Source organism: Mercenaria mercenaria, chromosome 2 (assembly GCF_021730395.1).
Source record: "Mercenaria mercenaria strain notata chromosome 2, MADL_Memer_1, whole genome shotgun sequence".
Classification (NCBI taxonomy): Eukaryota; Metazoa; Mollusca; class Bivalvia; order Venerida; family Veneridae; genus Mercenaria; species Mercenaria mercenaria.
In genome coordinates this window covers 1488800-1632978 of record NC_069362.1, presented here as the reverse complement: position 1 = coordinate 1632978, position 144179 = coordinate 1488800, and the positions used below count along the sequence as shown (strand labels likewise).

Genomic DNA, 144179 nt, shown 5'->3' with positions numbered 1-144179 from the left:
CAGAAGAAAGTTATAAGAATAAATTTCATCCATATCTTTTATCCGACAATTCAAAGAATGCTTCTTTACATATATAAATCGAAAATGAAAGTAGAGTTCGCAGCACAATCAACAAGTCAGAATGTTGGTAAAAGTGTATGCCTGTTTCTCGTTATTCCGACCCTTCTCATTGATCTGAGCTTTTGGAAACTTTCCACTTGCAGCTAGACTATTTTCTGTTTCTAAATTTTATGTATGTTGTGGCGAATCATATGACAGTTAAATAAAAAGAAAATAGAAATCTAGGCGTCCGGTTACCCAGGTTGGCTAAACACTTCCCTAGCAAAACTCTTGAAACTACTACTGACCAGCACTGAAATACCGGTTAAGGAGCTCGGAATAACGAGAAACGGGCATTAAAAAGTTGTTTTTGCAGCGGTTATGAAATTTTGATGTATGTTATTACATCAAACAGATGTTCAGCAGATGTATCAGATAGGAAAAAAATGCCACCCCCGTCGTTTCGGATGGCAGCTGTTAATACTTTCTTACATTTCATTTGCAGTCACCACTCAGACCATTTAAATGTAACCGGTCAAGACACTCGCAGTTGCGCACTCCTACCTTTCAAAGTCACATGCAAAAAAAAAGTTAATTGTTTTTTCTTAGAAAATTAATGAATCAAACATGCCTGACGACGTTGACAATTGGTGTTTTCATGCTGTATATTACAGTTTTACATTCAGCGGTGCAACATGTAATTTCTACCGCATCAATAAACTTTAAAAAGAAGTAAACATGGAGGGAGACTATTCAAACCAGGTCTTCGAAACCTGATCACACTCTTGTCCTTTGTAGTATATTGACAGCTATGCATTTGCCCTGTCAGTGTCATAATGTAAAACAAACTGTATGGGTCTCATTAATTTGACTGTATTGATAAGCAGGACTAGTAAGGCCAATCAGTTAAAATTACATTTGGTAGCGGCTTAGTCTCTAGAATAATGTTCATGCAGTATTATGTACTGTATTACACTTAAAGTCCAACTAATTTGATGCGATGCTAGGAAATATTGAGATAATTTTTTCACATAGGCAATATCCTCACTTGAGTCAAACACTCGAAAGACCAAAATAGTTGAAGCAATTCCTATGATGGCTAACATGCTAGGTTAAAATGCAGATTAATCACGAATTGACCATTTATAAATTCAAACAAAACTAACATTATCGAAAGGTGACTCAATTCCTCATTGCTTTACGTAAAAATTATCAATATCTAAAATTATGAATTTTCTGACCAGACCTTGCCCCCTATTTCCAGAGTTATGGTATCAGATATAGTAAAAAAGGGCACAATTTTTCACCTTGTGATATGCCTACTCAACAAGTATTTGGTATAAATTGATGAAACTTTGCTCGAGTCTTTATCTTGATATGAACTAATATGCACCTTCTATTTTTCCGTCTGGCTCTGCTCCCTATTTCCAGAGTTATAGTCCCTGAAATAGGCAAAATGCACATTTACACCTTATGGTGTGCCTAGTTCAAAACTAATTTGATGTAAATTCACAAAAGCTTGCACGAGTCTTTACCATAATGGTACCTTGCACATGTAATATATTAGAGGGGAGCGGTGGTCTAGTGGATAAGGTGTCGGCCGCTCAATCCAGGGGTCGTGGGTTCGAACCCCACTGGGGTCACGACCATGACTTCTCATATGACACCAGTACTGGTTTTTCCAGGAAGCGGACAAGAGAGTGGTTCAAATAAGCTTGAAGCTTTCATCATAATCAAGCTAAAACAAATTAGTATAAACTAAACTAATATTATCCTTTGAGATATGATTATAATTCTAACATTAAATTCTGTTCTCCGATTTCTTGCTTTAAGTTACCAAAGATGTTCTAATTTAGAATTATGTACAGGAATTCAAAGTAAAGCGACTGCAGATCCATGTAATTCCAACTCCAAGACAGTCATGCTACAGATCCTGAGTTGTTTGATTTTGTTGTTGGGTAAACTGATTTCTGCTTTACATCTAAAAAGACATATATTTTAATGGTTTGCATTTATTGCTTACAGAAAATGAACAATCCCTGGTAAGATTTGCCACTGCTGCCCACAGAAATGTATTAGAGGACAAGTGTGCAGCTGGCCAGAACGCTCCTGAGGACCTTTTTAACTTCCAGATCAGTCATGGGAGGACTTCTGGAAAGAGAGAAAGAGTTGAAACAAAAGGTAATGAAAGAGAGCAAGGAGCAGGAAGCCGGTCTTAGTCCAAAAAAGAAAAAGGGAAAAACCAGTCTACCTGCCAAAGACAATGGCAAAGGAAATGAAAAAAGACAGGCTGAGAAACCGAAGGAAGCCACCCCTAAGAAGAGTAAAGCCTCCTCTACAAAACCATGCTTAGATGATACTGCGCTCCAAGTAGGGAAGCAGATGTTACCTCTGTTTGACCAGTTTTTTGATTCTGGTAATAATGACCATCTGCCAGCAAGAGATGGAGGTAATCATCTGCCAGATGCAAAAATCAACCCGGTGTCAGCAGAACCTCCAGTCTTGGACACTAAATTGCCAGCTGAAGACGAGTCACTAGATGCAGGGGAAATGTTTACAGCAACAAAGCTACCAGCTGTAAATGACTTGCCAAAACGTGAGGAACCCTCTGCCCCAGACCAGTTTCCAGCTGTAATTGATAAGCTGCTGACATCGGAGCCCTCAGCAGTTGGAGATGAGCCCCTAGCTGCACAAAGGAAGACCAGTCAAAGTAGCAATCCGTCAGTGACAGTCTGTACACCAATTGCAGGAAACATCATGCAGCAACACAGAGCACAACAATCCAGCCTAATAAACACTTGGCAAACTTGTCAAAATGCCATGGCTGTTGTTGGCGGAGGGGCTGATGAGTTGGCAAACACCAGACCTGCAATACCAGGTAGTATATCAAAGAAATAAATAAAGCATTTTGAATTTGATTCATATAAATCAAAGCATTAAATTTAGCAGTAATGATTTTAAAGTTTTCAGTTTGATTCAAACTCCATAAACAAAATACAACAATTCTTAATTTAAATGAAATAACTGTTTCAGATTTTGTTCAGTGGTGCTTCTTAATTGTAATTTGAATAAAGATAATCACAGTGTACATTCAGTTTGTTACACCTGTTTTAAATATGTTGATGAAATGACTGGATTAGGAATAGGATTGTAACATTATGTATTGTGACCAGTGCAGAAAGCTGTACTGATGATTTATGCCTTGAATTTTACAGTACCCCTTTACCGAAATTCTTCAAATTTTGAGGGCTGTTTGTCAACCAGAATTTATCAGTTTTTTACAAAATCTGGTGTATCATCTGCAACAACCCGGCTGCAGTCATCCATGTTCCCAGGTACTGTGTTCACAATTGTCACTTTCCGTTATTGTAATGACTTACTACATCTTAGATATTTAAATTGTAGAAAGAAGATGGATTGTCAGTCATATAGTTTTCAGCTGTTAGGCCAAAATTAAAATTATGTTTGTTTGCTGTCTCCCTACCCTACCCAGTTGAAATGCTGCTCCCCCCCCACCCACACAAAAAAAAGTTTTTATTGCGATATGACAAGTGCCACAATTATATTTCAACAAAATAAAGTTTAAATTGTATTATTTAATTTCATCCGTTCATACAACATATAATTATAGATTATAGTCTTATTTTTACAGTTCTAAGAAATATTCTGTAAGAACAATCATATATCTACTGGTAAAAATGTAATCCACTGACCAAAAAAAACAAGAGCACCGCCTTGCGGGTGCTGACGCTCATCTGATTTTTTTTGTATAATAGAAATATTGTCCTACCCATGATTTTCTAAGTCTAAAAAGGGCCATCATTCTTGCAAAAAGCAGGATAGAGTTATGTTTCTTGATGTACGTGTCCACTTATGATGCTGAAAAACTGTTGTAAGTTTTTAAAACAATAGCTTTGATAGTTTATGAGGAAAAGTGACCCTTAAACATAATATTCAACCAAGAAAATATTTTCTAAGTCCAAAAGGGGCAATAATTATTGCAAAAAGCAGGATGGAGTTATGTTGCTTGCTGTACAGGGTCAGCTTATGATGGTGAACAAGAGGTTTCAAGTTTTTAAAGCAATAGCTTTGATAGTTTAAGAAAAAAGTTGACCTAAACATAAAACTTAACCAAGAAATCTGATATTTTCTAAGTCCAAAAGGGGCCATAAATCTTGCAAAAAGCAAGATGGAGTTATGTTTCTTGCTCTACAGGGTCAGCTTATGATGGTGAACAAGTGTTGCAAGTTTTAAAGCAATAGCTTTTATAGTTTAGGATTAAAAGCTGACCTAAACATAAAACTTAACCCAAGGAAAAAAAACTGACCTAAACATAAACTTAACCAAGGAATCTGATTTTCTTGCAAAAAGCAAGATGGAGTTATGTTTCTTGATGTACAGGGTCAGCTTATGAAGGTGAACAAGTATTCCAAGTTTCAAAGCAATAGCTTTGATAGTTTAGGAGAAAAGTTGACCTAAACATAAAACTTAACCAAGAAATCTAATATTTTCTAAGTACAAAAGGGGCCATAAATCTTGCAAAAAGCAAGATGGAGTTATGTTTCTTGCTATACAGGGTCAGCTTATGATGGTGAACAACTATTCCAAGTTTCAAAGCAATAGCTTTGATAGTTCAGGAGAAAAGCTGACCTAAACATAAAACTTAACCAGGCAACGCCGACGCAGACGCCGACGCCGACAACCGCTCAAGTGATGACAATAACTCATCATTTTTTTTCAAAAAATCAGATGAGCTAAAAAATGAATTGCCTACCTACCTACCTACCCAACTTTAAAAAGTAGGATCGGGAGACAACAAACAAAGACTTCTTTATATGTGGCCTTAGGTAGAATTTGAGCATAACACTTATTAACAGATAGAAATAAGGCGTAAGGTTAGTCTTACTTTAGCCAATTTATATTGGCATAGAAAATGATGTGCATGGCTAATTATTCAAAATTCATTTCAGCCTCAGATGAATGAACACACTAGTTCCTTCCTTGGTCTAATGGAGAATGATGATTCAAACAGTATGTATGTCTACCCCTCAGGGGGACCCTCCCATGATGACACACTGCCCGGCTCAGACATTGAACCTTGTATGTCGAGCACGCCAGCTAAGAGAGCAGATACTGTAACCAAGACTTACACAAAATTGGTAAGATTGTTAAGCTTATTCAAAAAGGATTACTTTAATTAAAGATGGAAATTTACTTGATGAATTGAATTAAAAGGTTGTTTTTTACTTCTGTTAGTCAGAATAGTAATTTTAACATTAAAACAATGATTTTATTCAACATCAAAACACTGGATGAGATTATTAGTTGTTAAAAAAATGTAAGTCTGTTACCAAGTCTTGCCAAGTTTTGGCCCTGGATGTTTTGGGGCAGGCTGGGATGTTTCTGAATTTGGGGAAAGTGCAATTGTCTTACAAATAGCTTTTGTTATAAAAAGTTATAAAAAAAAGATGAAGAAGAAGAAAATAAATGCTTTTAAATTGCTTTTACCGCCTCGGTGGCCTAGTGGTAGAGCGTCCGCTTCGAGTGCGAGAGGTCTGGGTTGTAGCCCCTATAAAAAAATAATCATGGTAAACTTTTCTATCATGTTTATTCTTCATGTTTTAAACAGTTTATAACATATATTGTTTTATGTGCTAATGTTGATAACTTGTAGCCAGTCAGACTAATAAAGTAATGATTAGGTGATTTCTCATATTGCAATAAATGTACTTCAGACACAACACTTGGCGGCGTCTTTGATGCTTGCATCAATGAATTTCCTTGTCTCTTACTTGCATGCGCCGAGACCCTTGCACTTCTATTAAAGAACAACAGTAACATCAAGGGCTTAATTAATGATAAATCAGCTTGAATTTCTCGTCACAGTATGCAAATGACACATCTATGGTGGCTGATTTCTGCCATTTCGTGTGTTCGTGTCGGCGAGGCGAAATGTTGAAGTAACGAAATCACGAAAGGTCGAAATAATGTATATTTGTTCGTGTCCGCGGTCGAAATATTGAAGACATGAAAACACGAAAGGTCGAAAACTGCTTATTTGTTGTGTGTTCGCCTTTCGACATTCTAGGCCGCAAGGCGAATACACCAAGTAACGAAATATTGGAGGCGAAACAACGAAATTTCAGAGGCGCACACACAAACTTTTGTATTAATCACTTTTCGTGTCGGCGGGTAACAAAACTTCGTATTGTCGCCCTTCTTTTAGGCATGCGCATAACAATTATACATATGCTGATGAAATGAATATGCTATCTAAATAATGTGTTTTACCATTTATAAAATAATATTTGTCCTAAAACGCAAGATAATGAATTCCATAAAAAATGTCATATAGATATTTTATCACTAGTATTAAATTTGTACATATACATTATGCTTCTGTCAGGGGACATATCATTACGCCGACCTGAACTTTGAATGCTATCTAGATAATGTGTTTTAAAATTACCATTTATACAAAGAATCTTCTCAATTTATGATAGAAAATGTTTCATATGCAATAAAACATGTCACTCTTCAAGTATTTCAGTCCTGGTATTAAATTCATATAGACATTACGCCAGATTTTGCGCTATTATAGTGTATTTAGGTTACTTCGACATTTCGCCTCGCCATCACGAACACACGAAATGGTAGAAATCAGCTACCATACACATCAGTTATGTTAGATGGTACAGAAAAATTATTAAATAACACAATTCGCGTTTTAAACTTCTATGCTAATAGATCGCGACTTAATGTGATAGGATCAAAAAGGAATAGTGATGGAGTTAACTGCCCTGATCTTGGTTTAAATTGCGAAAGGGGCTGTTTTAAACTGTTAGGTGTGTCAGTTAATTTAGAAAAGATTACTGACTTGAATTACAAACCTAAAATTAGGGAAATTAAGTCCCCTTTTTCAACTTGATCTGAAAGAATTTCAACACCAGTAGGGAGAAATATACATGTAGTAATAAAAAATTTAGCACTTCCAACAATAAATCACCTTATTATTGGTCTACCCGCCCCAAATAAGAAACAATGAAAGAGCTGCAGAACTTATTTTTTAGTTTCTTATGGAATAAAGGTCCAGATGAAATTATAAGGGAGGTAATAACACAAGATATTGAAAATGGGTGTCTCCGCGTTATTATGTTGAAAACTTTAATATAGCATTGGAATTAACATGGTTAAGACGATTTTATTAATAAAACTCAAAATATTTTGGAGTAGTAAAAGAGATATGCCCCTTTGTATCCAATTTTGGTAAACATGGAAACGAATATATAAAACAAAAGACAAATTTATTCCAAAACGAATTCAAATTAGGGGGTAAAACTCGTGAAAATCAGCATATGAGCCGTGCCATGAGAAAACCAACATAATGGGTTTGCGACCAGTATGGATCCAGACCAGCCTGAGCATCCGCGCAGTCTGGTCAGGATCCATGCTGTTCGCTTTTAAAGCCTACTGCATTTAGAGAAACCGTTAGCGAACAGCATGGATTCTGACCAGACTGCGCGGATGCGCAGGCTGGTCTGGATCCATGCTGGTCGCAAACCTCCTATGTTGATTTTCTCGTGGCGTGGCTCATATATTGGACAAAGGGGCCTTCTTGGTTAACGATTTTATAAAAGGAAAAGGAATCTTATACAAGGACCAATTTTCTGGATTAAAATAACATTAATTTCTCTATCCGCTCATATCTTGATAGCCTTCGCATTCCGCATCAGGGCAGTAACCGAAAAATAAATCCACTGCAACCCTAGCCTATAGCAATAATAAACTTTGGATTTAAAGGCTGTAGAAAAATGTATGACTCTTTAACAGCCTTCCTCTCAACATAAGTGGACACAAGAATTAAATCTAACAAACCCATTCTGGACAAAAAATATAAATTGCTTTTTAAGTGCACAAAGGACTCAGAACTGCAGTTTCAGATTTAAATCACAGAATTTGAGGTACAAATTAATTATTACAAAAAAAATGGATATGGTCAATAGCAATTTATGTTCTTTCTATGCTCAAAAAGTAGAAACATTAGTACACTTATTTTTGGGTTGTGACATTATACATGTTTTTTGGTTGAATGTGCAGTCATGGATAAATAAATCCTGGGGAGAAAACACGGTTGTGTTTACGAAAAGCGGCGTTTTATAAGGTTAACATAGCTAATCAACCAGTTTTAAAAAGTGTTGTTACAACAACCAGATTGTATATTTATCATTGCAAATGGAATGCTTGTGTTCCTGAATTAAATGTTTTAATGAAAAAAAATACATCACTGTTTCAAACTGAGAGATTAAACGCAGTAAAATTATTTAGAGTAGATAGATTTAATAAAATGTGGAGACATTTTGTAGGGCTTGTCAGTACCAATCTGTAGAAACACAGATTCTAAAATTCAGTTAAAGTTTTAAATTTCACTTGATATTTTTCTCAAAGAAACCACCACATTATATGTACAATATTTCATTTGTAGTTCAATCTAAGGCGGTTTTTTTTCTCACGCTGTCCCCTTTGATCTATATTTCCACTTATGTCTCTATATTTTAATAAAAGGCAATTGAATCAAGGGAAATAACTCAAACATGTTTTTTTGGTGGCTGCTGCCACCAGTGTCAAAAAGAATACTCCGTTTGAGAAATCTTGTCAGTTCTTAAGACCATCCTAACAACACAGCCAAAAATAGTTCCAAGCTTTCCAGGTAAACAATTATCTACACAACGTGCAGAATATGCAAAGCTACAATATATGCCTTAATACCATTTTTAATGTAAATTCGGCGACTAAAATCAATACAAACTGAAGTCAAAGTTTTAATTAAAACAACCACGTGTATGAATACAAATATGCAAATTTATGGTCACGTGAATAAACGATGACCTCATGTCACCTGAACTGGAGCGATGATATTGATTAGCTATTTGCATAGTACTGCCCCAGAGGTCACGTAGCTTATAACGTAGAAAAGGTAGCTTATATATATAGAAACCTAGCCAGGGAATCCAGACTGACAATTCAAAAATGTTTCCTAACCGCAGTGTCACATGTATAACTCCCGAAATTTAAGGCTTTATTTGATAAAGAACAATGACTTCTGCTAGCAATAATCCGCGGCTAAAAATAGAAACGGAATTTCAACGGAAAAGTTTCCAAACATTTCCGGTCCATAGACAATACCAGTTTGTACCTCTGATAGCTTTTCCAGCAAGTTGTAACACTTTTCAAATATGTCAGAACAAACTTAAATGTTCGTCATAGCTATCAAATTGTAAGATATTATATTAATGCAACCCAGTTGATCTAAGAATGTTACTGAATTTTCGACTGCATTGTCTCGTTTTCGTTTCAAGCACGCAAAAATATGACCACATGTTAATTAGGCTATTTATAGAAAATCGATAATCAGCAGTGATATGGATTTCCTCAGGCGTTGATACTGCCAATGAACACTAATTAGCGCAAGTTTAGTGAGATGATTTATGAACAGGACAGTACTTTATTGATACATGGAGGTAATATAGAGATGGAGTGCGGATGAGATAATTGGTGATAATTTTTTATTATACCACATGTTGTTCCTTGCTGAGCTCCTTTCAGAATCCTACGAGAGATATCACCACAGTCACTTAATTATCACCATTTCGCATGTAATTAACATAATCCTTTGAACACACTGTGCGGCACCGCGGTTTTATCGTAAATCAGCAGATGTATCACAATTTCAACAAAACGGAAGTTGTGGGTGACATATGCGCACGTGTCATATTTTGAAACTAATTAATACAAACAATGCGCACTGCTGGGGATTCATCGGTAGAGTAAATGTACTACTTCTTACAGCATGCGTTTCTGTGATATTATAACTCTTCAGATAACAGTGACTCATTAAAGTAAGCGTTTACAGTTTTCTATGTAGTCATTTAAACTAAATTCTTTTTAGATTTCCTAAAATTTCCTAAAAAAATTAGACATGCTAAATTAAAGTTAAGGTATCAAATTTTCATTTACTGGGTATTGAAAACGTGAGCAGTTGTGAGCATTTTAAATAATGAGAATGTTTTAGACTGCATATTTTATATAATTGGTCTTGATTACAAGTTTATGTAAGTCGTTCATATAACTTAAATTTTATTTATTTAAGTAGTTATTCAGTTACCAAACGCCTTCTCCGTGTATTTATCTATACATCTATTTATTTATTCGATTATTTAATTTATTTCGCAGATTTGAAGCTGGTGTAAAATCTCACGGTTAAAGTGGAACATTTTTCCACGATCTGGAGGTCAGTGCCTGTAAAAATGCACATGATTTTTTTTTTATTTGATTTTTTTTTAAATATGTGCCTTGCATTTCACTTATTCGCCTAGAATGTACAAGCATATTGACAAGACCTGTTTTAATATCCATATACGCTCTTTACAGCTAAAATTAGATTTGTAGTTCAGTAATATTACGTTATAATCTCATTTATTATAAAGTGAATGTTCGTATTCATATCTTTCTTGTCCTTACATTCTCATTTCTCTATCGTTCGGGTGTTCACCTGGACAATATGGCCAGTCATTGTCATAATCACTCCACAGCCCTGTTACTTGAATTAATTCATTGGAAAAGAAAATCCCTTCAAAATCTTAGTTTTCGTAATCATTATTTGCCATAAGTAACACTTACAATAAAGTCTTTCCAAAAAGATCAAATTCGATGTAAATCAATTATAATTGCATGACCGTGGATGACATGAAAATGCGTGTATTTCGTCAACTTTAATTGCCAAGATGTCAGTATTTCCAAAACAACGTCAGAATGTGTATTTGAAGTGTCAGGTAGTTACTAAACGGAAAATATCGGAACATCCCGATCCCATTATCGGACTATTCCGACTGTTCATCGGGTCTCAGTCGATAAACTCCGTAAGGAACAACATGATATATGATTAACACCTAGTTGCTACTGATTGACAGGTACTTATCAGAGGATAACAAAACCGCGGTGCCGCACAGTGTACCTTTGAAGTGCCTTCGTCCGCACTCCATCTCTATATTACCTCCATGATTGATATAACTTGAACATGATTGTACAGTTCATCGTTATATCAAGAACAAAATATACTAAAACATGCTTAGCAATACGAGGGTGAACAAAAATAAAAGAACATTCAGTTAAAATTCATTCGATATTGTTTGTGCACAATGTGACCTGCCGTGAGAATCAAAGACATGTATGTTTTCTAAATAATATTCCCTCACGGATAATCTTCCTTCAGCAAATGTACAATATAAGATACTATATGTATGCATAGATACACATGTATTCGGTATAATTTCGTCTGACAAAACACGAATTATCAACGTGGAAACCCACAGGTCGCCCAAGCTGAGAAGTGTTGCAAGCTCGCTTTGACTAAGTGGTGCTACTGTATCACGATTTCATCAACTTGTAAGCCCGTGAAAGTGGGCACAGCGATGATACTAATACTCGCCTTTTTGAAACAGCAATCTGTCAGACTGTAGCAAGTCGTCGGATAACAGATTTGACCAACTTAAAAATTGAATTGTTTCAAGACAGATTCTGCTCACTTCAGCTAAATTCATTCGAGTCGCACCATGAGAACAACAACATAGTACATTTGTGACCAGCAAGGACCCAGATCAAACTGCGGATCCGCACACCACTCTGGTCAGGATTCTTGCTGTACGCTAACGGTTTCTCTAGTTGCAATAGGTTTTGAAAGCAAACAGCATGGATTCTGACCAGACTGCGCGGATGCACAGGCTGGTCTGGATCCATGCTGGTCGCAAACGCACTATGCTGGTTTTCTCATGGTGCGTCTCAATATATCTGGATACAATATATGTATAAAAATTAAAACGGTTTCGTTTCGCCAGTTACATATTTTCGACTTTTTCTCGGTCTGACTAAAGTTGTAAGTTTGTCTGACTTAATATCCAGCATTTTTGCGAAGCCTGCTGTTATGTATAGCGAACTTTTGAGTATAACAGATGGAGTGAAAATTAATGCACCTCTAAAATACACTGGCTGCAGAACTGACATTCTGAGGTGCATTTGTGGTGCATGTTTGTGTTGTTTTCTTTCACAAAAGTCTCATGAAAACCACAGCTATCTGATATGGACTAAATCAGTGTGTATAATAATTCATGACAGACACTGCCCAAAAGCTTTAAAAAGAAATCTTAAAAGCTGAATGATTTGGAGAAAAAGCTTATATTATATATTCATAGTAAAACATCTTCGATGTAATTTATGTTGTAGTTTTCGTCACAAATAATCAAAAAGGATCAAAACTATTCGTTAGACTGAATCAGTGTGTATGTAAACAATGACTGGCAGTGAAAAATGATTAATTTTCAAAACCAAAGCCGAATATTAAAAAACAATGCAAAAAAAAGTTCTTATGGTTTATATTAACAATTCCTCAGTTGTCGCTTTCTTTGTAATATTTTAAACATTGATTAGCAGCCACCATCAGCGCTTTGAGCGCTTTGATTAAAAAATTCAGATAGAATTATCTTTCAGTGGTCGCTATTTTAATTTCAATATAAATTGACAAATGCTTATTATGCCTCACCTTCGAAGAAGGAGGGTATATTATTTGCTGATGTCGGTCGGTCTGTCGGCCGGTCGGTATGTAGACCAATCCATTTCCGGATGATAACTCAGGAATGCTTGGGCCTGGGATCATGAAAGTTGATAGGAAGGTTTGTCAGCACCAGCAGATGACCCCTATTGATTTTGAGATCAGTATGTCAAATGTCAAGGTCATAGTGACCCGGAACATTTAAGCGGTTTCCGGATGATAACTTAAAAATGCTTTGGCCAAGGATCGTGAGAGGTATATTGTTTTGCAGATGTTGGTCGGTCTGTTGGCCAGTCGGTATGTAGACCAATCCATTTCCGGATGATAACTCAAGAACGCTTGGGCCTAGGATCATGAAAGTTGAGACGGAGTGTCATGCGCAAGAACCAGGTCCTTAGGTCTAAGGTCAAGGTCACACTTAGAGGTCAAAGGTCAGATACAAGAATGACATTGTCCGGAGCATTTCTTTTTCATGCATAGGGGGATTTTGATGTAACTTGGCACAATTGTTCACCATCATGAGACGGAGTGTCATTCGCAAAAAACTAGTATTACTTCCCTTTGTTGTTACTATAAATAGCTTATATTGTAACTTTTTCATTACTGGTCATAGGGAAAAATCAAGACCACTTTTCTGTAGTACAACATGCATGTTACATCCAATTTTGAGATGTATTTTGACCTATCTCTACTGGTAAGAATTTTTGTGTGGACTTAGAATTTTTTTTTTTTAACGTTTACTTCCCTTTGTTGTTACTACGGTCGGTGGATCACCGGCTTATAACTGTATTAATGATGACCTTTTTGATATCTTACAAAATGATGTACATTTGTATGAATCACGTGGTAGTATATTTTTGACAGGTGATTGGAATGCGAGGGTTGGAAATGGGGACCGAAAGGATTATGTCGTGTGTGACCGACCCGTTAGTTTCATTGATAATGATGAATACTGTCCAGACGAGCCTATCGATCGTATTTCAATGGACTCTGTACATAATAATTGGTATTAAACTGCTTGACCTATGTAAATCGAATTCTTTACGAATTGCTAATGGTAGACTTGGAAATGATTTTAATAAAGGTTGTTATACATATGCTTGTAGTACTGGTTCGAGCGTTATTGACTATCTGCTGTTGCACGAACATAACTTTAGTAAAGTTCAATCTTTTTCGGTTGAATCATTTAATGAGTGGTCGGATCATGCTCCTATCAGTTTTCACTTATCATACAAGGCAGTAGCGATGGTCAGTACGAGCGAACTAGCATAAAATGGAACAATAAACTGCTTGATGATTTTAGACGAGGTCTTATTTCCATGTTACCTACACTGAATAATGTAACTAGCAGTGTTGATTTCGGTAGTTAATCAGAAATGAATAACTGAATAGAAAATTTCACAAAAAAGATGATCTGTCAGACAGCCTAGACAAATTTGAAGATTTTGAAGATTTTCAGAGAACAGATTCACAATCAATCAGTGAATTTATATCAATTTTCGATTCAAAATACAGAAAATTGGAGAAGAAAGACATTAAGTTACCACATGAAATTCTAGCATTTAAACTTTTAAGGAAAGCAAACATAACCAAGGAAGAAAAGATGTTAGTGCTCACTGGAATGAATTATGAGGAAAGAGGAACATTATATGAACAGGCGAAAAAGTCGTTAAGAAAGTTTCGAGGTGAGGTGGTGGAAGGTGCGTCTTTTTCGGGAGCAGCAATAAAGGTCGAACCAGCATTAATTTTGTGACTAGTAGCTATTCTAAGCGTGGAGGTAGGGGGCGTGGAGGGCGTGGTTATAGCAGGGGTGGATATTACAATACAAGAGGCAGTCACCAAGTGCAGGGGGAGAAAATGAATCCAACAGGAACTGATGGCAGGACTTTGACATGTAAATCTTGTGGTTCGTACAGGCATCTTTTAGCAGAATGCCCGGACAGTTATGAAAATATGGCCAAGGTGAATGTTGCTGAAGAAGAATTTGGTGTGTTGTTTACGGGATATATTTAAAATGACTTAACACAGTTGGCTTCAGATGTGCGCTAATGTGCTGTACTAGATAGTGCTTGTAGTAGTACTTTATGCGGTAAAACCTGGTTGAATGACTATGTTGAATCATAGAATGAGGAGGATAGAGAAAAAGTTGCCATGAAAGAAGGTAACAAACTGTTCAAATTTGGGGTGGTACACGTTTACAGTCAGAAGGACAGTACATACTACCCGCAGTGATTGCAGATAGACAAGTCAAAATAAGAACAGATGTAGTTGATTCCGATATTCCGTTATTATTATCAAGAAATGCATTGAAAGCAGCTGAGATTAAGATTGATTTTGAGAATGATACAGCAAGTGTTTTTGGCAAAGATATTGGTCTAAACTTAACATCTGCTGGTCATTATTGCCTACCCATGGATAAAAGTGAAAAGATTGCAGTGAATGAAGTGCTAGAGGTAAAACTAGATAATAGTGAAAAACAGCTTCAAAAGCTTCATAGACAATTTGCGCATCCACCTATGAAACGATTGAAAGGTCTTCTTTGTGATTCGGGCTCATGGAAAGATGAATATGAAGATACATTGATAAACATTGAAAGAAACTGTGAAACCTGCAAAGTTTACTCTAGAACACCAACAAGACCTGTTGTAGCTATGCCGATGGCAAAAGAATTTAATGAAACGGTAGCTATGGATCTGAAACAGTGGAAGGGTAAATGGATCCTGCACATGATTGATATGTGGTCTAGGTATACTGTGTCGGTGTTTATTCTTAGGAAAAGACCACGTGACATTGTAGATGCGATGATGAAATTTTGGGTAGGTGTGTATGGCGTGATGGGATCGATCCTCACCGATAACGGAGGCGAATTTAACTCGGATGAATCTCGTGAAATAGCATCAATTCTCAATGTTAGAGTATGTACTACTGCAGGTGAAAGCCCTTTCCAGAATGGTCTTTGTGAAAGGAATCACGCTGTTGCAGATGTTATGATGTTGAAATTAGAGGCAGAGAATCCTGGAACTGACATTCAAACATTACTGTCTTGGGCTAATATGGCTAAAAACTCACTTCAAATGTGGAATGGTTTTAGCAGCCACCAGTTGGTATTTGGTAAAAACCCTAACCTTCCTAACATTTTCAAAGACAAACCCCCTGCAATCGAGGGGACCACATCAAGTGAAGTGTTTGCAAAGCATCTCAATGCTCTGCATAAGGCGCGAAAAATTTTCATTGAAACAGAATCAAGTGATAGAATTAAGCGAGCACTACGATCAAAGATAAGAGCTTCAGAACAGAAATTTGAAAATGGTGATTTGGTGTTCTATAAACGTGAAGGAAAGGATAGATGGTTAGGACCTGGTAAAGTAGTGTTTCAAGATGGAAAGGTAGTGTTTGTGCGACACGGTGGAGTGTTTGTTCTAGTGTCGCCCAACAGACTGATTAGAATTGAAAACTATGGTTCAGAAGAAATTGTACAGCCTGAAGTGCCAAATAAAGAAAGTGTTACTGAAGTGATTTCTTGTAAAGATAATTACATCAATGAGGAACGACGCAATGAAACTGTTGAAAATGACACTGAAACAGTAAACAGACAAATAGAAAATGTAGAAAAAGAAGCTATTGCAAACAAAGGAACAAAGATACAATATAAACTTGGAACTAACTCAGGATGGATTAATTCAGAAATAACTAGTCGCGCCGGTAAAGCAACTGGAAAGTATAAAAACTGGTATAACGTGAAAGACGAAAATGGTGAAACACGAAGTATTGACCTTGAAAAGTGCGAGTGGAAATTACTTGAGACTAGTGAAAGAGAAATTCAGACTGAAAATATAGAAGTGTTGAGCTCAGAAAGTAAAAATACTGACAACGAAACTGTGATTGCCAAACAAGCTGAATTGGAAAAGTTAAAGCAGTTCAATACATATGAAGAAGTATCATTTAATGATCAAGATGTGTTATCAACAAGATGGGTAATTACAAAAAAGGACGGCCACAAGAAAGCTAGATTGGTAGTGAGGGGTTTCGAAGAAGATAATTTAACACAAAGTGATAGTCCCACTGTCGGGAAAGGTGCTATGAGAATGTTTTTGTCTATTGCTGCTATCAAAGGTTGGTGTATTAAAACATAAAATCAGCATTTCTGCAAGGAAAAGAACTTGAGAGGGATGTATTTATTCAACCTCCTAAGGAAAGTGGTTTTTCAGAAGGGACAGTATGGAAATTAAAGCATGGGCTATATGGTTTGAAGGACGGTGCTAGACAATTTTATTTAAGTGTAAGAGAGGAACTGGTGAAACTCGGTTTTGTACAGTGTGATCTTGACCCTGCGGTGTTTTCATTGTATGAAAATGGAAGATTGGAAGGTATAATTTGCTGTCATGTAGATGACTTTTGCATGCGGGAACTGACATATTTGAGAAACAAGTTGAAAAGTTACGCAAAAGATTTTCAGCCCGGAAAATTGAAGAGAAGTGTTTCAGATATATAGGATTTGAATTGACTCAAGGTATTAAATGATTATGTAAAATTGGATCATTCTGATTATGTTGCTGGGATAGAGTTTCAGGGAGTTGAACCTGGCAGAAGTCATGGTATACTATCTCAAGATCCATTACTTGAATCTGAACAGACAGAGTTGAGACAAATTGTAGGAAAATTGAATTGGGTGGTTCAGGGTTCGAGGTCAGATATGGCTTTTGAAATGATTACTCTAAGTACAAAACTAAAACATGGATGTGTAAAGGACTTATTAAGGGCAAACAAAACCATAAGGAAGTTGAAAGAAGCAAAACCATACTTGAAATACCCAAAGTTGAAAGGAAAAGTAAACATAGTAGTATTCTCTGATGCTTCTTTAGGGAACATTAATGACGGCACAGGGAGTACTTTAGCCTATATTGTTTGGTTGATGGACGAACATGGACACTTTTGTCCAATAACTTGGAAAGCTAACAAACTCCGCAGAGTGGTGCGTTCAACTATTGCTACTGAGGCTCTAGGTCTCCAAGAAGGGATTGAAGCCGGGATTTATTATAGACATTTGCTAAGATACTTAGGTTAAAAGATAATGACATTGACATTCAAGTATTCATCGACAATAAAAGTGTGATAGAGGCAATAAACTCTACAAGACTTGTTAGTGATAAACGGTTGAGAATAGACATTGCAGCAATTCAGGAAGAAATCAGAAGAAGTGAAATTAAATCAACTAAATGGATTCCTGGATCATTACAATTAGCAAATGTTATGACAAAGCAGGGAGCCCCAAGTTTTACATTACTGGAAGTGTTCCAAACAGGAAAAATGACTGATGAAATTGTAAAGTTAGCAATGAAGAAATAATTCATTTAACAACAGTATTATGTTTCAGGACTATAATCATGATAATTATTGAGATACATGTAGAGCAAATAGGAGAGACAATGTGCTCAGAATGATAGAACTTAAAAGACTGTACTTACAATATGTTTTATGAATAATGAGAATGAGTTTGTTTAATCTTTAAAAGTATTTTTCTTCATGTTTTCGTTTAAAGTTCAAGTTACATCTTTTTTCTATATTTGTTCATTGCTTCACACGCAAGTACATATATTCTTTTCATGCTTCTATGTTTATGTTGTTGATCATTTATTGTTCATTTAATATAAGTACTATACATGTCATAAAAGCAAGAAAATAAGAAAATATAATTAATATTAATAATGCACAAGTCCGTCAGTATATAGTTTAATGAATGGGTTTTCATAAATAAGGGGAATTACTCCTTCAGTCTTGTTGTCAATGTAAGGGAGACAATTTGATGTTGAATCTATCTCCTGTGTGAAGAGTACTTGGAGCATGTGTATGAATGAATAAATAAGTGACATTATATATCAGTGTTTTAGTGATTTAACAGTTAGTGATGCCCAGTTTGGCTTTCGAAAAGGTCGTTCGACCATTGATGCAATATTTGTATTAAATGCAATTGTTAGCAAAATTTTAAATGAAAATGGAAGGTTAGCATGTGCTTTTATTGACTTTAAAAAGGCTTTTGACAGTGTATATCGTAATGGCCTCTGGTTTAAGCCTTTTAATCTTGGTGTTCGAGGAAAAACACTGAGGATTATACGTGATATGTATTCTAAAGTTAAAGTTCGTGTGAGAGGTTGTAAAAAAACAAAGAGAAATATCAAACAGGGAATGCCACGCACCAAAAGCGCAGCCTCCTCAAAACGAACATATTCAGATTATTTTGAATGCTCTATTGGATTGAAACAAGGGGAGGTAATGTTCCCTTTACTTTTTTCATTATTCTTAGAAGATTTAGAGTTATTTTTCCTTGACGATGTTAACTCTGGTATAAGTTTAGATGAAATTTCGTTTATACTTATGTTATTTGCAGACGACATGGTGATTGTTAGTAAAACCCCGTCCGACTTGCAGAATAGCCTGGATCTTCTTTATGATTATTGTAATACTTGGGGGTTAGAAGTAAATCCAGATAAGAGTAAAATTGTTGTATTCAGAAAACGTGGCTCACTTAAAAATGACGAAACATGGACTTATAATAACGTTCAATTAGAAACTGTAGATAATTTCAATTATCTTGGCACTGTATTCAATTATACTGGAAGTTTTATTCTAAATCAGGAAACATTAGCTGGAAAAGGTTTAAAAGCACTAAATACATTGCTTGTTAATACACGTGGTATGCCATTAAAACCTAGTACATTATGTCAATTGTTTGATGCCTTTGTTTGTTCTGTATTGAATTATGCAAGTGAAACTTGGGGTTTCAGTAAAAGTAAAGAAATCGAGAGAATTCATTTGAAATTCTGTAAGTCTTTACTCTATGTTAAACAGACAACTAGCAGTATGGCTGTCTACGGTGAGTTATGCCGATACCCATTGTATATTGGAAGATACGTAAGGATAATAAAATACTGGTTGAAGATTGTTAACTGTGATAATGTTATTGTAAGCAAATTGTATGAATCCATGTTGAATGATTGCCAAAGGGGTAAAAATAATTGGGCAACTAAAGTAAAATCGTTGTTAGACAACAGTGGTATGTATGGATAAATCCTGACATTGTTAATGCTAATACATTTCCAGCGTTATCTAAGCAAAGACTTATTGATCAGTTTGTGCAGGCATGGTTTACCACAGTATCTGTTAGTCCAAGTTTATGCACTTATAAATTGTTTAAAACATCTTTTTATCGTGAATATTATTTGGATAAAATACCACTTAAGCTACGAATACCATTTACAAAGTTAAGACTATCATCGCACCAACTACGTATTGAAACTGGTCGTTATGGTAATGATAGAATTGAACATAATCAACGATATTGTATGATATGCAACTCTGGTGATCTTGAAGACGAGTACCATTTTATTTGTATATGTTCAGCGTATGACCAAATCCGTAGACGTTATATCAGTAGACATTACGTTTGTAGACCAAGTGTTGTAAAATTTCTAGAACTAATGCAGTCTGTAAATTACGAAGTTGTATTTAAACTATGTAAGTTTATAAATGAAGCATTTGCAATTAGACAAGGTATTATAAATAGTCATAATTAGACATGTATTTACTGCCAATTTTCCCTAACCATCATTTACATGCCCCACTTTTATAAGCTATTATAAGCCATAATATCATGTAACCTTAGGATTATATTGTACTGTTGTTCCTTTTCATATGATAATATATGTGATGTCCGTAGTCCATCCTCATGTCAACAAAAGTGTTGAAGTCATATTTAAACGAGCTCCTCCCACTTATAACTCGACTAGTGAATCTTTCATTGACTCAAGGAGTCTTCCCAGTGCAGTGGAAACAGGCAATAGTTAGACCTCTGTTGAAGAAAGCTGGTCTCGAACTTATATTCTCAAACTATAGGCCAGTGAGCAACTTATCATTCTTGTCCAAATTGATAGAGAAAGCAGCACTGTATTTACTTAATAAACATGTACAGTCGACATTGTATTAAGAGACCACCCAAGGGACTGCTAAGAAGTGGTCTCTTAATGGAATGGTCTCTTAATGAATTTCAGTCAGATGAAAAGGAAAGTTATTTTTAACTGTTAATGTAACTGTATTTATTATGAACAAACATGTATGGTTTCAAAATCTGTTTTAGGGGCCTCCGTGGCCGAGTGGTTAAGGTCGCTGACTTCAAATCACTTGCCCCTCATCGATGTGGGTTCGAGCCTCACTCGGGGCGTTGAATTCGTCATGTGAGGAAGTCGTCCAGCTGGCTTACGGAAGGTCGGTGGTTCTATCCAGGTGTCTGCTCGTGATAAAATAATGCACGGAGGGGCACCTGGGGTCTTCCTCCACCATTAAAGCTGGAAAGTCGCCATATGACCTATCATGTGTCGGTGCGACGTTAAATCCAACAAAAAAAAAAAAAAAAAAAAAAAAAAATCTGTTTTAACATTGTGAACACTTTTCCAAGTCCACAAACTGTGCAATTTATGGCTAGATTGTTTGTCAGTTCGACTGATACAAAGGTTAATTGCTTTCAGTCACGTGCAAAACGTACTCGCTAATTACACAGATGAAGAAAAGCCCAGTAGAATTGTGGTACCCGGTCGCTTAATAGATACTTTTGTCGAATATTTTACCTATCGGGACTACATTAATGTGGTCGCTAGTCGTTTAATAAAAAGGTCGTTTAATGGAATGAATTTATGTACTGAAAACGTTCGGGAGGGATTTTGACTGGTCGTTTAATACAAAAATCGCTTAATAGAGGTGGTCGCAAGTACGATGTCGACTGTAAATGAACATAATCTCCTTCCAAAAAATCAGTCCGCATACAGGCAAAATCATTCGTGCGAATCGGCTTTATTGAGACTTATTAATGACATCTTGGACGCTATGGAACATCAAGAAGTGACTGCATTGATAGCATTAGACCTTAGTGCAGCTTTTGATACGGTAGATCACGATATTCTTTTGGACGTTTTGAAATGTCAGTATGGTGTCTCTGGTGTTGCATTGGACTGGTTGAACTCATATCTGAGGCCACGGAGCTGCCGCGTGAGTGTGAATCAAACAGTGTCATCACACGTGAGCTTACGTGTAGTGTCCCCCAGGGAAGTGTTTAGGGCCTGGCTCACTCACGTACGCAGGAACGATTTTTTGACATTGTTCCCCCGTCCATTTCCGTCTATGGTTTTGCCGACGACCACACCGCAAGCACCGTTTTAAGCCCGAACCATCCATCGAGGCTAAACCCATTGTGAACTAAGGAGTTTGCTACAGATTCAAATGGGTGGATGAACAGTAACAAACAAAAAATTTGAATTCCTCAAAAACTGAACATATTGCCTTTGGAAGTGCCCCTCAGTTAAATAAGTTAAATATTCATGAGATAGATATTTGTGGTGATAAAAAATCAAGAGACAGGTAACATCAGATTTTTGGGGGGCCTATTTGGACGAAACTTTAACTTTCAAAGAGCATATAAAAATAAAGTGTAGAAGGGCAATGTTGAATTTTTTCCCGAATCATAAACATTCGCAAATATTTGACTCAGGATGCAACTGAAACCCTTAGTGCTATCGTTGGTTATTTCGCATTTAGACTACTGTAATGTTATTTTATACGGTATTTCTGATTGTGACATCGCAAAACTGCAACGCATTCAAAATATGTGTGCGAAGTTAGTTCTGAATCGTAGAAGAAGAGACAGTTTCTAAGCAGGCATTTTCTACGATTTGCACTGGCTGCCGATCAAAGCCAGAACAAACTTAAGATCTTGACGAAACATGTTCAATTGCCATGTTGGAAATGCGCCTGCATATTTGATTGAACTCTTAACACCGAAAATCCCCCAGCGCTCCCTCAGATCCTCGGAGTCATCAGTTGACTGTTACACCGTCCCTTTCAACAAGCGAAAACCTTTTAGTGATAGAAGCTTTAGTACTATAGGGCCAAAGTTGTGGAACAATTTACCGCTGAACATCAGACAAAGTTCTTCAATTGACTGCTTTAAGAAAAAGTTGAAAACGCATTTCTTCAGAGACTATTAATAATAATTTGTAGTTATAACTGCTAGTTGTTTTCGATATTAAATTGTTCCATTCCTGTAAATATTGATCATGAATCCTTTGTTTAAAAGCCAGAGGAAACCATTTTCTGTTCATTTCGGTTTGGTTTTCCCATATATTTCCATATCCGTTTTTCATTATTATATTTTTAATATATATTAGCCATTTTGATCTTAATTTCCCTTGTTCCGGAGTCCACTTAAAATTATATACATATTATTTGATAATTTTATTACTTGTAAAAACAGTAAGGGTTTTCTCCAAAAACTAACCATTCTGGTATCAATACCTAGCTGGAGGGGTTTAAAATCCTAATTCACCACAAATCATATTGATGGTGTTGACCGTTTTAAGTTAAGTATAAGTTTTAGATATTTAAGTTGTAATTTTTTTCCATGTCATTATTAGGAAAATCCCCATATTTCACACCCGTATAACAAGATTGGTTTAATTACTTTATTAAATAAATCAATTTGCAAATCATAGGATAAATTTAGTGCTCTTTTTGTTCTTGATAGCAGTAGACCAAGATATTTATATTCTGTTGTTGTTTCTATTGTTTTACCATCATACTTAAAAAATTTTCATAGACTTTGGCCTTGATCCAAAAATTAGTTTTTTGTTTTTCTATGTTTATTCCAATTTCCATTGTTGGCAATATTCATAAAATATATTAAGACTTTTCTGCAGGTCTTCACTAGTCTCGCTTAGTAGCACTGTGTCATCTGCATACAATATAATAAATAATTTGAAGTACATTCCAATATCATTGAGACTTACATTACATTTAATACCATTAATATTTTCAGTACTTAATAATTTTTTAAGATCATTTGATTAAATTGCAAATAATAAAGGGGAAAGATTTTCTCCTTGCCTTACACCGGATAAACAAGGGAAAAAAGTGAACAACCCATTTTTGTTTTTATTCTTGATTTTATATTTAGGTACATATTCTTAATGATGTTAAAACATTTTCCATTTATGTTATATTTAAGTAATTTTGACCAAAGTACCTGGCGCCATACAGTATCAAACGCTTGCTTAAAATCAATAAAAACACAGAAAAGTTTCTTTTTTGTGCTCCTAACATATCCAGAAGACAGTATATTATAAATAAGTTATCAATTGTAGAGTCCTTTCTAAAACCAGATTGACAGTTTCTTATTAAATCGCTTTCCTTGCAAAAGTATTTAAATCGGTTATTTATAATTGGGTAAAAATTTTCCAAAGCAACTTAGAAGAGTGATTGGCCTATAATTTTCCGGTGCCTCAATATTCCTTTTTTTTTATATATCGGCATGATATTTCCTTCTGTCCAGCTTTCTGGAATATCCCTGAGTCAAATATAACATTGAATAATTTTACATATATTGGTAGCATTATATTCTAAAGTACTTTTAATATGTTCATATAGAATGTTATCTACTCCCCGGGCTTTTGTTGTTTTTTAACGTTTTTACGGTTTTAATTATTTCATCTTCTGTTATTTCAATATTTATTTCTTCATTTAATTTATTAATTGACTCTTGTTCAGTATCTTGATATTGTTTCAATGTTTTCTGATTTGCCTGAATTAAATTCTTTAAAATAATCCTACAAATCATCAAGTTTTACTTGTTGTTTTGCTTAATTTTATTTATAGAGGAGGGGTGGGGGGGAGGAGTTTCAAAACTCTTATTGGGTGTATTGCCCTTTATATTTCTCGAAATATTCTATTTGTATTATTCTTATACAGTGTTTATATTTTTTCTTGAATTTTTATTTATATTGTGTTCTCTGTCCTTTAAAAAATTTTATTTCTCGCAGTTCTATTTTTGTATTTATATGTTTTACGTGCAATATGATACGGTTTTTCTAATTCTAAAACACTCATTATTGAACAAAGTTGGAAATTTGTTTGTGTCTTTTCTTAACTTTACTGTTTTACCTGTTTGTTCGCAAAAGCGGATTCACAGCTTTCCATGAATGCCCATTTATATTTAAAACAACTGTCATTCATAATGTCTTTCTGTAACTATAGAGGTGTCCTCTCATGAATTAAGATCTTTCTAATACTGTTTCTACCTTAAACGGTCAGTTTTTTTCTTAAAATTATTGCTATTTGTTTGGTATAAAGATCCCCTAAGTTAATTAAGGATTGTCTTCTCGTATTGTGTTTTGCTTATAGTCATTGACGAGTGTGTACTAGTGTTTTTAAAACCGATTTTTTTTAAATACAGGTTATTACATCCGACAGAGATCAAGCTATAAAATTCATCAATTCTATATTTTCAGAATTCAAGTATTATTTCCTGTACAAATAGGAGTTACTCCTTAAATGTTGTGCTTTACCCTTACATGTATGCCTACATTTTCGATATCTGAACCAATTCGCCATTTACAATAAGCAGATCATTGCTAACCACAAAATCAATAAGCATATTACCAATACTCATTTAGTGTTTTCATCTCTGTTTGCTTTCTAAGGGCAAGCATTGAATCGTTATAATGAGTTAAAAAATGCTTTCTTATCTCATTATTCATCATTGCCATTAGAGTGAAATATAACTCGTCATAGTGTACAAATCACTTTTATTGCCAATACGAGTAGTTAAAGTCTCGCAAACATAAGTAGAAGGCTGTTTAGCAAACGTAGTCAATCTCATTTTTCAAACTCTTAGGTATGGGGTCAGATATTAGACATATTTAGTGTCTGATCGGTGGATATATATACCTCCCCAAATCACAATGCTTATTGTTGCCTTTTGATGTTTACAAGCAAGTCCCTAACGACCATAATACTGGGCGTGCTTTCACACTATTTTATAATTGTTGACTTTAGTACTATTTTATTTACGCCATACACAATCCTTTAGATCGTATCTTTGAATTCTCGTCGATTGGTGTCATGTAAACTTGATATCCGCAATGTAATTGTATCAATATCATCCATTTACTTTCTTGAATCCTATGAGTGTCATATTTATCTATAAATTTCATTGAATTCATGATAATTAAGTTCGACCTTTTAGACCACATACATTTAGAAGTTTCATAAAATCTATATTTGAAAATATTATTAAAATTTTTGACTTCCTCATAAGCCATTAGAAAACTTATATGCAAGGTCCAAATCTTTCAAATCATCAGCAAAACAGTAAGCAAACAAACGATCTTTTGTTAATTTTGCAATTTTCTGGAGGCATTAAAAATCTTTTACATTGGAGGAAAAAAAATGATCTGAACTGAAGACTACTTAATATATAATGTTCCAGATGTGTTTGAATTGCATTTTAATTTGGAAAAAAAAAGGGGGGAATGTGATTTACAAAAACATTCTTGTTTTCCCTAATCACAAACGTGAAATTGGTTGTTAACTTTCACTATTTAGACAGAGATGATGTCAAAAATTATAGGATATGAAGACCCTGGTATTTGTTTTTTTTACAAAAGAAAAGGACTCAACCATTCTGGAGCATTTAACGTATTACCACTAAAATTATACTTCAAAGTTGTGTTTGGAAAACATTTGCTAGTGGCTGATTACTCGTTTATTACAACTTCATCAGAACGATAGCAGAACCCTATTGTGGATGGGACCATGGAGACGTAATGTAGTTTCTTATCGTGCAGACTGCAGAAACGTCCTGTCTTTAGGGAAACATTGCAGACTGCAATCTGGCAATCTGCTAAACTGTGCACTTTAGGGAGACCCTGTGTTAGGGTCATTGCCAGATAGGTATCTCAAACATTTAAACACATGTACTCAAGCCAATACGAAACATTCGAGTTGCTGTTCCTCGTAGTACTGTTCCTTGTTACCAACACATTGAAGATCTCAGAATAGAACACTTTGACTTTTTAAATTTATTTTGGGTTTTAAGAGAAGTCGCACCGACACAGATACAGACAAATGGCGATTTTTCAGCTTTGATGGGGGAGGAAAACCCCCAGGTGCGCGCTCCGTACATTTTTCCATCACGAGCCAACCCTTGTAGATCAACAACCGCCTTCCGTAACCCGCTTTGATCCCACTGGCCATATTCTGTTATCAGATCAAGAGGTGTTCCACGTTTTTTGAGCGGTGAATTTTACTGCCAATAGGTGGAGAAGTATGTCCGTACTACAAAGTTCCGGTAGTGAGTAATGATTTACGAATTTCTACCCATTCAAGAACGGATCAAATGAAAACGATGTGCATTAACGGCAAGGTGTCTCTATGTTTTAGGCCACATGTGTCCATTGTAGCTGAGATTGTGGCCGTTTTATTCAAACACTTGCTGTACATTCCGGCGGGAAGGAGATTTTTGACAGTTTTGACAATCTCGCCTCACATATCGTGTTTATCGGGAACAATTTAACTGTTAAAACACTTTTTTATTAAGGGTTACATCTTAAACAAAGCGTGTGTTTTTCATAGCATTTATTCAGAGTTGTGTTTTCGAAAATCGGGCGGCCGCAAACATTATTCAACGCCGTTTCGAGTGGGTCCGCTATGCAACGCATCAGTGGATACCTTCCTGTGTGCTTACTTGCGAAGTCTGACCGTCTTAAAACAGTCATTAAGCCTAATCAATGATAAATTTAGGGCTTTTTTTTTCATTTATAATGTATAGTCCCGCCATTTCTAATATATGTACTTTATAACATTTTAGCGTCTGCTTAACTTTAACATATTTTTGTGGACTTGTCAAGAACCCGCACAACAAACAGAAGCAAGGATGACCCCCGAACAATATCCTTAAGTAAATAAAGTATTATTTCGTTAAAAAACAAACCCTTGCACGGATAATTATCTTGCTCCTCCGCAATGGGTATGAACAGCATACCAAAGTGGATTGACCTCTTTAAATCAGTATTGTTACAGTTGGTACTTTTAGTCTTTAAAACCCGATACATTGCTATTTCATTACTGTTGAGCCTTTAGCTATCTACAAATTACATAAAATTTGTCCTGATAAAAGTTTGATCAGTTGTGTGTAACATATTTGCATTCATATCCTGGTGAAACGTTCACTTTATTTTCAGAGAGATAAACACAGAGCCGGTAAAAATTGGCCAGGAAAAGACAAGATTTTATTTGTCCTCCCTAAACAGAACGGCCCGTACTAAAACTCTATGTCGCCGTTCAAAAAAATAAAAGAATATACAGACACCATGAAAAAAATACAAAAAGAAACCGGACCAGCAATTCTAAGAGAACGTGTCACCAAGCAACGATTAAAACGTTTTCTCTAGTTGTTCAAATGATAAAAACAACACAAAAAAAAAAAAACGAAAATTCTGCTAACTCCAACTGCAAGCAAGCACCAAAATATCAAAAAACCTTTCACATAAGAAATTATAAGAAAGAAGTTTTATCTGATGAAATGTTTGAAGAATTACAAAGGATAGACCTCATTTTTTAGATATAGACATTGCAAGCGACAAGGCTGGTCCTGAACAATTTCTGAAACAAACGATACAGTGATTTGAAACAATATTTCTAACTCTTATCAACTCGAATAGTAACCTTGCAAACATCGATTTTCTTCTTTAGTTTACAGACAGATTTAATAGTACACCTATGACACGCTCTCTTAGTATTATTGTCATCCCGTTTATTTCTTTCACTGGTGTCTGTTTTCATTGGATTTTCCTTTTTGAAAGGCGTACCATAGAGGTTTTATTACGTCGTTTCTGTTTTATGAGGACAAATACAATGTGTCTTTTTCCCTGGCTTTTAACGTCTCTGTGATTTATCTCTCTGAAAATAAATGACTCTACACCAGGAATACGAATGAAAAAATGTGTACAAACCACTGATCCATACTTTTTCATTGACAAACTTTATTTATTTTGGTATGACGAGGCTTAAATGCACAGCAAATCAGTAATGAAATCGATTGTATTGAGTTTTAAGGGACTAAAAAGTAACCAACTGTTTACTATACCGATTTAAAGAGTCAACCCGCTTTTGGCATGGCGTTCAGTACGCATTCGTGGAGAGATAAATATCATTGAACTGGTTCTTGTTTTAACGACTATAACTATTATTTACTAATGATATTTTCGATGTTCCATCCTTGCTTTAGTTTTTGTGAAGAGGTTTTTGACAGTGTCTCCGCAAAATATGTTATGTTAAGCGGCATAAAATGAAAAGTACATATATTAGAAATGGCGGGATCATTTAATGATATGAAAACTAAATGTTTAATTCATGTTAGGCTTAAATGAATGTTTTTTTAAGACGGAGTATACTTCGCATAAGACACAGAACGTATCCACTTGAACTGCGTTGGCATAGCGACCACTCGAACTGCGTTGCATAGGCTTTTCGGCCGAGTTTTCAAAAGACAACTCTAATGTAATCTATGAAATACACAGCTTTGTTTTAAGAGGTTGCCCTTTACATAAAAGGGTTTAACAGTTACTGTGCTGGCCGAATAAACACTATTATTTGAGGCGATATTGTCAAAAACTGTCAAATCTCCTTCCCCCCGCGGAACTGTCACAAATTGGTTTGAATAAAACGGCACAAATCTCATCTAATGGACACATGTGCTAAAACATAACACATTTGCGCCCAGGTGCACCCATCGTTTCATTTGATTCAGTATTTTACTGGGTAGAAGTCCTTTAATCATAACTTCACCTACCGGAAATTTGTAGTAACGGCCATTTTCTCCTCTGATCGCGTACAATTCACCGTCAACACAACTTGGAACCACTTGATCTGATAAAGCTATGGCCAGTGTGTTGATGTCTTCCTCACATGAAGAATTCAACGGCCCGAGTGAGACTCGACCCCACATCGATAAGGGGCAAGTGATTTGAAGTCGGCAGCCTTAACCACTCGGCCACGGAGGCCCGGCTCTGTTTGAAATGTGTGTTGTTATGAATAAAGAATTGAAAAACTCTTTATTGCACATGTACGTTATGATGCAAGTTTGTCGTGCATCCTAAAGAAAATTATTCCTTAGGCTTACAGTCTTAATAAATTCTACATAAGTTTATGTTTGCATGAGTAAACAACGTGTTAATCAACATGCAAAATGATAAAAATATCTTAAAGGTTAGGTCATAAACTGTATCCGTGAAAATATTCATAATCCTATTTAAATCCTTTGAAATTTCCAAGACCCCGAGACAATAAAGATATCTTAAGACGTTACGCTGGGTTCATCCCATTACAGTCGAAGCAAATGTACTATCTAACACTAAATATTAACTCTAAATTAGTCATCGGACAAGAAAAGATTTAATTAAAAAAATGAGTATTCACACACAAATAAGAAAGCGAATTCTCTACTGCTGTCTGACTCGGATGCTATGCAACGCTAAAGAATTCGTATAAATAAAAGAATTGGTTCATATTGGAATGAACTTTTTGGCTGAACTTACTTCAGTTCTTAAATCAATAAATGAATAATATTTGAAGAAAGGAAAGATTTGTATGAAATATTTTCCTTTTGTCATATTTTACCTCCTGCATTAGCTGCTGCGCACTCCTTAAGCTCCCCGGATGTTGCTGCGTCAGGTAAACTGCCCTATACTGTGGTTACGCCTTAATATTTCAGACAGTAATGTGCTTAAAACAAATGTTATTCCAAGAAGACCACTCAGTTTTATAACCATGGTCATTATATCACTCAAAAATGATACTATACAAATGTACCATCTGCGAAGACGAGTTTAAATGAATACTGCGACTTTCCGAAAACATTTTAGTTGAAGAATATCAAATCCATTTATTGACGTATGGAAACCATTGGAAACATTTTATCTCTGATATTCATCCTAAGAACAAAAGGACCAGTAGTGAATTATTAAAAATGTCTAGCGCGCTCTTGTGTTCGACGGAAATTTGTTTTGTCTAGCTCATTACAGCTGCTCAGTAGTTCAGATATATGCTTTTCTTTTATTTGTTGTATTTGTTCTGCGCTGCGTAGTTATTACTGTATCCAGCCATTACTTTTCAATAACATGCCCGACGAAATTTTAGTTTTGAGAACTGTTATGTAGTTTCCTTCTGTAAGCATATAATTGTTGACTTAGCTACTTTGAGCAATAAACTGTTATAAAATGTGTCTTATTTTCTTTCTTGTATTAGTACCATGCTATGTGTGTTAATCTTTTTTTTTAAAGTACACACACGAATCACCATGCCATGTGAATTTGTACAAATATACTGCATTGTATACTTGTACTGTAAAGGTTTTAGTTAATAATGGAGGCATATGGAAATAGAGATCAATATATTGCAACTTTACTAATCTAAACTACCAGATGTTTCGTATTACAAAAGTGCTTCTAATGGTACATTTTCCACCGTACCAGCAAACGTAAATCAAACACCTATGAATAATCCGAAATTGTTTTGTTGTAAAAAAGTTGATTGTGTCTAAAACGTTTTTTCATTTTCCACTCAATTGGTGTAATTGCAAGGGAAGTGAACTAACATATATCTCTGCTCATAGTACTATCCCAGGCAAAGTTGTCATTCTGTGTGATCACAACTTTAAATTAGAAATAAAAACTGCTGTTATTGATCTTACAAATATCATAACTTCACATTTTGCAAATCATTTTTGTGTTTATTGAAGGACTTGGAAATAAATTCTAGACTTTATTTAACTGTCTAACTACCACTGGAAATTTAGGGTCTAGCTTTTAAATACATGGGTATTAATGTTGCTGTTGTTCTAATTCACGTCAGTGCCTGGGTGCGATTGAAATATTTTGTTACCATATTATTATAGGTCATCATCACATCATCACTTAATGACAAAATGAGCTTTTTCCGTTCACTATTTCTTGTGATCCCATTATGAGTCCCAGAGTTATGGCCCCTTAAAATTTCTGTTTTGGCTTGTGAACACGATAGACATTTTGCAATAGATTTTAATCAAAGTTTCACATAACTTGTATTGGCATAATATCTCAATTTCTTTCGAAACCGTTTGCTATTTGGCTTTTGCAGCCATATTGAGACTTCGTTTATGGTTTGATTGGATACAATCTTGCAAAACATCTTAAACGACAATAGATCTTGGATTCCATGATGATCCGTCAGTATCCCTCATCGGTTTCCGGGTTACGGGTTCCGCTAGATGACCTCTGAAAGAGCCAAATTTGTTATTTTTACGTTGGAACACATGAAGTGACCTTTCCATCGATTTAACAACCTCCCTTACACCAACTAAATTAGTCATAATAATATATCGGTTCTTTTCAAAAACTGGTTCGGTTCAAACATGGATTCTAGAGTTACTGCACCTGAAAAGGCAACTTTAATATTCTGGCCCGTTCAGCCGTCCGAGGTTCTTTTAACTAGCTTGATTGACATATAACTGCACATACGTACAAAATTAGATCCGTTCGCGGATTTAAGGTTTTAGGCCCCTAACAATGATGTTTAAACAAGAGGGCCATGATGGCCCTATATCGCTCACCTGAGTTAAGTTGCTTGCTTGAACAAATTTCTTTGCTAAAGCTTCAAAACAAAATTAGGGCAGAGGTCATATTCCTGGCACTGAAAGACAGTTCTTTAATAGTTTGCAAAACTGCCATGCCATCCAAACTTAAAGGCGGTATCTTAAACATACTCAAGAGTGATCTTGGGCCCACCAATTTACCATTTTGAGTGTCCAATTTCAAGACTATGACTATTCAAGGTCAAATTTCATTTTTCGTACACAACACTTGCTGTGGTCATTGCATGTGGTCCGAATTTGAAAGCTGTAGCTTTGAGAAATGTGAAAAGTATGGTCACTTAAGAATCAAATTCAAGGACAGTTCTTTTGGTACACAAACTATGCATTTGCAGCAAGTTTGAAGCTGTAGGTGAGGAATTTTGAAAGTGGTTCACGTACGTCGATATTAGGTCAAAGTTCCTTCTCAGTACACACACAAACGAAACTAGCAATGGTCCAAATTTGAAGGCTGCACTTGAGAAATGTAAAGTAGGTCACTAGTCCAAAGTCAATGTCCCAAATGTCATCACTTACAGAACACAATCTATGCAGTGGTCCAAATTTATCCCGTAACCTTCAAATAAAATGTGAAAGTAGGTCCTATAGGTCATGTCATGTCAAAGTTTTGTTCGGTACACAATCCTAATGCCATGTGGTACAAATTTGAACCCTGTACTACAGAACGTTTGAAAAGTAGTTGGGCACTAGGTCATCTTAGTCAAGTTTCTTTTCGGTACAAAACATGCGAAAGAAAAAATAGAAAAATGAAAAATCACGTTCTTCTCAGAAATTTAAAATGCAAAAGAATTGTACCAATCCTAATGATTTTCAGCTTGACATTAATGTACAAATTTCTTATAGTTTGCCATCTACGTGTGTGGTTCAACCGTTTTCATCCTAGTCATAGTACGTTGCTAATCTAGTGAAAATTGCACTTCCTTTTTAAGGAAATTTATTCTACAACTATAAATATTCTTTCTTCCTTTGCAATTTATTGGATCACAGGGTCATAGCTTTGTTTCCTCGAGAGGCATAATGTTCTCCGTGACGATTTGATAAAAGACATTGGTGTGTCGAACTTTTTGGTCCTCCACCTCTGATTCATGTGGAAGTTGGCATTTACTACCGAGTTGTATAGGTTAAAAATGAAGTTGTCTTGATCACCAAGAATCTTCTATCCAATTCAAGTCAAATTTCATTTTGGAACACGCAACTAGCAATGTGGTCCAAATTTGAAGCCTGCATCTTCAAACAATGTGAGTCAGGTGTCACTAGTCAATGTCAAGTCAAAGTTTTTTCGGTGCCAAACTATTGCTTGGTACAAATTTGAAGGCTGTGGCTACAGAAATGGTTGAAGTAGTCACTGGGATCAAATGCATAGGACACACAGGAATGCATTCAAGGTTCATCTTTCCCCTCAAAACCACACCGGTGGTCCAAATGTGGAATGTTTAGGTTATGGACAAGAAGATTTAAAAGCTTTCCCTATATAGTCTATGATGAACCATGTGACCCCAGGGCGGGCCATATTTGACCATAGGGGGATAATTTGAACAAACTTGGTAGAGAACCCTAGAGATTCTACATTACAATATCAAGCCCAGGATTTGTGTTTGGACAAGAGTTTTCAATTTTTCCCTCAGAATAAGTCAAGAAACCATGTTACGCCCGGGTCGGGGGCCATATTTGACCTTAGGGTATATTTAAGACGTCGTATATATAGACACAATTATAGGTCATAAGGCGACTCTCCACCTTTATGGTGAAGGAAGACCCCAGGACCCCCTCCGTGCATTATTTAATCACGGGCGGGCACATGGGTTCCGTAAGCCAGCTGGATGACTTACATACTATGGAGCATTCAAACATTCCAAGTGAGGCTCTAACCACTCTGTTGAGGGGCAATATTCGAAGTCAGTGACCTTAATCCCCGGCCACTAGCCCCCATGTTTTTTCCTTTGTGAAGGACTTTGATGATCCTGTATGATGAATATACATTACCGACACAGGCTATATCATATGACATACTCCAACAACCACTTATTGAGTACACGCAAATAGATGCCCACGTCACTTTCTACATCAGAAGATTCAGTTGTATTATAAAGGTGAGCGACGGTCGCAAAGGTGCAGTGACTGTTGAGTGGTTCTGGTGACTCCTTGACGTTTCTCAAGTCTCAGACTTAAGTTTAGAGGACAAATTTACAATTTTAATTAAGTCTGAAGGTAAGATAAACCAGGTCTTAAACGTAAGTTCATGTTTCTTTTTATATATGTTCCGATGGTCCGGAATCGCTCACCTGTTCCCACTCCCAGTTTTGAACTATGGACGGTTCGTTTGTTCTCTTACTTTGACATAGTGACCTATTGTTTGAGCTCATGTTACCCGTTTTTAACTTTATTTAGACATCATCAAGATAAAAATTCTGACCATTGAGATCCATTGAAAAATATGGCCTCTAGAGAGGTTCCACAAAGGGTTTTCTAATAGTTTGACAATGACCTAGTTTTTGAAGCCATGATCCAGTTTGATGAACTTGACCCTCGATATCATCAAGGTTAACATCCTCACCAATTGTCATGAAGATCTCATGAAAATATGCCTCTAGTGAGGTCACAAGGTTTTTCTAATTTTTAATAACCTACTGACCTTAGGTTTTGACCGCACATGACCAGTGTCGATACTGTACTTTGTGATATCCATCAAGCTTGACTATTCGACTTAACATAATAATACTGTGGACATTATAATTTGTTTTGGCCAGTGCCTAGATCTCAATAAAGACATTTGTCATTGTCATTGTCAGAACCATTTTTCATGAAGATCCATTGAAAATATGGCTGCTAGAGGTCAAAGAAGGTGTTTCTATTTTTAGACCCTAATGAGCCTAATTTGACCACAGGTGTCCAGTTTTCCAAACTTGACCTAATTCACCAAGGGACATTCTACCACTTGTCATGAAGATCATTGAAACGACAAGTATGGCCTCCGAGAGTCAGAAGTTGTGCTATGTGCAGACCTGCTGACACTAGTGTTGACCGCAGTTGACCTATTCTAAACTTACCTAGATATTATCAAATGAACAGTCAAACCACTTTCATACAGATCCCTGAAAATATGACCTCTAGAAAGGTCACAGGGGTTTTTTAGTATTTGACCAACTGACCTGACCTATTTTTGGAACGCAATTGACCCAGTTTCAAAACTTGACCTAGATAGCATCATTAAATATTCTGACCATTTCATGAGATCCATTGAAACGTAAGTGGCCTCTAGAGAGGGCACAAGGTTTTTCTATTTTTAAGACCTACTGGCCTATTTTGGACCGCACGTGACCCAGTTTGGACCTGACTAGATATCATCACGATGAACATTCTGACCAACTTCAATAAAGGTTCCTGAAAAGTGACCTCTAGAGTGGTCACAAGCAAATGTTTATGGACGGACAGACGGACAGACGTTCCCACAGATGGACCTTTATTGGGTATTGCTTTTGTTAAAAAGTACCCAATATGGGACAAAAAGTACCCATTAAACACTACGGAATGAATAGCTTTCAGGAAAGTGATAGGGCAGAGAAACTGCAGATTTTTTTTCTTGTCCTGTGAGGTTATCTAGTGAGGCCAAAGAAATGTGTCATGTATGAAAGCATTTGGCTTTGTAGCGTTAGAGAAACCTTTTACATTCAAAATTTTGTCACGCAGAAGTCAATGTCAAGGAAAGGGTAACTTTAAAAAAAATGTCAAATAGTCAAGGTAAAAACATTGCAATTATAGTGGTACCAGAGTATTTAGTGTTAATTCTGTAACCTGGTTATCAGTCTCTGACAAAAGGATGCTGAACATTATAAGAGAATTTCTATTTCTCTGAAAATAACAACTAACCTGTTTAAAACAAGACTAACCTTTCTTAAAGAAGACACTAACGGCAAAACAGAAAGAGATGGTAGATACAGCATACACCATTATAAATATAAAGATGAATTGGGTGTGTCCAGTCAAATTTAAATAAATATTTTCACATGGTAAAATGAATAAGAAATACAAGGTTTGTTTAGGAGTTGTTGCTTGTGTAATTGGCACCATCTATTAGAAGACAGTAAAAATACAACGTGAAATCAAACATGCAAGAAAGCCGAGGTTACCACAAAATGAAAGGCAACTAATGCAAGCACTACAGCCCATATAGTGCAAAGGCATACTTACACTGAAAGAAGACGGCTCACTGGAAAATCCTTTGTGTAGAAATTCTTGAAAAAAACACTGTGATATAATATTTTTAAAAGAAAATATGAAAATGGAATACTAAAACAGAGGTCCATGATGGCCCTATATCGCTCACCTGTTAATGTTATCACTTGCACTTGAGACAAGAAGGTCCTCAGAAAAAATATCTAATCCCAAAGACATGACAACAAAGGGAAGAATTTAACCAAAAGAAAAACATTCTACAAAGGTCCGATTGTCAAAAGCCAACCTAAAATTGGAGGTACATTCCATGTGTACCACAGCACGTGGTTCCTCGTTTTTCCCATACGTCAATACTAACAAAGTACTACAAAAACTATTTATCGTAACGTAAAAGGAAGTAATTAAAAAACTATTGTAAGTGAACAAAGAAGGATCTGCCACATAATCTGTTTACATAAATAAATTCAGATCAGTATCTTCATTATTTCACGTGAGATATAGCCTTTTAATAATTTTGAATAAAGGGATGTAATCTGACATAAAATCAGTCCATATTATCTACCTGATTGGCTCAGTCCCCACGTATGACAATACTGACATTTCAAATAGAGTCCTATAAGACTTACTGATATAAATCCATTTTGATACACTCAGGGGAGGTAATCAGATATAAATAACTCTGGAACCTCAATTGTATCTGATTTGTTCATGATCCACGAGATTTATTGTTGTTGAAGATCTTTTGGAAGTTTGTATCAAAAAACAAGACCATAATGAAGTCTCTATAAAATTGCTGCAACAGCCAAAATAGCCAATTTTGGACCCTTTAGGCCGTAAACTCTGGAACCCATGATGCAATCTGGCCAGTTCAAGAAAGGAACCAGGGATCTTGTGTTAATCGCAGTGGGTGGCAAGTGTGTTAAATCAAATATAAATGAAGTCTGATATTGTGGCATACAGGTCAAAATATCTAATTTTGGCCCTTTCATGGGCCATAACTCTGGGAACCCATTAAGGGATCTGGCCGGTTTAAAAAAGGAACCAAGATTTATGGTGACACAAGTTTTCTGCAAGTTTGGGATTAATTCAAATCCATAAATGACGCTAAGCTGCTCTGTGCAGACCAGTCAAACTAAGCTCTTCTGGCCCTTTCAGAGCCATAACTCTGGACCCATAAAGGAATCCGCCAGTTGAATAAAGGACCAGATCTTATGGTGATACAAGTTGTGTGCAAGTTGGTTACAAATAAAATCATAATGAACTTGGGGGCTGACATTTTTTGTGCAAGACAAGGTCAAAAATAAGCTTTTTAATTCTGGCCCTTTCAAGGCCATAACTCTGGAACGGCCATACAGGAATCTGGCCATTTAAGAGGAACAAGATCTTATGGTGCTACACGTGTGTGCCAGTTTGGTAAATCAAGGTTATAAATAAACTGCTATTGTGCAGACAAGATCACAATAGCTAATTTTGGGCCCTTTTCATGGTCATAACTCTGGAACCCATAATGGATCTTGCCATTTAAGAAATAAACCGAGATCTTATTGTGATACAATTGTGTTAGTTTGGTTAAATAAGCTAATGAAACCACTATCGTGCAGACAAGAAATTGTTGACGCACGCAACGACGTACGGACTGACGACGACGAGGGGTGATCACAAAGCTCACCCTTTTCACTATGTACAGGTGAGCTAAAATAGCAGGGTAGATTATTGTTTATGCACACGCGGCACTTCCTAACATGGTGGTTCTATCAGTTCATGTAAAGTTTGAAGAAATCCCTCCAGTACTTTGGAGTTATTCTCCGGACAAATTTTGTTAAGAACATATATAAAGAGAAATCAATAAAAAACTAGGCAGGTAAGTTATTTTCTTGCACATCGTACTTCCTCCCAAGGTGTTCCTATCATGTATGAGTTTGAAGACAATGCCACCCAGTATATGCTCTGGACAAAGATCGTTTGCGACACACGGATGGTCACGGACGGAGAGCTTTCTCATATCCCCTTCGCTTTGGCGGGGGTATAAATAACCTTAAAATCATCCACATCTAATTTTATCTGCTACGTATTACGTATGTCTGTGTGTCTACCCTGCAATGTAAAATATTTTCAAACATTATTAACAATCCTATCTCTCTCGTTCACGTATACATGTTAAATATGACTTGTTCTTCATTATATATCATAATCGACATTATTATATATATACAGTCTGTTCATCCCCTCTGTTCCTTCATATATATCTCGTCTGCATCTTATACTGTACATTATGTTGTAGAGGCCACATATGAATAAATCTATTTAAACGTATCATTTCTGACGGCCCTTTTCTTTGTGTTTTCCCAAATTCTTCGTCATTAGCAACTTCCATATACATGATGCATTCTTCACACACGTTATATTCTTATAAACTTATAGTCATCACAATGGCACAACATCATTGATAGCAACTAGCCTTAAATTTTATGGAATGTCCCACCCAATGTTTATTTAAACGCAATTTAAATGCGTTTACTGAGAGTGCTGACACTACATTATCAGGTAATTTATTCCAGGTATCGATTACTCTCTGACTGAAAACCACGTCTTCTCATTCAGAGTTAGATCTTCTCTTAGTAACTTATACCCGTTACCCCTAGTTCTGTTCTGACCTATCACGGAGAAAAACTTTCCACTGTTAAACTTTATCGTACCCATGGAGAACCTTGAACACCTGTATCATGTCTCCCCTAAGCCTTCTATATTCCAGAGTAGGTAAGCCCAACCTCAATCTTTCGCAATATTCCATATTGCCTAAATCTGCTATAAGCCTAGTTGTCCTTCCCTGGACATTCTCTATAGCAATCAAATCTTTCTTCAGTCTTGGATTCCATACTAGACACATATTCCAAATGTGGCTTAATTAGTGCCGTATACAGGGACAGAAACAGATCTATATCCGTATATGTAAAAGTCCTAAAAATGAGACCCAAATTCTCGTTTGCCTTATTTACCTTTTCATTGATATGAATAGAAAACTTTATATCTGCATCAAAAACAACTCCAAGATCTTTCTCACTATGTTCCCGACTAATTTCAGTAATCTATTACTTTTGTTACTACTTTTCATATAAAAAGTGTCAGTAATTTCCCTTTTCCCAAAGTGCAAATGCTTGCACTTCTTACTGTTAAATTCCATTTGCCATTTTTGAGCCCATTCACATGCACTAAACACACAAACTTGAAGTACTAACTCTTGTGCAGAGTCAGAATATAGTTTGGTATCATCAGCAAATAATTTGGTCATACTTTTCATTACGTCTGGCAAATCATTTATGAAGATTAAGAATAAAACAGGCCCCAAGACACTACCCTGGGGTACCCCACTTACAACTCTTTTCCAGGAACTCATTGACCCATTTACCATAACTCTTTGCTGTCTATTGCTAAGAAAATCTTTTATCCAAGCAAACACCTTTCCTCGTATACCATAACCCCAAATCTTTTTAAGAAGGCATTTATGAGGCACCTTGTCAAATGTAGCCCTAAAATCCATATAAATAACTTTGACATATTCACCTTTATCTAATTTATCTGACCAGTCCTCTATACATTCAAGTAGTTGGGTCACACAGGAGTAGCCCCGCCTGAAACCGTGTTGATCAATCGAAATTAGATTGTTAGACTCCAAGTGCTTAACTATTGCCTCTCTTATTCTTTCCAAAAGCCTACAACAAATAGAAGTAACACTTATAGGTCTATAGTTTTCTGGTTTACTTTTTTTTACCACTCTTATATAGTGCCGTCACATTGGCGTCCTTCCATTCAATGGGTAATTTCTCTTCATTCAAGGTCTTAGTAAATATTCTGCCTAATGCAAAATGCTAGTAAGTTTCTTTTATTTTTCACTTTCATTTTGGATTTTTTCAACACATTTTTAAACATCCGATGAAATTTTTATTTTCAACACTCAGACTACCTAGATAAGCATATTGCACACATAAAAATGACCTGTTTTTGAGAAAAGATGTTTTGAATGAAGAAGATTGCAGTTTTGTACAAATCTGACTTTGAGTATTCAAAAATTGTGAGTAGAAAAGAAACAATATATCCCGGAACAAAATATTCATTGTAGAAAGCTTGTATGCATTCTACTTCTTGCAGACAGTTTTGGACTTGTCTGTATATAAAGGTTAAAAAGAGGGGCAAAATTCATTCTGGGAGTCTCACTTGTGGACAAAGCAACAAGGGATGAAAGAAATCACTGAAGTCTTTAAAAGAAGACGGGAGAAAACTGTCTGAGGCAGCATACCATATTTTACAACTGCTGCTTGCACGCGAAGTTCAAATCCCTACACTAACAATTCTATGTTCCTGTACTGCCTGTAACAGCATGTCTAGTCCAACTAATTTGATGCGATCCTAGGAAATCTTGAGATATTTTTTTCATATGGGCATTATCCCCACTCACGTCAAAAACTCGAATGACCAAAATAGTTTAAGCAAGTTCCGATGAAATTTTCACCGATATCGACGCTTTAGATGCTATAGGTTTAAATGCTGATTATTTCACAAATTGGCCATAAATTGAAATATAACTTACGTGTATAGAAAGGGGATTCAATTCCTCGTTAGATTATGTTAAAATTTTCAAATAATATCCAAAATTACAAATTTTCTGGTGATTTTAACCTTTGTATGTACTGTACGCGATTAACGTTTACCTTGTTTTTACACGCCATATAAAATCACTAACTTTAAACAGACTATTATCTGAAGATGGAATAATTATTAAATCTGGAATTGACCTGTTTTTGCTGCCAGCCATTAGTCTGCCCACTAAGGCCAGAGTTTTTTAATAACTTGGGTTACGAGAGCGCCGGTCCTAATTCTCCAAAAATCCAAATAAAAATAAAATTCAAAATTGCGATTTTATTTTTATTTTCCCCGACGCTTGCATCTACTTTCCGTGGTGGAAAATAAAACAGTGTCTATTAACCTGCAATAAATATCACAGCGCGTACAAAGGACTTCCGATATTCTCAAAGGACGACAAAATCAATACACCGTGACGTAACTTTACTAGAATGACGTGACTAGCTCCGCCCCATAACTAATCAAAGCGATGATTTGCAGCCTCGTAAAAACTGCCGGCAGTGTTTGAAGTGTGTGGCAGTGTGAAAGTATCGTGTCTTATAGAGAACGTCTGTTTAACAAAACAATCAAACCGATTCTTCTGTATGGATCCGAAATTTGGGGATTTGGAAATATAGAGATAATAGAAAGGGTCCAACTAAAATTTTTAAAATATATAATGAAATTAAAACGGTCTACCGCAAGTTATTTTATTTATGGTGAAACAGGATGTAAGCCATTATCATTAGATATTGAAGAAAGAATGATCTCATTTTGGTCAAAAATATGTACCATTGAAGAAGGTGATACACCGAAGAAATTGTCGTATTTGTATATAAAAATATTTTTCAATACTCCCAAAATATACCCGATGTGCTTCTCATGGTAAAATTCCCATGGCTTTATAATGTTAAATCAATTTTGATAAAATGTGGTTTCATAAATATATGGAATGAACATACTTTTCCAAATTCAAAATGGTTAAAGTTAGCAGTAAAACAAAAACTAAATGATTTATTTTTGAATAACTGGTATTCTCAAGTAGATAACTCTAGTAACAGTACGTTTTACCGTGTATTTAAAAGATCATTTGGAATCGAACTGTACTTATCAAATTTACAAAACTCTTCACTATATAACATGATTAAATTTAGAACAAGAAATCAAAGGTTACCAACAGAAACGGGAAACTGGACAAGAATACCATTAAATGAACGTTTATGTAATTCATGTAGAAACAAAATCGGGGACGAATTTCACTACCTTTTCGAATGTGATCAATTTACAAATGAAAGAAGACAATATATTAAACCTATTTATTATAGACGACCAAACATGTTTAAATTGGAAAAACTTATTTGTACCAAGAATAACTCAGAATTTCAGAAATTGTGTAAGTTTGTCATAATAATATTGCGGAATATAAGAATGTAGCTAAATATATTCATTTTTTCTGTATTCTTTATTATTTGATACATTATTTTCTTAAAATGTTGAAAATGTCCGATTTTTTAATAAATGAAAACCACATATAAATGTATAAATGTGATTTTGTATTGCAGCCTCGTTTACATGTATTATTGTTGTAAATACCTCATATTGCATGTTTTGTACATGTTTGAGTGAATAAAAGAGATGTTCTGTTCTGTTCTGTTCTGTAAATATAAACCGTTATCCAGATCAGCTGACATGTTTAGAAGGCGTTAATTGCAGACAACAAAAGGCTTGGATTAAATTGGTGAAACAAGCTCCTAAGTCGGAAGACAAAGTAACTTAATTGTGGAAAATATATTGATAATTTCAACACAAAAACCTCAGCAAGTAACTATATTTTAGCAAATGACATTTCACATCCAGTTTAAATTAATACATTTTTCCGACCGGTAATAAATTTGCTACTTACTTTGGATTTTCATCAATGATAAATCCTTTTACAGTATTTTTAGAAGAAAAAAAAAACATCCAATTTGTCTCCTGACCTATTAAAAACTGATATCTTTGACACATTTCAACCAGCACATGGCAGCTGACATCAAAAGGAGTGTCGGCAAAATTTTCCTTTATTGAATTTCTTTGATGTGGGATAAAAGTTAACTGGTTGGGTATTGCAAGGTGAATGACGTAATTTGACATAATTCTACTCCAAGTAAAATGTACTTCAGATTTTTTTAAGTGGATTTTCGTTTTGTAGCTGAACAACAGTAAGTCTGGTGATTTTAATAAAATGCTGACTGTTGCTATAAATTTAAAAAAACAATAAAATATTTTTTGTTAAATAAGATGTTTTCTAATCAATCTAGTGGTCATTTTCTCTAAATTCTATTACTTTATGCATTGTTCTGAACCAATTAGTATGATGATGATAGTAATGATTATGATGATGATGATGGTGATGATGATGTTGATGGTATTGAAGGTAACTGTACAAAGTGAAAATATGTAAGAGTCCAAGAAAATTTAAGCGGGACTCCAAAATCTGAATGTTAGGCAGTCCTGACTCCATGAAATTGAATCATAATGGAAGCCCTGCAAGGGTACTGAACTCCATGTATGGACCAATTACTTTTAATATTTTAAAACATTTGAAACTGAGTAATATTACAAAATCTTGAACTATTAAAGAAAAAGTATGTGTAAGTTTGAATGTAGTACCTTTGCTGATTGTTTTTAAAATTCGCAATTTAAATTTTAAAGTCTACCTCAAATTACTTTCAAAGTAGTAGCCAGATATGGAGTCCAGTAACTTTTAACAGACCTCTCACACTTAACAGGCTTGGGACTGCCTGGCATGTATTGTGTAATACGGCCCATGTCGGTGCATAAATGAAAAATGGAGAAATCATAAAAGAAAAAAGTGAAAAGTATTTCCGTCTTCCTTAACCCTTACAATGGTACAACCGATTGGTTTTGCCTTTGCGCCCAGTGCAGACCTAGATCAGCCTGCACATCCGTGATAAATGGTATTACCCAAATTGAATGATGCACCTGTACATTTTAGAAACTTAGGTGCCAAGGGTTAAAAGGTCAGAAACACAATATGCATAGGATGTGACAACAATACTACACTACACTACTAGTATATATAATCACACCAAACACCAGAAACAGAATACAATGCCAGACGTGTTTAATCTCTATTTATTAGCAAGCTTTATATATGTTTAAAGCAGACAAGCAACATGCAAAAAATTTCAAGTATTTAATAGTTTCTACAACATAATATTATAACATACAACATGTAGGCTTTAATAAAGAAAGTGGGAATAAAATGCTTCAAATTGGGAAAATAACTTTTCTGATTTATCTAGACTGTGTTGTGAATCTACATTTGCCTGAAACAACAATTTTTTAACCCAGTGGCACTTTTTACAAAATAAAATTTTTTGTGTTTTTTTTTTCATTTTATTTTTATTTTTTTTTCCCGATGCTAACATTTTCCTACTTTATTTTTATTCCCTCCTCCTAATGCTCATTTTTGTAAAATCTCCCGTAACCCAAGTTATTAAAAAACTCTGACCTAAGGGATAATATATTGCACGGAAGTCAACATACCAACAAAGCTATGTTGCAATGTAAACTTAAGCCAAGGTTAGTCCATTCGCGAATGGTCTAACCCTTAGTGTTTCATTAAAAAACAATTATGGGGGGTTAGTCCATTCGCGAATGCGAATGGTCTGAGCCTTAGTAGTGTTAGGGAGTGTTCAATCTTCTGAGGGCAAATTATACCCTTTTGCAGTTTGTTAATAAAAAAACAACATTGTTCAGATATAGTTAAGTAATAGGGTAAGTCTATTTACAAGCAGCATAACAGCACTGAAGTCAGTGTGTTGTCAAAGGTGAAAGACTCCAAAGCTTTTAATCAAAATTAGTAGCTGTTGTTGAAGGATTATTATCCTTTTATTTTGGTGATTCTGGCAGCATTTTAACCCCTCTTTATATGATTCAAAACAAAACAGTATGGATTACATTTCAGGCATACATATTTATAATTCAACAATGATGATGAAGTCAGTGTGTTTATAAATATAAGAATTTTACCAGTGTTTATTATTGTACATTAATTTCCAGCAGACATGTTCATTTATATAAATAAAGTTTTGAAATTTAACGCATGAATAATGCCTTGTAGTAGTTTGTCATCTAATTTCAATTTTCACATGTCCCAAGAATGAAACTCAAGAAATTATGCAGCAGTGTTTTAACACAATGTACATAAAAATGTGCATAATGAACCTTCTCTGACAAGATGACAGACATTGACTACACCTGACTTATTTAAGAAGTAATAATTTCCCAGTCATGGTTTATCCTAGATTATTACACACTCCAATTATTTTCCTATTAAACAAAGGAGCCTGAAAACAGTGATATATTATACATTAATTCACTGTTCCGACGTCACGATTATTACGTCTTAGACTCAAACGGCATATGAGCGGCTCGCTGGAAAAGAAACCAAATTTATGAAAACGAGCAAATATTTAATGAATGCCGTGAAGGATGTACATTTAAGTCCTTGGTAACATGTTTAAATCAAAATAATATATCTCATTTATTGATTTGCTCTTGAATAAAATCAGTGTTTGTTGATCAGATGTCTATTATTGTATCACTCACTGCGCCCTCATGATGTATGGGCACAATTTCTGTAAACTTTGTGTTTTGACTCAGAATCAAGTATGAAACAGAAGTATGTATTAAAAGTCATAGGTATCGGTGCTTGATCTTGAATAATCTGTCCTTGAAGATAGATTTTTTCAGTATTTTGTGACTTTAAAAGGGCAGACAATATATGACAAAGACTGGGTACCTATGATTGGCTTTATTTTATATTTCTGTATCTGATAGGATTCTCTGGCAGTGAACACAGTTTAAAGAAGAAATTCTGTCCCTAGAAACATTTTACTCCTAGTCAATATAAACACTAGCAACTGTATATCCTATCATGTTTATAAGTGCACATCTTTGGATACCTGGATAAGGAAAGACCGCAGTCATGTCAATTTCTGATAATTTCCTGACTGGACAAAATTTCTACTGGCAAACTATAATAAGGTTTATCAGATGTTTGACATTGTGGTAGTGTAATAAAGCCATTAAATAAAAATGATAATACATTAGTGTAATAAAGCTTTGACGTCGACGTCATTCATAGTATTGGAAATTTCGGTCATAATTCAATGTGAAAAGAAACTCCTGTTATATCCTGTATGTAAAAAATACTAAAAAAAATATAATTTTCAGATATGATTCACTTCGTTTTTCAACAAAAATATGCAATACGTCCCTGGAAGCAGCCATGCTTTCTGTACCGAAAATATATGCTAGAAACTGAAGTACATGACAAAGGTATAACTGCATTGAAATTCATATTTGTTTTAAGATTGATAAAATGCTTATTCTGACTGGAATCGATTCATTTTCCTGTTTAACAAAAATGGTTGAAAACATAGAATTATTATACAACAATTCACTGTTCTGACATCACAGTTTATAGGCCTATGTCATTGCATCAATCGGCATAGCATCAGGCCGGAAAGGTATCTGATCTAAAATGTGCAAATATCTAATGTATGCCATGTAGGATGTACTTTAAATTCCTAGGTAATGTCTTAGTTTTGGAGTTATATAATCTTATTTATTGATTTGTTAATATTTACATTTGCCCTATTCTTATCCATTGAAACTTTTGATGTTTATTTCGCATGAACAGCAAAAGGAAAGGAAAGTTACGTCATCGCTGCTTAGTGTTAACTGACCGCCGTTTTGACAATATTTGGGTGTAGTCAGGGAGAATGTTCCTTAGATGACTTCGCATGTGATACTTTGCACCATGACGCATCAAGAATTAGCACTTTCATATTTTACTTAATATCATGTTTTAAATGAAATGTCACATTGCACAAATGTCTTGATTAATTTAAACAATAACTGAGTTAGTTGTTATGGTTTTGCTGAATAATTCGCAATAATTTTTGTCCTAACTGAACTCTGCTGCAATTTTCTTAAGCAAAACAGCACTTTATCACTATTTATACACTCTGGCGGTTATACGTCATCCAAAATAATTTCACTCGGGCTGGGCCTTTGTTACATTATTACGCCCGACTTAAACCGCCTATCGTGTATAAATAGTGATAAAGCACTGATTTGCTTTAAATTGATTCTTCATTCTCCAATTAATAAAAGTATTATTATATTGGTACGCAAGTAACCAAATTATATGTTACATATAAACAAGAGCTGTCTCCATAGGATGACACATGCCCCCGATGGCACTTTGAATGAATAGTTATGGCCGATGTTAGAGTTTAGGACCTTTGACCTACAGAGCTGGGTCTTGCGCGCGACACATGGTCTTACTGTGTCACACATTCATGCATAGTTATTTTAAAATCCATGCATGAATGACAAAGATATGGACCGGACATGCCCATAAATGCACTATCATGAAAAATGATCTTTAACGTCTAAATGTGACCTTGACCTTTGAGCTACGGACCTGGGTCTTGCGTGTGACACGTCGTCTTATTGTGGTTCACATTCATGCCAAGTTATTTGAAAATCCATCCATCGATGACAAAGATATGGACCGGACACGCCCATCAATGCACTATCCTTTAACGTCTAAGTGTGACCTTGACCTTTGAGCTACGGACCTGGGTCTTGCGCACTGCACGTCGTCTTACTGTGGTAGACATTCATGCCAAGTTATTTGAAAATCCATCCATCGATGACAAAGATATGGACCGGACACGCCCATCAATGCACTATCCTTTAATGTCTAAGTGTGACCTTGACCTTTGAGCTACGGACCTGGGTCTTGCGCACTGCACGTCGTCTTACTGTGGTACACATTCATGCCAAGTTCTTTGAAAATCCATCCATCGATGACAAAGATATGGACCGGACACGAATATTGCGGACAGACCGACAGACTGACAGACCGACAGACAGACAGACGGTTCAAAAACTATATGCCTCCCTTCGGGGGCATAAAAATTATGTTTTTAAATCCATTTTTCAATTTCAACACAAAAAAACGTTACAAGGCAAAACCATCCCTGAATTAAGCAATCATTTCTTAATAAAAATAAATAGATATGCCAAGTGGCAACAACAATGGCAGACAGTAAAAAATCCAGCAGAAACACAGAAAAATGTGGGTTTTATCAGTAACTACATGTTGTGACAGGAAAGGCCGTACCGGCGACAGTAACCATCAGAACAAATCAACACCCTTTACAATATTTACAAATTTATTTACATAAGATGATTATTAACAATGAATAGATATGAAAAGAAAAAAAAAAACTGATTATAAGAAAGAAAAAAAAAGAAAGTTCAGTATCTCTAGATACAAAAGTTCTTATAGTCCATTCTAATCTGACGTGACACAGGTCTTTAATGTAATTGTGAACTTTAAGTAGCACAAACAAAACAGCTTCTAAATTCAAAATACAGTCCCTTTAAACCGTGAATACGTTGATTCCGTATTGGCTCCCTATGGTGGTAGGTGATTGCATCCCTGAGCTGACTTCAGAGGATAACAAAAATCATCGTCTTTGCGGTTTACGGCACAACCATGGGACGAAAGCTCTGCGCTGGGAATATCACATCCAGGCGAGTGAAGACAAGTGAACCTCGGGCATTGTACTTCCGGGTTATGACATCACCAGGAAAATCGTCTGGCGGAAGAAGCTAAAATATATAACATATGGTAAGCACCATAGCAAAACAAATAAGTCAGGGCATAAAACTGCTCCTTTGGGTATACCATACCTCCGTAGGCTCCCATAAATAATACGTGCTACTTATACAAAATATATGTGCTACTAAGTTCAAACGTCACATGATTAAAATACGTCACTTATTACTTCCATTATTACAAAGATTACTTACTTAAAAGACTAAAGTTAAAGTATGAAATGATATGAAAAGTATATGAGGAAACATTATAGATACGGACATGACAATCTGACTAAAGTACATCTCCTATTACGCTACGCATAGGATCTGAAAACGACCTATTCATTGCCTCGTTCTGGCGACCCTTTCGCTAGCCAATCAGGGCCTAACTTACAACATCTTGCAAATCTACCTGTAGCCTTGACTTTTGATATTTACAATTCTAATGTCGTAAGGTATCAGTTAGCCGGTTAGCTCAGTCGGTAGGCCACTTGCTTTGTAAGCGAGGGATCCCTGGTTCGAGCCCTGGAATAACTGCACATTTTTCTTACTCTTCGATATTCGAACAAGTCGTCTGATTGGATAAAATAAAAATAGCAATACTGGAAATCCAAAATATACAGAAGACGAATGTGAATGGGTCGTTCTCAGATCTTCGTTTAGAAGATCAAGTACTTAAGTCAGATTGCGGACATGATAAACTGCAGCCATTATTTACAACTACAAATTAACAAAATTCAATGTAAATCAAACGTTATATGATAGTTGGCATCCATATAATATCTAATGCCATACACTAAAACGGACATTGTATGTGTATGCAATAGACTGTCACACAATTTCATATTACAATAATATATTACAAACATGGCACTAGACTTGCCATATAGATTTATACATAACCATACAATGCAGTAATGGCGTTCCATAATTAACAAAATGTTTGACATAAGTTTTTGAAACAAAGTACTTTATAAATATCATGTTACAAATTTCAGTACAAATTTTACATCTTATATAAATGAAACATTTTAGATTCCTCTTTCGAAATAATTTACAAAAGTCTGAAAAATTTAATAAATCATCCTGACATACCGAAACTAGCAAAAATCATATGCCGAAAAGTAAATGTTACAGAATTCTGTAGAATGAACAAAAATTTATCCAAAAAAAATCGTAATGCAAAAATCATACAAAAATCTAACAAATAAATTTCTTACCTCGATCGAGCATAAATTTCTAGCAAGAAAATAATTCAGACATAGATTCGTCTATAATGTCGGAAGGTGGTGTGCGCAAGGCATATCTAGTCCAGTCTATTTAAAGGATAATGTCCCGCCAAATACTAAATTTCATGGGATTCACGGCTAAGCCGTGAGCTATGACTATTGTCATTTTCACGGGATTCACGATATAGCCGGGAAATCTAACTACTTTGGCGCGAATTTAAATTGACAATTTGAGGCCCATTATAGTGGTTTTGGGGATAAAAACATAAATTACTGAAGTTTATAAAAAATCAAATTTCTTATTACTGAACAGAATTTAATGAAATTTACATGGAAATTTATGTTATGAAATACAGAAAAATATAAGAGGTATTTCATGCGTGAAATCTGACATTTACCTCAATAACTCAAAAATTTACAAAAAGATGATGCAATACCTGCATTTACACTACAGATAAAATAAGGCCCGTATGTCAATTTGTGACACATGTTACCTATTTTAATCAAGAATGAACCCATGTAGCAGACACTTAACGGTTGGTAAGTCATTGTGTGTACAGCAATCATACATGAAATGGTAAAATATACCGGAATTTCACACTTAACTCTTGTGTAAAGTTAAATTTTTCACAAATAATCATCAACACATTCAACAATCGACAGGAGTAAACTGTATTTCTGTCTAAGAGTAAGTAGTATATTGCAAATTTTTAGAAATACCTTGCATGCAGTGGAAAAGCGAAGTTTTTAATAGTTACTTTAATGCAAAGACACATAGCATCAACTCTTTTCATGCTGAATGATTCTGCCTCTGCAACCAGTGTACATATTGATCATGCTGCAAATCTGTTACTTACTATAAGACAGCACAATCAATTATTCCTGAAGCTTGAATTTGAATTTAAGATCTGCCATCAAAAACTTAAGAAATGTTATAAAACAAAAATTTAACAAGCAAATTCGATGAATTGGTATCCCCCGCCGAAAGGGTTTGTGGTGAGGAATGGCAAAAAAATATATCCGGCAAAAAGTTAAGGATGTTAATAAGAAGCAAATAATTTCATAAGTCAAAATCAATTTAACAGAAAACAAATGTTTAATTAAAGAGTACATAATAAATGTATGATACTTTGATCCTGACTAAAGAATTTATTTTGAATGGGATATGCTTACTGTAATAAGCTTAGCTTTTAAAATTAAATGCAGTTAATTGAAATATGAGCTTGAAGTTTAACTGGAACGAAATATTGTCTTTGAGTGGTTTGGCACCAGGTGTTGTTGTTTAACATGTACATTTGAACTTAAAAAAAAACAGATGTCCTTATGAGAACACTGGTAAGATATCTTGAACATGACTGAGGGCAAGGCTTGTGCAGTCACAACTTAACATGTTGAAGGTTTGAACATTTAAAAAAAAAAAAAAGAAGGAATGGAAATATATATATGCATATATATTTATTTTTTAAGGGTGTGGGGGAACGGGAGAGGAAACAAAATTTCACATGTTGATTATATTGATGGAAAATTAAAAATGAAAAACAAGAGGGTCATGATGACCCTGGATTGCTCACCAGAGTAGTATGAGCTACATGTTTCTAATGTCAAACTGATGATTTTTAGAAATTTTTTGGAAGATTTTCCGATGTACAATCAAATAACCCCTGGGGCGGGGCCAATTTTACCCCGGGGGTCGTGATTTGAACAAAGTTTGTACAAGTCTACTAGGAAATGTTACATATCAAATATCTAAGATCTAGGCCTTCTGATTTATTTTTAGCAAATTTATGAAGATTTCCCTATGTACAATCAAGTAACCCCTGGGGCTGGGTCAATTTGACCCTGGGGGGGTCAAGATTTGAACCAATTTTGTAGAGGTCCACTAGGCAATGCTACCTGTCAAATATCTAAGCTCTAGGCCTTCTGGTTTATTTTTAGAAAATTTTGAAGATTTTTCTATGTACAATCAAGTAACCCCATGGGGCGGGGTCAATTTGATCCCGGGGGTCCTGATTTGAACAAATTTTGTAGAAGTCTACTAGGCAATGCTACATGTCAAATATCTAAGATCTAGGCCTTCTAGTTTATTTTTAGAAATTTTTTGAAGATTCTGCTATGTAAAATCAAGTGACCCCTGGAGCAGGGTCAATTTTGACCTAGGGGTCATGATTTGAACAAATTCTGTAGAGGTCCACTAGGCAATGCTACATGTGAAATATCTAAGCTCTAGGCCTTCTGGTTTAGTTTTAGAAAATTTTGAAGATTTTTTTATATACAATGAAGTAACCCCATGGGGCGGGGTCATTTTGACCCTGGGGGTCATGATTTGAATAAATTTTGTAGAAGTCTATTAGGCAATGCTACATGTCAAATACCTAAGATCTTGGCCTTCTGGTTTATTCTAGGATGAAATTTCAAAAACAACAACATACGATTTTCAATCCTTTACTTATTATAAATTTGTAAAAGTTTTCACAAAGCTTCAAATAATTAGCTTCTTAGAAACATAATATATTGTTTTCAATTTCTTATAAAGATTAAAGAGATATGGAGCATACTTGGTCATGTCAGCTTTTGCTAGAGCCGTAAAATCTCGCGCTGGGAAGCGACCGAGGGCATGTTTTTAAAACTTATTTTCCTAACCTTGTTGCGCTGTAAACAAATATCCAGTATACCAAGGTACCCCTTTAGTACCTTTAAACCAATGGCACTCCTTAGTACCATAATGTATCCAAGTAAACCATATACGGTTACCAGGTACCCTATTTGTACCTTATAATAGTACCCTTGTACCATATTAATTAAACCGATAAACCATATAGCCAGGTACCCTATTTGTACCAAATAATGGTACACCGTTGTACCATATTAAACCGATAAACCAAATAGCCAGGTACCCTATTTGTACCAATAACCATTAGCGCAACAATGCTTACATTCGAGAAAAACAAACCTATGCAAAAGAGGGAGTCATTGTAAGAACGCCTAGCCCTTTTCGCTCTCTGGCAAGTTCCTACAAGCTCACAAAAAAAAAACGGTAGTCACAACGACTGTAATTTAGACCACATGGGCTTTCAGCCTCCTAAGATAACTACTGTGGTAGGCCGAGACACCCACGGGGATGCAAAAAGATTGTTATTAAATTAGCGATAGATATAATATGCCCCCGATCGCGTCCCAGCGAAAGAATTTTCCGCCACGAAATAAACCTTTATTTCCCCCCAAAATTCTTACGCGTTGTATGTCTCCAGACATTCCTGAAGAGCATTTAGATAAAAATCTAAACCTACGTCAGACAAATGAATACCGTCAGGTCGAAAAAAGCCTTTAGTTTTCACATCTATATCGACTCTGAGATTTTTTACGGACAATTTCCTACCTAGCTGGTTGACTCGTTTTCTTTTAGTTTCTATACTCTTGATTTCATTGTCTGGAACACCCCAATTTAATCTCTGAATTATATCAACCCAGATCGTTACTGCGTTTGGAAACGCCTCTTTATATAATCAAAGGAGTCCTGTATAATTTTAAAGATGCACTTAACAGAATGCTTTGTTAAATCATTCCCCCCTAGATGTATCACAATCACCTGAGGAGGACTCCTAAAGAGGGCTGGGAGTTGTAATGCATGTGTCAGCTCATCCAGACTCATCCCTCTTTTGCACCACCATGCTATTGTACAGGGTAGCCGTAAATTGTCAATCCCCTTGCGCTGGCTCTCACACCTGCCCAATGAGGTATAGAGTCCCCAATGACCCAAATGTCTGTAAAATTGCATGTATAATTAATAACTTACTATAAAATAGATGAAACTATGACGTACCTAACCTAGGTTACGTAAATCTATAATTGTAAACTTACTATCGATCTACAGTAAAATAATGTTTCAAATAGGAATCGCACCCAGCCTGATAAATAAAAGCGAGTGACTTTACACTATTTCATTATATGGAACATCATCGGTCCAGGAAAATATCCGGTATATACTCTCATCTTCAGAACAAACAAAATACTGAAAAACTTTCTCCCTTTGAAATACTATTGAATTATGTTCTTATATATGAAATATAGGCATTGGAGCGCCACCTACCTAATTTCATGATGGAAGATTCCGGAACCCCCTTTGACGCTAAATGGGACGCTCTACCAATACGAAAGCTATGCGTTTTGAAGTTTGGCGACTTAAACTTAGACCTGTCTATGCATTTCTTAAGGATAGCTGAAAATTGATATCTTGTTACCGGTTGGCTATTTTTGTGAATAAACAAAGGACCAGTCTGACTCGGTCTCACAAGCATATATTCCTTCAATGTGCCCACAACAGATAGCTTTGTTTTCCTCACATGGTATTTTCAGAATTATTGGATGGCCACGTTGATTTGTTTTAAATGTATGCATTACAATTCGCACGTTATTACGAAATTGACAGAAAGAGATATCACCTGACTGAAGTGTGTAATTTTGAGATCTACTCGCTACAAGCTCGCTAACCCGAAATAAACCAAAATATGCTAAACAAAAAATAGCTTTAAACAATTTTGCCTCATAATCGTTAAAACAAACTGACAATAACAATGTGCAAATTTCTTCCAACATTAGCAGTAATTGGTGCTCTATTATCAGTGCATCGGCGAGACCTATGACAACCCTCTATTAACTTTTTTATGATGAATGATTGTGATAAATCCAACCAATTATTTAGTTTATGAAAAAAATGATAAACCGGACGTGTATGTAGCTATGGTTTTTGCTGAATTGCCTTTTTCAAAACAGTACACAATAAAGAGCACGACATGTTTTAAAGGTAATGGCCAAATTCTAGACAAATTATATAATGTTCTGAATGATTCTAGCGAATTTACAGCCGTGTTATAGGTAGACGCTGTATTATTTGCTATTCCTGCTCGAACCAAGTGCTTACATCTGCTTTGAAGATATCCCAAAGATAGTCTGGTATTGGTGTCGGGGACGAATCGGCCTCTGGTGCTAACGTTTTGAACCGGGTGAGCTGAAAACGAGATAATGCGTCGCTTATTTCATTTTTTGCCCCGGCTATATGAGAAGCTCTCAACAAACAATTAAAGCGCAGACACTGTAACGTAAGTACCCTTATTAATGACATAACCTGTGAGGACTTGGAAGACATCGTGTTCAATATATGTACTACGGCCTGGTTGTCACAGTGAAACCATATCTTCTTATTTCGTAGCTGCCCGCCCCAAATACAAATAGCTGTAACAATTGGGAAAAGCTCTAATACGGTTATGTCCCTTGTTAAACCATTACTATGCCATGCAACAGGCCATCTTGCGTGACACCAATGCCCATTAAACCAGATACCAAAACCAATGCCCCCAGAGCTGTCTGTGTACAACTGTTCGTCATCGTTGGATAACCAAAACCGATCATGAAAGACTGAAATTCCGTTACAGTTTCTAAAAAATCTAAGCCACATTTCCAGATCTAATTTTATTCCCTTGTTCAATCGGACATGATGGAATGGACGCTTAACGCCACAAGTTGAATTAATAAGACGTCGGCAAAATGGTCTTCCAACAACTATCGCGCGACAGCAAAAATTCAAAGATCCTATAAGCGACTGCATTTCTCTAAGAGTAACGGAATTCTTTGACAAAATGAATTCAATTTTTTGAATGACTTCATCAATTTTTACGATCGGTATTCGGATCTCCATTTTATCCGAATCAAGTTCTAAGCCCAAGAAAACAATGACCTTTAAGGGACCTTCCGTTTTTTCGTCTGCCAATGGAACGCCTAGCTCGTTCATGATTGTTTCGAATAATAGCATTAGGCTTTTACAAGACTCGTACCCTTTCTCCCCGCCAAGGAAGTCATCAAGGTAGTGTATAAGACGTCCTGAATTCATTTTTGATTTAATGCAAAATTCTAGAAAAGTAGAAAATTTCTCAAACAAACTAGGCGAAATGCTACAGCCAAATGGTAAACATTTATCGAAATAAATCTTTTCCATGCAAGAAAATCCTAAAAGTTCGAAATCGTCGGGATGAATCGGAAGTAATCGAAATGCACTTTTTATGTCCATTTTAAATAAATAACAGTTTCTACCCAGGTCTTGTATAATACGAATCGCTTCATCGAATTCTGTGTATTTAACCGAGCATATTTTCGGATCTATAAATTCATTGACTGATAATCCCTCAGGATATGACAGGTGATGTATAAGCCTGTATTCGCCCGGACTTTTCTTTGGAACCAAGCCAATTGGTGAAATATGCAAGTTTTTAAATGGGCTAACGGTAAATGGACCGGCAACTCGGCCTGCGTCTACCTCTTTTTGTATTTTTTGTTGTGCTAATTCAGGCTGTTGTTTTACGGACTTCAGGTTTTTTGATACACGAGCTTGACGCGGGCCCGAATAGTTCAATCTGAAACCGTGCTTAAAACCGTTTAATAAAATATTTGCATCATGCGACTTGTACTTACTAAGCCAAATTTCTAAAAATTGGATATTTATAGGTGAATGTGCTACTTTAAAATGGACATCATCGCAAGGTAAGTTATTACTTTCTGTTTGAACCCCTTGAGCCCCGATACTGGTTGAATCCACGACCACGCCAGAATCCACGCCCTCGAAAAAGGTTTTTTCGGCCAGTTTGTTGAAAATTACCCCGTGTTTTCTGGCAATGAGAACATCTCTCCATTGTTATGTTTTGTACCGGTAAAACAATTCATCAAGCTATGTGAACGGCCACAATGGTAACACGCGTGCCGAAACTTGCAGTATGACCAGTTACACGTGCCTTTATTAAAAGGAATACGTATGTCTGCTGGCTTTTGCTTTATCTGGCTTTGCCTTGTAGGCTCGTATATGGACGGCATTAACCGCGACCATAATTCATGATTAATGATAGCCCATGACGAAGGCATGCTAGCTTGACGCAGACGAAATTGCTCGTCATACATTTTCCAAAATTTCCCCCCATGACGAGATGCGCATTCCCGTGTTACATAGAAATACTGAAGGAGTTCGTGAACTTTGTTTGGGTATGCCGTTAAATAGACAGACATAAAAATGATAAAAGCATCGGACCAGCGTTCGATATTTCCGATGTCATCTTTACACTCTTTAGGCCGACAAGTAATTGTACCATCATGAGAAAACTGCAAAGTACTTCCCGAGGCAAAATCTGAAAGTTCCACCGCACCCTTAAGAAGTAATGCCATGTTGATATATTCACCCCCGCATATTTTCTGCTTTATGCTCGAGGGAACATGAATAGCGATATCATCTTGCGCTAAGCGTGTCATGTCATAATTTTGAGGAAACGAATTTGCATAGTTCAATGAATTGTTAAAATGCACTAACGGTTCATTACTACCTAACATTGTATAATTGTCGGTAGCGTTAGCATAACAATTTGAGCAATCATGTTGGTTTACAACGTCCGCGTTTTGCGCGGTCAATACCGAACATTCACCTTGAGTGTTGTTTTGTTCTGAGTCGGGATTATTTCTACTTGAAAATAAATTATTAGACTCAAAATCGTTATTGAAAGTTTGAGTTTCTCTACTTTGAATGCCATGTACAACCTCAGAATCACGAATTATCTGTTCAAAATCAATAATTGGTGTATTTTGCCTACCTCTGTCCGGACCTGTGCCGTCGTCAATTGCCGGCCTTGCTCGTTTAGCCTCGGCTGCCCTTGTTGTCGGGCCACGTTTATCCGTGCCCCTTCTCTTCACGCCCCTTCCACGACCTGGCATGCTTAAAACTGCTAACTGAATTACTCTATATTTTTTAAATGTTGTGCGACGCTGAATTTGCGGACTGAAAGATAGAACGTGGCGGTCACGTGACTTTTATACTCGGCGAAGTTACGAACGATCTCGCGAGAATTACCATGGTTACACTACGCGGCGTCTTGCAACGCTAATTTCCGGTAAATATCTAACCCAAGTTAAGCGAGAAATTTACACCAGAATAAACTAGATTAATATTTAAAATAAATTAATCTCTCTTATTTTTAGAAAATTTTTGAAGAGTTTCCTATGTAAAATCAAGTGACTCCTGAAGCGGGGTCAATTTTGACCCCTGGGGTCATGATTTGAACAAATTTTGTAGAGGTCCACTAGGCAATGCTACATGTGAAATATCTAAGCTCTAGGCCTTCCGGTTTATTTTTAGAAAAATTTTGAAGATTTTCCTATGTAAAATCAAGTGACCCCTGAAACGGGGTCAATTTTGACCCCTGGGGTCATGATTTGAACAAATTTTGTAGAGGTCCACTAGGCAATGCTACATGTGAAATATCTAAGCTCTAGGCCTTCCGGTTTATTTTTAGAAAAATTTTGAAGATTTTCCTATGTAAAATCAAGTGACCCCTGGGGCAGGGTCAATTTTGACCCTGGGGTCATGATTTGAACAAATTTTGTAGAGGTCTACTAGGCAATGCTACATGTGAAATATCTAAGCTTTAGGCCATCTGGTTTATTTTTAGAAATTTTTTGAAGATTTTCCTATGTAAAATCAAGTGACCCATGGGGCGGGACCCCGGGGTCATGATTTGAACAACTTTAGTAGAGGTCCACTAGGCAATGCTACATGTCAAATATCTAAGCTCTAGGGCTTCTGGTTTTTGAGAAGAAGATTTCTAAAGATTTTCCTATGTAAAATCAAGTGACCCCTGGGGTGGGGTCAATTTTGACCCTGGGGTCACCCCGGGTGACCAAGGCAAGTGGGCGACCAGGTGTGGGTTCACATGTTTATAATAAATGTTCACAGAAAAGAATGAAAGAAATTTAATGAAATTCTGCCAAATGGCAAGTTTGTTATGTACAAATATGTGGATTTTTAGACAATTAAAGGGCAATAACTCTGCAGTTACAAAAGAAATCCATACGAAATTGTGTGTGCACAACCACATTATAGTGCTCTAAATTCTGTTAAAGTTTCATAGTTCAAGGTCAAATATATCAAAAGTTATGATGCATAAATTGCCATATTTATAGTACCCTATATAGTTAACATTAGAAACTTCTAAGGGCCATAACTCTGGTGTTACTTGGGCAATCTGACTGAAACTTGACGGGCCGCAAGAACTCATAGTGGTGAACAAGTATATGAAGTTTTAAATAAATATTCCCAACCATTTCCTAGATATGGCTCCGGACGGACGGAGGGACGGATGGATGGACGGAAAGACAGAGGGACGCCAAAACTATATCCCTCCGACTTTTGTCGGGGGATAAAAACGGTATAAATCTGTCCAATCAGAGTAATGGGGACTTGGTTTATAGTAAATAACTATCTTAATTTGCAAGTCAATACTTTGATTTGTGACCAAGAGATTCGACTTTATCCAAAATTAAAAGTTAAAAAGTGGTATAACTTTGTCAAATTTCAAACCAGTTTTATAGCTATTTTTTGTCCAGATCAAGAGATTGATAGTAAATAACTAGTCTAAGTTTCAAGTTTAAAGCATTTATGGTAAGAGATATATATGACTTCATCCAAAACACTCTTTTGCTATGGTAATTTCTCAAGTCAAAAAAACATTGTGGCAGTTGAATCCAATATGGCTCATGTCAGCCTTGCCATGATGTCAATGAAAACAACAAGAGCTGTCACAGGAGACAGCGTGCTCGACTATTTCGATGCTGGATAGTGAAAGTGGGCACATCTGAGGAAACTAGAGCTGCCACAGGAGTGTTTATTAACTCCAATGGTGAATAAGATACAGTGTAACTTCCGAAAACCGAACGACCTCCGGACCAGCCTTAAAGTTAGGTATTTGGAAGTTTTCGGAATTCAGAAGTTTGAAAGTTCGTAGACAAAGTGGATGTGTGCACAAGACTTATGTTTCCTTGCATGTAGGATGAAGGAGATTTTTTCCTCTTTAATTTTACAAGGTTTTAATATATAAAGTAATTAATTAATTGATTAATTTAAAAATAAAAACATTAAGGATAATAAATACATAATTAACAAATATAAAAACATATCTTTAATGATAGCATTTACGCTAACATTATCCACTTAATTTTACCACACTTGGGGTCCCGAGTTCGTCAATATTTAATTAACGTTGATAATGCATAGTTTAATCAATGTAACTAAATCATTTAAAACACTGATCTTTCTTTCATTTAAACATTAAGAAAGTTTTTCACACTTAAGATATTATATTTATCATGTTTTCATAAATTGAAAAACAAATGCAAATAATCGCCGATTACTTCCTTACTTTTGCATCTAATGATCATTGTGATTATAAAACATGTTAAAATAAACGCGCGCCGCTAATAGATAAACAAAAGAACATTTTGACAACTTGCCACGGGCGTTTTTGGATTAACAGGTGGCAATTTTTTCTGGCAAATATTTTGCTGTTCGGTTTTCGGAAGTCAATTTTAGTGTTAAAATATATACAGTCCTTCAAACATTTCCCAGTTTTCAGAATTCGGAAGTTCCGGTTTTCAGAAGTTAAAATTATATAGATATAAGAACAGAAAAAATGGGACCTTGAGTTTCGTGCGGTTTTCAAAGGTTTCCGGATTTCAGAAGGTCCAGTTTTCGGAAGTTACACTGTATTGCACAATTGCCTGAGTCTGTGTCAAAAATATTAAGTAATAAGAGAGGTACAGACAAAGTGTATCAAAACACTATATAAGTATAGCCTAAGCAAAAAGGGGGCATAATTAATAAAATACAGTTATGCATCTTGTGTCATATGATGTGGGTGATAATGTGGAACAACTACTTCAAGTTTGAATCAAATGCATTTCATAATAACTGAGAGATAGTGAAAATGCATCAAAATTAACCTTTAATTCTAAGTAAAAGGGGGCATAATTCATGTAAAATTGGTGCCAGAGTTATGCACCTTGTGTCAAATGATGTGGGTGATGATTTAAGTCTGAATCAAATCCATTTAGTAGTGACAGTGATACAGCGAAAGTGCATCAAAACTTTAACCTGAAATTCTAAGTAAAAAGGGGGAATAATTCATGAAAAATTGGTGCCAGAGTTATGCACCTTGTGTCATATGGCATCGGTGATGATGCTGAACAGCTATTTTAGTTTGAATCAAATCCATTCAGTAAAAACAGAGATAGAGTGAAAGTGCATCAAAACTTTAACCTGAAATTCTAAGTAAAAAGGGGGAATAATTCACAAAAAAATTGTGCCAGAGTTATGCATCTTGTTGTGTTATATGATGTGAGTGATGATGTTGAACAATTATTTTAAGTTTAAATCAAATCCATTCAGTAATAACAGAGATAGAGTGAAAGTGCATCAAAACTTAAACCTTAAAAACTAAGTGGAAAGGGGAGATAAATCATGAAATATTGGTGCCAGAGTTATGCACCTTGTGTTAAATGGTGTGGGTGATGATGTTGAACAACTATTTTAAGTTTGAATCAAATCCATTCTGTAATAACAGTGATAGAGTGAAAGGGCATCAAAACTTTAACCTGAAATTCTTAGTAAAAAGGGGGAATAATTCATGAAAAATTGGTGCCAGAGTTATGCACCTTGTGTCAAATGATGTGGGTGATGATGCTGAACAAATATTTTAAGTCTGAATCAAATCCATTCAGTAATAAGCGTGATATAGCGAAAGTGCATCAAAACTTTAACCTGAAATTCTAAGTAAGAAGGAGGACTAATTCATGAAAAATTTGTGCCAGAGTTATGCATCTTGTGTCATATGATGTGGGTGATGATGTTGAACAATTATTTTAAGTCTGAATCAAATCCATTCGGTAATAACAGAGACAGAGTGAAAGTGCATCAAAACGTTAACCTTAACTAGATGCCCATGGGCAACATGTCACTTTTTGTCTGATTGAGACAAACATTTATGCGAAATAAAAAAAAGAAATTGCAAAAAGTTACAATATAAGTTATTTTAAGTAACAACCATGGGACGTGAAAAAAAAAAATCTAAGTCCACACAAAAATCCTTACCAGTAGAGATAGGTCAAAATTCACCTGAAAATTGGATGAAACATGCATGTTTTACTACAGAAAAGTGGTCTTGATTTTTCCCTACGACCAGTAATAAAAAAGTTACAAATATAAGCTATTTATAGTAACAACAAAGGGAAGTAATTCTAGGATCTTGTGCATGACACTCCATCTCATGATGATGAACAATTGTGCCAAGTTACATCAAAATCCCTCTATGCATCAAAAAGAAATGCTCCAGACAAAGTCATTCTTGTATCTGACTTTTGACCTCTAAGTGTGACCTTGATCTTAGACCTAGGGACCTGGTTCTTGCACATGACTCTCCATCTCATGGTGGTGAACATTTGTGCCAAGTTACATCAAAATCCCTCCATGCATGAAGAAGAAATGCTCCAGACAAAGTTGTCATTCTTGTATCCTTTGACCTCTAAGTGTGATCTTGACCTTAGACCTAGGGACCTGGTTCTTGCGCAAGACACTCCGTCTCATGATGGTGAACAACTGTGCCAACTTACATCAAAATCCCTCCATGCATGAAGAAGAATTGCTCCGGACAAAGTCATTTTTGAATTTGACCTTTGTCCTGAAAGTGTGACCTTGACCCCTTGAGATAGGAACCTGGGGTCTGCGCATGACACTCCGTCTCACTGAGGTTAACATTTATGCCAAATATAAACAAGATTGCTCCATGCATGTCAAAGTTATGGTCCGAACAAACAATTCCGGACAGACGCAAGCACATACACCGAACAGCCATTTGGACAACTACGTCTTCACATCCGCAAGTGGGCTCAACAAAAACTCAGTGGAAAGGGGAGATAAATCACGAAATATTGGTGCCAGAGTTATGGCCCTTATGCTAGATGATGTGGGTGATGATGAGGAATGACTTTTTCAAGTTTGAATCAAATCCATCAAGTAATTACAGAGATAAGTTGAAAAAAGCGAAAGTGTAAAAAAACTTTAACCAAGGAGGGGACGCGGAAAGATGCTGACGCCGGGTTGAGTAGGATAACTCTCCTTATACTTAGTATAGTCAAGCGAAAAATGATAGTAGCCTGATATTCCCTGTACTTGTTGCGAATAACTTAGGGTTCAATAATTGAAGGTAATTTCTTAATATCTTTTATGATTGGTTGTTGATGTTTCTTTATTATTTTCTTTATGATGTCACTGCTGTTGGTTAAGTCTTCATCTTTTCTCTTGACTGTGATCACTACTTTAATATCCTCTTCGATGGGCGTGTAAGAATTACATTTCTCAGCTAATTCTATAACTTCCTTTGGTATATACTTTCTTTTCACTCCTCTTTCTCTCTCTGAAAATCAGAACATTGAAAAGTAAAAAGTTAAAGGCACTGGACTCCATATCATTTAGAAGAAGAAAAACAAGAGCTGTCTCCACAGGATGACACATGCCCCCGATGGCACTTTGAATGAATAGTTATGGCCGATGTTCGAGTTTAGGACCTTTGACCTACGGAGCTGGGTCTTGCGCGCGACACGTTGTCTTACTGTGTCACACATTTATGCGTAGTTATTTTAAAATCCATGCCTGAATGACAAAGATATGGACCGGACACGCCCATCAATGCACTATCATGAAAAAAGACCTTTAACATCTAAGTGTGACCTTGACCTTTGAGCTACGGACCTGGGTCTTGCGCATGACACGCCGTCTTACTGTGGTACACATTCATGCCAAGCTATTTGAAAATCCATCCATCGATGACAAAGATATGGACCGGACACGCCCATCAATGCACTATCCCTTAATGTCTAAGTGTGACCTTGACCTTTGAGATACGGACCTGGGTCTTGCGCACGACACGTCGTCTTACTGTGGTACACATTCATGCCAAGTTATTTGAAAATCCATCCATCGATGACAAAGATATGGACCGGACACGCCCATCAATGCACTATCCCTTAATGTCTAAGTGTGACCTTGACCTTTGAGATACGGACCTGGGTCTTGCGCGCGACACGTTGTCTTACTGTGGTACACATTCATGCCAAGTTATTTGAAAATCCATCCATGGATGACAAAGATATGGACCGGACACACCCATCAATGCACTATCCCTTAATGTCTTAGTGTGACTTGACCTTTGAGGTACGGACCTGGGTCTTGCGCGCGACACGTCGTCTTACTGTGGTACACATTCATGCCAAGTTATTTGAAAATCCATCCATGGATGACAAAGATATGGACCGGACACGCCCATCAATGCAATAACCTTTAATGTCTAAGTGTGACCTTGACCTTTGAGCTACGGACCTGGGTCTTGCGCGCGACACATCGTCTTACTGTGGTACACATTCATGCCAAGTTATTTGAAAATCCATCCATGGATGACAAAGATATGGACCGGACACGAAAAATGCGGACAGAACGACAGACTGACAGACCGACAGACAGACGGTTCAAAAACTATATGCCTCCCTTTGGGGGCATAAAAAGTACCTATATGTATAAATAAAACAAGAGGGCCATGAATGCCCTGTATCGCTCACCTGACATAGGAATCATCAAGATTAACATTCTGACCAAATTTCATTAAGATATGGTCGTAAGTGTGGCCTCTACAGTGTTAACTAGCTTTTTCTTTGATTTGACCTGGTGGCCTAGTTTTTGACCCTACATGACCCAGATTCAGACTGGACCTTGAGATCATCAAGATTCAAAAACCTGACCAAGTTTCATGAAGATACAGTCATAAATGTGGCCTCTCGAGTGTTAACAAGCTTTTCCTTTGATTTGACCTGGTGACCTAGTTTTTGACCCCCAGATGACCCAATATCGAATTCATCCAAGATTTTATTGAGGTTAACATTCTGACCAAGTTTCATTAAGATTGGGCCAAAATTGTGACTTTAGAGTGTTAACTAGCTTTTCCTTTGATTTGACCCGGTGACCTAGTTTTTGACCCCATAAGACCCAGATTCGAACCTTACCTAAAGATCATCAAGATTAACATTCTGACAAAGTTTCATGAAGATACAGTCATAAATGTGGCCTCTAGAGTGTTAACAAGCTTTTCTTTTGATTTGACCTAGTGACCTAGTTTTTGACCCTATCTGTCCCAGATTTAAACTTGACCTATATATCACCAAGATTAACCTTCTGACCTAGTTTCATTAAGATATGGTCATAAATGTGGCCTCTACAGTGTTAACTAGCTTTTCCTTTGATTTGACCTGGTGACCTAGTTTTTGACCCTACATGACCCAGATTCAAACTAGACCTTGAGATCATCAAGATTAACATTCTGAACAAATTTCATGAAGATACAGTCATAAATGTGGCCTCTAGAATGTTAACAAGCTTTTCCTTTGATTTGACCCAGTGACCTAGTTTTTGACCCCAGATGACCCAATATCGAATTCGTCCAAGATTTTATTAAGGGTAACATTCTGTCCAAGTTTCATTAAGATTGGGCCAAAATTGTGACCTCTAGAGTGTTAACAAGCTTTTCCTTTGGTTTGACCTGGTGACCTAGTTTTTAACCTAGATGACCCAGTATCGAACTCATCCAAGATTTTATTGAGGGTAACATTCTGACCAAGTTTCATGAAGATTGGGCTAAAATTGTGACCTCTAGAGTGTTAACAAGCTTTTCCTTTGATTTGACCTGGTGACCTAGTTTTTGACCCCAGATTACCCAATATTGAACTTGTCCAAGATTTTATTGAAGGTAACATCCTGACCAAGTTTCATTAAGATTGGGCCAAAATTGTGACCTCTAGAGTGTTAACAGTCAAATTGTTGACGACGACGGACGGATGGATGGATGACGACAGACGACAGACACAGGGCGATCACAAAAGCTCACCTTAAGCACAAAGTGCTCAGGTGAGCTAAAAAAACTATTTCACGATATCTCCAAATAATTGGTTTACTTCTAGCAAATGCTTTGAAACATCATTTTTGATATAAATTTTACAATAAAGATCATATTAGAATTGAAATAAAGCAGTGTTTTAAAAAAACTGTTAAACACTGTTAAAAATTATTTCTTAATTACAGACTATATGTATTATTTGTTTAAAGCAGGATAAAAATTCTAGTTGCACATTTTTCTTTATAGTATACTTCTATTTACCTAATGAGTATTTCATAATGTTATGCAGCAAATAATAGATATCATCAAGATGAACATTCAGACCAACTTTCATACAGATCCCACGAAAAATATGGCCTTTAGAGAGGTCACAAGGTTTTTCTATTATTTGACCTACTGACCTAGTTTTTGATGGCACGTGACCCACTTTCGAACTTGACCTAGATATCATCAAGATGAACATTCAGACCAACTTTCATACAGATCCCATGAATAATATGGCCTCTAGAGAGGTCACAAGGTTTTTCTATTATTTGACCTACTGACCTAGTTTTTGAAGGCATGTGACCCACTTTCAAACTTGACCTAGATATCATCAAGGTGAACATTCTGACCAATTTTCATGAAGATCTCATGAAACATATGGCCTCTAGATAGATCTAGAGAGGTCACAAGGTTTTTTCTATTTTTAGACCTACTGACCTAGTTTTTGACCGCACATGACCCAGTTTCGAACTTGACCTAGGTATCATCAAGATGAACATTCAGACCAACTTTCATACAGATCCCATGAAAAATATGGCCTTTAGAGAGGTCACAAGGTTTTTCTATTATTTGACCTACTGACCTAGATTTTGACAGCATGTGACCCAGTTTCGAACTTGACCTAGATATCATCAAGGTGAACATTCTGACAAATTTTCATGAAGATCTTCTGAATATATGGCCTCTAGAGAGGTCACAAGTTTTTTCTATTTTTAGACCTACTGACCTAGTTTTTGATGGCATGTGACCCAGTTTCAAACCTGACCTAGATATCATCAAGGTGAACATTCTGACCAATTTTCATGAAGATCTTGTGAAATATATGGCCTCTAAAGAGGTCACAAGGTTTTTCTATTTTTAGACCTACTGACCTAGTTTTTGACGGCACGTGACCCAGTTTCGAACTTGACCTAGATATCATCAAGATGAACATTCTGACCAACTTTCATAAAGATCCCATGAAAAGTGTGACCTGTAGAGTGGTCACAAGCAAAAGTTTACGGATGCACCGACGGACACCGCGCAATCACAAAAGCTCACCTTGTCACTTTGTGACAGGTGAGCTAAAAACCACATTCCATCTAGTTTTTAAGATTTTTGCACTTTGACTTCATTACTGATGCTTATGAACTTGGTATATAACAGTTATCTTGTAATGGTTAGTTATATGAAAGGTACTATACTGTCCGAAAGTGTGGTTCCTTTTTTGCAGCCCAAAAGAAAAGTAAATGAAATCCTTGTGCATGTATAAAATGTACAGAAGTTTAATTCTCAGTGTAAAAAAGCAGTAACCTTCAAAAATTTTAATTTTCTACTGCAAGCCTTTCCCATTTCAGATATCTTCAGGCACTTTCATTTTGAAATAATTGAACTGAAATAACAAGAGGGCCATGATGGCCCTATATCGCTCACCTGTTATCATTGCACTTGAGGACAAGAAGGCCCTCAGAAAAAATATCTTAAGTCCAAAGAACAGGAACAACAGAGGGAAGAAATTTAACCAAAAGGAAAAGCAAAATTCTTATAAGGTACAGATATGTCAAAATACACCTAAAAATTGGAGGTACCATCCATGTTGTACCACAGAAAAGTGGTCTCGGTTTTTCCCTACTGCCAATAATAAAAAAGTTACTAAAAATAAGCTATTTATAGTAACGTAAAAGGGAAGTAATTAAAAAAAATTGTAAGTGAACAAAAGAAGGATCTGCCAAATAAATCTGTTGACATAAATGAAATTTCAGATCAGTATCTTCATTAGTTACGGAGATATACCCATTTTAATTTGAAATAAAGGGAGGTAATTTGACATAAAATCAATCCATAGTTATCTACCCTGATTGTCTCAGTCCAACTAATAACAATAATGAAATTTCAAATTAGTCCTATAAGTACTTACTGATATAAATCCATTTTGATGACGATCAGGGGAGGTAATCAGATATAAAATAACTCTGGAACCTACGATTGGATCTGATTTGTCATGGAATCCAAGATTTATTGTTGCTGAAGATAATTTAGAAGTTTGTATCAAATTAAACCATAAATGAAGTCTCTATATGGCTGCAAAAGCCAAAATAGCCAATTTTGGACCTTTAAGGGGCCATAACTCTGGAATCCATAATGGAATCTGGCCAGTTCAAGAAAGGAAGCAAGATCTTGTGGTGATACAAGTTGTGTGCAAGTTTGGTTAAAATCAAATCATAAATGAAGCTGCTATTGTGCAGACAAGGTCAAAATAGCTAATTTTGGCCCTTTCAGGGGCCATAACTCTGGAACCCATACTGGGATCTGGCCAGTTCAAAAAAGGAACCAATATCTTATGGTGACACAAGTTTTGTGCAAGTTTGATTAAATTCAAATTATAAATGAAGCTGCTATTGTGCAGACAAGGTCAAAATAGATAATTCTGGCCCTTTCAGGGGCCATAACTCTGGAATCCATAATGGAATCTGGCCAGTTCAAGAAAGGAACCAAGATCTTTTGGTGATACAAGTTGTGTGCCAGTTTGGTAAAAATCAAATCATAAATAAAGCTGCTATTGTGCAGACATGGTCAAAATAGCTAATTTTGGCCCTTTCAGGGGCCATAACTCTGGAACCCATAATGGGATCTGGCCAGTTCAAGAAAGGAAACATGATCTTACGGTGATACAAGTTGTGTGCAAGTTTGGTTAAAATAAAATCATAAATGAAACCGCTATCGTGCAGACAAGAAATTGTTGAAGCACGGACGGATGCACGCACGGACTGACAACGGACGAAGGGTGATCACAAAAGCTCACCTTGTCACTATGTGATAGGTGAGCTAAAAACTGGAACCACCGTAAAGAGACGTTGTGGCAATCTTCAAGAAAATAATGTATAATACATCTAAATAATACCCTTTGTACATGCTTAGCAGAAACTGATACTGTCACCATATAAAAATGGAAGATTATTAGTGTTGTAATAACATATCTATGCTGGATATATATGTTAAGGATGAAATAACATTAAGAAGTTTTGAGTTACCTTTTTGCACTCTCTTTTTCCTCTGCTGTATTCCATGTCCAGCTTCTACTAATGTGTTGATCACTGCTGAATTGTCCATATTCTTTGGACCTGTAAGCTGATTAGAAAAATACATGATTATTATTAATATATCATCAAATATTACATAAAATGTATATAAGAATCTGAAATGCAGGGCTTCTTTTCACCCAAGTAGGTTAATTTGGAACAACTGTGGTAGACAGCCACAAGGTAATCTTACATACAAAATTTCAAAAGCCTATGTCTCATGATTTTTGATGAGATTTCAATTTTTTTTCCTAAAAAAAGTTTATGTAAAACTTGTGACCGCGAGGGAGGGGCATTTTTTCACACCAAGATAACAATTTATACATTCTTGTTAGAGGACCATAAGATGATGTCACGTGCCAAATATAAAGTGTGCTATGCCTTTTGGTTGCCATGGCAACCAGATTTCTGCACGGAATTCAATTCTGTGAAAATTTTTGAATTTTTTTTTTTTTTTTTTTTTTTTGTTGGATTTAACGTCGCACCGACACATGATAGGTCATATGGCGACTTTCCAGCTTTTAATGGTGGAGGAAGACCCCAGGTGCCCCTCCGTGCATTATTTCATCACGAGCGGGCACCTGAGTAGAACCACCGACCTTCCGTAAGCCAGCTGGATGGCTTCCTCACATGAAGAATTCAACGCCCCGAGTGAGGCTCGAACCCACATCGATGAGGGGCAAGTGATTTCAAGTCAGCGACCTTAACCACTCGGCCACGGAGGCCCCTGAAATTTTTTTTTTTTTTTTTTTTTTTTTTTTTTTTTTTTTTTTTTTTTTTTTTTTTTTGAAAGCCGGCCCAATGTTCATTCCCATTAAGTTTGCTGTAATACTGCCAAACTGTTATCTTATAGAATTTTTTTTAAAAATGTTGATAGACGGATGACTTACGAAACACAACGGCCCTTTAGCAGTTACAAAAGCCCACAATGAGTCTTAAGGCTCAGGTGATTTTGTTTGTTTGTTTTGAGTTTAACGCCGTTTTTCAACAGTATTTCAGTCATGTAACGGCGGGCAGTTAACCTAACCAGTGTTCCTGGATTCTGTACCAGTACAGATCTGTTCTCCGCAAGTAACTGCCAACTTCCCCACATGAACCAGAGGTGGAGGACTAATGATATCTGACACAATGTTGTTTATCAAATAGTCACAGAGAACATACGTCCCGCCCGAGGATCGAACTTGCGACCCCGAGATCCGTAGACTAACGCTCTTACCTACTGAGCTAAGCGGGTTGGCTAAGGCTCAGGTGAGCTAAAAATGGAAAATCATTTCAATTTTTTTAGCATGACTATAGAAGTATATGGAAACCATTTAACTGTTCCGTGTTAACTGACCTTTAATCTTTTGACCTCAAAATTAATAGGGGTCATCTGCTGACCATGACCAAACCTCCCTATCAGCTTTCATGATCCTAGGTCCAAGCATTCTTGAGTTATCATACAGAAAAAATTTAACTTTTCTGTGTTACTGTGACCTTGACCTAATGACCTCACAATCAATAGAGGTCTTCTGCTGGCCATGACCAACCTCCCTTTAAACTTTCATTATCATAGCTCCAAGCATTCTTGAGTTATCAAAACAATATACACCCCGCCTTCGAAGAGGGGCATAGATATGAGAAATAATGGTCAAATCAGGTCATTTAGTAAGCACTGTTATATGTCAAGCCATAGGGAACCTGTGAGTTCAGTTGATACATATGAGGCGTTGCCATGAGAAAACCAACATAGTGGGTTTGTGACCGGCATGGATCCAGACCAGCCTGTGCATCTACACAGTTTGGTCAGGATCCATGCTGTTCAGTAATATTTTCTGTAATACTGATAGGGTTTGAAAGCAACCAGCATGGATCCTGACCAGGCTGCACAGATGCGCAGGCTGTTCTGGATCCATGCTGGTTGCAAACTCACTATGTTGGTTTTCTCATGGTGCAGCTCATATATGAATTGTTGGTTGTTCCAGTAATTTCAATTCCATTGTATGTATTGTATCATATGGTGTTCAGTTTGGAAATCTTGACTATTTAATACTAAGCCGTGATGCATGATGGTACGATGACGAAAACGCGATGGCACAATGATGAAACAATGATAATTGACAAAATGCTGTGACATGATGATGAAATGTCGGAGAAAATGCGTTTATACCATGGTGATAATGCAATGGTACGATGATGAAAACGCGATGACACTATGGTGAAAACAAGATGGTCATGATGACCCTGGATCGCTCACCTGAGTAATATGAGCTACATGTTTCAAATGTCAAACTGATGATAAAATATTAAGAAAGTCAGTAGGTCACATTCATGGTCAATGAAATTCAGTTTTACGATTTGTGTGCAAAACTGTGTAAACAAGAAAGTAGGTCAGTAGGTCAAGGTTACAGTCAAGTGACATCATATTACTTGGGGTCATCAGGTAATTATAATTAAACAATCTTGGAAATAGGATCAGATGATTTTTAAGTATTTTTTCCTATATAACTCACATAATAACTGAATGACCCCAGGGCGGGGCCTCTTTTAATCCCAGGGGCATAATTTGAATAATTTTGGTAGAGGACTACTAGACAATGCATCATACCAAATATCAAAAGCCTAGGTCATATGGTTTCAGTCAAGAAATTTTTTAAAGCTTTTTCCTATATAAGTCTATATAAAACTTGGGAACCCCAGGGCAGGGCCTCTTTTCACCCCAGGGGTACAATTTGAACAATTTTAGTTGAGGACCACAGGACAATGCTACAAACCAAATAGCAATGTCTAAGTGTTGTGGTTTCAGACAAGAAGATTTTTAAACTTTTTTTCCTATATATGTCTTTGTAAAACTTGGGACCCCTGGGGCGGGGCCATATTTGACCCTAGGGGGATAATTTGAACAATCTTGGTAGAGGACTACCAGATGATGCTACATACCAAATATCAAAGCCCTAGGCCATGTGGTTTTGTATAAGAAGATTTTCAAAGTTTTCCCTATATAAGTCTATATAAATCATGTGACCCCTGGGGCGGGGCCATATTTGGCCCTAGGGGGATAATTTGAAAAATCTTGGTAGAGGACCACTAGATGATGCTACATACCAAATATCAAAGCCCTAGGCCACGTGATTTTGTACAAGAAGATTTTCAAAGTTTTCCCTACATAAGTCTATATAAACCATGTGACCCCCGTGGCAGGGCCATATTTGACCCTAGGGGGATAATTTGAATAATTTTGGTAGAGGACCACTAGATGATGCTACATACCATATATCAAAGCCCTAGGCCCTTTGGTTTTGGACAAGAAGATTTTTAAAGTTTTTCCTTTCGGTTGCCATGGCAACCAGAGTTCTGCATGGAATTCAATTCTTTGAACAATTTTGAAAGGGGGCCACCAAAGGATCATTCCTGTGAAGTTTGATGTGATTCTGCCCAGTGGTTTTCAAGGAGAAGATTTTTTTTAGAAAATGTTGATGGACACACGACACACGACGCACGACAGACATTGACCGGTCACAAAAGCTCACCATGAGCCTTTGGCTCAGGTGAGCTAAAAACACGATATTACTTCGACATTTCACCATCATACCAAAGCGATCCCATTATCGTGTCATCGCGTTTTCACCATCGTACCATCGTTTTTTCATCAGGAAGTGTCACTAGTTTTCATGACAAAAACGTTGCAGAACTTTGAGTAATATATTGCCTTTGGTGCAGTCATTTATTGAATATTATGAATAATTAGTGATTGCAAGGTAACATCTACTGCTGAGCTGTTCTAAGACAGTCACTGTATTTGTTTGTGGCCTGCTGGCCCGAGTTGAAGTTTTTGAACTGCTGTGAACTTACATAGTTTGTGGAACGTTAAAGAACAATTTATACTACAAATGGCTAATCTAGCAAGAGCCGAAGTCAGTGAGAATGTAGACTGTTCAATAATAAAGGTGAATGATTATATGCCAGTGAAATCTTTGACCTTGACCAACTAACCCCTAAAACAGTAGGAATCATCTTATGACCACAGACAATCATGTAACATTGTCATCGGTCACACAGGATCATCCAATCAAACAGTCTTAACAAGACCTGTTCAATGAGAGCACTCCCAATAATTGAAGGCTTGTCAGTAAACTAGATTTTTTTATCTAAGAACAGATACATAGTCCAAATTCATGTAAGAGTAATGGAACTTGATGCAATAACCTTCTGTTACTACCTAAATGAAGAGAGTAGAGTTTTATTGTAGTTTCTACAATGGTTAAAATAATGGCATACTCTGAAAAACTAACCTAAATATCTAACTCATAAAGATGCATAACACCAGAAATACTGCAGGTAGAGTTACACATCATGACAAACTAATGTATATTGTCCCTCTGAAAAAGTACAGCAAGTTTCGATTGAATACCTTAAGCCTAATCCCTAACCCTAACCTACAGGGGCCTGATTCTGGAATATTAAAGAGAGAGTTACACATCTTGTCACACTGATGTACATTGTCACCATGACCAGTACAGAAAGTTTCAATATTGAATATCTTAAGTAATGAAGAATATTTTGGACTTTATAAAAATTTAACACTAAAATTTCTATGTTTAGAAGAGGCAAAGAAATAACTTATGCAGATGCATGAACCGACACTGAACCTCGTTAAGCTTGAGTAATAGAGTTACAATCAGCTGTATAACCTTATACCTTGGACATTGTATAGAAGATATCAAAATTGATTCAATTCCTTGTTCAGATACTGTAAAAGCAGAAATTTTCATGAGGGTTTAATTTTAGCTATATTCCCAAGGCAAGGCCCTACATCTCGTGAAAATTAATCCTCTTGCAAATATTCAATACTAGTATTTATAATTCAAATTTAAGGATACCAGTTTTACAATTTCAGGAATATTAAACCTTGCGAACATACTCAAAATATAAATTTCGAGAAATTTTGACCCAGCGAAAATATGTCAGCATATACCATAATCTTTAATTACACTGTGCATCAAACTACCTGTTATAAGAAGCTGCTCAACTCTGATGTTAACCTGAATGATAGACATTCCTGTCCTTAGGATCTTGAACCTGTTCTATCTTGTCTTTTCTAAAGTCATTTTCCTTCTTTTCCTGCAAGACAATCTTAAACATATAACCAAGATAGACTTTTAACTTTTAGGTGGGCCGGTGGTCTAGTGGTAACAAGCTTGACTGCCAATCCAGAGGTCCAGGGTTCGAATTCCGGTTCAGGCACTGGAAATTTCTGAGATGCTCTTGAGTGTCTCCCAACTAACTAAGAGGCCTGTACTGGTTCTTCCCAGGAAAGACAGCTTGGCGTGTATGGGTGCTATACACCGGGCATGTAAAAGAACCAGATTGTCTATTCGCAAAGAGCTAGGCTAAAATAGCCGGACTGGCCTGTATCTCTATCTGTTCTGGGGGCTTTATCTCACTCTATCCCTCTGGTCAGATCACTCTGTGTCTGTACTAGTAGAGGATGAATTTCGCGCCCCGTGTGGCTGCGTTTGCTATATGTAAAGCACCTCTGAATGGTTTATCATGAAAAGGGCGCTATATAAATCTGGTATAATAATAATAATAATAACTGCCAAAATTATATCTCATTTACATCTCTCTCTCTCTCTCTCTCTATTAAATGTCACATCCTAAAAACATTACAGTGACTGGCAACAACATTAAATGAAGCCCAGTGTGTGATTCATATATGTGCCCTTTTTACATCTCAGCAAAGGTATTTTTCTAGATAATAATAACATAAGTAGACTAGATGCTCACAGGCAACATGTTAAGCTCACTCTTTGTCCCTTAAATGGACTTTGACCTTTGAGATAGAGAATGTCTCATTGAGTTAAACATTCATGTCAAATATAAACAAGATTCCTCAATGCATGTCAAAGTTATGGGCCAGACAAGATCTGACCTTGACCTTTGAATAGGAACCTGAGCTTTGTGCACGACACTCAATCTCACTGAGGTTAACAGTCATGCCAAATATAAACAAGACTGCTCAATGCATGTCAAAGTTATGGTCCTGACAAACAAATCCGGATGGACAGATGCATGGACATACTCCAGCCATTTGGACAACTAGAAGATGTTTTTGTAGAAAAGCGCATGTCTCCCCCAATGCATAGTCGTAGAGGCAAGAAGTCGATCCTCGGGCAGGGCATATATTCTCCGTGACTATTTGACAAACGACACTGTGTCTGAAATCATTAGTCCTCCACCTCTGATTCATGTGGGGAAGTTGGCAGTTACTTGCGTAGAACAGGTTTGTACGATACAGAATCCAGGAACACTGGTTAGGTTAACTGCCCGCCGTTACATGACTGAAATACCATAAAAACTGGCATTAAACCCAAAACAAACAACTAATATGGGACAGGAGCTCAAGTCAAAGAGACACTGATGGTTGGCTGCAATAGGTGTCATCTACCTTGCATGTCCAATCATCCTATTAAGTTTCAATATTCTGGGTTAAGTGGTTCTCAAGTTATTGATTGGAGTATTCTATGTTCAGCCCCCTGTGACCTGACCTTTGATGGAGTGACCCCAAAAACATCTACTCTGTAAGTCCTATCACCCTATGAAGTTTGAAGATTCTATGTCAAATGGTTCTCAAGTTATTCACCAGAAATGAACTTCAAATTTTCTGTCTGCTGTGACCTTGACCTTTAATAGAATGACCCAAAAATCAATAGAGGTCATTTACTCTGCATGTCCAATCATCCTGTGAAGTTTCAACATTCTGGGTAGTAAATGATCGGCAATGGTTTTCCATGTTCAGGGCCCTGTGACCTTGACCTTTTTTCAGAGTGGCCATAAAATCGATAGGGGTCATCTACTCTGCATGACCAATCATCCTATGAAATTTCAACATTCTGGGTCAAGTGGTTTGGAAATGGTTTTCCATGTTCAGGCCCCTGTGACCTTGACCTTTGATGGAGTGACCCCAAAAACAATAGGGGTCGTCTAATCCAGCAGCCCTACCACCCTATAAAGTATGATGGTTCTAGGTCATATAGTTCTCAAGTTATTGATCGGAAATGTAGTGTGACATACGGACAGACAGGGCAAAAGCAGTATGTCTCACCCAGTGGGGGCAGACAACTATTTCTTCCCTTCCGCAAGTGGGCTTGACAAACAAGAGCTGTCATAGGAGACAGCGCGCTTGACTATTTCGATGCTGGATAGTGAAACTTGGCACATCTGAGGAAACTGGAGCTGTTTCTGGAGTGTTTAATGACTCCAATAGTTGCTGAAGATATTGCACAAAAGCTTGAGCCGGTGTCAAAAATATTAAGTAATAAGAGAGATAAAGACAAAATGTATCAAAACACTATACAAGTATAATTCTAAGCAAAAATGGGGCATAATTCATAAAATATTGGTGCAGGAGTTATGCACCTTGTGTCATATGATGTGGGTGATGATGAGGAAAAATTACTTTAACTCCCTGGGGCCGAAATGCGACTATAGGCGTTATATATTCTACCCCTGTAGCATCGATATGTTACTATACGCACATTATCAGGACTCCCCAGGATGGCGATTGACGAGTATAGTCGCTGCACCGAGATCATGCTGACTGTGACATGTACTTGTTAATTTTATATAATCCTGACAAAAGCAAAATCATTTCGCATAATGGCTATTATTTCTTAGATGTTATATTTACTAGTTGTGCTAATAATTAGTTCCCTTGTTAAAATAAGTGTTTGTAATTATGCAGTTTTGTAAAGGAAATAAGAAAAAAGATGAAAACTGCTGTGGTTCGTTTGTTTGTTTTGGGTTTAACGCCGTTTTTCAACAGTATTTCAGTCATGTAACGGCGGGCAGTTAACCTAACCAGTGTTCCTGGGTTCTGTACCAGTACAAACCTGTTCTCCGCAAGTAACTGCCAACTTCCCCACATGAATTATCAGAGGTGGAGGACTAATGATTTCAGACACAATGTCGTTTATCAAATAGTCACGGAGAACATACGCCCCGCCCGAGGATCGAACTCGCGACCCCGCGATCCGTAGACCAACGCTCTTACCTACTGAGCGCTGTGGTTCGTTCATACTGTATTTCAAAAAGAGTAAAATAATGTTGTCGGCCAGAGATCTTTCTTAAAATGAAGAAAATATTTATTATCATGCTGATTCTGACATACCAGTTCCGTCGGATGACGATTCCAACGATGAAATTCCATTATCAGAGAAATGAATGGTCGGAAAATGTTAAGATTTAGAAGGCTGAAAATGTGTACACTTACACTGCATATGATACAAACAGATAAAAAATAACACAACAAAACATGTTTCATAAAATACGGAAGTATATGTAAATAAAGGCATGTTTCATAATTTAATAATTGTTCATAGATGGATGTAAATATTGCAACAACTGTCTCAGCGCATGACACACAGCATTTGTGTACATGTTTAGAAATAGATCATACATAAAAATAAGAGCTGTCCATAAGACAGCCAAGCTCGACTATTCAAAATATTGTCCCAGAAATGGGAAAATATTACCAAAAATGTTAAAATATCAAGAGTTTTAAGTTCAAAAGGGGACATAATTTGACCAAAATGCATATCAGAGTTATGGGACTTGATGCTATCAACTAGTTTTATAACCCTGAAGGCACATGTGAAGTTTCAATTCAATATCTGTATTAGTTATGGAGATAGTAACTTGCACGTAAAACTTTAACCAGAATTTTCTAAGTCCAAAAGGGGGCATAATTTGCTCAAAATACATGTCAGAGTTATGGAACTTGGCCCAGGGAGGTTGGAAATTGACCTAGAAAAAGAAACAAGAGGGCCATGAAGGCCCTGTATCGCTCACCTGACCTATTGACCTAAATATCATCAAGATTAACACTCTGACCAAGTTTCATAAAGATATGATCATAAATGTGATCTCTAAAGTGTTAACTAGCTTTTCCTTGGATTTGACCCGGTGCCCTAGTTTTTGACCCTGCATGACCCAGATTCAGACTTGACCTAATGATCATCAAAATTAACATTCTGATCAAGTTTCATGAAGATACAGTCATAAATGTGGCCTCTAGAGTGTTAACAACCTTTTCCTTTGATTTGATCTTGTAACCTAGTTTTTGACCCCACCTGACCAAGATTTGATCTTGACCAATAGATCATCAAGATCAACATTCTGACCAAGTTTCATTAAGTTATGGTCATAAATGTGGCCTCTACAGTGTAAACTAGCTTTTCCTTTGATTTGACCTGGTGACCTAGTTTTTGATCCTACATAACACAGATTAAACCTGGACCTTGAGACCATCAAGATTAACATTCTGACCAAAATTCATGAAGATACAGTCATAAATGTGGCCTCTACAGTGTTAAAAAGCTTTTTCTTTGATTTGACTAGGTGACTTAGTTTCTGACCCCAGATGAGCCAATACTGAACTCGTCCAAGATTTTACTGAGTAACATTCTGACCAAGTTTTATTAAGATTGGGCCAAAATTGTGACCTCTAGGGTGTTAACAAGATTTTCCTTTAGTTTGACCTGGTGACCTAGTTTTTGATCCCAGATGACCCAATATCGAATTCTTCCAAGATTTTATTGAGAGTAATATTCTGACCAAGTTTCATTAAGATTGGGCCAAAATTGTGACCTCTAGAGTGTTAACAAGCTTTTCCTTTGATTTGACCTGGTGACCTAGTTTTTGATCCCAGATGACCCAATATCGAACTCGTCCAAGATTTTATCGAGAGTAATATTCTGATCAAGTTTCATTAAGATTGGGCCAAAATTGTGACCTCTAGAGTGTTAACAAGATTTTCCTATGATTGGACCTGGTGACCTAGTTTTTGACCCCAGATGATCCAATATCAAACTGGTCCAAGATTTTATTGAGAGTAATATTCTGACCAAGTTTCATTAAGATTAGGTCAAAATTGTGACCTCTAGAGTGTAAACAAGTTTTTCCTTTGATCTGACCTGATGACCTAGTTTTTGAACCCAGATGACCCAATATCGAACTCGTCCAAGATTTTATTCAGAGCAATATTCTGACCAAGTTTCATTAAGATTGGGCCAAAATTGTGACCTCTAGAGTGTTAACAAGATTTTCGTATTATTTGACCTGGTGACCTAGTTTTTGATCCCAGATGACCCAATATCCAATTCGTCCAAGATTTTATTGAGAGTAACATTCTGACTAAGTTTCATTAAGATTGGGCCAAAATTGTGACCTCTAGAGTGTTAACAAGTCTTTCCTTTGATCTGACCTGATGACCTAGTTTTTGACCCCAGATGACCCAATATTGAACTCATCCAAGATTTTATTGAGGATAACATTCTGATCAACTTTCATTAAGATTGGACCAAAATTGTGACCTCTAGAGTGTTAACAAGCTTTTCCTTTGATTTGACTGGTGACCTAGTTTTTGACCCCAGATTACCCAATATTGAACTCGTCCAAGATTTTATTGAGGGTAACATTCTGACCAAGTTTCATTAAGATTGGGCCAAAATTGTGACCTCTAGAGTGTTAACAGTCAAATTGTTGACAACGGACGGACGACGAACACAGGGCGATCACAAAAGCTCACCTTTGAGCACTTTGTGCTCAGGTGAGCTAAAAAGAAGTTTCAAAGCTATATGCCTTCAAATGATAGCTGTATGTACTTGGATGCAAAACTTTAACCAACGTGTGACGCCGACGCCAATGCCAGGGTGAGTAGAATAGCTAGACTATTCTTTGAATAGTCAAGCTAAAAACCCATTGATATTTACACAAAAACGGGTGTAAATTTCGAGTAATGCTGATGTAAATATTCTTTTTTAATAATGTATTTCTATGTATTGGAAAATAATTTCATTTACATGCTAAAAAAACTAAGAAAATCAGAAATGTTTAAATATTTCTTAAACGCAATAGGCATGTTAAATTGTGAATATTTTGATGTGAAAATATTGTTCTAATTGGATATAAGCTACGGACTAAATTGGATATAAAAATATTTGTTTAAACTTCGAAGCTTTTGTTAATTTATTCTATTTCACACCCATGTCAATAATGTTTTCCTGCATGATTTCAATTGACTGTATGCGAGTGTGATTATGATAAGGATCAGATAATGTTCTTCGACATCAGGTAGTTATTCTTATTTTGCCATGGCAGGTAGGTTACAATATCGGCCCCAGGGAGTTAAGTTTGAATCAAATGCATTTCATAATAACAGATATATAGTAAATATGCATCAAAATTAACCTTAAACTAGAGATGCTTTTGAGAAAAGCGCATGTCTCCCACAACTGCCTAATCATCTAAATAATTAGTCAGTCTTTATATATTGTTTACTGAATCCATATGTGCATGCACTTTCTTGACACTAAAAGGACCCCCTATACTACTAGTAGTATAGGGGTCGGTTTGGAGGTAAAACTATGCAAGAAATCTGAGTGATTTTGGTAATTCAAGGGCCATAATTCCGAAGTGCCTAGGCCAATTTGGCTAGTTATCGAACTTACCCGAACACTTATTGGCAGACACATTTTGTTGGAGTTTGGTGAAGATCGGATGAGAAATGTTCGACTTAGAGTGCGGACAAGCTTTGTGACAGACAGACAGACACACAGACAGACTGGAGTAAATCAATATGTCTCCCACACCACTGTGTGGTGGGAGACATAATTCTAAGTAAAAGGGGGCATAATTCATGAAAAATTGGTGCAAGAGTTATGGCCCTTGTGTCATATGATGTAAGAGATGATGTTGAACAACTATTTTAAGTTTGAATCAAATCCGTTTAGTAAATACTAAACTAGGGATGGCAAAGAATAGCGTTTTTGGTAATCAATATTCGGTCAACCTTCCGAACATTTGAATATTAGGTCATCAAGTGATCAACAAATCAGCTCAGAATTCTACGTGTTTTTCATACCCTAATCAGTGACATGCATTTATTCTACTTTTGTTTACACTAGAAGTAATTCAGTCATTGACAAAATTAAACTGACAAATCGTTTGCATCGCTTGTTCATCTTTTGGAGTATAAAATATTTGTTATTTGCCTTTATATCCTTTGCGCACCTGGCCAATCTTTACAGCAATTGCCTGTAGCGTATTGAAACGGGTAAAAATTTCATTGCCTCAAATACGGGTTTATCTTTACAGCGAATGCCTGTTTTGTTATTAGATAAGTGCCTTTTTTGAGGTTATAAATTGGACTGTTGATTTTGACGTATTTGGAAATAAAAATACGATTAACAACGTTAAAATGAACCCGAATACGTTTTTTTTTCGGTTGTAGCTGTTTCTTCAGCTCAAGAGCAGATTTTCATTATAATGACTTCATTTACCATTTAAAAGCGTATAAAATAATCAAATATATGTTTTTCAATGATTTCAGTGCTCTTTCCGGTAAGAACCAAACATACATTCTTCAACGATACAGTGCTCTTTCGGGTATTGCAAAAAGAGTCCTAACTTTTGCCAACATGCCCACAACGTTCAAATACGTATTTTAAAATTAATCAATAATGATCGATATTACCAATCAGATTGATTTTATTGATCACTTTGATAATTTTATTGAGATAACCCATATATTGTCTGCAAATCTACATAAGTCTTATGTCTGTCTTAATATTAGGCTTTAATTATCATGACTTAAATTTAAATAAGTCAGGGTTTCTCAAGAATGCTTAAATTATGCAAATTTGACAGTTTATTGATTTATATTGATAAAAAAGTATTTTATACCTCTTTGATTTAGATAATCTGATTTACGTAAAAAAATCATATGCATCCCATTTGACTTGTTTTCTATACTTTTCGACATTTTTCTTTACTCAGATACGTCTTATATCGACTTGGATTGAAATCCAAGTAATTAGATCTAGTTCAAGTGATGTCTGATCATTTTTAATTACACACGGTTCGCAACTACCGAAAACAAGGCGACTTCTAATGGATTTACATCAATTTGTGACCATTAAAATTTTCTAAAGGTATTAACTACAAGGTACACTGTCATCACCATAGCGATGTACAATCTCGGTACGCTAATATACAAAATGACATGTCTGACAAAGAGAGAAGCCATTTTCGTGCGAATCTATAATGAAAGCGGGATTTGACAAATCAGATAAACAAACATTTTCAGTTCTTTCATTTGGATTTTATTTATTTTTCATGATCTTATACTTTTTCCGAATATTCGAATAGTGAAACAGTATTCTAAAATTTGTGTAATGAACGAACATTCGAATATTCATTGCCATCCCTACTAAAAACTGAGATATAGGTCACTACCAGTTAAATAGTTTTCCGTATATATTCTATATAAAACTGACGTTTTTTAAAAAGCTACCAAACATAGCTAGACCCATTTCTGAGAACAAATCCTTACCTTATTTTAAAGAGTTATGATAAAACTGATATAAAATGAAGAGAAAAGTAGGGTTCATGTATCTTCTAAGAGAGATTTCTCTGGTCACATTTGCTTACTGTAAACTGACATCAAAATCACACTGCTGTGACCTGGAAGTACTACTCATACCACAATTGAGATTCACTTCACCAAATACAACCTGCTCTCATATTTTTCCTACCAAAATGTCACAAATACATCCACAATGAAATTTAAACAGAAACTAGCTTTAATTTAGACCTCTGGTGCCATGCCAAGTGAAAAATTAGTGTTCAAATACCTGGCAGCCATTACGCGCCTAGACCAGATGGGGCAGGGTCAATTGGACCCTGGGGGGGGGGGGTCAAGATTAGAACAAGTTTTGTAGAGGTCCAGTAGGCAATGCTACATGTCAAATATCTAAGCTCTAGGCCTTCTGGTTTGTTTTTAGAAAATTTTGAGATTTTTCTATGTACAATCAAGTAACCCCATGAGGCGGGGTGAATTTGACCCTGGGGGTCATGATTTGAACAAATTTTGTAGAAGTCTACTAGGCAATGCTACAAGTCAAATATCTAAGATCTAGGCCTTCTGGTTTATTTTTAGAAATTTTTTGAAGATTTTCCTATGTAAAATCAAGTGACCCCTGGGGCAGGGTCATGATTTGAACAAATTTTGTAGAGGTCCACTAGGCAATGCTACATGTGAATATCTAAGCTCTAGGCCTTCTGGTTTATTTTTAGAAAATTTTTGAAGATTTTCCTATGTAAAATCAAGTGACCCCTGGGGTCATGATTTGGACAAATTTTGTAGAGGTCCACTAGGCAATGCTACATATGAAATATCTAAGCTCTAGGCCTTCTGGTTTATTTTTAGAAATTTTTTGAAGATTTTCCTATGTAAAATCAAGTGACCCCTGGGGCCGGGTCACGATTTGAACAATTTTAGTAGAGGTCCACTAGGCAATGCTACATGTCAAATATCTAAGCTCTAGGGCTTCTGGTGTTTGAGAAGAAGATTTTTTAAGATTTTCCTATGTAAAATCAAGTGACCCCTGGGGCGGGGTCAATTTTGATCCCGGGGTCATGATTTGATCAAATTTGGTAAAGGTCCATTAGGCAATGCTTCATGCCAAATATCTAAGCTCTAGGGCTTCTGGTTTTTGAGAAGAAGATTTTTGAAGTTTTTCCTTTCGGTTGCCATGGCAACCAGAGTTCTGCATGGAATTCAATTCTTTGAATAATATTTGTAGAGCTTCACCCAAGGAACATTCCTGTGAAGTTCGGATGAAATTGGCCTAGCGGTTTATGAGGAGATGTCGTTTAAAGTAAAAGTTTACGGACTGACAACGTACAACGGACGATTGACGCCGGACAGTGAGTGATCAGAACAGATCACCCTGAGCCTTTGGCTCTGGTCAGCTAAAAAGGGGGATAATTCATTAAATATTGGTACCAGAGTTATGGGCCTTATGTCATATGATATGAGTGATGATGTTTTAAGTTTGAATCAAATCCATTTAGTAAAAACTGAGATATAGTGGAAGTGCATCAAAACTTTAACCTGAAATTCTAAGTAAAAGGGGGGATAATTCATTAAATATTGGTACCAGAGTTATGGGCCTTGTGTCATACTATGTGGGAGATGATGTGGAACAATTACTTTAACTTTGAATCAAATCTATTTAGGAATAACTGAGATAGAGTGAAAGTTCATCAAAACTTAAACCTGAAATTCTAAGTAAAAAAGGGGAGATAATTCATGAAATACTGGTGCAAGAGTTATAGCCCTTGTGCCATATGATGTGGGTGATGATGAGGAATAACTATTTTAAGTTTAAAGCAGATCCATCAAGTAATTACAGAGATAAGGGGAAAAAAGAGAATGTGTAAAAAAACTTTAACCAAGGTGGGGACGAGGAAAGACACCGATGCGAGTAGGATAGCTCTCCATATACTTTGTAAAGTCAAGCTAAAAATTATACATGTTTATATGGTTCATGGCTCATTTCATCATTGTTTTATATATATCAAATATACCTTTCACTAAGCCGGCTCATCCTGTTTACACAACAGGTAAAACTTTCTATCAGGTTGTTGGTTCAAATCTGTGTGGCTATCTGTAACACAAAACATCAATGTGATGTTAACTCCCTAGCTCATGTGAAGAAAATTAACTACTGGTAGGGAATTAAGGAACACTAGAAAGATCAATGTTAACATAAACAATACCAAACAAACAGTTAACTCATCATCACTAATGTATTTAATTCATGTTGCTATCGAGCAGGCTTGGAGTGTCTGGGATTTCTAGAAAAAGCAAACAAACATATTTAATCTCATTCTACCTAATTTTAGAACCTAGTTTAAGACTGATGAATTTAAGTTCAGATATTAAGTCTCTTATGTTATGCATTAAATCCGCTATGCAACTCCTTATATCTCACAAGACCCTGCCAAGACCTACAGGCCTGTATGGCTGAACTTCTAGGTATGTAGCTTTTCTCTCTCACTTTTTTCACTACAAAATAAATCCATATAAACAGACACACGAACACTTACAGTTCATTAAAATACTGTATTATTTAATATTTCAATGCGATATTTATGGAAGGAAACTGCAAGATTACCATAATAATATTAGTATGAAAATGTTTAATTGAGTTACTTCCCTTCACTCATAGAATCAATTTTCCAGATCTGTATAAAATCAGTTCCTGTCTATAAAAAGGAGGAAAAACTTAATTAAACAGCCAGCTAAATGAGTGGCACAATGTGACTGCTTATGGAAGATAGCTGCTGAAGTTAATTTAGAACAAAATGTCAATTTAGAAAGTTAGCAGACTGGCTGCTATAAAGCAAGCAGTTGCGGAGTACAGGTGGCTTCAAAGACAAGGTTTTGCAGGTAATCTCTAGGTTAAGAGTTCTTACTAGAAAATGGCTTTATATAAAAAAAGTTCTCACATTTAGTTAAATATTTTGTATGACTGTCGTAAAAATTTTATGTAACAGGGTTAGTTTTTAGTACAGTCTTAGATTAGGTAAGGGAGACAATTCTGTCAACCTTGTATCTCTAACCTGTCAAGAGTTACCTGTTTGCCATGCTTTGGAATTGTTTGGAAAAAAAACTTTTAGTCTTTGTTGTAAAGATGTGTTTTACCTGTGGTCAAGAAATTGCATTTTCAATGGTTTGTATTTGTCCTGTTGTAGTTTATTAATTGGTTTATAGTATAATGTTATTAATCAAGCGATTTCATATTGGCCTTGTTACTTGTCCAAGGATTGTTGTATTGGCCCAAGGCTGTAGGCCAAGGGCAAATACGACTGCCCAAGGACAAATAACTAGGCCAATATGAAATCGCTTGATTAATGATAATATTATTATTCAACTTAAGCGCCCTTGAACGTATATTTCATATGAAAAGGGCGCTCAACGAATCTGGTATAATAATACTAATAAGTTTCAGAATGCTACTTGTATTTCTCCAATCAGATCTTTCTATTTTATTCACTGCTAACATTAACTTTGCAGTATAAAGTAACAGTCACTGGTTTGAGTGAAGTGTGAAGTTATACAGTTGTGGATCGTTCATCTCATAGAGGAGTCACATGTGTAACTACATGTGTTATAAGAGTTACATACCTTATAGGACAAATAAAGTTATTTGGCCACTAGACCCTTGTGTTGCTATGTTTCTAAATGGGAATATATGATACTTACAGGAATATGTGCATTATAAATTGTGTATTGCTTTACTATGTTTGACCGTTTATTGACTATCTTTTAACCTTTGTTTTCAGACTATGCTGCTGTACTACACTAACATACAATATGGTTGTAATAAATTGGATAGAATTCAACCCATATCGTGTATGTCAATATTATATACCAGTTTCACATTTGGACACAAATCAAACCCACTGACCCTTAGAGCCACGTGCTATTATTATAGCACTGAATTACCCCGTAACATTAAACCTGCTATGACACTATAGGAAGCCAATAATGCATAAAGACAGCAAGCCAGACAAATTTGATGCTAAAAAGTGAAATGGGGCATATTTGATAAAACTAGAGCTATCACTGAAGAAATGGGGCATATCTGATAAAACTAGAGCTATCACTGAAGTCATAAAGCAGAGGAAAGAAAACAGTTTATGGGTGAAATTTCTGCAATATAAACTCTGGTAAGTGGAGAAATCTAGGGGGGTTGTGCCCCAAATCTTTGTCAACCCCAGAAAGAAGCAAGAGCTGTAAGACGAAATAGAAAGCATGACTATTTCCATGCTTGATAACAAAACAGGGCATACCTGAAGACACTAGAGCCATCACTGTAGTGATTAATACCCCCAGCATGAAGAATGAAACTAGACAACTGTTACAGTCTAATCCATTTAGTTATATAACCAAGATAAAGGGCACCAAACATTTACTAAAATTTTTAAGTGCCCACCGGCTTAGCTTAGTAGGTAGAGCGTCGGTCTACGGATCGCGAGTTCGATCCTCGGGCGGGGTGTATGTTCTCTGTGACTATTTGATAAATGACATTGTGTCTGAAATCATTAGTCCTCCACCTCTGTTTTAAGTGGGAAGTTGGCAGTTACTTGCAGAGAACAGGTTTGAACTGGTACAGAATCCAGCAACACTGGTTAGGTTAACTGCCCGCCGATTCATAACTGAAATACTGTTGAAAAACGGTGTTAAACCCAAAACAAACAAACAAAAGTACAAAAAGGGACTAAATTAATTATATTCCTGCCATAGAAAAGAACTTTGTGTCATATGATATGGGTGATGTGAAACAAGTATGTGAAGTCTGAATGAAATTTTATTTAGTAATAATTGAAATAGGGTGAAAATGCTCAATTTTTTAAATTAAAATTAAATGGGGGCCTAATTCATGTATTACTGGTGCGAGAGTTATGGTCCTTGTCTCATGCGATGTGATGATGGCGAACAACTATTATAAGTCTGAAGCAAAGCCATCAAGTAATAACAGAGATGAAATGAAATTGCAAGAAAACTTTTAACAACTGAACTGTGGACACGGAAGTCAGTGCCAGAGAGACTAGGCATAAAATACAATTTTTACAGTCAAGCAGTTTAGTTGTTACCTTTTTCTAGCAAATTCATTTCATCTCTTATAATGGTTGTTCCCCATCATCACTGGCATCACATGAGACAATGGGCCATATTGATTTGTTTACGCATCTTTTTTTCAGTGGGTACATACCTGGTATTCTTACCTTATTCTATGACAAGTCTTTCATGGCCAAACATGTGAAACACGAATCTGTGCAAAACAATGTGTACTTCTTGCTGTGTCTCTGGCATACTGCAGACAGCTCTACTTCATATATTTTTCTAAAAAAAGAAAAGATATTTCCCCGTATGATGTACGTAAAGCTACCCTGAAATCCCAAAAATAAGCCATGGCTTATTTTAATTTTTCGTAAGGATTTGGTGGCTTATTATTGAGACTGGCTTATTTTTGAGTTCGGCGAATTTTTGAGTACATATATTCAGTAACGGTTTAAAAACTGGCATATTTTCGAGTACCGAAATACTGCAGATATGGACGTCATATTTTTGCTTTTTAGTAAAAACACTGACGTTGGTTAATACTTATACTTCTGATATATTTGTTTTGTTAGAATTTGTTGCAATTTCTTCCTGAAAATAATCTGATGCTAACAGATAATTACCCATAAAAAGTTTTGTCTGGCCTAAGAAACAAATACACCTATAATTTAACAACGATAAACACTGCATTGTGTAATAAAGAGCAGTCATTTTAATTAATAGAATTGACATGACAAGAGGTGCTTTTATTCTAAAGTATATTTTATTGCTACTACATTTGGAAATAAATCTGCTATGTACATGTTGGTAACTTTTGCGATCTTATATGGTGTCCTAACAAAGTCATTGATACTATTACTGACATGAAAAATTACACGGCTTATTTTTGAGTGCGGCTAATTTTTGAGCCCTTTTTGTCTGTAGTGAAATGGTGGCTTATTTTCGGGATTTCAGGGAAGTTTATTAATGCAAAGAATACAAGACAATATTTACAATTCAAATGTGTTTCCTATAAATATGTGTCACCTATAAATGCAAGTCTACATCAACTATATATGAAATTTCAATGGCTATTAAGCTGGAAATATTTCAAGGGTTATGAAGCTCCACTGATGGGTTACTTATCTCTGCCTTATATCAGAATTGTGTATTGTAGCAGTTGTTCAAAGTGTGTGATGTGATACTTTGTTAAAACAATTAATCTTCAGACAATTGCTTTCTTTGTTTTCAATTTTCTTCTTTCTGAAACTGATAGCAGCATTGGACTGTGGTGTAACAGGGTCTAGGTTCACTATTCTAACTACAACAACAACAACTGTTCACTATAATAACTACTATTTAATATTGTACTAAGTTCTAAGGTAATATATACATCAATGCCTTTCTTTATAATTGTCTAACACAGTTCACTAACATTTTCACAGTTATTAACAGAACTTCTATTCTTCGACATAATTACTTCAACGTTAATTGCCCTCGGTCTTTATCTAACTAATTCATTTTGCTAGTATCGAACATACGCATCTAACCTAACTGAGTACCAGCATGATACTAAAGCTCTGCCTCAAAGTATGCTGTATTTAAGGAAAACTGTCTATCGGATGACTAAAATGTTTTTCTCGGAGCACACACGCAAATGACCATTAGAAAATAAACATGCCATAATTCCTATTTAGTCAGCTTGTCAAAACAATTAGTAACTGAACAAAAACAACAATCATGACGTGGACAGAGGGTAGTTAACCTGGGCGAGATATCATGACCTGTCACTTTCTCATATGACCAAGTGCTGAAATTATTTTAAGTAGCATTCCGAAATTCTTTGTGTGTGACTATTAACTGACCGATGACTTATAACTGACCGAAAAACAAGATGATAAAATATGCTTATCTAAATAAGTATTATGAATTCATAAAGTCATTATACGACAGGACCAACTGAAACAAGTGACTGAAGAATTGCTGATTAGCAATACAGAAAATGGGAAATTACACAAAACAAGACAGCCATAGCGGCCCTCAGTCACTCACCTGACCATAACTATATGATCTTGAATATCTGAATGACACTTTGATCCATGACTGGTAACAGATGTGTTTAGTATAACAAGAGATCACAGAGTGATCTTGGCGCCCACCATTGAGCCATTTTTGAATGTTCCAAATTTCAAGACCAGCTCAAGGTCAAAATCAAGGTCAAATTTCATTTCGGTACACAACACTGTCCAAATTTGAAAGCTGTAGCTTGAGAAATGTAAAAGTAGGTCACTAGATCAATTTCAAGGTCAAAGTTCATTTCGGTACACACAACTATGCATGTGGTCTAAATTTGAAGGCTGTAGCTTGAGAAATGTGAAAATAGGTCAAGGTCAAATTTCATTTCAGAAAACAAAACTATTCATGTGGTCCAAATTTGAAGCCTGTACCTTTAAAAATGTGAAAGTAGGTCACTAGGTCAATGTCAAGGTCAAAGTTTTTTTGGTGCACGAAACTATGCATGTGGTCCAAATTTGAAGGCTGTAGCTTAAGAAATATGAAAGTAGGCCGCTCTGTCAAAATCAAGGTCAAATTTCATTTCTGAACACAAAACTATGCATGTGGTCCAAATCTGAAGCCTGTACCTTTAAAAATGTGAAAGTAGGTCACTAGGTCAATGTCAATGGTTTTTTTTTGGTGCACAAAATTATGCATGTGGTCCAAATTTGAAGGCTGTAGCTACAGAGATGTGAAAGTAGGTCACTAGGTCAAAATCAAGGTCAACTCATGTCAAGGTTCATCTTGCCACTCAAAACTATACAAGTAGTCCAAATTTGACTGCTGTAGGTTATTGACTAGAAGATTTTAAAAGCTTTACCCAATGTAAGTCTATATGAACCCTGTGACCCCGGGGCGGGGCCATATTTGACCCTAGGGGGATAATTTGAACAAACTTGGTAGAGAACCACTAGATGATGCTACATTACAGATATCAAAGCACTAGGCTTTGTGGTTTGGACAAGAAGATTTTCAAAGGTTTTCCCTATACAAGTCTTTGTAAACGAAGTGACCCTCTGGGCGGGGCCATATTTGACCCTTGGGGAATAATTTGAACAATCTTAGTAGAAGACCACTAGATGATATCACATACAAAATATCAAAGCCCTAGGCCCAGTGGTTTTGGACAAGAGGTTTTTCGAAGTTTTTCCCTATATAAGTCTATATAAACCATGTGACCCCTGGGGCACCCGTGCGAAAATGGAACAGGAAATCCTGGGATTATCCCAGGAAGTCCCAGGACTATCCTGGGATAATGTCCTGAAAATATCTCAGGAATTCCTGGGATAGTCCTGGGACTTTTCATGCTGTTAAATGGGAATGAGACAATCCCAGGATTTTCCTATGAACAGGAAAAAAACAGGACATCTGAGAATTCCAATCCTGCTATCCTGAAAATCCCAGGAATGTCCTGAGATTTCCTGAAGACAGGACATAAAAGTATAATATTGTCCTGTTCTCAGGAAATCCCAGGAATTCTTGAAGTCAGGATATCCCAGGACAATTGTCCTGTCTTCAGGAAATCCCAGGAATTCCTGATGTCAGGAAATTACAGGACAATTGTCCTGTCTTCAGGAAATCCCAGGAATTCCTGATGACAGGAAATCTCAGGACAATTGTCCTGTCTTCAGGAAACCCCAGAACATATAATTGAATACCTTGTAAAACATGATTTGAAATTCTCTTTGGCGGGAAATACAATTAACAAATTGACTGTTAAAGTTCAATAGTATTTACAGTAAGAATATAAGGATTATCATTTCCTAATATTAAAAAAATATTTTGTAGTTAAAAAGCATACATCATGTACATTGAAACAATACAACCTGTCATAGCAGAAATATTAATTTCTAGGCACATCTTAAATCAGCTCAAATATGTGCACTCATGGCAAAAAAAAAACAAACTAGGCGAAAGTACTACTATTTAGTCAGAATCATCAGCTTCATACTGAGCAAAACGTTCATCATTCTATGATCTGTTCACTAGAGTGAAACTGTCTTTGATCAAACATGTACAGATTACCTTAACTGTAGTAACACATTTCACTTTTTAATGCTCTGACTGATTTTAAAGAAAACTACTTTTCTAAATAACTTATTGTTTTGTAAAATCATTAAATGAAGGAGTACATTTAGTATTATTTCTATAAGTTTATACAGAAATAATTTGCTAACTTACCACAAATTTATAAAATATATTCCCGTTACACCAACAACACCATAGCACAAGTGCTTAATGATACAGTTTCTCCCAAAACATGGGTCTTCAACACCAGGATGTAATTAACTTATTACACCATTACAAGATCATGTTTCAAATTAATTACTATCTTTCAATCTGTATCTTTTAGAAAAAGTCCTGTCTTTTTCCTGTGAACAGGACAATTTTTCTATCAAAAGTCCTTTTAGTGTTAAAGTCCTGTCTTCAGGACCTTTTTGCAGCCTTGCTAAAAGAATCCCAGGATATCCTAGGATAATCCTGGGATTTCCTGAGAACAGGAAAATATTTCTGCACGGGCCTGAGGGCCATATCTGACCCCAGTGAAATAATTTAAATTACCTTGGTAGAGGACCACTAGATGATGCTACATACTAAATATCAAATTTGAGTGCTGTAGGTTATTGACAAGAAGATTTTAAAAGCTTTACCCAATGTAAGTCTATATGAACACTGTGACCCCCGGGGCGGGGCCATATTTGACCCTCGGGGGATAATTTGAACAAACTTGGTAGAGAACCACTAGATGATGCTACATTACAGATATCAAAGCCCTAGGCTCTGTGGTTTGGACAAGAAGATTTTCAAAGTTTTTCCCTATACAATGTATGTCTTTGTAAACCAAGTGACCCCAAGGGCGGGGCCATATTTGACCCTAGGGGAATAATTTGAACATTCTTAATAGAATACCACTAGATGATGTCACATACAAAATATCAAAGCCCTAGGCCCAGTGGTTTTGGACAAGGTTTTTCAATATATAAGTCTATATAAACCATGTGACCCCTGGGGCAGGGCCATATTTGACCCCAGGGAAATAATTTAAATCATCTTGGTAGAGGACCACTAGATGATGCTACATACTAAATATCAAAGCCCTAGGCTCTGTGGTTTTGGACAAGAAGATTTTCAAAGTTTTTCCCTATATAAATCTATGTAAACAAGCAAATTCGATGAATTGGTATCCCCTGCCGAAAGGGCTCGAGGTGAGGAATGGTAAAAAAATATTTCTGGCAAAAAGTTATGGATGTTACTAAGAAGCAAATAATTTCATTAGTCAAAATCATTTTAACAGAAAATGAATGCTTTTTTGGGGGGAGGGGGGCAGCGGAGATGGGGGGGGGGGGGCAGGGGGGGTGGCCAATGAGGGTACAAATTTCCCCTGTTGATTATAAATATTGAAAATTAAAAATGAAAAAAAAAACAAAAAAAAACAAAACAAACAAACTGGGTGGGGGATGGGGACGCATGATCAGGGTGGTGTGAAAGACCGAGTGGAGAGCGAGGTGGGGCAATGGTACAACTCTGCATGCTAATAAATATTCATGGAAGATTTGAAAAAGAAATAATAAAAAAGGATTTTTTTTTTTGGGTGGGGGGGGGATGGGAGGGGGGTGACCAAGGCAAGGTGGTGACCAGGTGTGGGTACAAAACTTCACATGTTTATACTAAAGGTTCATGGAAAAGAATGAAAGAAATTTAATGAAATTCTACCATTGGGATGGTTTGTTAATTGTTATGTATAAATCTGTAGATTTTTAAACAATTAAAGGGCAATAACTCTATGGAAAATTGACCAATTGAAAAAAAAAAAATGACTGGCATCATTTAAGTAGGTTGGTTAATATTTATTTCAAGTTTCATGAAATTCTACCAGCTTGTTACTGAGAAATGGCTGGAGATGTAGATTTTTCATTAAATCAAGGGCAATAACTCTAAGGAAAATTGACCAATCCGACAAAAAATTTCCGGGCATCATCGCAGTATGCTGGTTCATGTTTATTTCTAGTTTCATGAAATTCTACCTGCTAGTTACTGAGAAATGGCTGCGGACGGACGGACGGGCGGACTGACGACGCCATTTCAATACCCCCCTCCCGATTTCATCGTTGGGGGATAATTATAAAAATAAACAAAGGGCCATAACTCACTCAAATTTTTTTGAACCAGTATGATTTTCAGGGTGACACAGCTAGGGTATCAATACATCATTCTGACAAAGTTTGGTTAAAAAAAACCCCAACAGTTTCTGAGGAGATGTGATAACGAGAAATTGTTAACAGACGGACGGAAGGACGACGGACCACGGATGCAGAGTGATTTGAATAGCCCATCATCTGATGATGGTGGGCTAAAAACATAAAACAGGTTCAGGTACCACTATCTGAACAAACCTGAAGGAGGACCTTACAAAGATGCTTCTCATCCAAGTTTACTGAAGCTCTCCAGTTCAAGCAGTTCAAGGAATAGTCATACCGGTATACAGACATTTCTATTTTTAGCTCTAGTGTCCCCTTTTAGGGGCTAAGGGTCCCTTTTTGATGAAGTTAAATAGAGGACTTTATAAGAATGCTACAGCCCAAGTTTGATGAAGGTCTAACAAGCACATCATGAGAAGTTGTTAAGAATTATTTCAATCTTTATCTCTAATTTCCATAAAAAAGGCTAAGTGCCCTCATTTGTACAAGATAAAGAGAGGACCTTTTAATATTGCTATCTACAGTTCAAGTGGTTCACAAGAAGAAGTTGTTTAAATGTATTTCTATTTTTTTTTAACTTGCGTCCACCAAAAGGAGCAAAGCGTCCCAATTTGAACAAATGAAAGAGAACCTTATTATGATGCTGCAGACTAAGTTCGATGAAAATACACTCAGCAGGTTCTTGAGGAAGTACACAGTTAAATATTTTGCTTTTTTTGAGCTCCAGCTCAAAGGGGTCAAGTAACCAGATTGAAATGTATTTGAGAGAGGATATTGCAATGATGGTACAGAAACTGTTTGATGAAAATATATTCAGCAGACCATGAGAACTTCTAGTGTTCTTCTATTTCTAACTCTGGTTGCAACTAAAAGGGACACAGGGCTCCCATTGGAATAAATGCAAGACAGAACCTTAAAATGATCCACCAAGCAGGGCATTAAAAGAATTTGGTCAATATTTTTTGTTTTGTTTTTTAGCTCTGGCAGCTCCTTAAAGGCGCCAAGTGCCCCCAACCCTTTCCTATCTGAATGAATTTGAGAAAGGACCTTACAATGATGCTACAGGCCAAGACTGATGAATATCTTTATACATTTCATCAAAAGAAGATGTTTAAAGTTTTTTTTTCTATTATTAGCTCCATCAGCCCTATAATGGGGCCAACTGCTCACATCTGAACAAATCTGAGAGAAGATGTTACAATGATGCTACAGAGAGAATCTTATAATGATCCTATAGACGAAGGCTGATGAATATCTATCAAGCAGTTCATGAGTAGAAGTGTTTCAATTTTTTTTCTATTTTAAGCCCTAGCAGCCCTCAATATTTCAGCAGATGTGATGATATTTCACACAGTTCATCATGCCCTCCCACTATGACTGCCACCATAAAATAAAGCATTTATTCAATTCTATTCTATTCTACCTCAGTATGGAACATTACAAAGACAGTTTTTAAGTCTGAGTCAACTGACCTTCGCTTTGGCAAAGTTTGTGCTTTTAATATCTTTTAAGCAGGTATTTATCATAAATGTTCAATGGATGTTAGCCATTCTTTGTGGAAAGACTTTCACTGAATTCTTATTTTCATACCAGAAATGGAGCAGATCAAGGTAGAGACTGCGGACATTGCATTTCAATTTGACTGTATTTTGTCAAAGTTGAAATGTCATCACTTGTTTTGTATGCTGTGAATGCCAGGTTAGCAACCATGATTTATATTACACAGAAGTCAAATTGTAAGGTAAGGGTTAATGTTTTTATTGCAATATATAAGCAATTAATTATTGTGTTTAACTGAAAAGAGGGATGGGCAGGGGGATTTACAATTCAGTAAAATGTGAATAGATTATTTTTGTACCGAAAAGCTATTTTATCAAATATTTTGCTCTTAACAGGTTTTATTGGTTGCAAAATAAAAAGCCCATCTCTGAAAATCTGACTCCCCTCGGCAGAGCCTAGGGTGGATAAACCTTTCTCCAACTTGCTGTATAAATTTAAGTTAAAAAGACAGTAACCTAATATTCTATTTGCATCCAAAGACTGTTTCAAGAAATATGTCATTCTTTGTTTTTTATTTTAGCCATCCTGTAGAACTGACCCGAAAAAAGCCTCTCTGACAACAAGTATGACTTTGACATGCAAAGCAGACTTGCATATTAAAGACATTTTTTGACATATTCGGGATCTAAACTTTGGAACTCACTTTTTATATTTAATTTAGGAACTAGATATTGTTTTTCATGGAAACTGTATATCTCCCATCACATAACACGCAAACATTGTAAAATGCCATAAACTTAGGGCCTTAACTCCAGTAAAAATCACTGAACCACAACATTTCAATGATATACACAACTAGGCTTGGCAATGATCACTCCTGTGAAATCTAGTGGAATTTCAACCAGTGGTAGAGCAGAAGTAGCACAGACATCATAGAATTTGGAAAATCAAGGGTCATAACTCTGCTCAAAATCTATACACCGGAAACAGTTGATGATACTGTGAAATCATTAATATTCGTGGGGGACTAATTTTCGTGGATTTCGTGGTTGAATGAATCCACGAAATTTAATCCCAACGAACAAGTAAAATTCCCATTCATTTCAAGTTCAAAACTTGATATCCACGAATTCATATCCCCATGAAATTGCCGTTTTGACCAAAACCACGAAATTTCATGCCCACGAAATTAAATGATTTCACAGTATGTACAACTATGCTTCACACTGATCCCTCAGGTTTGGTGAACTTCAGCCCAGTTGTAAACATCAAGTAGTGTAAACACTGTATAATATGACAAATCAAGGGCCATAAACCTACTGAAATTCAAAGAACTAGTACATATCAACAAATATATGTAAGGCTTGGCACTGATGACTCCTGTAAGGTTTGGTGAAAATCTGCCCAATAAAAATTTAATGAACCAAGGGCCAAAACTCTACTGAAAATCACAGCACAAGAAAATGGTAATAATATGCACTACCAGGCTTGGAAAGGATCACTTTTCAAGTTTAGTGTAAATCAGTTTGTCCACCTGGTGGTGTCAGAGCGAGTTGCGCAGACAAACTTTGTGAGAGACAGACAGACAGCACTTGTTTAAAAGTAACTATCTTAAATGGTGGTTCAGGGAGAGAGTTTCTAAAAATACTTATAAATAGCTTCCTACTCAATCCTCATTGTTTGTATATTTGTAAAATTGTAACAATTGTAATTATATCAATAAAATACTGTTTAAACCAAATGGTGGTTCTCAGGTGGGCAACAAACTTCTAGAGTCCCTACAGTCTTTAGTATTTATCATTTTCATTCACATTCAGGAATTTTTTATCATGCTGTGTCATGTATTTCCATTTTTCTAGCTTACTCATGTATTTTTCTATATACGTAATCTGTCACTGAACATTTAAAAATTTGTAACTGTATATATGTGCAGTACAACCTCTCCAGAGCGGACCCCTCTTAAGCAAAAACCTCTCTATAACAATATCATCAAAATTTCCCTTACCTGAAATATACTATCAAATTTACCTCTCCAGAACAACAACCTCTAAATAACAGTCAATATTTGTATCTCCCAAAAGGTGTTGCTCAACAGAGGTTGCACTGTAGATATTACAGAGGCTCACAGGGAAGACTTGGCAAGCCAAACTGTGTTGCCTCTCGAAGCAGTTTTAGTTATTACTGTTATTATTTTGAATCTGGGTCAGCAGTTTCAGAGGAAAAGATTTTAAAGGTCTCCATACTGCCATATAGAGAAACTAAGAAATGATATGGCTTGAAAGAATTTGGTACATGATCATCCAAGGAATATTGCTGTGAAATTATTTTAGAATTGAACGAGATGAGAAAACTTGCCCTGTCCCGTCAGTCATGTTGCTTTTTGACAAATCAACGTAGCATGGAGGAATTTAGAAAAGTGTTGCCCATGAACCATTTATCCTAAATTATATAGAAATCTGACTAGTGGTATGAGAGAAGATTCCAAAATTTTACGTACAGCCTTTAAGAGAAACTAGCCCCACTTCCTGGCAGTCATGAATTTTAACGAAACAAATCAACTTGAAGGAATTTGCTAGAGGGCCACCAAAGAAGCATTGCTTTTAAATTATTTTCAAATCCAGTCAGATATTTTCCGTACAGTCACAATGAGAAAACTAGCTCTGCCCCGATGGTTTTTAATGAAAAAAGAAATATATGAAGGAATTTGGTAAAGAGGCACTTAAGGAAAATTGCTGTGAAATTATTTTAAAATTGGGCCAGCAGTTTCAGAGAAGATTTTCAAAGTTTTCCATATAGCCAAAATTAGGAAAACTAGCCCTACCCTGTGTTGGCCATGTCTTTTAATGGAACAAAATGATTTGAAGGAATTTGGTAGAGGTCAACCAAGGAAAATTTTTGTTAAATTATTTCAAAGTCGTGTCAGCGATTTCTAGAAGATAATAAAATTTTCCCTTTTGGTTTCTATGGCAACTAGAATTCTGCTATGATGATTAGATTTTAAGAAATCTGAAACTGGATCTCCCAAGGAACAATCCTGTGAAGTTTAGTTGAAATTGGCATAATTGTTTAGGAGGAGATGCTATTAAAAGAAATTTTGATTGATGGGTGGACGACAAACATCCAATGATCCTAAACCCTCACCATGAGAACTTTGTGTTCAGGTGAACTTAAAAGGCTTTCAATCAACGAAGAAAAACTAGAGCTGTCACAGGAGTGACAATTTATACCCCCACAATACAGCCTTGTCAGAGAAGTAAGTCAATGTCAAAGTCGAACTTGTCCTATATTTGACGATGTTACACCTGTGTATCAAAATGATCTAAATCTGTTAACCTTGCAAAAAAAGTTTTACTCTACTGGGTCAATGTGGCCTTGACCTTGACCTACTCACCTCAAAATCAATAGGGGTCATCTGCTGGTCATGATCAACCACCATATTAAGTTTTATGATCCTATGCCGAAGTGTTCTAGTTACTGTCCGGAATGGTTTCACTCTACAGTCACTGTGTCCTTGCCCTTTGACCTACTGACCTCAAAGGCAATAGAGGTCATTTGCTGGTCATGACCAACCTTCCTATCAACTTTCATGATTCTAGGCTCAAGTGTTCTCAAGTTATTGTCCGGAAATGGTCTAACTGTTCCGGGTCACTGTGACCTTGACCCTTTGACCTCAAAGTTGTACTCGACCTGTATTTTATGAAGTTACACCTGTGCATCAAAATTTATTGATCCTAGGCCCAAGCATTCTCAAATTATCATCAAGAAACTGTTTAACTGTTCTGGGTCATTGTAACCTTGACCTTTGACCTAATGACCTCAGAGTCAAACTTGACCTGTATTTTATGATGTTACATCTGTGTCCAAAATTTATGATCCTAGGCCAAAGTGTTCACAAGTTATTATCCAGAAACCATTTAACTGTTCCTGATCATTGTGACCTTGACTTGTGACCTACTGACCTCAAAGTCATATCTGACATGCATTTTATGATGTTAAACCTGTGTACCAAAAATTATTTAAATCTGTGAGGCCTTTAATAGGTTACTGCATTTTATTCTGGAAACCATGAAAACCAACGAGCTGGCCGACGGACTGACAAGCTCACTCCTATATACACCCTAAAACTTTGTTTGTGGGGGTATAATTACCTAAAAGCTTTTGCAATCTATCTTTGTTACTGTGAAAAGTAATGCCAAGTCACTTGAGAATCCATGTAGCCATTGCCAATTTGTTGACTGGACAGAATGGGATAGCCTGATAGACTGGTACACACATCACAGTCCTACAGACCTGTATAAATATATGATATGGTAGATGTTAATTGGTTATGAAAATACAATGTTGCATAAAATTTTATAGTAATTATTGAGGCATCTATCTAATCTAAAATGCCAATATAGTTCATACTCTATCCAAAACTATAAAACTGATTACATTCTGAAAGGCGACAATTTCTGTGAAAGCAAGGGCATTTTAGTGTTGTTTTTTAAAATTTGAGTCGGCTCCCTTGAACTGTAAAATTTCTTTTATGAATGAAAGATCAGTTTGTTTGTTTTTAACTAATAGTATTTGTTCAGCTATTCTGTAACTCTAACTGCAGCTTGTAATTGTTAATTGATTCATAATATAAATTATCTGGTTATTTATTAAAGATTTCTATGACTGCCATGAAATCCAAAATTCCACAATTCCCTCAAACGGCATGTAGATCAGAGACCTGCATCTCCTCAGTTCTGAATTAATGGTCTGTAACCATTCTGTTCGATTCTTGCTTCACACTACGAAAAGAGAGATTTTTCAAAATGTTTATAAAAAAAACCCCATAGAAATATTAGATGCACATAATTATAAGGAGCCACTAAACAATATAATAATTACCTTAAATCTCCTATATGTACCTTAAAATTAGGGTCAAAATATTTTCTTATTATAGTTAAATTTTATGCAAAGTTTGTTGGAAGTGAATCCATGCATGAAAATAAAATATTTAGACTGAACAAGAAATATTACCTTAAATTTTTTATCTTAAAATTTTTACATCACTTTAACCATGCTTGAAACTAATTCCTTAATTTCAAATTCCATTCACTAAGGGCTTTTAAGTGTTCTTTTTAAAAATTGAGTAACCTCCCTTCAATTTTAAATTTGTTTTGTTTAAAAAGAAAACAACTTAAGGTCATGGACCCATAATAGTGTACCTCCTTTTGAAGTGTATTTATCAATAATTCCTACCATAAACCTACTTTGACTAATTTTTCAGGAGGGTTCAGGTTGAAGCCGCACTAGGACCAAACTTTTTTTCCTATTATTTCTTTTTTCTAGTAAGTTAAACTGTTTTTTCAAGACTTATTACTGATTGATTGTACAAAAGCGGAAATTTTCATTTGATAAGCAATTTCTTGCTGTTTAAAGTGAGTCTTACTTCTCAGAAGGAAGGGTGCAGGGTTAGACATCTTTGAAAATACTGAGCTACATGCAGTAACAAGTTCTTTATTTTGCTTTTACTCTTTTACTCTTCAGTTTACATATTGTGGAAGAAATGTAGGCAGGTTTTACTTCTGCCCAATGGCTATTTTTGACTGTAGACAGCAAAATTTAAAACAGTCTCACAGGACTCGGCTGTAAGTTTTCAGTGTTGGAGCTAAAGTTCTGTCAGATTAAAAGCTTTTACTTAAGGCTGCCTAAAAAAAAGTGTTCTCAAAAGTTTTATGTTGCGTTTTATAATTGTTTACCAATACTTCTAGGTTTCTTTTATCAAAATTATTGGTGTAATGAATTCTCTGCGAATATTTTGTACAGTGGTTATCACTTTGAAATCTGTCTCTACTTGAGCTTGAGGAAATATCATAAATTATGCAAATTAAAAAAAAATGACACAGTAAAAGTAGTAAAAGTAATGTTAACTTTAAGACTGTATCAAGTTAATGCAATTTTTTAAACATTATTATTACAGGTCCACTACCTTAATGTATGTATTCAGTTCTTCTATAACCAAGCAGCTGGATTAGATGAAAATGGTTCTAAATAGGAATAATCTGTTTACTCGTTAAATGTTTTCTATGCGGGCCATCCACTATGTTTTCCATATACACCATGCTGAACAAAGACCTGCATCTCTTATGATCTGTAACTATTCTGCTTCACTAACACTTCACAGGTTTCACTACAAAAGAAGAGACTTTTTTTTAAATATCAAGTAAATCCAGAAAAGTTCTATAGATACACATTTAAAATGTTATAACAAAGATCAGGGCTGGCCAATGAGTATTTACTCATCATAATTCTTGTAAATGAGTAAAATAGTACAATCTGAAATTGACTAGGAGTAATTCCAGATATCAATTTTGTTACATATGTATTGTGTATATAATGTTTATGTTTCTTTGCAGTTAATTTTTAATTCAGCAGTCAAGTTTTTGCCTATTTATAGTGGACTTTTGAACATTACTAGAGCCAGACTAAGGAAACCTATTTTTTGCTTAACTATTCGGAGAATATGGAGAGCTATACTACTCACCCTGCCGTCGGTTAAATTTTTCTATAATGTCAAATATCTTGAATCTATCAAAGATATTCAACTGAAACTTGGAATACTTGCATATAGTGACAGTGTGCACATGTAAGACAAGGGACATTACTATATCAACAATATTTTCAGAGTTGTGCCCCTTTTTAACTTAGAAATTGGATTAAAATTATTCATAATGATAACTATCTCTGCAATGCATTGATACATTGGATTCAAATTTCACACATGTCTTTAGGGTCAGTTAATACAGTCACAGGTCCAGTTCCTAGAAGTCTAACTTGTATTTTAACTAAATTATGTGCCTTTTTATACACAGAAAACTCATGTGTTAATATAAAGTACAATTCTCTGCCTTTGTAAATACTTGGGGACTATTGTACCGAAACTTCACACATGCCTTGAGGTCATTGCATACAGTCACTGAGCCAATAATGCTGAATTTCATTTTAACAGAATAAAACCACTTAGTTCATATTGAGGCTTTGCATGCAACTTGAAATCTTTCTAAGTATTAGGAACTATTGGATTGAGACATCAAAGCTATGTCAAGGGTCAGTGTATAAGGTTGCATATCTTGGACTTGTATTTCAACAGAACTATGCACTTAATGTGTAAATACTGCATACAAATTTCTGCCATTGTAAGTACTTTCAAATTACAGCAGGTTTTATAATTTTGACTCTTAATGTGACACAGTTGTAGCAGTACTATTATATAATCCAATTTATTGACAAGCCTTTGAATAGTCGAGCATGCTGTCATCAGACAGTTCTTGTTCATTTTGTACTAAATGCAAAATGCACATTTTAATTTAATTTGTAGAGCTTATTCCAAACCGCCAGGGTTTTCTCGGAAACAGACACATGCTTTGGTGATACACTAATTCCTCAATCCAATAATTTCAACGATGTTTTAGGGATCACTTTCTGTTGGTTTAAAACATGCGTCGTGCTTGTTCACTTAAATTCTTTAAAGATGACATTTTGTTGTTTTCACCACACGAAAAGTTGATAATTTTAACCAACCCCACTTTAAAATATACTACTGTATCAATGCAGTACCATACTTCTATGTTAATGGAAACACCTTGATGATGGGAATATTAGGTAGACTGACACATTAAAGCATTCAGACAAATTAGTTGTTATTTACGCTAGTAAAAAGTCATTGTGCTTCTGTTTTTAAACGCTTGAAAATTATCAGATATGTGTATATGCATTATTTCAATGTGCTAATACGCATCTTATCTGGAGCCCTGACATATTATTAAAAATTCCCTATATCAGTTGGACAGCACTTGAGTGTATAATACTGATAATAAGCGCTGTGTGACACTACATTATATATACTTAATTTAAAAAATGCCTTCAATAAGTCTGGGGTTATACGACAACGGTAAAATCATTCAAGTACATGTAGCTATAAAAACTTTTTAATTGCTGTAGAGAACACAAAGGGTTGTAGTACATGAATGTGGAAAGGAGCCTGAAAATTAACTACATCAAGAGGGGCTCAAAAAGGAAGTGCTCTTGATCCAATGCTATTTTGATACATGCTGCATTCCAATGGATTTAAACCTCTTAAACATGGGCACATCATGACATGTATCAATGATCTACCTGATAAATCCAAATATCCACTATAATTCCCTCTTTCACCATGTAGAACAAAGACCTGCATCTCTTCAATTCTGAAGTTACTGGTCTCTAGTCATTCTGCTTACTTTTACATCACACTAAAAAAGAGACAGTTTTCAAAATGTTTAGAAAGATACATGATACAAAATACCATATTAGATACACATATACCACAATAGAACGAAGCAGAGATTTTAGTGTCTTTTTTAAAAATTGAGTTACCTCCCTTCAATTGTAAAATTTGCTTTATCTTTTAAAACAAGAGGACCATGATGGTCCTGAATCGCTCACCTCTTCCCACATGATCCAGTTTTGAGTATGACGTCGTTTTTTCTATTATTTGACATAGTGACCTAGTTTTTGAGCTCATGTGACCCAGTTTTGAACTTGACCTAGATATTATAAAGATAAAAATTCTGACCAATTTTCATGAAGATCCATTGAAAAATATGGTCTCTAGAGAGGTCACAAGGTTTTTCTATTATTTGACCTATTGACCTAGTTTTTTAAGGCACGTGCCCCAGTTTCAAACTTGACCTAGATATCATCAAGGTGAACATTCTGACCAATTTCATGAAGATCCATTCAAGGGTATGGCCTCTGGAGAGGTCACAAGGTTTTTCTATTTCAAGACCTACTGACCTAGTTTTTGATCGCAGTTGACCCAGTTTCAAACCTGACCTAGATATCGTCAAGATTAACATTCAGACCAACTTTCATACAGATCCCATGAAAAATATGGCCTCTAGAGAGGTCACAACGTTTTTTCATTATTTGACCTACTGACCTACTTTTTGATGGCACGTGACCCACTTTCGAACTTGACTTAGATATCATCAAGGTCAACATTCTGACCAATTTTTATGGAGATCCATTCACAAGTATGGCCTCTAGAGAGGTCACAAGGTTTTTCTATTTTTAGACCTACTGACCTAGTTTTTGACCGCACATGACCCTGTTTCGAATGTGACCTAGATATCATCAAGATGAACATTCAGACCAACTTTCATGAAGATCCATTGAAAAATATGGCCTTTAGAGAGGTCACAAGGTTTTTCTATTATTTGACCTACTGACCTAGTTTTTGATGGCACGTGACCCACTTTTGAACTTGACCTAGATATCATCAAGGTGAACATTCTGACAAATTTTCATGAAGATTTCATGAAATATATGGCCTCTAGAGAGGTCACAAGGTTTTTCTATTTTTAGACCTACTGACCTAGTTTTTGACCGCACGTGACCCAGTTTCAAACTTGACCTAGATATCATCAAGATGAACATTCAGACCAACTTTCACACAGATCCCACGAAAAATATGGCCTTTAGAGACGTCACAAGGTTTTTCTATTATTTGACCTACTGACCTAGTTTTTGAAGGTACGTGACCCAGTTTCGAACTTGACCTAGATATCATCAAGATGAACGTTCTGACCAATTTTCATGAAGATCTTGTGAAATATATGGCCTCTAGAGAGGTCACAAGGTTTTTCTATTTTTAGACCTACTGACCTAGTTTTTGATGGCACGTGACCCAGTTTCGAACTTGACCTAGATATCATCAAGATGAACATTCAGACCAACTTTCATACAGATCCCATGAAAAATATGGCCTTTAGAGAGGTCACAAGGTTTTTCTATTATTTGACCTACTGACCTAGTTTTTGATGGCACGTGACCCAGTTTCAAACTTGACCTAGATATCATCAAGGTGAACGTTCTGACCAACTTTCATGAAGATCTTGTAAAATATATGGCCTCTAGAGAGGTCACAAGGTTTTTCTATTTTTAGACCTACTGACCTAGTTTTTGACGGCACGTGACCCACTTTTGAACTTGACCTAGATATCATCAAGGTGAACATTCTGACAAATTTTCATGAAGATTTCGTTAAATATATGGCCTCTAGAGAGGTCACAAGGTTTTTCTATTTTTAGACCTAATGACCTAGTTTTTGACGGCACGTGACCCAGTTTCGAACTTGACCTAGATATCATCAAGATGAACATTCAGACCAACTTTCACACAGATCCCATGAAAAATATGGCCTTTAGAGAGGTCACAAGGTTTTTCTATTATTTGACCTACTGACCTAGTTTTTGAAGGTACGTGACCCAGTTTCGAACTTGACCTAGATATCATCAAGGTGAACGTTCTGACCAATTTTCATGAAGATCTTGTGAAATATATGGCCTCTAGAAAGGTCACAAGGTTTTTCTATTTTTAGACCTACTGACCTAGTTTTTGATGGCACGTGACCCAGTTTGGAACTTGACCTAGATATCATCAAGATGAACATTCAGACCAACTTTCATACAGATCCCATGAAAAATATGGCCTTTAGAGAGGTCACAAGGTTTTTCTATTATTTGACCTACTGACCTAGTTTTTGATGGCACGTGACCCAGTTTCGAACTTGACCTAGATATCATCAAGGTGAACGTTTTGACCAACTTTCATGAAGATCTTGTAAAATATATGGCCTCTAGAGAGGTCACAAGGTTTTTCTATTTTTAGACCTACTGACCTAGTTTTTGACCGCACGTGACCCAGTTTCCAACTTCACCTAGATATCATCAAGATGAACATTCTGACCAATTTTCATGAAGATCCTTTCAAAATTATGGCCTCTAGAGAGGTCACAAGGTTTTTCTATTTTTAGACCTACTGACCTAGTTTTTGACGGCACGTGACCCAGTTTCGAACTTGACCTAGATATCATCAAGATGAACATTCTGACCAACTTTCATAAAGATCCCATGAAAAATGTGACCTCTAGAGTGGTCACAAGCAAAAGTTTACGGACGCACGCACGGACGGACGAACGGACGGACGACGGACGACGGACACCGCGCGATCACAAAAGCTCACCTTGTCACTTTGTGACAGGTGAGCTAAAAATGACTAAAAGTGAACTTAAGTTCTTTAAAACTGCAGTTTGGTCACATAATGAACACAATGACATGAGTTTTTGTTTCTAAACTATTTTACCTGGACTGCCTCAGCAATAAAAACTTTCCTACCTTCTTGATAAGTATCACCATGGGTGAATTCGTACAGCTAAAGGCACTGACCTCCAGATTTAGCTGAAAATGACCTTTCTTTAAACGTGAACATGAACATCAGAATATGAATTTTCATTTCTAAACCATCTTATAAATGCCAAATCAAGAAAGAAAAATGCCAGAGTCAGGAATCAAACCTGGGCCGACAAGGCAACAAAAACTTTCACTATGTCTTTATCAGTATACACCATGGAGGAATATGCATTTAACAGCCATTAGATATTGATATTTATAATTAAGACAATTTACATTGAGTGAAGAGTTACAAGCACTATTCAATTTTCAGTGCAAAAATTAGCAAAAACAACTAATTCTCATATGTTTCCACAACATATAAGCCGCGTCAAGCATAAACAGCCGTTATCGTAATTTTTTCACTTTTTCAGTTTATTTCATCATATGTTAGTACGTTTTTTAAACTTTCTTGCAATGTATATATTTCTATAGGTTGAAATGGACTATAGCTGCGTAAAAATACAAAATCGTAACCCACTCTACCAGACGAACGTCAAGTAACGTCAAAAACGTCGACGTACAAAAAACATGATGACAGAAAATAAAGCAATCCTTCAATTTTCTTATCTTAGCAGCATCGATGTACACATATAATAATATTAGTTACACATACTGCAGTGCGCTGATATGGAGTATACACTACCAGTAAATTCTATGTGGGGCTTGAGCGAAAGTAAACTACACATTTTGTAACGAAATTATTTCATTGATTAGTCACTTCAATTGATGTTAATAAATAAGTAATAACATATTTCCTGTTTTCTAATGTCATTTATCTTTAAGTGGCATTTCAGGATAAATTTGTAATATCTACATGTTACACTACACATGTGACTGTCAATCGTCCGACGCAGGGGGCGGACAAAGAACGTCCTGAAACGGACGTCTCACCAGCGGCCTGACGTGGCGGTATAGATACGTCTGACGTTCCTTGCTAAGTCCTGCTGGCCTAATAACTGACGGAAGATCATAGGTGTCCATTCGTAAATAGTTCATCTTGCAAATGACAAATCGGATTTCCTCGGTGTCGTCTGCGGCTACCTTCATGTACACTACCCCGGGTTCGCTTGATGTGAAGCGGAAGTGATAATATTTGGAAATGTTTGGCACTTTTTTGAACCTATCACCGAGGAACATCTTCCAGTCTCTCCACTCCCACCCATTCTCGTCGTATGTAACCGGTACATTACTGTATGCCGACTTGTGTACAACATCTACCACGTGCTGGAGTGTGTCACAGTTTGAACGCCGATACAACTTCTTAATAGTCCCAAACCCGGCGTCGATCAGGCACCTGCACAGTAAGAATATGAAGACGTATCACGCTGTATGGTTATGATTGATCATGTAGATAACTAATTAGTGTTTTGATGTTAATGTATAAAGTTAAATACCAGTAACATTATCACTTGCAATCTTCATAGGTCTAAAATCACATTGAAAATGTGTGTCAGAATTTAAAGCAATGTTACTATACTCAACTACGCATTGTCGTTTTTTTTGTTTGTTTTTTTTTACATTTCACAACGTGCATTTGCTGGTATGGATCGAAATCTTTAATCTTTTAGTCTTTAACTGAAAACTGGATTTAGTTCAAATGATTCCCAAATACAAATAGAAGTGTTTAACGATTTGGAACTGTTGCACTGAATAATTAATTATGACAACCTTGTGTGTCCTGGTAACTGCATCATATATCTGATTGTTCTGTGCCGCCCAGTCATCGTGCGCCATGATAAGTACGCCAGCACGTATCTGTTCTTGTTCTGACCTGGTAAACAGTTGTACATAAACGTTATTTATAATACATATCATAGTCAGAAATAAACTAGCTCAAATAAAACACAAACTTCAAGATGTAATCGCCGTTTACTTTCAAATTTAATACGGTATACATGTACATTTTTTATGTCGTACATATCACACATCGTTCATATGTTTCGACTTAAGATATTTTTTTCTTTTTCTGAACACACAAACAAACTAATAATTACATCACATCCGTTAGTATGGTGCATCATATATATATGTTGGTTTTCTCATGGCGCGGCTCATATATTCTTGAAACTGGACAGACATAGAACTGTAACAATGTAACACAAGAATTAATCTTTACTTAAGCTACGATATGTCAAGGGCCTTTTGTGACCGTCAGCAGCAGCTTTCATACAGAATGAAATTATAAAAACAGGATATTAACTACACGAAACGTTATGCTAGTCAACGAAAATACTTACCGAAACAATTATCAGCATGAATACCACATTCCGTCTCTCCAGTACCGAACGTGTGGAAGGTGTGATCAATCATTGATATAACAGAATCCGGTTCGTGTACATTCTGGCCATCTTTTCCTGAGAAAAGTTAAGAAAAACTGTTATTAATATGAGAAATATTTTGCTGCACGATTTTCAAAATTATGTAATATCCGTTATGTTTTTAACACAACCATCAAGAATCTTAACACAATTAACTATAATTACAGACATGCAGTATAATTCGATCAACGTGAACGTTTGCATTTTAATGGGTAATTTTTCCTAAGTTTAACAAAATGCCGTGCCAAAATGATAAAAAGATAATGAACTGATTTACCAATGGTTTGGTCCTCGTCGATGAGATAGTTGTACTGCTTATAGCCATCAACCCGGAAACCAAATATCTGAAGACAGATAAAGTGCTGGATATTACATGGTCACATGACTAAACAAGAGGACCATGATGGTCCTGAATCGCTCACCTCTTCCCACATGACCCAGTTTTGAGTATGACGTCGTTTTTTCTATTATTTGACATAGTGACCTAGTTTTTGAGCTCATGTGACCCAGTTTTGAACTTGACCTAGATATTATAAAGATAAAAATTCTGACCAATTTTCATGAAGATCCATTGAAAAATATGGTCTCTAGAGAGGTCACAAGGTTTTTCTATTATTTGACCTATTGACCTAGTTTTCGAAGGTACATGAGCCTGTTTTGAACTTTACCTAGATATCAACAAGGTGAACATTCTCACTAATTTTCATGAAGATCTCATGAAAAATATGGCCTCTAGAGAGGTCACAAGGTTTTTCTATTTTTATACCTACTGGCCTAGTTTTTGACCGCACAAGACCCAGTTTCGAAACTGACCTAGATATCATCAAGGTGAACACTCAGATCAATTTTCATGAAGATCCATTGAAAAATATGGCCTCTAGAGAGGTCAAAAGATTTTTCTAATTTTAGACCTACTGACCTAGTTTTTGATCGCAGTTGACCCAGTTTCAAACTTGACCTAGATATCATCAAGATGAACATTCAGACCAACTTTCATACAGATCCCATGAAAAGTATGGCCTCTAGAGAGGTCACAACGTTTTTTTATTATTTGACCTACTGACCTACTTTTTGAAGGCACGTGACCCACTTTCAAACCTGACCTAGATATCATCAAGACGAACATTCTGACCAATTTTTACGGAGATCCATTCAAAAGTATGGCCTCTAGAGAGGTCACAAGGTTTTTCTATTATTTGACCTACTGACCATGTTTTTGAAGGCACGTGACCCACTTTCAAACTTGACCTAGATATCATCAAGATGAACATTCAGACTAACTTTCATACAGATCCCATGAAAAATATGGCCTCTAGAGAGGTCACAAGGTTTTTCTATTATTTGACCTACTGACCTAGTTTTTGATGGCACTTTACCCACTTTCGAACTTGACCTAGATATCATCAAGGCGAACATTCTGACCAATTTTCACGAAGATCTCATGAAATATATGGCGTCTAGAGAGGTCACAAGGTTTTTCTATTTTTAGACCTACTGACCTAGTTTTTGATCGCACGTGACCCAGTTTCGAACCTGACCTAGATATCATCAAGATGAACATTCTGACCAACTTTCATACAGATCCCATGAAAAATATGGCCTTTAGAGAGGTCACAAGGTTTTTCTATTATTTGACCTACTGACCTAGTTTTTGATGGCACGTGACCCACTTTCGAACTTGACCTAGATATCATCAAGGTGAAAGTTCTGACCAATTTTCATGAAGATCTTATTAAATATATGGCCTCTAGAGAGGTCACAAGGTTTTTCTATTTTTAGACCTACTGACCTAGTTTTTGACTACACGTGACCCAGTTTCGAACTTGACCTAGATATCATCAAGATGAACATTCTGACCAATTTTCATGAAGATCTTGTGAAATGTATGGCCTCTAGAGAGGTCACAAGGTTTTTCTATTTTTAGACCTACTGACCTAGTTTTTGATGGCACGTGACCCAGTTTCGAACTTGACCTAGATATCATCAAGATGAACATTCTGACCAACTTTCATAAAGATCCCACAAAAAATGTGACCTCTAGAGTGGTCACAAGCTAAAGTTTACGGACGGACGGACGACGGACGCTGCGTGATCACAAAAGCTCACCTTGTCACTATGTGACAGGTGAGCTAAAAAAAACAAGTGCTGTTTCTATACACCCCTCCCCGTCCCCGACCCCAACCCCAAACACACACACCTCACATACACGCATATAATAGCATGTCGTTATTTTATATGTTGTAACCTGAAAAATGTCTAAAGTTATTTAACAGAAACCGTTTTCATTCTCAAGGTCACGGTGATTGACCTAATGACCCTAGAAAAAAAACTTATCCTATGAAGTATGATCATTGTGAGACCAAGCATTCACTCGAAATTGGACGGAAACCAATTTTTTTCACCTACCGACATACCGGCAGACAGATCGACTTACAATGAGTAACAAAAAATAGCCACTCTTCTTCGAAATATGGCATAAAAATATGAAATTTGAGAACGAATTTGAAAGGATATAATGTTACTATCTTAATAATGTTGATTGTGAAAAAATATTATGAATTTTTTTTGTATGAATATACTACCATTATTTCCATTACAGAAACAAAGCAAAAGTATAATTAATTTATTCGTAATACCTGCACTCTTCTTGGTTGAATGAAGAATGTTGGTCCCTTTTCTTGCGCATGGTGAGGCAACTTGACATACTGACTAAAGTCGAACGTGTAATGTACGTCGTCTGTCAAAAATCCATCTCCTGCAGCCTGGTCTTGTTGTGCCCGGTTAACAAACATTGCTGTTGACCTTTCCACGCATTCTACGTATAGTTCCCTTTCTTTCCTGGCTTACAGTACATGATTGTGGTACTTCTGTGTTGCAAGTATTTTGTCATTTTCGCTCATGGCAAGCTTGATATCCTGCTTACAGTCCTCGCAGACTTTGCACACATCTTCCTTTGGAGAGGCTATTTTTATATGTGGCAAACAATTTTTCCATATGTCTTTAAACGTTGTTAAACCAACATACCTCTTTTCAGCTTCCATACAACGTTTTACATACTCGCTGTGTACGGACTGCTTTGTGTCCGAGGATGGTAAGTGAATTGGGGCCTCGCCCTCTTGGTGCCGCAGGCTGAGGGAGTCCCTCTTCGTTTGCGTAGCTCAGTATATATTGCACTGCGTCCCTAATTACTTCAGGAGGAAATGCGTTGGGGGCACGTCTACCGCTGTGGCCGTGAACACATGGCTGAGCACCATGTTCTTCCATGTGATGTTTAATGTTTCTCAGTTGTCTGTCTTTAATATCAAACACCACTAGAAATATTTCATGGCACACTGTTACACCCTCAAACACATATTCATATCGTGAACGTTTACGATTTCCCTTACATCTAGCATCAGAGATTATCCTCTTGAGAGTGCCCATAATTAGCATTTCCTTTTCACTTTTTGTCATTTCCCTTACATTAAGAATGTTTGATTCAATCTGGGAAAAAGTAAAATTACTGAAGCAGTTTTTTGTACATTTGCATCCACTGTCATAAATGGTTTTCACATTGTTAATATCACACTGTGGATCTTCACTATTTACATTAGTGTCTTCATTAACTTGAGTTTCTGATTCATTACCGTAATCCTCTGCAAGCGGGGTAGCTGTGTAATATCTTTGAAGACGGGATTCAATGCTAACATCTTGCACCTCCTCAATATCAGTATCAGTATCATAAGTTGCTGCAGAACGGCCAATGTCAGTTTGGTCTGTCAATCCAAAGCATGACAGAAGATCAATTAGCTCCTGTGCAAATGAAAAATAAAACATTTCGTAATTGAAGCATGCCATTGAAATATATTTAATGAAAAAATACTAAACAGGAAAGAAAAAAATAAGTTGAAAAAAAAGTAGACTAGATGATGTTTCGAACTCGAAAATTTCTTCTCTGTAGTCAAACACTCTAACCACTCAGCCACTGCGACGATAAGTATTTAAGCGATGAAAAATTAGGTTGATTTAATTTTTCGAAATCCGTACCAATCCAAGGTCGTTGCAACATAAATAAACGGGATGATTTTTATTGAATATTTCTAAAGCATCTAATTGGCAACATATTCATGTTTGCTTCCGCATTGCTTTCAATCTAAATATGTTCCTATGCATAGAATCTTCGTAATACAGATCTATGCATGAGCATTTGCAAACAAAAATCAGTATTCATATCTGCCTTGTAGAGATGTGTTTAACACTTATCTTATATTCCAGAATGACATAAGTTAATAAGCAATCTAACACCATTATTTATACAATCTAAGCATTTTGACCGGTCCTGACCTTCAACTTTGCTTGAATATTGAATGATTATAGACGTAGATCTCTTGATATTTTGAAAAGTTATGTGGGTAAATCAATTTGAAAATATTTTCTCTGTCATCATTACAAATAATTCTATAAAATATTACCTCGAACGTATCCATTTCTTGAAATTTAATTTTCTTCTGTTTACAAACTGTCATGTGAAAATACGGGCGCCGCCATTTTGTTACGTCATTTCTAACATTTGACGTCATATTACTCGGAACAATTAATTTAACGATTACGGCTGTTTATGCTTGACGCGGCTCATATAGTCTGTGAGTAATTAAGTTTCAAAGCTTTCTTAAGAAACATAGCATTAATTTCTTGATACCTAAAATTTTCTCTTTTTTTGTTGCTGGCAAGTTATGCCCTAGTCTCAATCTGTGACTCTAGTTCCCTCCCCTGACGATCCATCCACTACAGTATATAAAACTGAAATGAAACGAAAGTAATTTATTATGCAACCGGTTGAACTAGTTACGCCCCAACTGGGTTAGTCCAAAATATTAGATGTGCACATGCTCACTGTACCTTCAACATTCATTTTTTATTATTTTACATTTTATTTTTAATTTGCATTGTAACCCTGACATAACCATGCAATACTGGCGGTAGACATCAAAATGTTAAAAATGTTAGGATTGATCCGGGCAAGAACAGACATCTGGGCAAGTATGGATTAATTCAGTCAACGGTCATATGTCACATGGGTTAATCCAGACCATTTTTGATTAAAAAGACCTTTCCCAGTTTGCGTTTTTTTGCTAGAAGAAACCAGTCAATCATGTCAAATCCTTTCTGACGTAGTCAATATCAAATGCGGTAACATTTAAACGTGCTCTGTTTACTTTACGAGTAAAGGTATACACAGCATTTTCTGAATATATTTTTTCATTCTTTCCGATATTATGATGCCTGAAATATAAGTTTGACACATTTTTTAAAGAAAAGCAACAAGAAAAACGAAACGTCCGTACTTTCCATATTGTTGTTATGTGTCGAAAAAGTACGGACAAATGAGTTGATTGTTTGAATTTCTGATAATTGCTTTTCTGTTCTTTTCCAATTATAGCATTTGCCAGTGAAAATGTGGAAAAGCAAGGATTTCCTACTGAGACGGAGTTAAATGGCTGTGGGACAGTTAAAGACATATATGCTGATAAAATTAATCTTAGTGAACATATATGAGCATGAATATGTGTTCGACCACCTTCTGATTGAACATGATTTGTGACAAGTATAATCGACAGTCAGTACTTATATAATATGGTTCTGAGAGAGTGCATATATGAAACTGTTAAACAAGAAGATGAAATAAGTATTGTATGGATGGCTAATAAATTTTGCTGGAAATGCAAGGATAGCAAGCTTATATGTTTAGTAGACATAATTCGTAGAGATACTTTTAAGTTTTGTGGTAATTTTCTCCACTAAACAGAACTACAAATATTATGAACACAAACCAATAAACTTTAGTAAATGTGTCAGATATGTTCTTGTTTACTTGTATCAGGCCGCATCTAGCTGTCAATCCATTTCTTTATATGAATAGGAATCAGATGCATGGTTATCTCCCCATTGGGATCTAGCTCGTACCAGTCCCAACTCAGGAGTGATTCTCTTGACAATATTACTGAGGCAACTTTCATTCCAGCCTCAAATACTCCGACTCGAAAAGCAAAAGAAAAGAAGAAAAATAAATTCTTCAACTACATAAACATTGGTCTGGTGTAGATGGTCTTACTTAAAAAAAACTATACTAACAACTAAGCAGACAAGTTTAAATGCCATTTAGTGCCATGTTTGCATGTCAATGAAATAATAAATAAATAAAATAAAAATTTTTTTTTTAAAAAAGATAAATTTGTCCATACTTTGCCTGCTGTATAATAACTGTCTAGGGATTATTTACCATTCAAACCTGGGGGCCGGGGCCCATTGACAGGTGGGCCAGTGGTCTATTGGTAACACGTTTGACTGTCAATCCAGAAGTCCGGGGTTCGAATCCCTGTCCAGGGACAGGAAATTCCGAGATGCTCTTGAGTGTCTCCCACCTAACTAGGAGGCCTGTACTGGTTCTTCCCAGGAAAGACGGCTTTGCGTGAATCGGTGCTATACAACTGGCACGTTAAAGAACCAAACTGTCTGTTTGCAAAGAGCTGTGCTAAGTTAGCTGGACAGGCCTGTATCTAAATCTGTTCTCTTAATCTGTTCTGGGGGCTTTATCTCACTCTGTTCCTCTGGTCAGATCGCTCTGAATGTGTACTAGTAGAGGGTGAATTTCGCGCCCTATGTGGCTGTGTTTGCTATATGTAAATCATCTTTGAACGTGTTTATCATGAAATGGGTACTATATAAATCTGATTAAATGTGATCACGGTGATGCATACAGAACACAGAACAGTTCACATGATTTAATCGAATACTCAGTACCAGCACATTAATTCGATTAACACAGGAACAGTTTTAACTCAATTAAATATAAGGAACAAGAATGAAAACGAAAACTAATCAAGCTTGTAAATGAGACTACTGCAGAATTGGTATTTTTTGGCATGTTTTGGAGAAATTTCAGCCTCAGAATTGGGAAAATAAGCAAATTTCTGAATTTCGGATGGGGCAGAACCGAATTCGGCCTTAAAAAAATCCCTGCTGTCAGTAGTTTTTGTAACATGTCCGTTCTTTCTCTCTATTGTCCATACTTACCTAGTTTTACCATGCAACAAATTTTCCTATCTTTTTGCAATTTTTCCGACCATTTAATACGCACTAACATAATGGTCAATGCCGAGGGAGATCATCCACGGTTCATAATTGGGATAAAACTTGATATCGGGACCCTTTTGGAATTGCAATTGTCAGGAGTGTAAAAGCTGTCCATACTTACCTGGATCGACCCTATGTCAGGTCTTATTTATCTGTTTATATGACTACAACTGGGCCTTGTATGCCATATTGACTAGCAACAATGACCTCTTTTTTGTTATTTTTGATTACAAGATGAAAATTATGTTTTTGGACACTTACATGTGTATGAATGACAAATCAATTGTGCTTTTGACCATAAAATATGGAGATAAAGATTTATAGAGTATTAAAGTCGTGTCCTAGATTTTGACGCATAACACATTTTTCAGGTTTTTGTGCAAAATAGTCCAAATAATTGGATGTTTCAAGATACAAGATACAAGATACAAATTTTATTTAAAGTCGGTGTTAATATACAGACAACATTAGCTATGTATAGCTATTGACCGACATAAATAACAATAGTATATTTAATAACATAATAAAGATGTACCTATTAAAAGAGTTACAACATTAGCAAATCAAGTTTATAAATAGTACATGATTTATACATACAAAATGGTTAAACCTGAAATACATCTGTTAATCTTGGCCTAGGCCTAAAAGCTAGTTAAAAGCAAATAGATGGTAAAACACTGAACTGAAAAAGAACACTAATGCGTTTTTAGAAAATGGTTTAAGACATCTACCACATCAAATCAGACTTGTTATGGACTGATTAACAGCTGTATTTCAGAAGTCAACAAGAAACGCGGCAATGCCACGAAACCAGGTTTTCAACACTTTTCATAAGAATAAACAAGAGTGCCAGAATGTCACAATATACGCCCGTCACAGCAAATTTCTTTACTCTAGCACCTGTATTTGCAGATGTAATTTTAATTTTGTGGTTGTTTAGTAATCATTGTAATTCTTTTGTTTTTCTAAGTCCACAAAAAAACTCCTTACCAGGTAGAGATACCTTAAAATACACCTAAAATTAGAAAGTAACAACTATGTTGTACCACAGAAAAGTGGTCTTGGTTTTTCCCTACAGTCAATTATAAAAAAGTTACAATATAAGTTATTTATAGTAACAACTAAGGGAAGTTAATCTTAAAAAAAAAAAAAAAAAAAAAAAAAAAAATACAAAAAAAAAAAAATTGTACGTCCACACAGAAATCCTTACCAGGTAGAGATTGGTCAAAATACACCTCAAAATTGGATGTAACATGCATGTTGTACTACAGAAAAGTGGTCTCGATTTTTCCCTACGTCTAGTAATGAAAAAGTTACAATATAAGCTATTTATAGTAACAACAAAGGGAAGTAATTCTAAAGAAGGGAACTGCGCAAGACACTTCGTCTCATGATGGTGTATAATTGTGCCAAGTTACATCAAAATCCCTCTATGCATGAAGAAGATATGCTCCGGACAAAGTTTTCATTCTTGTATCCTTTGACCTCTAAGTGTGACCTTGACCTTAGACCTAGGGACCTGGTTCTTGCGCACGACACTCCGTCTCATGATGGTGAACAATTGTGCCAACTTTCATCAAAATCCCTCCATGCATGTAGAAGATATGCTAACCCTAACCCTAACCTAACCCTAACCCTATTTTTAGTAACAATGACCTTGACCTTGACCCCAGAAACCCCAAAATCAATCCCAAGCTACAACTTTATATAAGTTTTCTATACACCAAGTTTCATCACGATAGCTTATTCCTAAGTTAAGTTATTGACCGGAAACCCTTTTTCTATTTTAAGTAACAGTGACCTTGACCTTGACCCCAGAAACCCCAAAATCAATCCCAGCCTTTGTCTTGATATAAGCTACATACATACCAAGTTTTATTCAAATATCTTTACCGAAACAAAAGTTATTGACCGGAAACCCTTTTTCTATTTTAAGTAACAGTGACCTTGACCTTGACCCCAGAAACCCCAAAATCAATCCCAGCCTTTGTCTTGATATCAGCTACATACATACCAAGTTTTATTCAAATATCTTTACCGAAACAAAAGTTATTGACCGGAAACACCAGTTTGACGCCGCCGCCACCGCCGCCCGCCCGCCCGCCCGACCGACATCTACCCCAATCTAATAACTCAGGTTTTCGTTGAAAACCTGGTTAATAAAAGAAACTTTCTATTTAAGAGCAGACAAAACATGCTACAGACTAAAAATAAAGCAAAGCACTGAGCAACTAAAACATGCATAATTAAATACAAGCAATCAGCACATGAATAATACTGTGTAAACTTAACACAACATGTTTGACAGAGGGCGGAAAAAGCAGGAGTGAACATAACAGAGATTATATGAGAGCAACAAGAACAAAGCAAACAGCACATGCATAATACTAAGCACACTAGAAAAAAAACAAAAACAAAACCATATTGGTTGACAGAGGGCAGGAAAAGCAAAACTGAAAAATAACAAAAATAATTTAATTCGAACAAGAGCATCTACAACTCTGCCTGTCCCACGAGCTAATCAGACTCCGGTACTGATTTAGCCCCTAACATCTCTGAAATGTTGGGGTAATGAGTTCCAGAGTCTGGGTGCCGCGGAACGGAAAGATCTGAGTCCATATCTTGTGCTTCTTACCTGTGGGATTTCAGCAGTGTTGGTGTATCTAAAAGAATAAGAATTACTTTTTATTTTAACTAAATCATGAAGATAAGATGGTGACTGCTTGCTAATTATTTTGAAAGTTTCTATAGCCATATATCTTAGCCGTCTAATTTTTAAAGTTGGGAGTTGGGATTTACTTAATAGCTCTTCATAATCTGAATGATAATCGTTGTAGATGAATCTTAAGGCCCTTTTCTGAATGTTTTCTATCTTTTTAGTATTTACTTCCCCACAGAAATGCCATGTTAAAGGACAATAATTGAAATTTGATAGAATGAAAGAATAATATATATTTAGTTTTCCTAATTTACATAGATGCCTACCAATACGTTTTGAAACATTTAATTGTCTGGAAGCTTTCTTACAAATATTTGAAATATGAGTCTCAAAGTCAATAGTAACACCTAACAGATTTACTTCATCATCACAGTTTATTTCATTTCCAGCCAAATCGAAAGTAATATTACATTTCTTAGTTTTAGGTCCTATAGCTACTGCCTGAAATTTGTCTGGATTGGCTTGCATTTTATTATCTGAAAACCATCTTACCAAAGATGTGCTGTCACGCTCTAAGGTGGATTTAACTGTGTCTAGGTCATGATTTGTTTCGGTACAGCATGGTAACTCTTGACTGTTGCTGTCTCCGTCATGTCCAAATTTATTCTGCATATTTCTGTTAGGAAATCCCCAATGAAATCTGTTAGGAATGTTTTCTGGTACATGTACAAAGTATTTGTAATTATTACATCTCTGATAATTGAATTTATGTTGACATTAAAGCATAAACTTGCCTCGCTGACATTTTATGAACGTATATTTTGTGTTTTGTTTCTGCAATTTAATGTCATTGGCAGTCTGCTGTTTAGGTAGCAGGGTACACTTCGAATTTTGGCCCCCATCAATATTTGTTGTAAACAGAACTTCGTGATTTTGGATGACTGTAGATTAAGGTGAGAGATAATGATTATTAAGTCTTTAGAAAATTTATACAGCCGATACATCTAAAATTCTGATGTCAGTTGGAAAACTAACTGCTGGTAGCTTTGTATGATCAATGAGACACCTTTTCACGGAAAAATTCAAATCACGGAAGGGTTCTGTGCTTGTTGATACTCTGGAACATTTTCGCTATTTTGTGAAAAAAACGAGCTGGATGGGCCCCCATTCCGTTTATATCCTGACGTTCAGTAAGGACTATTAAATTGAGAAATGCAATAAAATTGGGCATTGTTCTTGCAGTGGAATCATTGCAGGCTGTTCAAAAAGTGCAAAATTGATGATTTTGGCATGCTATTTTTCATGGATGGTGTAAACCTTTCATTTTGATAACTTTCTTTATTCTTGTATGAGAATCCTGATCTTGCCATTAATTAAAAGCACAAAACATGCATGCAATTTATAAAATGGCCACCCTAATTCTGCTCATAAGGCAAGTGCAATATTGCGACTCGCTACATGTAAGACCGTCCGTTCCCAAAATTTTCGCATCTAAGTGTACCCTGCTACCATATTGAAACCGGTGTCAGGGTAGATATTTCCTCGCACCTGTTACATAATATTTTTGAAGATTTAAGTCTCTTATTTAAAAACATGAATTAAATTCATCGCATTTGAAATTTCTACATGAATATTAATGTTTAATTTATTAAAGCAAGTAAGTCTGACCAGTCTGTCATGGTCAATGGTCACATGTCTGATCAAGTCCATGTCACATCAGGAGTCCCCCAAGGCTCTGTCCTGGTGCCCCTGCTCTTCCTACTGTACATTAACGATCTTCCTGATACAGTCACCTCCCAGGTACGGCTATTTGCAGATGACACAGCCGCGTACCTTGCAGTTTCCTCCCTCAAAGATTGCCAAAGGTTACAAAATGATCTCCATAACTTAGAAACTTGGGAAAAAATGTGGGACATGGAATTTAACCCCAGCAAGTGCCAGGTCCTTCACATCACACGTAGCAGAAAGCCCATCCAGTTCCCCTTTAAGCTACACTGTCCCCAGTTAAGGATCCGATGCAAAATACCTTGGTGTTGACATCAGCCAAGACCTCAACTGGAACACACATATCAACAGTATAACAACAAATGCAAACAGAACACTAGGTTTCTTTAAATGCAACATCAAAACAAAACACGAAAACGCCAAGCACTATCATACAAAACACTGGTCAGACCACAATTAGAATACGCCTCATCTGTATGGTCCCCCTAACACAAGTTAACATACACAAGCTGGAATGGTCCAAAGATACACAGTCAGATGAGTTAACAAGAGCTGTTACAGGAGACAGCGCGCTCAAAATCAGTTTTATAACATATTTATTGGGTGTAACACCCATGCATTTGTTTGCAGTTTAGTTTCAATTCATCATTTAAGTTTTTGCTTCTTTTTTTTCCCTTGGCTTACTTTGGCTTCAAACTCGCTACCGAATAAAATAAAATATTCAATATACCTTTAGCTATGTTTTGGGGATCAGTTTTGTTGGTTTAAAGAATGCGCAGAGTGTTTGTTCACTTATACATTCTTAGAAAGAGACATTTTTGTTTATTCCGCACCGGAAGTTGATATTTTAAATCGACACCGCTTTAAAATACCCTACCGTACCATCAATATTAATTCCCAACTATTTGATATACGCAGACATCGAGTGTAAAAAATAGTTTAACCTAGGTTTATAGAGTACCATTCAATGCGTGTGTACGTTCAATGTGGGAGAATTAATGCAGACTTACATAAAGCATCCGGACGATTCAGATTTTGTTTACGCAAGTAAAAAGTCATTGCGTGCGTTTCTGTTATTTCATATACGTTTTTATACGCTTAAAAATTATCAGACATGCGTATATGCATTATTTCAAAGCATAATTTATGCTAATACGCATCTTATCTGGAGCCCTGGATCTAGTCCAACTAATCTGACGCGATCCTAGGAAATATTGAGATAATTTTTTCATATGGGCAATATCCCCACTTGATCGCGTCAAACACTCGAAAGACCAAAATAGTTGAAGCAATTTCCGATGAAATTTTCTTCGCTGCCGACGCTTTACATGCTATAGGTTTAAATGCCAATTATTTCATGAATTGGCCAAAAATTCAAATAAAACTTACATGTATCAAAAGGGATTTCAATTCCTCATTGATTTATATAAAAATTATCAAATAATATCTAAAATTACGAATTTTCTGGTGATTTAAACCTATGTATGTACTGTACACGATTAATGTTTACCGTGTATACATGCAATATGCGAAAGTGATAAAACCAATAACAATTACATGACTGTGTACTGTAATTCATCCTCCCATTATTTTGATCCTTCAAAGTTTCGACGTTTAGTCATCATTGCCAGTCACAAATATAAAACAATCTGAACGTCAAATTATTTTGACTAGTATCTCTATTATGACTTTTTTAAACTTTTTTTAATGTCTTCGTTTTTCCTAACAGTAAAATGCAGATACGGGTAAGGCTTTAATAGAGGGATGTAGGGATGATAACTATAAAAAAATTAAATACAGTCAACTCGCCAATAGAGAATCACTGCCAATAGCGGGTCACTTGAAAAAAAAATGTGAATCTCTCTTATACATATTAGAGTATACAATGTTTAAGTATCCAGTAATATAAACTTATCACTAAGCAATTATTACACAAAAGAAGATGGATCTAATCTAATAAGTTTTAGTTCCATGAGTAGATAACTCTTGCAACCAGGTTTCCTGACTTGGATTTTAGCACTCTTGAATTCTTTGAAGTAAAATATTTTTAAGCATACCTGACAGTTTCTTAGATAAAACCACACAAATTTGGTACCATTTTGAAGAGTGAAACACACACTTTCATAGGAATAATATGATTATGAATTTTAGATTGACTTTGACGAAAAAAAGTGCCATCAAGCAGAGGCGGCAATTTAGCCAATAATTTAGGATCACCCATATCAGGGATAATCAAAAGATTGTCTATTCTGCTTAAGGTATTGGACCCCTAATAGTAGTGTTTAAAAAATGGCATTTGCTTGGTATATTCTTAAAGTTGACCATGTTTCGCACTGTGTTGCAAATTTTAAACAAGAAACGCGGCAATGCCACGAAACCAGGTTTTCAACACTTTTCATAAGAATAAAAATGTATACTGAATCACAGTGCACAACTTTAAAGCACAACCCTAACCCTAAACCCTAACCCTAACCTAACCCTATTTTTAGTAACAATGACCTTGACCTTGATCCCAGAAACCCCAAAATCAATCCCAAGCTACAACTTTATATAAGTTTTCTATACACCAAGTTTCATCATGATAGCTCATTCCTAAGTTAAGTTATTGACCGGAAACCCTTTTTCTATTTTATGTAACAGTGACCTTGACCTTGACCCCAGAAACCCCAAAATCAATCCCAGCCTTTGTCTTGATATAAGCTATATACACACCAAGTTTTATTCAAATATCTTTACCGAAACAAAAGTTATTGACCGGAAACACCAGTTTGACGCCGCCGCCCGTCCGCCCGACCAACGACATACCCCAATCTAATAACTCAGGTTTTCGTTGAAAACCTGGTTAACAACTTTTACCGTGCCGTTTTTTGTAAATTTTGTATAATTTATGGTATTTCCTCAAGCTCAAGTAGAGAAAAATTTCAATGTGATGGCCACTATCTAAAACGTTTGCAGAGAATTCATTACAGCATTAATTTTGATAAAAGAAACATCAAACTGTTGTTAAACAATTATAAAACACAAAACAAAACTGTAAATATCATTTTTTCTAGGGTGCCTCAAGAAAACAGATTTAATGAGACATAATTCTAACTCCACCATTGAAAAATTAAGGTCGAATCCTGTGGGTCTGTTTTGAATTTTGCTCACTTCATTCAAAAATAACCTTGGGGCAGAAGTAAAACCTACCTGCATTTCTTCCACAATATGTAATCTAAAGAATGAAGGCAAAATAGAGAACTTTTACCGCATGTAACTCAGTATTTTTAAAGATGTCTAACTCTACCCCTCCTGATTCAGAGGTAAATTCACTTTGAACAGCAAGAAATCGCTTTAATATAAAATGAAAATTTTCAACTTTTGTACAATACATCCATAATAAGTCTTGAAAGAAGTAAAAACTTTATAGAAAAAAAGGAAAATATGGAAAAAAAATTTTGGTCCCAGTGGGGCTTGAACCTACCCCCCCCCCCCCCCCCCCCCCCCCGAAAATTGCAGTCAAAGTAGATTTGTGGTAGGAGCTGAATACTCTTCAAAAAGGAGGTACTCTATTACGGGTCCAGTACTTTAAAAATACGAATCAATGGTTAATTTGATGTAATAATGGTTTGAACTGGCAAATTTAGATAAATGAATAAGGTTTGGTGCATCAATATTTTGATTTTAGTTTTAGATATTGTTGGTGCTAATTATGCTTAGAAATACAACTGTGAAAACTAGCGCTATATTCCTTTTACCTAGTATCTCCCATTTGAAATGTAAACATACTGATTCTCATTATATTCTGCCTTGAAATGTTTATTTCCAATACAATAGTCATGTTTTGTCAGAAAAAAAGACTATTTTAAATGGATAGAAAATATGATAAACTAGGCGACCCCCTATTGGCAAAAGTGACACCCTATTGGTGAATCAGACAAGTTTAAATATTTCATCATAACTTCAGACATAAAAGATAGATTCAAATAAATCAAACATTTAAATGAATGTGAGCAATAATTTCAAGTGTTAGTAAGTTTAGATATCATGAAAGTCTAAACATTCTTCACCACATGCTACAAGTGTTGATAGTGACCCGCTATTGGCGAGTTATCTGTATCAGATCATAAACTAAGTCTTGCAGATAAGCCAAATGAGTAAGGCTACACACTTTCTTGTCTTAAAAATCATACAGTATTTCAGATACCCTACATGCAACACAATAAGCTAGGTTTAAAAGTGAAAGCACGCATTCCAATTTTTTTGTGGTCGCATGATTGGAAATCCTAAATCAACAGGTCTAGTATATTGCCCAATTGGTGCATCATGCACCGATCAGTGTATCATGCACCAATTGGTGTATTCGACAATACACCAATCAGTGTATCGGCTCAGAAAATTTATCAACTGACCATTATTTCATGTGTATTTGATATTTCCGCATCATGGGAAAAGCGAAAGTACAGTCCTCCAAGGTAAAGTTTTCAAATTATTTCATTCTTTTTGAAATGTTTAAGGTATCGTCATGATAAAACATATTCCTATCATGTACTACTTACATATTATCTATTGTTGAAAACAACGATTTCTAGGGTTAAAAAGCACTCATTTTGTTTATAATTTCTCAATGCTACTGCTGCATGTGTTCCGCCATATTGATATTCGGGTATTTCTGAGTGACTTCACCTTGATTCTGCGCCTGAACGCTTGAAAAATTAGCATCTGTCTGAAAATTATGCTAAAGTATACAGGGTTTTTTTTATTCTATAGCAGCAGCCGAATATCGGCCTCGTCCCCCAGCCGAGGATTTCCCCCACAGCCAAGGATTTCCCCTACCGCAGTCCGAAATTCCCCCCTCCGAAATCATAAAACAAAGCAAGGGAGATTACTCCGTTAGTTCATATTGACGCTTTACGATACTGTTTTACAACATCATCGGTTCTGATACCAAGCGTAAACAAGAGGGCCATGATGGCCCTATATCGCTCACCTGTTATCATTGCACTTGAGGACAAGAAGGTCCTCAGAAAAAATATCTAAGTCCAAAGGACAGGAACAACTAAGGGAAGAAATTAAACCAAAAAGAAAAAAAAATTCTTACAAGGTACAGATAAGTCAAAATACACCTAAAAATTGGAGGTACCATCCATGTTGTATCACAGAAAAGTGGTCTCGGTTTTTCCCTACGGCCAATAATAAAAATGTTACTGAAAACAAGCTATTTATATTAACGTAAAAGGGAATTAATTAAAAAAAAATGATTGTAAGTTAACAAAAGAAAGATCTGCTAAATAAATCTGTTGACATAAATGAAATTTCTGATCATTATCTTCATTAGTTATGGAGATATACCCATTTTAATTTGAAATAAAGGGAGGTAATTTGATATAAAATCAGTCCATAGTTATCTACCCTCAATGGCTCAGTCCAACTAATGACAATAATGAAATTTCAAATAAGTCCTATAAGTACTTACTGATATAAATCCATTTTGATTACAATCAGGGGAGGTAATCAGATATAAAATAACTCTGGAACCTACGAATGGATCTGATTTGTCATGGAATCCAAGATTTATTGTTGCTGAAGATATTTTGGAAGTTTGTATCAAATAAAACCATAAATGAAGTCTCTATACGGCTGCATAGGCCAAAATAGCCAATATTGGACCTTTAAGGGGCCATAACTCTGGAACCCATGAAGGAATCTGGCCAGTCCAAGAAAGGAACCAAGATCCAAGTTTTGTGCAAGTTTGGTTAAAATCAAATCATAGATGAAGCTGCTATTGTGCAGACAATGTCAAATAGCTAATTTTGGCCCTTTCAGGGGCCATAACTCTGGAATACATTAAGGGATCTGGCCGGTTCAAGAAAGGACCCGAGATCTTATGGTGACACAAGTTTTGTGCAAGTTTGATTAAAGTCAAATCATAAATGAAGCTGCTATTGTGCAGACAAGGTCAAAATAGCTAAGGGGCCATCACTCTGGAACCCATAATGGAATCTGGCCAGTTCAAGACATGAACCAAGATCATATGGTGATACAAGTTGTGTGCAAGGTTGGTTAAAATCAAATCATAAATGAAGCTGCTATTGTGCAGACAAGGTCAAAATAGCTAATTCTGGGCCTTTCAGGGGCCATAACTCTGGAAACCATACTGGAATCTGACCAGTTCAAGAAAGGAACCAAGATCTTATGGTGATACAAGTTGTGTGCCAGTTTGGTAAAAATCAAATTATAAATAAAGCTGCTATTGTGCAGACAAGGTCAAATAGCTAATTTTGGCCCTTTCAGGGGCCATAACTCTGGAACCTGTAATGGGATCTGGCCAGTTCAAGAAAGGAATCGAGCTCTTATGGTGATACAAGTTGTGAGCAAGTTTGGTTAAAATAAAATCATAAATGAAACCACTATCATGCAGACAAGAAATTGTTGACGCACGGACGTACGAGACGCACGGACTGACGACGGACGAAGGGTGATCACAAAAGCTCACCTTGTCACTATGTGACAGGTGAGCTAAAAAACTAAAATATCAGAGTCGCTAAAAGTTGCAGGAATATGTAATAAAAACATAGTCAGCATGCCCATTCACGCACTGCAGTATGTGAATCACGTACAAAATATCAAATGCACGCATAAAAATCACTTGCTGGGGGTACATGCACGCAGAGATTCGGAACTCCAGTTCAGCTGCCAAATCGCTGTTTATTTCATCGCGCACTTGCCAATTATTTGGTATGGTCTAAAACGCAGATCCGGTCCACGAACGTTATAATTTCGTTTCCATCACCGAATTCTCGGCGTAATTGTCAGCTGTATGGAGGGGTTTGGTAAATGTTTTAGTCGGACGTCACACGGGTCGTGTGCAAAAAAAGAATGGATACGAAACGCAAAAAGGCATTTTAGCTTTAAGAAACTCAGCAAAAGGTTAACAGTATTTTATTTTTCGATATTTAACTGCAATTTTGATACACATTGCATATCTGTAATAGTTTGGGCATTTATTATTGATGGACGAATTTTACCAGTCTTCAGTTGACTGTATGTTATTTCGGACGAATCGTGTTCCGTTCACGAAATTGGGAATACATGAACCTTGCTGAAAACATATTTATATTTAGTATAATATAGGGAGGGGTCTTTTGATTCAGAATTTCCTATCTTAACTTTGGAAAAACATTTTACATTTTCTAAAATTATCTCATCTGTTATACCCCACCCACGAGAGTTCTGTATATACCGTAGATACCCGTGTATAATGCGCACCCCCGATCTTAGTCCAAAATCCTGGGAAAAAAAAAAAAAAAAAAAAAAAAAATTTTTGGTCAATTTTGAGGTGGATGGAAAACGAAAGTAGGGTTTACATCGACACCGGTAATAAATTTTATCTCCGCGGCGGAGAGCAGCATCGGGTTCACGGTACTATCGATTTTTGTTTTCTCGAAAATAAAACCAGTAAATTATTGTTATATTTGTTGTTTTACCTTTTTTAATTCACTATTTTGAATAAATAAATAGCAGCTGATTCAATATTTCGGAATGGTATCTTTCAAAATGACATGAGCTTCTCAATTCAAACTGATAACAAAAGGTGTGATAGTCTTTTTGTCACGATCATAAAGCCAGTACTTACCGGCAATTAACGTGTCACCTCGTGTCAATTATGTTGTTCACAGTTTGATCTCGGTTAAAGATAATTCTCGATCTTTAATTAGTATTATAATTTTTGTGATTTGTAAACATTTCTTTCGTCAAAATACTTTTAAATTTATATGAAATTAATTTTGTTTGAAAGAAAAATAAACAATTCGATCTTTTACGGAACGTAACGGCAATCTTAGATTTTAGCGGAGACAGTAAGCGCGGGGAGTAGTTTCCCTTTACCAAAATGGCGAACATCGGTAACAAACTTGTTTTGAAGTTGGAAAATTGTCTATACCTGTGTATTATGCGCACCCACGATTCGGGGGTGGTCCCGAGGGTCAAAAAACTGCGCATTATACATGGGTATCTACGGTATATATATAAAAAAAAAACAAAAACAAAAAAACGACGTACTATACAAATTTCAGTAGTTCAATAGAAAATTTTCAGATCTGCGATGTAGTGTACCCCCAAATTGTGAAGTGTACCCCTATTTTGCAAAAGCAGGGGGTACATGTACCCTCAACTTTAAAAATGAGTGGGCATGCTGATAGTTTAAAGTGTTTATTACCGTATTTTGGTGTGTATTGGTCGCGGTAATGTATAGTCCGCATCTAATTTTTGCTCTGGAAATGGTCGGAAAATTTAACTTCTAGCGTATTAGTCGCAGTTAAATTTCGGATTTTTTCCCCAGCAATATTTAATATTTACCGGCCAAAAAGTTATGGCGGCGGCCATATTGATGCCGCGGACTGAATTATTATCAGAACCTGGTTGGTGGAAATCGGACAGTGTTGTTTTCGTTCCCAACCGTTTCGTACCAACAGTAGTATCGGTAACAGATTATATCAAAGAAAAGCGGCTTTTTGACACTAATTGGCAGCAGACGGTTTGCGTTTACATTCTGTTATCATGCAAGTTTAAGTGTGAATTGTTTGCACAGCAATTATAACACCTTTCCGTGTCATGTAATTAACCGCGTTCTTTTGATTCTGAGTAAAAAGATTAACAAAATATTTCTTTTTGGATTTTTTTCTTTTATTTAAAAATCAAAAGTAAAAAATTATCTTTCAAGTTTTTTAATACGCTAAGAATTAGTATAAACAATGTTTGGAATGGAGGACGGATCTGTCCAGATTTTATCCAACCCGGAGTACATGTCAATGGCGTCCAGTAAAACGAAAGTAGGAACAAACGTAATTCAGACTGCAAAAACATCTTTGAATTAAAGTCATTCGTAATTTTAATAGTCTGTGTGGGTTATTTACGATATATTTGATTGAAAGTAACCGCTATTGGTTGAAAAGCCGCCGATATTGATATTTTTTATCCATTTTGTTCGTTCGTAACAGATGCACGTAATTTTGCGAGAGCTGCGGTCAGAAAATTGGCCCGAAAAAAAAAACTGCTGGCAATGTTCTGTCGTATAGGTCGCAGGAACTTTTTCAGGCAGCAGAATGGGTAGAAAAAGTGCGACCTATACATACCAAAATACGGTATGCATAATTGTAAATTCCCCCCCCCACCCCAAGTGAAAAAAATCCCCCAAAATTGCTCGTCGCGCGCTATTTTCTTCCCCCAATGACAGGCAGGGGCCCCTTCCCCCAGTCGTAAAAAAAACCCCTGGTATAGTGTCCAAAAAATGACATAAACCAAAACATAAAATTACCGCAAATTATTTTTTAAAACAGTTATCTATGCAAGTGCTGTAAAAACTACAAAATAAATTAATAAATGCACCCATGATATTGTGATAATGCATATTTCAACAGATTGAATACCACGGAAAGCAAGTCAGAAAAGGACACGTTACTAAAGCCCATGCTAATCTTCACAGAGAGAAGATAGATATAGACAACTATATTGAAGATCAACATAAAAGGAATGCAAGCTATAGATAATTATTAACCAAACTCCTTGATACACCTTTGATTTATATAACATATTGATTTTTATCATTAATAAAAACAACATTAACATTAACTAACTTTGATATCACTTCTTATTAATTATACAACTTTTAAAATAACTTTGAAAATTACGAGGTTTCAAAACTGACACTGTGAAATCTTATTTCTTATTTTAATTATGTCGCTACAGGTACACCATACATATTCAAGGTAATACCACAGGAGTCTGAAATTCTATCAATAAGACCATAGAATTCTATCTTTACAAAAAATACCCCCTATATATATAAAATAAACACCAGGAATGAAACGTCAAAAACCCAGGGTCCCCTGAAAATACACACGGAACACAGGGTGATCGCAATTTAGCGAGCGTAGTGAAGAAATAACACTAAAATACACCTACCACACTTGACAGTATTCAAATCTGATACACTTTACAAGAGTAATCAGACATTTTCTGAGGTTTTGTGAGATTTTCAGCTGTCGCCGAAGCCATTCGCTGACGTCAATACAAATACACATGTCAATCAAATTTTGCCATGCTGGGAAAATTGTGTAGCTTTATAAGGTAGATCCGAATCCAACATGGCTGCGATTGTATAAAGGCAAGGAAATTTGGGTAAATCACTTTTGTTGGGGTATTTAACTGGTGTCCGCTTACCTGTCAATGAATTGTAATCATGTGAAAGTACATTCAATGTAAAAAACGCAAAAAACGCAGCAGTCTGTCTGAAAAAGATGTTATGGCGACAGAAAATGGCTGATGTCATCAACAACATATGAAGGTATCGGAATGTGGTTATTTCTGTTTATCGAAATATTTTGTTTTAAAGTGGCATTCTACGGGTTGATACACCAAATTGGTGTATTGCTGAATACACCAATTGGTGCATGATACACGGATCGGTGCATGATGCATCAATCGAGCAATAGACCTGATCAAGAGTTTGCAGGAGTTATCTTTCCTGTGGTTATTGCTACATCGACTGTATGTTCAACTTCTATTATGACTGGTCACTCCCTTACGTTTGTACATTCTGGCATGATGAAGTTCAGCGACCTGCAAATAAGTTATCACGCTCTAAAGGAGCGAATACTTGCATACTGGTACAAAAACATCTGCACGAAAATCATTGTTCTTCTCTTTTGGAACAGCCGGTGCAAATGGCGTATTTGGTTAAAGGGAAGTAACTGTGCACTACCGAAAATAAATCAGTATGTTATAGGTCACAACCATCTAAATAGTTTTCCCTATATATTCTATATAAAACTGACATTTTTTAAAGAGCTTCCAAACATAGCTAGACCCATTTCAGAGAACAAATCCTTACCTCATTTTAAAGAGTTATGATAAAACTGATATAAAATGAAGAGAAAAGTAGGGGTCATTATCTTCTAAGAGATTTCTCTGGTCACATTTGCTTACTAGCCCGCCCGCTTAGCTCAGTAGGTAAGAGCGTTGGTCTATGGATCGCGGGGTCACGAGTTCGATCCTCGGGCGGGGCGTATGTTCTCCGTGACTATTTGATAAACGACATTGTGTCTGAAATCATTAGTCCTCCAGCTCTGATTCATGTGGGGAAGTTGGCAGTTACTCGCGGAGAACAGGTTTGTACTGGTACAGAATCCAGGAACACTGGTTAGGTTAACTGCCCGCCGTTATATGACTGAAATACTGTTGAAAACGGCGTTAAACCCAAAACAAACAAACAAACAAACAAACAAACATTTGCTTACTGTAAACTGACATCAAAATCACACTGCTGTGACCTGGAAGTACTACTCATACTACAACTGAGATTCACTTCACCAAATACAACCTGCTCTCACATTTTTCCTACCAAAATGTCACAAATACATCCACAATGAAATTTAAACAGAAACTAGCTTTAATTTAGACCTCTGTTGCCATGCCAAGTGAAAAATTAGTGTTCAAATACCTGGCAGCCATTACGCGACTAGACCAGATGGCTCCCACGCTGGTTCCTTTAGTATAGTTAAGCCTTATCGTTGATAACTCCATAAAAATCACGTAAATCAGGTCCATGTCCAGACCGAGGGGGTTCGTGCCCCCACCGCATCCCCCTCCCCAGTTGGCTGAGAAGTAACCTATACTCATAAAAGATGTGGCAAAGGAATATTTTTTTCTCAAAATTAGCCTAAGATCAAGAAACGCACTCAAGGCCACTATTTCATACCTGTATTTCAAAACTGACCTCCCAATCAAGGAGGGATCGATCGAGTAACTCCTCCATTGCCTCAAAATTTAGACCTCAAAATGCACCAGAGGCCACCATTTCATGCCTGTATTAAAAAAATTTCCAGGGGGAGAACCCCATGATTCCCCTAACGTAGACAAAGACACACCTCGAATACCTACCCGCTCTCAGCGCTTGCTGTGCACCTCGGAATTGACGTCTTTGTTCTAGATTGGTACCCCCAACCCCCAGTCAAAAATTTCTGGAAGCGGGCCTGAAAATGACTTTTTCGTATCGGCTGTAAATTTATGTCAGAAATTAAAAAGCAGCGACAGTAAGCTTGTGTATGTTATTCGGCTATCTCCAAACACTTCTTAACGCCCTCGTAAAGCGCTCGTAACTCAAGGTATTGTATCGTCATGGATAATCTATTTAATGGCGTCTTTTTCGACCAACTGCACCTGATAGCCCACAAGTTGTCTTTTGCTAAACAACATGGGAAATATACCTTTTATCCCTTGCCAACCGTATAATATCTCCTTTTCATCAGACTTTATTTCGTTATAAAATAAAAAAAAATATGTTTGATATTTCAGCGATGAATATATAATTATTTTAGAGATGTCTACTAGCTTTATGTTCAACTTTAACTCTAAACTTTGGCCACATATAGATCTACCATCTTTTGTATACATAATAAGGAGTGTACAGTATTTTTTAAAGGTATATTCAAAGAGCAAATTAAATATATATAACAATTCTATTCAAAGAACCTTTCTACTAATCAACTTTTCAACTTTAATTAATATCTTTAATTAAAATACATAACCTCTGCGCAGGAGTATTGTCAAACCAGAAGGGAAAGAACACTGTTAGAGTTTGCAAGAAACAAGGTCACACTTGTGATAAGAAAGTAGAGTTCTCGCCTTCATGCCGTGATGGGAAATTACAGCCATAATTGTGATATACATACCTTAAAGGATACAAATTATGTATCTCTATAAAGACAACCTGTATCGTACTGCGCTAAAGCTTTCAGTGCGATTTTTAGAGAATTTACTGTTATGTTTTCATTTATTTCCAACACCTTTTGATGAACAGCATCCACCAGTAAATATATACAGCAGTAAAAGCCAACCTTCAGTTGTAATTTTTAATTTATTATCATTTCAAAATACCGTCGGTGCAAATTACCAAAAAGTATAAAGGTTTATTTCGTCGGGGTCGTTTGAGCAAAGGCATAGTCCTAACAATTCAAATGCCTTGCAATTCTGACAAACCGTTGAACCTATAGCTCGGATGCAAACGGACAGGTGTTAAGGGATTTTAAAGAGTATTTCCTTCGCTGTGAAACAAAAAAAAACGGCGCTTTTTCATCTAAAAACAACAGAGTAAAAACATTAAAATCCATCCATATAAAACAAATTCATGTTCGTTGACACGAACGGACGGAATGACAACTTCAGTGACATATTCCCGCCAGTTTCAGCGTGGCACAATAAGAGACAAACAGATTCGTCTTCAGATAGGTAGAAATACGTAAGTTTATATACTTTACGAGAACGTTAAGGGGTGGATTCTTCAGCCTCAACTTACGAGGACATTCACGAAGCGTCGTAAATAACGAGGCTTTCGAGATATCCGCTACGAATACCTTACGTACACTTTACGAATATCACAGGACTTGAGGTACGTTCGAGATAGATTGTTTTGAGCGACTTTGATGCTATCAGAATTGCATCAGTCTAAAATTGATGGTTAATTGTTTCACGCATGTATCACATGATAAACACAAGGATTATTAATATTTGTAAATGTTATTATGCTTAATGATGCCCACATATGACCCAGAATGTGCACCCCTGCACAAGTGTGTCCATCTGTAACCCACTACATACGTTTGATTACTAGCCTAATGGTTACTTACTCTATGACTTTGGCTACTTCGTCAGTGACAGGTGTCCATTTACGACCGAATACATACCTTCTTTTGCCCAGTTTCCCTAGTAGAAACTACTATAGCTTCGGTTCCTGCTTACTTGTGAAGCAATCACCCTTATTACCATATATTATAATTGCATTAAAATTCATGGCTCCTGTAGATCCTGCAGAGTTATGGGGTCACAGGTCATCATAATGGTGATATTTTGCTGTATTTGATTCCGGATCTGTACACGTATTGGAAGTTGTGTATAATTCAACATTGTGTAAAAAGAAGTTGCTGTTTATAGTTCGGTATTTCGGCAAATGAAATCTTTAAGTTAAATTATTATATGTCATGCATTTTGTATTTTCTAATTAACCACTGTATGATGTTCTACATCCTCTGAAAATATAAAGAATACTACGTATTTCCATGAATTTCCTTATTCTAGTTTCTAACTAAACTGCATGATCGAGATTAAATGCATAGTTCTAAAGACATGCATTGTTCCTTTCATGTGGCATTTCTGAAAATAGAGTTGTAATGTTCATAATATGACAAAACCTACAATTTTAAAGGATCCCAGTACCTTCGAGAAAGCCAATCTAATTTTAACAGTGTTTAAGGTTCATTTATTAAAAAATCTATTAACACTGACATTCAGCTTTTGTCTAAAATGACCAGTCTTTGTAGTTTTGTCATATTATAAACATTAGAATATGAGTTTTTTTTCTAAACTAACTTAAACATGCCAATACAAGAAAAATAAAAGAAAGAAAAAAGCACACCCGAGCCGGAAATTGAAACCGGGCCGCCGTGGCAATAAACATTTTTTTTTGCACTGTTGACCAATACACCACCGAGGAATAATTACTTAACGGTCGTTAAAGATAAAGTATTATAATTCAGGCAACCTCCGATCCCCCGTTTCAAATGCTTTTCAATTTGGAATGGCAAAATTGGTAAATTAATTAATTCTTATGAGTTACAATATGTTATGATCTGTCAATAACCAAGTTTCTTGAAAGGCCTTCTTAGGAAAAACAAAAATAATACTTCCTGTCTCCTATTTTAATTTTCGGACGATCTGGAGATCCGTGCCTTTAAGATATTATAATCATTTCTTAGCTCACCCGAATAGTCGGGGAGTTATTAGTGTAGGTGGATGGTCATCGTTCATCGTCTGTAGTCTATCACCCACCAGTTTCATAAACTTTGAGACTATGTCAGAATTACACAATGCTTGTTCTAGAACACTCCTGCATGTTCCTTTCTCAAGAGAATTCAAATGGGTCTATTTTACCGCTTTTATGGGCAGTTACAGCTAAATATATGGACAAACTTGCTTGGTACACTCATTTCCAGGTCCCCTGTAAAGTATGTTCAAAATAGAGATGTTGGCCCCTTTTGCGGACACAAGAGTTAAAATTAGAAATACCTTGAAACAAATTATTTTCGTGAACCATTTGACGGAACTTCATCAAACTTGGTCTGTGGCATTATTTTAAAGTTGGTCTGTAGCATCATTATAGGATCCTCTCCTCAATTTGTCCAGATGGTGGCTTTTGGTCCCTTATAGCAGTTTATACTAAAGACAGTTGAAACCATTCACGACCCAGCGTGTCATACATATATTCAAAGTGAAACAGTCAAAGTCAGATAAGCGACTTCTTGATATCAAAAATGAAAATGCTTATGATCCACATTATTCGCGTAGTTTACATGATAGTGAAGAAAAAAAAACATGTATCTTTGTATCTTTATTTTAGATGTTGCTGTTTTGAAAGTTTTTATACGAGACGTACCAGTGAATATTACGTTGTTATAAATGTCTGAACATTTGTCTGTTATCATGTATGACAGGAAATCAATATAATAGGCAGGACTTCAGAGGCAAGATTTTCAGTATTTAAATTCCAGTTCTTATTACAAGACAGATGTGAAATAGTGTTGGTGCAAAATTGAAATAAACAAGGTATAAATCCCTGAGTAGTTTTGTTATATTTTCTGGTCCATTGACCGAGTTCATTCATGTTTATGTACAAAGGAATTCCACTTAAGCCACTGTTACGGGTCTTGAAGGTTGTTGCAGATGTCCTCTCGTGAACAGACTCGGTCAAACCAAATCTACTTTTATGTTTTGCTTGGTTGCCTTCTATGCTCCAAAGATCTTACAAATTTTATTTCTTTGATGAGGAATAAATTCTTTGATAGTGTTTAATTGATGTTTAAATCGGATGTGTATGACACAAACATTGGGATGATTTCAGATGAATTTTATTGAGGATATATGTTTGTTTTGTGTTGTTATATACAGAAGAACCAGACTAAACCAATACAGCATTGAGACTAAACTTTTCGTCCAGTTTTAGAGAGAACAGTGCATTCTTTATTGTTGTTTGAGACTTGCACTTGTTAAAAAGAATTTAAAACTGTAATAAAATGGTGTTACATTTTAGGACGGAAATACAGACAATTCAGACAAACCAGATATCTGAACATAAAATATTTTTACAGGGTAGTTATATTGAAATTTTATCGCAAAAACTTATGCAAGAATCAAACAATCACACAATGCATGAACAAGAAAGAAAAGTAATTAAAAGAAATAAATTTTCAAAGACAGTTCTGGGTTTCAATGCAAAGGTTGTTTACACAGTATAAAGCAACAAGGTTTGATAATCACTAATTAGACGTTTTCTCTTCAAATAGGTAACATGTCATTTGGCGGATTTACACCAAACTTCACAAGAGTGATCTTTGCCTAGTTGTGTGTATCATCAGCATTTTACGGTTTGGTGATTTTCAGAAGAATAATGGCCTTTGATTCATAACTCTGCCATCTATGAAGAGATTTTCAATATAATTTGGCGCAAACCCTAGCTGAGGTCATGGCCACACTTATAAGTCAAAGGTTTTAAAAGAGGAGCTGTTTTGTGTCCAATCCATAACTGTGCCATTCATTTTAATTACTTGACATAAATGTTTGCGATGATGAGACCACATGTCGCATGCAAGACCCATACCCCTATCTCCAAGGTCAGGGTCACACTTGGAAGTCAAATATTAACAGGGTCTGTTTTTTGTCTGCCATGCATCAAGAGATTTCAGAATCCTTTCACAGATGTTCCCCATAATGAGGAGACATGTCATATGCTAGACACAGGCCCCTGTCTCAAAGATCAAGGTCACACTTAGAGACATTTGGTAATTTCTTTTGTCTGGTCAATAACTTTACTTTGTGTAGATTGATGTTGATATAAAATGATCTGTCGCATTGTATTTGTCGAATTGCAAGACCTAGACCTCTAGCTCAAAGCCAAGATCACAGAAGATGAAAGAGTTTTGTCTTTTGTTTTGTATGGTTTGTTGCTGGTTTGCATGGATAAATATTCAAATAAGTTGGCATAGATATTTATCATTACAAAACAATGTCATGCAATACTCAGATCCTGCTCTGAACGGTCAAGGCCACAGTCATCCAAGGTAACTTTCTGTATTTACTGGTACATGAAATTACTTCCCTCTTACAAGATATGTGCAGTGCATGTGATTTTAATCAGTTTTCCAACTAATTTAGAAATAGAATTATGTTTAATGTAAGATGGTTGTATTGATAGGCTTCCCTTATATATGATAAAATATTTGATTACATTCACCAATTACGGTATTCCACGGTATTCCACGGTATTCCGTCAACATTTTAATCCCGTGAAAATACTGGCAGAAGTCACACAAAACTTGATTCCAGCTGACCTCTTTTATGGGCTGCAAGAGCTATGGTTATACATATGCAGTGCTACATTGTACCTTTAAACAACAACTTCTGGTGAATGACTTGATGGACATTTACCAAACTTGGTCTATAACACTCTTGTATGGTTCTCCCTCAAGTTTATTCAGATGGCTCTGCCAGAGCTGAAATAGAAAAAACCTCAAACAACTTCTTATAAATACTTTTATGGATCTTCACCAAAACAAAGATAAAAAGTAAGGGTAGATTTCCCGGAAGCACAGAGCACCCCAAACACAGCTATAGAGCCATGCATCGCTAAGTAGGCCCACAACAAAAAGATGCCATAACGGAAACATATTGTAGACGGGTTGCTTGGTTTGTAGCATCCTTGAATGGTCCTCTGTCTCACGAGTGTTCAAATAATTCTAACTGACTATTTTCATGGCTGCCAGAGCTAAACATTTACCATATCCAAATTTAATGGAATTGGTCCATCCTTCAGATTTGTTAAAATAGGTACGCTTGACGACTCTCAGTGGCTGCCAAAGTAAAAACTAAACAACTTTCTCATGAACCACTTGATTTTTCATCACATAACTTGGTCTGTGGCATTTACATGGCCACCAGAGGTCAAAATAGAATAACAAAAAAAAAAAAAAAAAAAAAAAAAAAAAGAAAAAAAAAAGAAAAAGGCCTCTTCTAGGGGTTGCCAGAGCTTAAAAAAACATTGAACAACTTCTACTTATGTACAGCTTCTACTCATGTACAGCTTAATTTATCTTCATCAAACTTGTTATGTAGTATCCATTCTCTGACATCACCTCAGTTTTTACTAGAGCTTAAGACAGAAAGCTTCTTGAACCACTTGAACCAATTAATGGATTAATGGGATCAGCTAGAGTTATGCTTTCCAGTCACTGTTTTTCCTTTCACTGATCTTTATCAATATGTAAATACCAAGTCAATACCTTACATAGTATTCGAGTTATGCCCGGACAAGGTTTTCAAAGTAAGGAGTTGGGGGTGGGGTGGGGGGAGGGGTTATCCAAAAACGATACATTAATGGTTTTTGCTGTTTTCCAAAACTGGCATTATCTGAGCTTTTAAAACCAAATCCAAAGGGATTGTAAGGACTGTCCGACATTTGTACAAACTGATGCAGAATATGTTTTCTCTGATTTAAGAGATAATCTGTGGTGTCTGATTTGATGAATAAATAAAGCTAATGGAAAATTGATTGCATCTGACCTGAGAAAAATGATAAGTGGTGCCCTACTAAATAAAAAGTTAGTCGTGTCAAACCTTATCAGCATAATTGCATTTACCATCATCAATTCCTACTATCACCATTTCTACCGTCACCATATCCAATTTCACCACGATTACCATCATTATCGTCATCACCATCACCAAGAGAATGATCATCACCATCATTACATCAACACCATCGATGCTAGCAGTATCGTCATCGTCGTCAACATCGCCATCATAATAATCATGATCATCAATATCACCAGCACTTTGACCGTCAACATAGCATTTATGGTACCTGACTTGAATAAAAATGTTAGTGTCTAAATTAAGTGACAGCGATGTCTTAACTAAAACGGTTATCTAGGTCAAATAATTACTTAAGCATGTTCTAAATGGGAACACCTTGGTTATTGCATGTAAAATTTTGAAAATATGAACTGTTTCTTCATAAATTTCATTTTTTATATGGTTTATTGTGTCAAACCATTGTAAATATTGTATAAACAACATTTTGCATACGTATGCATTTATGTATGTTGATAGTAGACCTAACTTGACCACCATATATGTCATCTATTTAAAATCAATTCGTTGCTTACGTAAATACGTGCTTACTTACTTACCATCACTATCATTACCACCATTTACATCACCAGTAACATTACCATCACAATCACCATCACCATCAACAGCACGACAACTATCATCATAACCATCGTCAAAATTACCATCAATATCATCATTACTGTCATTATAATTGTCAACATCATCATCGTCATCTCAACAACTATCAACAATTGTCTTTACTTCAATTCCCGTTTCCTAACGCCGTCACCATCATCACACTTGATATACGTATGCAAAACGTCTTAGCTACTGAGATAGTGAACTGTTTGTTTCATCATGTCATTTTATCAATTTCATTGTTTAAAAACATTTATTTGTTTTCTTTTTATGTTTATAAATATGCTGAACTGTTGAAACTATTTAATTGGCATGTGTACTATAGTACTATAATACGTTAGTATGTTGACAGTGTAACATACTTAAAACTGACTCGCAATGTATGTCATCGTGACAAAATAAACTCATTATTTACTTGATTACTTACTTATCATCGCCGCTCTTTAACAGCATCAGCATCATCATTACCATAATAACAATCACTTTTATACATTATAACCACCACAAAAATATTCTAATCTCCATCACCACATTCACAATCAATACCCAAATTATCACCACTTTGGCTATTAACATGAAAAGGATTGTATCTGACATGAAACACTATGTTGTGTCTTTCCATTAGACATTTGTTGTGCCCTACCTATGACAAAGTAATGGTACAACGCCTGACTTGAGGGAAGGTACTATCAAGGGAACTTTTGGGAACAAATCATTGTTTAAGTGTGATACTTACCTTCACGATCATCATCATCATCATTAACATCACTTGAAGCTTCAGGACAGAGCACCCCAACACAGTCATAGAGCCTTGCATATCAAATTAGGCCCTCAACAAAAGAAGACGAAACGGAAAATATTGTAGACGGTTTGCTTAAAAAATCCAACAAGTACATTTTAATCATATGCAAAATGTGTTTATATTTCCAAACATACTACAACCGTATAAAGCTTTGTTAACATCAGAATTTAAAATTAAAGATGACATAGAGTGCCAAGACTTTTTAATTGATTTTAATTCACAACATTCGAGTAATTCAGCGTTTCGGGAATTAGATGTAGCTTTTACAGTTGATGAAATTCGTCGGGCTATTAAATTATTAGGCAGAGATAAAGCATGTTCTTTAGATACTATTTTGAACGAGTACTTTAAAGAAGGTAAAGATGTACTTGTTAAGCCAATAGAAATTTTATTTAATTATATTCTTGATAAACATTGTTTTCCAAAGTCTTGGTCAAAAGGTGTTATTATTACCATATTTAAAAAAGGAGATCATTCAAATGTTAACAACTACAGAGGTATTACGTAGAGTAGCTGTTTTGCAAAGTTACTTACAATTGTTATAATAAATGAAAGGTTGAAGAAATGGTCTATAGCAAATGATGTTATTACCGACGCACAGTTTGGTTTTAAGGCAAACTTCAGCACCATTGATGCTATATTTCTACTAAATGCTTTAATAGAAAAGCAACTTAGACATAGATCCAAGCTTTTCTGTTGTTGTATTATTGCTCATAAATGATATCGAAATATATTTACAACAAGATCAAAGTGCATGTATCACTTTAGAACAACTCTCAATTTATTTATTACTTTTTGCTGATGATGCAGTTATTTTTTCAGAAACAGCAGAAGGCTTACAAAAATCTTTGGATAATTTTAAAACATATTGTGATAAATGGGAGCTTAGAGTTAATATAACAAAAACGAAAATAATGATATTTAGAAAAGGCGGAGCTTATGGTAGCACTAGAAACGTTTTTAAATATACTGGAGAAGATATTGAAATTGTTAGTAAAGTATTGTTTTCTCTAGTGACGGGTTGTTTATGAAAGCCACAAAAACGTTGCCCGGAAAAGCATTAAAAGCGATGTGCTCACTATTTTCAGTCACAAGATCATTAGAAATACCTACCAAAATATTGTTTAATCTTTTGATACCTATATAGCATCCATTATTAACGATTCATGTGAAATTTGGGGTTTTACAAAATCTGAACAATTAGAAAGGTACACAGAATTTTTTTAAAATGGTTTCTCAAAGTAAAAATGTGAACATGCATCGCCGCACTGTATGGTGAAACCGGCAGATTCCCATTGTTTGTAATTAGACAAATAAGAATAGTTAAATATTATTTGAAATTACATTTAGAGGAAAGTTAACAACTGTATTTAGCTCACTTAGATATGATACTGATAAAGATAAGAATGTGGTCAACTGGGCATCTAATGTAAAACATTTATTACAAGATTCTGGTTTTAATGATGTATGGTTATATCCAGAATCAGTTGATATCAAAATGTTTATTCCAATATTACGAACACAATTATTTGACCTGTACATAAGCAACTAGAGGTAGGATATGCATAACAAATCTTCTCTTTGTTTGTTTTAAGAACTTAAGTTGACATTTGGAATATCTGAATACCTAAATAAAATGGATTATGTTAAACTACGAAATGGTATTGCCAAATTAAGAATGTCGTCTCATCATTTAAACATTGAAACTGGTAGACACAGAAATATACTGAGATCTGAAAGAAACTGTATTTTATGTGAACACAACGATTTGGAAGATGAATATCACTTTGTACTAATATGCCCTGTTTATTCTGAGTTAAGAAAAAGGTATATACCACGTTACTATTACAACCATCCCAGTACGTTTAAATTCATACAACTTCTAAACACATCTAGCTTGAACATTTTAAATAGGTTAGCTATATTTTGTAATTAATCGTTTAAAATGAGAAATGATAATTTAAATTACTTTTATGATTGAAATGATTTGTATTTAAAAATATTACACTGTACTGTTTTGTCTGTGAAATATTTAGTACGAACGCCAACTCCAGGTATATTTGCTATTATTTTTATCATAGATATCTGTATATTTTCATTCTCACTGTTCCTATAGATGTAAATAGTTTATTACTGTATGCGGTATATAGCTATGATGACGAGGAACTTCAAGTCATATTATTATGAATAAAGTTCTGTTCTGTTCTGTTAATAAATTGCACAGTTCGCATGCACATTAAGTGAAGATAAATGATTAACTTATTAAAATTAATTCGCTAATCATTTCATCAATTCAAGATTATTATCTAATTATCACGACCTTCAGTTTTTATTTAATTCATTGTTTGACAAGTTGTGATTCTAATGCGTGTCAAAATGAACGGCCACTGCTTATTGGTAAATAATTGAATTATAGTTGAAATTATCTTAAAAGTACCAATACGCATTATGTCAAAATGTTGTAATGGTAATAATATCTGGCACTTAACCAAATATATACAACTGTTTAAATCATTTTAAACAAGAGAAAGCGTTACCTTTTTAAACAGAATTTATCTTAATAAAAATGTATGAGTCGCTTAACAATGATAATGCAAATAGATAAAACTTCAGGGAAAGCACATCGACCTATACAGTATGTGCAAATGATATTGTTAAGACTTTCGAAAGGAACAAAATGTCAAAATAGACAAGGTAAGAAAACTCGACTTCAGTCAGAACTTACGCGCTAATAGTTTAAAATCGACCGAGCGGTTTAGCTTGTGGAATGGTTTTACGACTATACGGACGCCACGCTCGTGAAGTTTTAAAGAATACATAAATAATATAAAATTAAGCACTGCTTCTAAGAAACAAATATTAGTCATTATTATTATGATAACTTATTTAGAAGCATTTAAAAAGTTGTATTTGCATTTTATAAAGGAAAATGAATAAGAATGTATATTAATTGAAAATGATTTATCAGATCAAAACTTTGTTTGAGAGGCAATGTGTTTTTTTAATTGAATATATAACCTGGTTCGTATGGACTCTTTACTAATTTTTCACATATTAGATAAACTTCAGACGTGTCAAAAGCGTCGTTAATATTAATGCGCATAGAACAATCTTTATCATATTATTCATTTTTACAAATTATATTAACTACACCCTGTTTTCCACGGACCATCAGTAAATTTGACAATATCAGTTTAAGTGGATTTTCATTCATAATCACAATGGCATTAGAGAGCAAGACAGCAAAGCAAAAATTATATTTTGGTGGGTAAATGTATGTGTGTTGTTTATACCTTTTATAGGTTATAGTTATAAAGTGTATTATTGTAATTTCTAAAAATTATGTTATCTATTTATATGAATAATACGAATTGTGGATTAATCTTAAGATTTTGTTTACATTTGAAATCACACCCTTGAACGTCGATCCTGGATAGGGTAACTAAATCTATGCATCAATCACCAGCTCATGTAATTATTAACATTAAAGGGTTTTATAAATATGTGTATTGGTTCTTCAATCCCTGACGCTTTAATAGTTTTTTTCTGAAGTATTCCAATTTTTAATTGATATTTAAATTATTTCATAAAATACAATGCATGTTTCAAATATTATTGCCATCGCCTTTGTATTTGTTATTATTTTGTAATGTTTAATGTTCTCCTGAATTTTCAAATCACATAGAAGTTTGCAGGTTATAACATGAAAGGAAAGAGAATAGGAAGGAAATACCTTAACATTTGAGTTTTTATATATTTGATCCAATTTTGCATCCAGGCTGTCCAAATACATGTATTTTCCTATTGGTTCCATCATTTGAA

General features: G+C 35.9%; 1 protein-coding gene across 7 annotated transcripts; it reads right to left on the bottom strand.

Annotated features, from left to right (window-relative positions):
* Window positions 1-57311: 57311 nt before the first annotated feature.
* On the bottom strand, window positions 57312-134459 carry LOC123563085 (uncharacterized). 7 transcript variants are annotated; one of them, XR_008368064.1, is made up of 13 exons: window positions 130786-134457; window positions 120164-120550; window positions 119048-119171; window positions 118472-118499; window positions 113402-113502; window positions 103308-103423; window positions 101203-101322; window positions 99308-99449; window positions 87591-87708; window positions 84384-84463; window positions 73960-74072; window positions 68925-69021; window positions 57312-63123 (listed from the first exon to the last, which is right to left on the bottom strand). XR_008368064.1 is itself a non-coding variant. In XM_045355662.2 (7 exons), the coding sequence occupies exons 1-5, from the start codon at window positions 111513-111515 to the stop codon at window positions 107243-107245; spliced, it is 900 nt and encodes a 299-aa protein (XP_045211597.2). In that variant the 5' UTR covers window positions 111516-111520; the 3' UTR covers window positions 99308-99449; window positions 101203-101322; window positions 103308-107242. The 7 variants fall into 7 exon arrangements, 1 of the variants encoding a protein (XP_045211597.2); XR_008368070.1 differs by having other exon boundaries at window positions 99308-99937; window positions 119048-120550; window positions 130786-134459; XR_008368061.1 differs by having other exon boundaries at window positions 119048-120550.
* Window positions 134460-144179: the final 9720 nt, after the last annotated feature.

Coding starts and splice junctions, on each gene's coding strand:
- LOC123563085 (XM_045355662.2), bottom strand. CDS start 111,515: ATGTTTGTTAACCGGGCACAACAAGACCAGGCTGCAGGAGATGGATTT. Junction 108,760..109,000: donor CGACGAGGACCAAACCATTG/GTAAATCAGTTC, acceptor AACTTTTCTCAG/GAAAAGATGGCCAGAATGTA. Junction 107,700..108,073: donor CAGTTACCAGGACACACAAG/GTTGTCATAATT, acceptor CTTACTGTGCAG/GTGCCTGATCGACGCCGGGT.